General features: G+C 37.8%; 3 protein-coding genes across 7 annotated transcripts; 1 reads left to right on the top strand and 2 right to left on the bottom strand.

Annotated features, from left to right (window-relative positions):
* Positions 1-17126: 17126 nt before the first annotated feature.
* bmal1b (basic helix-loop-helix ARNT like 1b) lies at positions 17127-101831 on the top strand. 3 transcript variants are annotated; one of them, XM_089118698.1, is made up of 20 exons: positions 17127-17246; positions 29852-29916; positions 30286-30433; positions 30740-30760; positions 31075-31143; positions 34757-34795; positions 35639-35665; positions 35787-35944; positions 36393-36472; positions 36551-36643; positions 36736-36853; positions 38669-38848; positions 38944-39190; positions 41778-41884; positions 41964-42114; positions 42192-42280; positions 98765-98861; positions 98946-99042; positions 100425-100518; positions 101177-101831. In XM_089118698.1, the coding sequence occupies exons 3-20, from the start codon at positions 30294-30296 to the stop codon at positions 101335-101337; spliced, it is 1968 nt and encodes a 655-aa protein (XP_088974824.1). In that variant the 5' UTR covers positions 17127-17246; positions 29852-29916; positions 30286-30293; the 3' UTR covers positions 101338-101831. The 3 variants fall into 3 exon arrangements, with proteins under 3 accessions (XP_088974824.1, XP_039546785.1, XP_039546787.1); XM_039690851.2 differs by having other exon boundaries at positions 38699-38848; XM_039690853.2 differs by lacking the exon at positions 31075-31143 and having other exon boundaries at positions 38699-38848.
* Positions 101832-102096: 265 nt separating this feature from the next.
* On the bottom strand, positions 102097-118158 carry btbd10b (BTB domain containing 10b). Of its 3 annotated transcripts, none has more exons than XM_039690856.2 (8): positions 117998-118158; positions 112404-112600; positions 112038-112314; positions 110600-110702; positions 105576-105696; positions 105246-105443; positions 104072-104182; positions 102097-102949 (listed from the first exon to the last, which is right to left on the bottom strand). In XM_039690856.2, exons 2-8 carry the CDS (start codon positions 112555-112557, stop codon positions 102630-102632), a joined length of 1284 nt encoding a protein of 427 aa, XP_039546790.1. In that variant the 5' UTR covers positions 112558-112600; positions 117998-118158; the 3' UTR covers positions 102097-102629. The 3 variants fall into 3 exon arrangements, with proteins under 3 accessions (XP_039546790.1, XP_039546789.1, XP_088974974.1); XM_039690855.2 differs by having other exon boundaries at positions 112008-112314; XM_089118848.1 differs by lacking the exon at positions 117998-118158 and adding an exon at positions 115930-116088 and having other exon boundaries at positions 112008-112314.
* Positions 118159-118681: 523 nt separating this feature from the next.
* Positions 118682-119388, bottom strand: pth1b (parathyroid hormone 1b). Its single transcript, XM_089128467.1, has 2 exons — positions 119095-119388; positions 118682-119014 (listed from the first exon to the last, which is right to left on the bottom strand). The coding sequence occupies exons 1-2, from the start codon at positions 119184-119186 to the stop codon at positions 118807-118809; spliced, it is 300 nt and encodes a 99-aa protein (XP_088984593.1). The 5' UTR covers positions 119187-119388; the 3' UTR covers positions 118682-118806.
* Between the last annotated feature and the right edge of the window lie 2508 nt (positions 119389-121896).

The following is a 121896-nucleotide window of genomic DNA, read 5'->3' on the forward strand; positions in this document are numbered from 1 at the left end:
AAATATGGGATGAAATATTCATCAGAGCAGAGGAAAATGTAGACGTCATAAGCAGTTCCAAAATGCCATTAAATCCCAAGTGGTCCATATCTAATGTTGTGACACTCTGAACATCACAATCCAAAACTGCTGTTAGTATCCTTCAAAGCCTGCAGGTACATCAATTGATGTTATAATTCATTTTTTTTAGAGATTTTACAAACTGCGAGCTTAGCATTCTTCATAATATATCACATGTGTGGGAATTTGCCGTCGGCTGTCTTCCGCCTTAAAAGCACTTTCAGTGTTTATACCACACAACTCCTTGTTTGCTATGACATATGATTCCTGTAGGAGAAAGGTTAAATAGGGAAATCATTCACAATTGGAAAAAGACTGAAAAAAAGAAACAAGGATGCATTTCCAATGGTTTATTAACAATTGCATAATATCTCAAGGGTCATTTTTGGTAATTTAACAAATCCACATTGAAAAGTTCTGTATTTTCCTGTTTTGTGTGCAGTCACATTATTTAGTAAAAGAATTTGTCCTACAAAAATGGTGACATTTAATACAAATCTATTGTGATAGGAAACAAAATTACCGCCATGAGCTGATAAAGCGCGGGACTGCTGCAATTGTTTGGATGTGGGATACTATGGGACGGGCCCCAGGGACTATCCATTTACTTTTATGGAGGCACGGATAATTCAAGAAGCTCCAGCAACACCCAGACATTCTTATGTTGTTCTTTTACAACTGACACCAAAATCATGCGTGGACTCCTCTGAGTGCATAAGAAATAGGCTATAGGCAGAGATAATTGCTCCTATACGCGCATCTGTAAAAGCTCATCTTCTTTCAGACAGTGGGTGTGGTAGTGAATCTAATCTGTCCTTGTGAGCATGTCTAGCGTTATCTCATCTTCAAATTGTCTCATTATCTTGTACCTGACATTATCTCATCTTTGATGAGATAGATATCATAATGTTTACATCAATTAACATTTCACCCCGAACATTTCTTTGTGACCTTGTGTTGATTTGTAAATGTCACTGCTTTGTGATGTGGTTGCTAAAAACTTCATCTCATTTGCACTGTGGAGCGATTTTTAGCATTAAAGGGATAGTTCACCCAAAAATACTTCAGAAATTCTGTCATCACTTACCACTGTAAAAAATATTTTCAAGATTTGTTATCACAACATATTTTCTTTTGTCAAATCAACTTTATAATAATTTATTTAGTTGAGATAACTTATTATTTTGAGTTTCTGATGGTTAAATTAATCTCCTTCATTGTATTAACTCACCTTTTCCAGTTCAATCAACTTAAAATGTTAAGGCAACCCAGGTTACTTACTTTTTTAAGTTAAACCAACAACATATTTTTACAGTGAGTAGTTCCTCTATTCCTGAAGTTGTTCCATTTTTTTCTTCTGCTGAACACAAAAGATTTGAAGAATGTCAGGAACCAAACAGTTTATCACTGCTCCATTGACTTCCATAATATTGTGCCACATCACTGTAAAAAATATTGTTGGTTTAACTTAAAAAAAGTAAGTAACGTGGGTTGTCTTAAAATTTTAAGTTGATTGAACTGGAAAAAGTGAGTTAACACAATGAAGGAGATTAATTTAATAATCAGAAACTCAAAATAATAAGTTATCTCAACTAAATAAATTATTATAAAGTTGATTTGACAAAAGAAAATATGTTGTGATAACAAATCTTGAAATTTTTTTTACAGACTTCCTCAGATAACATACAGAATTAAGTTGACAAAACTTAAATGGATTAAGTAAGAATAACTTGATACAATTAAGTTATGCGTACTTAATGAAATTAAGGCAACAAGTTTGCATAATACAATTAAGTAAACTTAACTATAATTGGTTATTACAGTTTACTATGGAATTCAATGTTACTGACATTCTTCAAAATATCTTCTTTTGTGTGCAGCTGAAGAAAAAAAATCATACCGGTTTTGAACAATTAACTTGAGGGTGAGTAAATGATTTTCATTTTTGGGTAAACTATCCCTTTTAAAGTATCACGTAAAGTATCAGAAATCACCACATTCACTATATCTAAATATAATATTATAATAAAATACAACAGTTGCTCTAACTCAGTGTTTCCCAACCCTGTTCCTGGCAGCACACCAACACTGCGCGTATTCTTTGTCTCCCTAAAACACACCTGATTCAACCCATCAGCTCATAATCAGATTTAATGAGCTGATGAGTTGAATCAGGTGTGTTTGATTAGGGAGACATGTTGGTGTGCCGCCAGGAACAGGGTTGGGAAACACTGCTCTAACTATTTATTTTATTTATTAACTTAATTGTAAAAATCTAGTAATCTGTCCTATTCACATAATATGCAGTGTTTGCTCAGATTGATTGGTTTGAGTTCCAGTTATCCAGTTATTCACTTCTGCAGTTATCCTTCTCTAGTTGCATTCATTAATTTCCAAAGTCATCTTGAACGTTCTTTTGTCAATCCAAATGAAAAATGTGAGAGAACATCACATAAGCTGACTTCATAAATTGACATTGGTTTTCCTAAAATGTTTTTGTTCCATTTGGTCGGGCACTTTGAACTTCATTTATATTATTTTAATTCTCTTTCTTGTGATGCAGCGATGTAAGAAATCACAGTTATTTGGTTTTTAAAGGAAGGGACGTAATAATTATTTTAAAAGATTACCTTACTTCTAATTAAATCATTAACTAGTCTATGTTCACGTTAAATGTGTATCTTTTAAAATGTTATTGCAAACACTTATGTCAAACACCTTGTGCCATTTTAAGTGGGTTGATATAATCCCTCTATATTTGTGCAATTGACCATACTTGAGTCACACACAGACTTCAACATTCAGTGTGTAAAACACACAAAATGGAATTAAATTGTATTTATTTTTATGTTGTGCTACTACTGACACAAGATAGCAAATAAAATTGGCAAATAAAACAAATATATATACATACATAGTCATAATTATAAATAAGTCATAATATAGCATAATTTATTCATGCCACAATGCAATCTGAGTCGGTAATACTAATACTAATACTATGATGCTCTCTTCGTAGTTACTCAAACTATTATGTAAGTAAACTATATTACTAACTAAGCATTTGTCAGTACAGAATACTACTCCTATTTCACTTTACTTTTTTTAAATATCAGTTTGCATGCTTTTTTAAAAAGAATTTCTAATTAATTATATTTCAGTGCAAAGATCCAATGCATATTCTTACAGTTCCTGTTTAGTTATTATTTTTTTTTTTTCAATAAAAAAATAACTAAACAGGAACTGTAAAAATATGCGAAATATTCTTAAGAACATTTTTAAGAAAAATAAGAAAAAATTTTTCCAAATTTTTTGTTTTGCATAATGACCATTATTAGTTGGTGATTAATTGTGATTTAATATTTTGTATTTTACTCTATATTTTTTTAATATATATTGATGCTTTGGAAATATTGTGTGCAAATGTGTAAATTAAATTAATAGCATTAACTATTTTAATTAATTTCTTTGTACTTTTCATATGTACAATCATTTGAATCTGTATTATTTTACAGCAGAATGTAATATGCTTGTAAATGTGTTTGCAGGCTCTAGCGTCCTCCCTACCTGCATTCCTTTGTTTCACAACTATATTATTGTGTAAGGTTAAGCTTAATATGTTTCGTTTGAGGGGACGGTCTCCAGCACTCCCTCAGACACACATCTGTGGACACAGACAAAACACCCACACCGAGCAACTTCCGAAACATGTTGATACCTGGCATTCTTCTCTGTTCCCATGTCAGCACAGGATTTGCTGACATTTCCAGGATAAGAACCAGGTCACCGGGGGTCACCGAGAGGATTATTCCAATTCACAAGCTTGGCAAAATAAAGGTCGAATTTACCTTTCAGACCAGAGGTCTGAACCAGCTGCCATTGGTTTGACAGATTTGATCAGTAAGCGCACTATGCTCATATGCAGGTTTATCTTTATCGGCACTGATGGTTACATGAAGAAACTTTCACGTCCAATCGCACAAAAGGCTCTCAACAACAGAAAAGGTTATTTGGATTATGCTCTTTGCACTACGAAGAAAACATTTCGGTTCACATTAGAACAATTTCTTTGGAAAACCCAAAATATTCATTCAATCGCTACAAAAAAAAAAAAAACCTTTCTGTTTTGAACCTTTATGTTTTAGAGTGTAGTGAGTATAAAAGTAAGGAATAATTGAGGACGGGCCGCTGAATTAAAAGAAATGGCCGTCACACCTTGGGTGTGCATTATTTTTCAATATTGGCCCAGAGTCAATCATTCCACTTATACTACACCTCAAAATATTGTTCAGATGTTGTATTTTAAGGCATTTCCCAGATAGCAAACTGACATTGAATCAACGTGGAAACGACGTCTCTCACGACATCGAAACAACGTTGATTTTGCTCATCGAATTAACGTTGAACCAACGTCAGACGCGGCATTCTTCAAAGCTAAATGAAAATCGAAAATTGGTTTGCTTTCATAACGTTGAAACAACGTTGATTTCAAGTCGATTTTCCGTTAGTTTTGAAAGAATGACGCATCTGACGTTGTTTCGATGTCATGTTTCCACGTTGATTCAATGTCAGTTTGCTATCTGGGATTGAATCAACGTGGAAACATGACATCGAAACAACGTTGATCTGACATTGTTTTGCTCATCGAATTAACGTTGAACCAACGTCAGACGCGTCATTCTTTCAAAACTAACGGAAAATCAACTTGAAATCAACGTTGTTTCAACGTTATGAAAGCAAACCAATTTTCGATTTTCATTTAGCTTTGAAGAATGCCGCGTCTGACGTCGGTTCAACGTTAATTCGATGAGCAAAATCAACATTGTTTCGATGTCATGAGAGACGTCGTTTCCACGTTTGCTGTCTGGGTTGTCAGGTTTTTGTCCTTGAAACGCTCTTGTGTGTAGACTTATTTCTTTCGCATTTAATCCCACACCTTCTTTGCTAATTCCAAAATGTGATTTTAGAGCTAGTAACGAGGCTTGAGCAATTGATAGCAGACTAAAGGCCCGTTCACACTAAGCACGATAACTATAAAGATAACGATACTATGCATCCACACCAACGACCGATTACAGTCTTTTTATTGCAGTTTCAAAGTAGCGAAAATGGATGACTGCTGCTGCTGCTTTACGTTAACAAATATCAGAAGAAAAACAGGCGCTTTTTCAGAGAGGAGTTGGGAGCACATCTAAACAGTGAATCTGTTTTTTAGCAGTGCTATGCTAACTATGCTATATTGTGTTATTGCTGGAGTAAGTGGTTGCTAGAGAGCTTTGGTTTGATATCTAGGTGGTAGAAAAATTATATCAGGCCCAATAGTATTAAAAAATATGACTTTATCTTACAAAGCGGAATATTTTGGTATTAAACTGTTATACTTAACCTTCTGGGGTGGAGAAACGCACCAGTGTGCTTTGCTGGATTTTTTTTTTTTCACATAGCAGAAAATAGACTTAAAATCCTCTGATATAATTTTTCTACCACCTAGATATCAAACCAAAGCTCTCTAGCAACCACTTACTCCAGCAACATAGTTAGCATAGCACTGCTAAAAAACAGCCAAAACCTTAGCAACTGAATAGAAATGCCCTGGCAAAACTTCTCATGACATTTGTTGGTACCACTCATATTGTCTTACGGTTTTTACATCTGTGAGCTGTGATGACGAATTACCTGGTTAATGTGTAACACATAAACCGTAGCGACTTAATACTGCTCCTGGAACCAGCCATTTCTCACAATGAGCATTGTTTGTTTTGACTAGGGCTCGTCCCTGTTGTGACTTGTGACTGTTGGCTTTCTTGGGATGGAGGCAAACTGTGGATGACAGGATGAAATGTGGGGACTGGTGTAATACAAGGTAGGCCTTGACTCACATGAGGGGAGTTCTTCTCAAGATGTTATGTTCAGGCAGAGTTTTTCTCTTTGACAACCTGCTAAGTTCATGGATAATGCATTTTAAGCATGAGTTATCTCAATAGCATCAGGTAAAATAGCCTGTTAAGCTAATAAATACCGAATACATTATCCCTGAGATAGGAAAATCTTAGAAACAATGGCACTGAAACTTTTGACTGCATTGCAGTCATTAATACGGCTTTTCAGGCAAGGATTATTATTTGAACAAATCCTTAACCCTAAGTATTAAACTTCGGTGTAAACATCTACTGTATGGGAATACACGAGAGGTGTAATAAATTAGGCCTAATTTTCTAAACAATTGAACTAAAACGAGGATTGGCACTTTAATGGGTCAGTAAGCAACAACTTAGTAGAAATGCATTGTAATACAATGTAGTGAATTTTTAATGTTTTATTATTCATTGTCTGTGTTTTAGCTTGCATCATTTTTAGGAGATGCAAGTTGTAATATTGAGCTATTTCTATGTTGTATATACATTGCTGTTCAAAAGTACTTTGGGGGTCCTGTTTTCTAAATACTTTTATTCAGAATGGATGCATTGATTACAAGTTACAGTAAAGACATTATATAACGTTTCAAAACATTCGTTTTTCAATCAAAATTCAATTTGAAACAGTGATAATAAAAATAAATGTTTTCAGGGAATTAGCACATTAGAATGATTTCTCAAGGATAATATGACACTAAAGGCCCGTACACGCCGGGACGAATATCAACACGCGTTATTCGTCAGCGTTTTTCAACGCGTATTTTGTGTTCACACCCAAGAGATTTTCGCTGACGATGAGCCGAGTGAACATGCAAATTCATTCCCTGACATTAGATGGCACCAATTTGCTCTGCAATACAACTCCATATCAGTTTTCTTTTATCAAGATGTTTGTCGTCCCTGTCGCGTTTGTCATATCGTTCTTTATGTTCTAATACCAACGAGAACAGCAGCTCTACATTCATCTTGCCTCGCATCTTCCTCGTCTTATTTCTTCATGGCTGTGTAGACGGCGACGCCATATATGGGTGACGCCATAGATATGTATATAAAGGCTAGATGTGTTACGGCGGAGTTTCCATCGTCATCACCGGCGGCCATCTTGTCACAGACAAGCTGATATAATGAGTGGTCAGCACGAACACAAATACTTTTATCTCGTTGAAATCTTGACGGATTTACAAACGGTTTGGTTTCTTACAAACGTTATTAACGTGGCTCTAATTATCTAGATGATTATTTATTTATACACTTTTTATTCATAAGTATGCAGTGTCATAACTACATCTCTGACGTTTATAACAAAACAAACCGTTTGAAAATCGGTAGAAAATTGAGCAAGTTATGGTCATTTAAATAGTACATATACCGTTAATGTTACGAGTGAGCGAGCTACATGTGACAAGATGGCCGCCAGGTGCAGACGTCGACCTCCATTGGGCAGCAGCGTGGACGACGCATCTAGCCTTTATATAGATATCTATGGGTGACGCTACTATAGGACGCTACTTGGCGTATATCTTCTTCGCCGTTGCGTATGTGTGCTCGACAAGACCGTTTTGTGTATGAGCGCCCCCAAGTTGTGTTTTACTGTAACTTCAGAAGCTCCAAACACGTGAGCAAAAGCGCCAATCTCATTGGTTGGATAGTTTTTGACGCAGTGCGTCAAACAAAAAAAAAAAAGAGGCTTTTACGCGTGGCGTTTTATGCGTCGGTGTGCACACTCACATTTGTTTAGTAACGAGGCGTTGAACGTCGGCGAATAACGCACGCGAAATTTGTCCTGGTGTAAACAGGCTTTAATATAAGTAATGTAATGGCGTTATGTAAGTACTGTAACGATTCAGCTTTGAATCACAGGAATTAATTTAATTTATAAATATATATTAAAATTGTATTTTTTCACAATTCATTACAAAATTTTGAACTATAGTGTATATCTGATTCATCTCATATGTATACAGTGTACAAACCAATTCATTCACTGTTCAGCTTCAGATCACACAGTTCAAGAGGGACAGCCCCTGACAATATTAATTACGATTGGGGTTTAGGGTTTAACCAAAACGTTAACAACCCTTGTCTGTTGCCCTTCATTCAATTGGGAGCATGGAAGGAGTTCAATCCCAAATTTGTCAGTCTTTTTGTCTGGTTAATTTCAGTACCTTGTTTCCGTTCATTGCCCTGCCCCGTCCACAAGCTGCCATTTTACAAAGGTGGAAATCTACCGTGGTGAAGACTTTGCCGTCCCACACTGTGAATGGGGTCAAAGTCCACAGCAGGGCCCCACAGACCCCGTACACCTGTCATTACTTTCATAGAGCGACGTCTAATGAGGTGGAGCCCAGTGTAATTCCTGAGGACACTTCTCCGTGTCTCCACAGTGGGCCTCTGATCTTTCTGCTCTCGGAAACAAAGCGTTCGGAAAGCCTCCTGTGTCCCGCTCTAAGGGCCCCGTAACAGTCACTGATTCGGGTGAAGTGTGCTTGAGCAGGTCAGCCCATTGCCATTGCTGATTGGCCCCCTGTTGGACTCTGTGGTTTGGGAAGGGTGTTGATAAAAAGCAGCCCTCTTCAGTGCCCTGCTGTATTAGTGACACAGCAGCGGGTTAGCAACACGACACAGAAAAGTGACACATTCCACGAATTGGCAAAGGCTATTATAATGTCAGGAATGGACTGATGTTACTTGACAAGGAAGGGGAACAAAACTGCATTAAATATGAGTGACTAACTGCAAGAGAAAATGTTTTTTTTTTATGAATATACTCGGAGGCATAACTGCTGTAAAATGATTGCAGTAAAACTGTAGTAAGTGTTGTTGCAGTTTAGTATCAACGCTTGCAAACTATTGTATTCCCAGAGAAGCGTTGCATATTATATTGTTTGTCCTCAAAGCTCATATTATTTCCATTACAAAAGTTTTACGAACGCAAGTTTATTTTTGAAGGAATGAAATTGTTTTGTTTTTGTTTTTTGTTTTTTGTAAGAGACCGCAAAAGCATTGACATATTTTCCTTCCTATATCATTTATTATTATGATATTACCCATATACTATTATTTATTTATTTATTTATTTATTTTTACCTTCAACATGTTCCTTAGGCCGTGTGTCCACCAAAGTGTTTTTCCACGCGCCTGGCGTATGTTTTTAATTGTTTTCAATGGGAGCGCCGTGTTTTTTAAACGCCATGAGCGTGATGAGGCGCTGAGCGTTTTTTTCAAGCTGAAGCGCCGAGTGCTCGCCGTTTTTTACCGGTCGCCGAGAGTTGAAAAATGTTCAACTTTGGATAAAACGCAGCGCTCATCACTGTCACTTTTTATCCAGCCGTCCAATCACAGTGGAGGAGGGGCGGGACTAATACCAGACCGACCAACTGTCACAACATTCAACTGCTGTGGATATTCTGTATCATAGCAACGAAACGTCTCAACGAAAAAAACATTGCGCTGCCAAAACGCTCTCAAGGGCCCAAAGCACGCCGTCTTCAGCAGAGCGTCTAGCGTTTTCAGCTGGCTAAAAACGCTAAGGCTGTGTGTCCACCAAAGCGTTATTCCACGCGCCTGGCGTATGTTTTCAATTGTTTTCAATGGGAGCGCCGCGTTTTTTAAACGCCATGAGTGTACCGAGGGGCTGAGCGTTTTTTACTGGTCGCTGGGAGTTGAAAAATGTTCAACTTTGGATAAAACGCAGCGCTCATCACTGTCACTTTTTATCCAGCCGTCCAATCACAGTGGAGGAGGGGCGGGACTAATACCACACCGACCAACTGTCACAACATTCAACTGCTGCGGATATTCTGTATCATAGCAACGAAACGTCTTAACGAAAAAAACGTTGCGCTGCCAAAACGCTCTCAAGTGCCCAAAGCACGGCGTCTTCAGCAGCGCGTCTAGCATTTTTCAGCTGGCTAAAAACGCTTTGGTGGACACACGGCCTTACACATAAGGTAGTTTTCATAAGCATATAGTCTTCATGGCAAATTTATTCAGACTCCTCTGTAGTTGTTTTTAAAGACTTTCCTGGGGTTAAATGCAATATTAAGTGATGTTGTTCACAAGCTTCACAATCAAGATTTATTGACATCTTTCCACGGTTGAAACACTGATTGAGTGATGATTACATGAGACATGAGAAATGATTTTGGTAAATTAGACTGACTTTCAACTTACCTTCTGATATTCATGCATGTTTTTCTAGATATTTAAATTGTATCAAAGTGGAAGAATAGACTCGCGCTACGCTTGAACTGAGGCGCTATAACGATCTGTCACGTCACATTTAAGAGCGTCAAAATGCCATTGTTTGAATTTCACGAAAAAATTAACAGAATTTGAAAGATTGACACTTTGTTTCTTTTTAGAAGTAACAAAGCATGATATTTGCGATTATTGGGTGAGCGTGCTACAGATGTTTATTACAGGGGAACACTGCAGATCTGGCAACCCTGGCTTGAACTACGTGTGATTCACAGGGTCAAATAGAGCCAGATTTAATGTAGCCTACTGTGTCTGTTTTTAGCTGTTAATGTGTTATTGTCGCATTAACTTCCCTTAACTATCTCAACACGCAACCCGATCTCATGGGAATTCGTACGAATTTTATAAGGTGGCTAATTCGTAACAATTCGTACGACCTCACTCTTACAAATTAGTAAGATTTTGCTAAATCGTACATATTTTACGAATTAGCCAATTCATATGAATTCGTACGGATGACCTACCCCTGACCCCGCCCCTAAACACAACCGTCACGTGGGTTTAGACAAATCGTACAAATTCGTACGAGTGAGGTCGTATGAATTAGTACGAATTAGCCACTTTTGAAACACTCGTACGAATTCGTACGAATTGGTTGTGAGATAGGGTAGCTACTACACGAGAGATGTTCTTCACACACAGTGCGAGTTGCAGTTGGTCATGTTTTACGGCACCCTTTTGATTGACAGGATATAATCGGCACTGATCGTCGGCTGTTGGTACGTTACTCAGATCAGAATTGAAATTTCAATTCTCAAATTCTCGAAATCAAATATTCTCCAGAATCGCAAGCAAAGCATCAAACGGTTCCACTGACATTCTGAAGTAAATTTTGAATCGTTGGTAACACTTTACAATAAGGTTCATTAGTTAACATTAGTAAATGCATTAACTAACATGAACTAACGATGAGCAATGCATTAGTTACAGTGTTTATTACAAATACAGCTGTTCATGGTGCGTTCATGTTAGTTCACAGTCCATTAATGTTAACTAATACAACCTTTGATTTTAATAACGTATTAGTAAATGTTGGAATTAATGTTAACTAAGATTAATAAATGCTGAAGAAGTATTGTTCACATATTGTACATGTTAACTAATGTAGTTAACTAACGTTAACTAATGAACCTTATTGTAAAGTGTTACCGAATCGTTCGCGATAAATTCGCAACTCCTTGATAAGGAAGTCGAACTCTCCTTCCTCTCGGTGCAATTTCAGGATTGGATGGACCCAATATTTTCTCTTTCTTCTCTTTTCAATAAGAGAGCAAAAAAATCATCCTCACTGCTTGACGAATCCTTTTTGTATCTTTGCGTTTGTTTTCGCAAAGATTTAATAAATACGCATCGGACTCTGAATAATTTTTAGGCTGAAAAAAAGCATGCGAAAATTTCGTACACAGTGTGCAATGGCCTTAACTATCCCAGTGGACCAAAGCTATAGGCCCTATAGCTTGTACAGTACGATTTATTTGGTGTGTGTGAATATTTCATAAATTGAATATGCCTCTAAACAACCTTTCTAAAATTTGCATGTAACGGATTACAACGGATTACAACACTTTGAGTTGCTGATATTCACGTATTTTCGATGTTCCCAGTCAATTTAACACTGCCATGCATCTAAACTCTTCAACGCCGAGCACAGATTATCTATACTGTTTTATTTCTACAAGGTTGCTGGTAGGGAAATAATTACTTGGTAACCATTTCAGACTCTCTCATTATTGCCTAGAGACTCGCTCATTAAAAAAACCAAAGGGGAATTTGTCTGAGAGGACCCTCGAGATTCCAGCTGACCTCACTGATTCACGGATGAGAACGGAGAAGGAACTTTCATGGAGAACACAGCCGCTTCATCTGGAGTACAAACCACCTTATGCGCATGGGAAAGTTGGGAAAGCTAATGAACAACCCACTGCACTGTGTGTGTGAGTCCTGATAAGAATGAAACCTTACCCTACCCATCACTGCAAAACGTTCTGCAGTGTTTACATTTTTAAAAGACATTGCTTAGTGTGATGTATGAGCTGTTTTCTTCAAGGGGACAAAAAAGATAGAAAAAAAAAAGGATGCAATGTTTTTTGAACATGTAAAAATTTTCCGTGATAGGTAGGTTTAGGGGTAGGGTTAGTGTAAAGGGATATAATATACAGTTTGTACAGTATATAAGTCATTATGTCTATGGAAACAGGAAAACCCAATGTGTCTGTGTGTGTTACACCCAGTTTTGCTTCATTGTTTCTTTTTCTCAGAGCTAGTTTCTCAAAGCTCGTTCTCAGCTAGTTTCTGCTTTGTTTAAAATGTGCCGCGAGAAACACTTCGTGCATGTATCTCCTAACAAGGTCACAGAATGTGATACTGTTCTTCCTCCAAAGCAGAAATGATATTGGTCTCAGTGATTCCTTTTATGTCCCAATTTGTAAGGATTGTGTTTCTTCTGAAGTGGGATTGAAAAATAAGATGTCTTGAGCTCTATTCTATTAAATGCACACAGCATTAATGGCATTGCAATAGCCGGCATTCATCCTTACATTCATCCTGCAATAAAGGATGCACAACTTACTATTGTTAAACAAATACCTATGGGGAGATGACAGCGAAGTGTCAAAATCAACCTTCAAATACAATGTTAAAAAATGCATTATATTTTTGAAAAAGAGCTCTTTTCAAAACACGCATACTGTCTTCAACATGATATGGATGGATGGATGAGTGCAAAACTCGTGTTTGAACGTTCATACAAAGTTCTGTCCTGAAACTCTAACAAAAACATGACTCGCGCCGTTCTCCCGCGGCCCTCACTCGTCTCGCTCGCCACAGTAAACATAATGAATGGCGACTGTAGAACGCAAAAGCCGAATCCCGGACATTTTGGGCGATCTCGAAACACATTTTCGGGCAGACTCATCGCGGAGACTCACTAGTAGCCTAGACTTGTTGTTCAACTACTGCGCTCTGTTATCGGTAGGCGTGGCCTCCGATGGCAGCGAAGCAAGTGCATTCTGGGAGTTGTTCTTTTATTCACATAAGCCAAAAATACATTTTCTGGCTTTTCTCAGTCTAGAAAACTCCAAATTCAAAAATAATTTCACATTTCTTTTACATAAATGACCCATTTTAAATACACATTCATCTTTCCAGAGGTGTATCCCTTCACTTAATGCTTAGGGCACAGCTGATTGGTTCCTGCTGTATTGGTAGCCAATGAGCTCTCTGCTCAACCTTCAAATACTGGTGAGCATTTAGTGCAGCAGACTTTCAGAAACACTCCACCTTCCCCAGGTCCAACCTGTAGATCTGCTTCGGGTAATTCATACGCTATATTGTACAGCAGCAGTTCGCCAAGACCAAACACATCAATATTGTCATGTCCGTTACCATGCCAAACACAAGAGTTGTCATGACAGAAAAACTGTTCAGTAACCTTCAAGCTGGATTCTGACATGTATAGCTTTTTAGACTTATTTGCTCAGCAATCCCTACACATCCATAAATGCAATTTCACCCAGAGGAGAGAAGTCATATCAGGAGGGCTTTCTCAGTGCAAAGCTTATTCAATAACGCTGGGATGTTTGCCATCCAGAGTACATTCCTCTGGCTCATTCCTCATCCACTTGCCTGCATGTTTGTTTGTCTGCATCAAAGTACTGTCAGCAGTGGCCTTTGACTCTCCTGGAGAACACCCAACAAAACCATTTACACAAGAAACCTGGACTTATTAGCCAACAATTGCTTCGTTTTATTGCTGTTTAGTTACTGCGTTTTACTGTTCGCATGTGACGTGCGAACCATTTGAACTTCACATGTTTGTCATGTTACACATTTCTTCAGGAAAAAGTGTTCATGCCTCACGAGAAAGCCGGTGTTTGCACACCAATCACTTTTCTTTTCTGTCTCTTGAAAAGGAGCTGTCACCGACCCATCACACGCCGCGACGAGCAAACATCACCACACACACCGGCCAGAAAGTGACTGAAACAAGAGAGCCATTTCAAACATTTTCCTTCAGCCGTGACATTGTCGTTTAAAGTCGGGCTACGTTTTCGTTTGTGCAAACTTGACAGGTTTTCAGAAGACTGCAAAAGGCTTTGTGTCTTGTTGCAGTTGGTGCAGTATTTCAGTGTTGTTTTGGTACTGAACCTGAATTTAAAAGGTACAATATTTGACTTTTTAATTCAAAATTAACTAAATTTGAATGAGTCAATATATCATGAACCCTTTTCCAAAACATATTTTTGTGTTACTTGATTCACTATTGTTAAGAAGGTTTCAGCCAATCAGAGAGTCGTTTAATGAATGACGTCAAGTCAGTAATATGAATGCTCCGATGCAGAAGACTAAAATCTCGATCTTTCCTTCAGTAGTGGTTTTACGTGAGCGAGTTAATGACAAGAATGTAAGTTGTTTATTTCCTTTTATCTTGAGATGTCATATATGCGTTTAAAGCCGATTTGTGTACTTTACTGAGTTATCACGAGCTTGTTGGCTCACCATCGCGGTAGCTTGCGCTAGCGCCTAAGCGCCAAAGTTCATCCTTTATGTTTAATATAAGTAATGGTTGAGTACTTTCATAGTGTGAGATATATCTGGATGGTGATTTATATGGTTATTTGCGTTTCATATATATGTTACTGCCTGAAATGACATTGTAATGGCGTCCCACATAACAACTAATTCCATGTGCGTCCATGATGAACGCCACCTTGTGGATTATCTAGGAACTGCAATAGCTTTAATAACGTTACCAGTTCTATTGCCTTTGTGAATGTTATTGATTTAGCTGTATCTCTAATATTATTGTTATTCTGTATTATTTTCAGACCACTTACTGTTACCACTCACTGTTACTATTCATCCTGAATCAAGAGTAAACTACAAACTCTGCGTCGTATGTGTTCTTACCGACACACCAGTGCGGATACAAATCCACCTACTCCAGTAATTATCAGTCCTTAATTAATCCTCAAAAACAACTATGGTAAGCCTAAGGGTAAGCCTAGTCACCTTACCCTATAAAGCCCCCTGTATAATATTTGATAAGCAAGTTTTAAGGCCTTGAAATTGTCAGTACAGAATCTACTACATGCCTTATGCCATCTGATTGAGTTTATACATTTTAGCAGGTAAAAGTCCATTTAGTGTCATTTTAAAACGTCTCCCTAGTTCAGATGTATCTTTTTTGCTTCATATGTGAAATCATTTGATTTGTATAAAGTAAAAAAAACAAACAAATGTTCTATTGTTAGTAATATTTCAAGATGAACTTTTAAACTTTTTTTTAATAATTCATGTTAAAATGTGAGTATAAATTATCCAATATGATCCATCAGGCCTTTGAGTAAGTTTTTTTTTATTTTTTCTATTTCTCAGTTAGCATTGTTGCATTGCAATACACAATTGTGTTTTGTTTTTCTTCTCACAATAAAAAAACTGAGCTTCACACTGTTATGAAGCTCTCGTGTTTTACATTGCTTTAATTCATAATAATACTTTTTTTTACAAGATTCTACTTATTTTTAAAGTCAGTTTAATGCAATTTAATTAACATCCAAATTAATGGTATCAAAAAAAATAAAAAAAATAATAATAATTAAAATAAGGCAGCAGTTTTTTTGTGTTTGCTCTGAATTTTCTGCCCACCCTGAATCTCACAGTATCCATGAACAGATGTGTATGTGTTATGGGTGATATCCTACAGTTTACAGTTACACTGTGTAAATAAGACAGCGCTAATCCCACTAAAAGTCAGTCTAATGAACGGTTATTGAGAGGCTTTGTTTGTATATATCTGTATCTTTCTTTATTTGCACAGCCTTGTAGCCAATAACAACCAGCTTCTTCAGAAAAAAAGACAAAAAAAATATATTCTCAGTAAAGTCGAACTAATAATTATTTCATACAATATGGCAGGAGTATAAATTCCTGGATATTTTTTTAACACTAAAAATACCCATGAATGAGTACTACCAGAGCCCGTCGTCATTCTCTGTACAAACTGAAACCATTCATAAAGTGGATTCATATTACCACTGCTGTGTTTTGGCGCTCTCTAGTGGTTAACATGTGTAAATGATCGTTTGTGCTGCTGTAAATCAAGAGTGAGCTTTATGTGCGCCAGAGCAACATAACCTATGATGTCTTATAAAATGTTATCCAAAATAATAAATGTTAACATAAACATTAACTTAATCTTATTTACTTGAATGTCATACATTTAGTCGTATACTCAAAGAGTTCAGATGATGTTGTTGTTATTATTATTATTATTATTATGTAATTGTTGGCAACATTGTTTTTAATGAGGAGTATAATTATGCTAACACCGCATTAATAAAATATAGCATAGGTGTATAGTGCGTGGACTTAATATATAAGGAATAGCCATACAAAATACTAGTTTTTGTTATCAGCCATTTGCATTAGCAAATAACAGCTACAAACACATCGCTGGGGACAAACCAGAAGACGTCATTGGGAACAAATAGGCTATTTTTCGGTTTTATATTAAAATATGATATACTTAAAAACATGTTTTAAAGCAAAAGTTAGTTCTAGCGTTTCATTCAAGTCACTAAACACATGAGGGACTAAAGGCATTTTACTGGAATGACCTAAATGTAAGTTAACGATAACCGTACAACTCTTTACTAAGAGTCCTTAGTGTTTGATTAACATAATTACACAAATAATTAGCCTACATGACGTACTGTAGCGTACCGTTGTGGAATCCACCACTAGCACTTCGTTTGCTGTTGTTATAAAGCCGCAATATTTTGACGAATTTCTATTGGCTACGCTGTGTCCCCGCATTTTCTCATTGGCTATTAGATGCGTCTGTCTTTTTCTGATTGGACAAAGGTGTCAGCGGTTCATCTGCACTGAGACGCCATTGGCTCAATAAGTAGGTTAGTGGTCCGCTAGTTATTAGATTGAGAGGAAAGTAGGTCATAGCGAATAATGCTGATACTGTCCACATTCGCTTGATAGCTTTCCTGCCTTCTTAATGTAAGTAAGACTATGTCTTTTGTCATGTTTGACCTCTAAACGTGCTAAACTGTAACGTTATGCTGTTTATATGCAAATATTGCTGTAACGTTAACTTACGTCTTTATTAATTCGCTAGTCTCCACGAGGTGCTTTAATTTTTTTTAACATCTCGACCGGTTATGCAGCAGTATCATTTTAAAATGTATTATCTCGGTCACGGCTCATAAAAATGTATGTGTTCATGTGTTAGTAGTACTACAGAAACCTAACTTACATTTGCTTCTCTAACTCATGTCAGATTATATAAGGTCAGTAAGAAGTGAACGAACGTGTTAATTACGCATCACTACACACGAATGTGTCATATTTCTGATGAATACATCTTGGTTTAAGCCTCATGCAAGTCTTTGGATAGATAAATACATTACGTGCACGTGCTTTCGTTGTACTGCGTGTCACGAGCGCTTGCTCTTACCCCTCTGTATGCGCGAGGACACTTTAAACTCTCGTGCACTTTTCCTAAGGTAACGTTAAACACAGAAGCTGTATCCCGAATCCCTATTAGCTGACTACTGGTGGCTACATAGGCAACATTTGATAGTGTTATTGGAGCTTGCAGCATCATTTTTCATCATTCAGCAGCATCCCTTTGAGCTTCAGGTGCGTGCAGATGTTTTGGGCATCATCATAACATTTTACCTCTTCTACTTTGTACCGCAGTTTTGGGGATTATTAGACATCACGGTCAGGAATGAGTGTTTTTTAGGGAGCTCTTTTGGGAATTAGTGTATGGAAGCTTGCCCCACAGGATTAAAAAAATAATAGTTGTGACTTATCTAAATAACTTATCACAATTCTGAGTTTAGCTGGCAAGTCTGATATTTACGAGATATGAACCAGAAAGTGTGAGAAAACAAGTCAAACGTGTGAAACTGAAAGGAAAAAGTCACAGTTGTGTGAGATAAAAAGTTGCAATAATTGAATTCCGTAGTGAAAAAAAGCTTCCATTTTTTTATATTTCACTGTTCTGACTATTTTCCCCGCAATTCCGAGTTTAAATCTCACAATTATGAGAAGAAAAATCAGACTTGCGAGTAATAAACTTGTAATTGTAAGAAATTAACTCTTTATTGCATAATTTAAACGTTCTATTGTGAGAATTATCTTAGAATTATGAGTTATAAAGTCCCAATTGCGAGATATAAAATTGAAATTTTGAGAAAAAATTCAGAATTCTGATATAGTATAAACTTGCAATTCTGAGAAAAAAACAAATCTGAATTCTGAGATATAAACTTGCAATTGCAAGAAATATTCTATGGCGGAAACAAGCTTCCATATCAATGTGTAACATCATCATACTTGTGTATTTATAGATCACATTTGTTTATTTACACATCATACTTACATTCAACATTTTGAGCACTGTTTTCATTTCATTTCAAACATTTTTTCTTTTGTCAAATCAACTTAAATAATTTATGTACTTCATATAACATAATATTTTGAGTTTCTGATGATTAAATCAATCTCCTTCATTGTATTAACACAATTTTTCCATTTTTTAAGGTTATTAAAAAAAGTTATTAAGTTACTTAATTTTTTTTAAGTTAACAATATATTTTTTTTTAACTTACAGTGTAGGGATGTGCAGTTTTTGGTAACAAAGATACTTACAAAGGATGGTTTTAAGAGGTGCATGTTGCATAATTGAATTTTGGAACTGTTAATTCATCCTTTAAGGAGTAGTTCACTTTTAAAAAATCTTTTGCTGATAACTTACTCACCCCCATGTCATCCAAGATATTCATGCCATTCTTTCTTCAGTCAAAAAGAAATTAAGGTTTTTGATGAAAACATTCCAGGATTTTTATAATGGACTTCAATGGGAACCAAACGGTTGAAGGTCCAAAAGAGAGTTTCAGTGCAAACTGCAAACTGTTCAAACAATACCAGACGATGAATAAGGGTCTTATCAAGCGAAATGATCACTCATTTAAAAAAAGAAAAACAAAGTTTAAGTTTTATAAGCTCAAATGCTCGCCTTGCTCTGTTTTGTGATGCGCGTTTGTGACTTTCCTGTTCAAACTTGTTTATCAAAATGAACGAATCTTTTTTCTTGTCATTTGGTTCATTCAACGAACGAATGATTTAATGACTTAGTTTGTTTCAAGATGTTTCTCGACAATTATTTGTGGAGTTTCATGCAAGACAGCATCACTAAACATCCCTCATGTAGGCACCATATGTGCGTGCAGCTGTTTTTTCTTTCTTTCACTGATGTTTGGGGAGCACATCACAGTCAAGAATGATTTTAGGCAGATGTTCTGGGATCAGTGTTTATTCAGCAAATGTTGGCTGAATATAATCTTAGCTGTAGCTGTGTTCAACATTTTTGAGCTTGTACGGTAAGGCATGTGCAGTTTTTGGGAGCAAAGATACTAACAAAGTATGCATTTTTTTTATACATTTAGTATTTTTGAGCATAATAAACACAACACATGCAGTATTTTTGAAACATCATTGGTATGGTATTTATTTAGGTATCATATTGCATACAGCTGGTTTATGGAAATCATAGATGTGTGTGCTCAACATTTTTGGCATAATAAGGGCTGCAATTCTTGGACATCATGTGCACAGGTATTATTTTTGAGGCCAAAATGATGCATTTTAGGCAAACTACAGTGTTTTGTAGTAACTTCATCTGCACATTATTGTGCTTGTGTTGTAAAATGTTTGTTCGATTTTTAAGGACTTTTCTTGTTTCTGTACAATAAACAATTCGGAGTCACGATTTATATTAGGTGTACTTGCATAAAAAATAATTATTAGGTAGTATAGTGTTCATGTTGTATCACTAAACACTTACGGGTAAGGTTAGGGACAGGTTTGGTTGAATGGGAAGGGTTAAGGTGTAACGCAACAGTCAACAGTGTGATTAAATGTAAATCCAGAAATTAATTACAGTTGTAATTACATGCAGGCATTTTTTGGTTTCACTTTATTTTACAGCACTGACGTACTTATTTAAGAAAGTACTAGGTGATATAAGGCAACTATATGGGTTAAGGTTAGGTTCAGGGTCAGAATCATTATTGCAATTACTATAATGAGTACATATTATGTAGGCTAGATGCAGAACAGGAAATAAAGTGATACTGATCATTTTTAAATATGAGTACAATGTAAATTGTAAACATGTATGTACACAATGAGTGCATTGTAGCAAATGAAATGTACTTTGTACATAGTAGTTAAATAGCCTACACTTAATATAAAGTGGGACCGAACTTTGCCACTTGATTACAAATCCTAAGCAAATCTCTACAGTTCAATCACAAGCAGTTTTTATTTTACTGTAAGATGTTTCTCATCAGCTCTGTTATGGTAAGACATGAGCTGTTGGGCTCATGTACTTACCTCCAAACTTACATTGAAGAGTGTGTAGGACATCTGTTTAAAACTGTTTTGTGTGCATGTGAACGTGTGTGTTTGCATTGTATGAGTTAGTGTGCTGATGTAGATTGTGTTACAAGGAACTAACTGATAAAACATAATATAAAACATGTTTCCAGAAAAGAAAATGTGATTTTTTGTTGGAAATATATGGACTCAATTCAGGGCAGACATGTAGGAGGTAAAAACTAAGCTGCTGCATGGATAATGATTATCTGGGAAAAGCCTTTGTGAACTCTGCTTTCAAATTGTGGCAGTTTGTACAGTGATCTGTGCCTGTCAAATTTATGTCCAAATGGTATGGCACTATAAAGTAATGCCATGGTATTATTATGGGACATATCTAAAAACATTGGTGGTATATTACTACAAATTCACGTTGAGCTTTGCAATCAAATTGCCTTCTGTGTGAATGTATGCAAGCTAGAGCCAGAATGCTGGAAAAGACCATGTCATGAGGTGCAGCATGTGCACAATGCTGCGTAGGGATGGGCAAACGGACTACACGAGTACTGTATAACGTTGTATTTATTAGCAGCGTACGTGCTAGCGTATCAACAACCGTTATGAGAACCGAAATCATAACCTAAAACATTATAAAACGAACGGTCTAACTAGTATAACCTCACACTCACAGTAAGGTTAGAAGTAAAAAAAGATGTGCTTGTTGATCTTTGCGGGGTTTAGCTGACTGAGGACGTCCACACAGTTTAATCCAAAGACGACACTTGTCACTGTCAGGATTTGACTTCGGTTTTGGGAAGGGGAAAAAACGGACACCCCCCTCCAACCTCTCTGGGAAATGCGTATCTGTGTTGCAAATGCCCGAGGCACAACATTTAACCATATTTTGGATAAAACTTCGACGTAATAGCCTGCCGAGACCAAAAATATGAGACGCCTGTGTTGAAAGTCAATGGAGCGCTGTGAAAAAGTGTCGGACCTCTGTGGGAGCTGGTTCTTGGCTGGGCTGTGATTGGTCAATCTACATTCTAGGGCGTGGCTTAGCCAAATGTGAATTGCAGTGGAAACGCGGCTTAAGGAGACGGCCCGTGCCATTAACCACTCCACGGCATCTATGGTGGCTATGGAGAGACACCAATGGCTGAACCTCTCTGGTATCAAGGAGAAAGACAAGTCTTTGCCCCTTGATGCCCTGCTGTCATCTTCTAGCCCCTTCGGCGATGCTGTGAGCAGTGTCGTCGAGAGATTTCATGAAGCAAAGATACAGGCGGCAGGATTCCAGAGGTTCATAACTCGTCGAGATCAGTCCAATGGGGCTGCTGCCAAAATGTTTCCCGAACAGGCATCAATAGAAAGAGAGTGTTGCGTCTCAAGCCCCCAATCAATGATCCTGGGAGTCGAAGCAGCACTCTCACCAGAAGCTTAAGCAGAAGACGGATCTGAGGAACGTCATTTACATTACATTTATTCATTTAACTGATGCTTTTATCCAAAGCGACTTACAATTGTTATGTCAGAGGTCCCACGCCTCTTGAGCAACTATGGGTTAAGTGTCTTGCTCAGGGACACATTGGTGTCTCACTGTGGATTTGAACCCTGGTCTCTCACACCAAAGGCATGTGTCCTATCCACTGCGCCATCACCACCCCACGACGCCATCATCACCCCACCACCACCACCAAAAAGGTCCTGATGTGATGAGCAGGCCTCTCAGGGCACCCCCACCCGTGAGAGAGCGAATTACACCCGCACCTTTCATAGCCGGACATTCTGGTCACTCCGAGGTGACGCAGCACCAATCAATATTGGTATAGTTGCACACGTGCTTCAGACAGAGTCACGCTGAAGGCTTCCCCCATGCAGCATCTCGTTCCCCTCTCTCAGGGAACCATGGTTAAATGCGTAACCTGAGATGTTTTCTCTAAAACAGTCAGGAAATTCCTGAGGGGGTGCTTCGGGTTTAGGGTAAAGGCTGAATCCCAATTCTCTGTCTTACCCCTTCCCCTTCGTCTTACCCCAGCCCTTGTCCCTCGAAACCGAGTGGTAAGCGCTAGTGCAAACATACCCCTATGAAATGAGACACCACTCGGTTACGTCATCTTGCATCGTCCTTAACTGGCGTCTGTGTCACCCGGGGCAACAAGTGTTGATCACAAACTTCTCGAAACTTTTAAGATGCCGTCAAAATGTCCGGGATTGGGCTTTTGCTTTCCGTCTTCACTATTCATTACTAGGGTTGGGTATCGAGAATCGAGTATCGATTGGAACCGAGACTAACTTTTCGTTTTTCCCGGAATCGTTCAAAAGTTAACATTTCGATTCCTAGTTTTGATATTCACAGTCCGCCGAGCGGAAGAAGAAACCGCTGAACAACACCAACGAAGAAACGTCTACCGGAAGTGTTGGTATAACCACGCGAGTCGAACATGAGTACCTTACGTCGGCGATCCAAAGTGTGGCTTCACTTTTCTAAAAATAACGAAATCTCGGCAAAATGCAAAATTTGTGACAAAAGGAGTATTTTTACACAAGGAGTATTTCCTTCAGAAAGACCGTTGGTTAGCAAGGTTAGCTACATTTTTTTGACCCTGCCTCTTAAAAGAATCGGAATCGAGAATCGTTAGGAACCGGAATCGAAACAAGGAATCGGAATCGGAATCAGAATCGTTCAAATTCAAACGATACCCAACCCTATTCATTACGTTCACATGCACAAGGTGTTGTTTCAATCGGACTGAAATTATTCATTTAAATCGGTGATTCTGAATGTATTGTTGATCTAATATTCCCGTGTTTTCGTCTCAGTCGGGATCCGTTTGAAGCTGAATGCATCATCTGAGAAGCTGATCACGTACGTGTCGGTGTCAAATAATGTACACATAATGAATGGCGACTGTAGAAAGCAAAAGGTGAATCCCGGCCATTTTGGGTGATCCTGAAATGTGGGACTGATTGTGCAAATCAGCAATGTAACGTTAGCATAGCCTAGCGTAGCAAAGTAGCGATTTTTAAAAACTTTAAAAACGTTTCAATAAACAACATAGTTGCAAATATATATGTACATAATTGTGTAGAGCACAAAACAAGACGGTCAATTTTTTTTTATCAATCATTTAAGCGAAAAAACTTGTGCATTTCTTACCCCTTGGTTTCAAGTAAGCTCACGAAAATTCTTGGTCTTAAGGGGTATATACCCCTTCACCTTACCCCTACCTCTAGATCAAAATGAGAATTGGGATAGCCCTTCCTCTCACGTGAACGCGCAAAACTAAGGGGTAGGGGTAAGACAGAGAATTGGGATTCAGCCTAAGTCTCAAGCTCGAGCCCTCCATCAAGGACAGCAAGCAAAATATGTTTTATATCCTCTAAAATTCAAAGATTATACAAATATGTGAACTTGTGAATTTCAAGTATTTTTTAAATAAGATAAGATCATGAGAAACATCAGTTCACTTGTGTCTAATGTTTGAGTCGTAGTGCACAGTGATGGTACATCTTAGTGAAGGTGAGGGATATGCAGTGAAAAGTATCTTTCCCCTTGATTTCCACTGAGTAATCGCATTCAGCTTCAGTAATCAGCCTGATTCTTTATTATTTGCAAGGCGGTGTGCTGACCCAGAATACACCATGGCAGCTGTTTGATGGTGTTGACTCTGCGCAGGTAAAGTCAGTGCATCTGGTGGTACAGTTAAGCAGCTTGCAGTGTGGGAGCCTCTGTCCTCCCATGATCCTCGGCTAACAGTACATCCATCTGCTGATCACAACAGCTTATACTGCCAATGACCCATTATACAGCAGTTTGGTGGATTTTCATACGCTCTTTCTTTTTGTTTTCCCCTCCCTCCATCCATCTATGGCCTGTGCTCTCTCAGGTCCAGTGCCCGTTTTGTATATTTCAGCAGAAGCCAACACTGTGAGGAAACAATTGTTCTCTGAAGTATATTGGAGAATATGTGGAATTAATGCCTCAATATTTAATTCCACCCAAAAGTCTGTCACTATTCTGGGAATATTCAAATGAAATGACCCATCATTGATCAGCTCTACCAAACTTGATTGTCTTTTTTTTCCATGAATAAACAAACACTGTTAAGTTGTCTAGATTGATATTGTGAAGCAGCTTTGATACAATCTGGATTGTGAAAAGCGCTATATAAATATATTTGACTTGACTTGACTCACCCTGAAGTCATTGGATGATTTGTGAATGATTAAGGAGTTAAATGTCAGTGTTCCTCATGCAAAGCTGTTGCATGACATCAGATGAATTGAAATAGAGCACACAAGTTGTATGGTACTTTTTTGGTCATTTTGTAGTGAATGTAATGGAAAGGTGCCTAGGTCACATTTTGGATCAGAAACATAAAAATAAAGACCATAATCAACAATCACCCCTTTAAATGTAAGGAAAAAGAGCAGTTTGATCATTCAACTAAAATTCTCTGTATCTGTTCAACAAAAGACAATCGTTTGGGTGATTAAAAATGATGACTGAATTAGAATAAATGTAATTACTTAATTAGTCATTTTCTTCATGAAAAAAAAAACATAATCAACACAAAGATCTTTTCATGTCTAATAAGGATAATAACATTCTGTTAGTGAACAGACTTACTCAAGTGACCTACTTTGGCTGCCTCTTTTGTGTAGGCCTTTCCTCCTGATATTCACACGCACAGCCTTTGGTTTCCTCTCGGTTTATGTAACCCACATTTTTTTGATATGATCTAGTGGTTGATTTACAATCAAAGATAGTTTGACTCGTCTGTTTTTCAGACTGCTTTAAAAAAAAAAATATATATATATATATATATATATATATTATTAATTTATATATTATTATATAATATATATATATAAAATATTATATATATTATATATATTATTGGGATAAAAGCGGGTAAAGGGGACATGGTGATGAAAAAAAATGAGATGGGAGTAAAAATTATATATTTTAATGCTTTTGTATTCTCAAAACTTTTGTGTTTCCCTGAGAACTCAAAGTTTCTCAGGGGAACAAAATAGTTTTGCGAGAGAATGCAAATGTTTAGCAAGCAAACCCAACGTTTCCCACTTTTCAACACTTTTGAGAGAGCTGCAAATGCAAAAGGACAGTTACAGCACACCCTTCATTCTCTGCAAGCAGCTCCTTACAGTTCCTGACTGAAATGTCAGCGAAGCTCATGATGTGTAAATGTAGAGAGTTCATCAAGGTCAGTCTCCAGTGCTACTTATACTGTAGTTGGCACCCATATACTGTATATTTGTCACATTATCAGTGTACTTGTCTGTAAGTTCAACATAGCAAATTACTAGCGTGAATAGAAGCAGGTGTCAGTCTGACTGACCTATAACTCTAAAGAGAACAGCTAATGATTGTCCAAGTACATAATCGAATATGGGCCTCTGGTGGCGTGTGGAGATAAGGGTGTTACATAGCAGGTTTAATTGGTGTCATGGCACCATGGATCTGTCAGGTCACCTGGATCAAGTGTCAGTGGGAAATAAATAGGTCAAAGATAATGATGAAGTCAAAGACAATAAGAGTCTTAGAAGAGTCACGGCCTACGTTTACAGGCAACCAAATAATCCGTTAATAATCGGGTTGACGGCTTAATTGGACTGAAACACCTCAATCCGAATTAAAATTCGATTGGATTGGAAGGGGTGGTTTAGGCCTCGTCCGCACTACCGCGTTTTCGTTTAAAAACGGAGAATTAAAACGAATACGATCTCCGTCCACACCAGCGTTTTATCCGCGTATTACAAATGATCCCTGTCCACATTAAAACGACTGAAAACGCGAATCACGTGACCATTCACCAACACTGGGCATGCACGTGCCGGTGTAAACAGTGGTTGGTGAATCAGGGAAGGATACGTCATGACTGAAAACACCCAATCATAGAGCCAAGTGTCAGCCCCTGTGTCAGCGTTTCTGAAGTCCTTCGTTTTGTCTCGTCCACACTAAAACGCCCTCCGGAGTTTCAAAACGAAAAACGGAGCTGCAGCGTTTCTAAACTTCTCCATTTTAGGTCTTCGTTTTTCCCGTTTTAGTCTGGACGGAAGGTGCAAACGTAGCAAAAAAATTCCTTATTCCTTAAGGAATCCGATTGGCCTTATGCCTTTTCTAATCCGATTGGTTTAGCACATCTGAAAGTTTGTATGTGATGTAATGATGTAGAAATTGCGCGACGACGTATGACGCAGTTGTAGTTGTTGAATCGGCTTTTCTCCTAGCTCTCATTATCTGTGAAGTGGAGCAAGACATCGTCCCACCGGTCCTTCTTTCATACTCTCATTCACCGGTTTCTGGTTTTGGCCATTTTTACAGCTTGATAAATATAAGCACAACGGTTCATATGCTCGTAATAGATAAATAATAAGTCTGCTGTTTAAAACAAAGAAAGCAGCAGAATACTGTAGACAGCAGGAAACTCAATATTCGTCAGCGTGCGGTGGGTATCAAAAAATCAATTCAGATTTGAAGCTTGTGACGTATAAATGCGCACATCAACCTGATCACTTGAATTAGCATTCATGTAAAAACTACCTTCAGATTCATCCATCGCAATAAATGAATTCTGACTGAAACTAAAAGCCAATGAGACGTTATAAAATGTCTTGTTTAGAGATGTTTCCTTAAAACAATTTACATCGTAATGAAAAGCTACGCAAACCTCAGATGAGTTTATATTATATATAAATGTAGTAGAGCCAGACCGATATATCGGCCAGCCGATAATATCGGCTGATATTAGGCATTTTCCAAAATATCGGTATCGGCAGTTATAATGGCCATCTCTCCTTGGCCTGTTATATTGAAAATGTATGTTTTACAATTTGCAGTATAATGTTATCTATTGCTAAATTATGGCTCATCATAGACTAGCTAACCACAAAGCTAGCTAATGCCACTATCATCAGTGGAAGACCGCAAACGTTAACATTAATGAGCTTGGAAACCACAATGAACTTTTTCTGCCTAAATAAAGTAATGATTACTGTATTTATAAGTAGCATATCTCTAGTTACAGTCCCTGCATTGTAAAATGTAAGTTATACTTGCGAGGAGTGAACATTTAGACATAGAGAAAAAGTATCAAACATATCTTGTGCAGAAAAGTTAGCTTTTCTTTTACACGTGTGTGAAATCCAACAATATTTAATAAAAAAAAAAATATCGGCCGATATATCGGCATATCGGAATTTAAAACACAAAAACATTTGTATCGGTCGGGCTCTAAAATGTAGTACTTTACTGTAGTAGTTACTGTATGTCAAAAAATTGCTGTATTGCTTATGAGGTTTACCTGAGTAAGCATTGTTTCTCGCATTGCTATTAACATGGACTCTTTCTGAAGTTATACTAATGTGACTGCCTCAAGAAGAAAGTTTAGATGTGATCTGCACTCTTCTCCTGTGAAAGGGAGAAGGATATCAAGAAGGAGATCAGGCATCCACATTACATCTGACTATATTTCACCATCCATTCAATTCTGAATGTCTTCACAAAGCTAAGCTAAGTTTTACCTTTTATGCTCGTTGCTCAAAGCTATCAGGTTATTGGCAACTTGCTTAAGTCTATCTGGATATATCGGTAACACGATTTCCATTGTTATCTGCACCATGTTGCGAACACACTGTATTAAGCTTATCCGTGTATCAGCATCGTGCTTGTTCTTTAAAGGGTAACTAAACACTAAACTAACTTTTTTTAGTTAATGATCTGTAAGAATGGATCTTTATTAATACCAGTCATTGATTCGAGTAACTTTTTTGACATTTGTTTATAAAGTGTTCTATTTCTACAATATATGGTGTAAAAACGTCTTAGTGCTGCCCTCTTCAGGTTGAACGGTGGCTACTGCAGTTGAATTTTCCTATTGGATGTTCCGCGCTTCGTGACGTACGCAGGTTTCAGCTCACCACGCGAGTATAAAAACCATCTTTGTGTCCTCAAAACCACTGTAGGGAGTCAGGAGTTGGAATTGTGAGTATTGAAAACGATCAAGATAGAGAGTTTTAGCATCTATTTGGTCCCCTCTATCTCTGCTGGGGTCAGCCCACTTTTTCAGCATTTTCAAATATTGCCAGTGGGTGGAGTCAGGCTCTGAAAAGGTTTAGTTACCCTTTAAGCTTATAGCATAACTCATGGAATTCGACTTGTTGCTTTAGACTTTCCTGGTTCTTAGAGATGCACCGATTACATTTTTCTAGGCCGATTCCGATTTTCATTGAGTTTGACCTGCAGATACCGATTTTAGCCGATTCCGATTTTATTTTTCTAACCACTTTTTTATTTTCAATAACACAAATATTTATTTTCTACATATATATTTTATAAAACACCATATACTTTTACTCAAACTTAATAATAAAAACAGTCTCGAGCAGTCGAACCACGAACGCCGAGCCAAGTTCTGGCTCGTTCACATCTCACCAGCGCACTTGGTTCGCCGTCTGTGGTTCCACTGCTCAAAACTGTTTTCCAAAGATGGCTCCTTTATAAAATATCTTCTTATTAAACGGTCTGTACACTTACAAAGTTCTCAATACTTTGGTTTGCATGTAGGGAGCCTGCTTATGCTACAGTCAGTGTTAATGTTGGCCTATTTTGAGCCTTGTTAGTGGTATTAGCTAGTGATTTTTATTTTCATTACTCTATGCTCCATATACTAGCGTTATAAGCTAAACAGGTTTTAGAGATAAAACTCTTTACATTCGATAATCATGAAAACAAATCTCAGAGAACGGTTGACCATGTACCGATGTGTTATTAGATCAAAGGTTCATTTTGCGCCGAAGTTCTCCTTTAAATGGGTACATTTTCTTTTCAGACATAGCCTACTCCAGTTCTTGTTAAAACAAACAACATGCAAATTCTGTGCATTTTGGGCACTTAAAAAAAAAAAAAAAAAAAAAAAAAAAATTTTATCAAAAGTGTGCTTTCCCAAGTCTCCCAGAAGTTCAAGTGTCTGCATCAAATATGATACAGTAAAGTAGACTTTTACTTGGATTATTTCCAGGTTTAAAAAGAATACAATAACGTATTTTCACTGTTTTCCTCTGACTTTTGGACACTCAGAAGCTGCTGTCTGCTCAGTTACATCATCCATACCCCTCTCTTGTGTCCACGTTATGAAATGTTTGGGTGGAGATTAGCTATCACTCTTTACTACAACTCTGTTCTCTTGCAGAGGAGGATCGCATCCGACAGCCTTGGGAAATGGTGAAGGAAGAGCAGCCCTCGTCTATCTCTGTGGTGAGTTTAAGGAACATTACCTTCGTATTTCTAATTTCTGCTCCTTTAAATAATGAAAATCAGATTTAAGGGATTATTTGTATTAGGTCTTTAATTATCATATAAAAAACGTCCTGGTTTCACAGACAGGGTTTAGATTAAACCAGGATTAGGCCTTAGTTCAATTAGGGCATTTAAGTAGCTTTCTGGATTACTTGAGACAAAACAAAAACAAGCTGCTTTCACATGCATTTTAGTTCAGGACTAGGTTAAGTCTCATCTGTGAAACCAAGGGTAATGTTTGTGAAATTGCAGATGTCTTTCAATATGGTTTTCACAATTACAGAACACAAGAAACAAAGGGGTTACATTTATGTTTGTGTTTTGCAGATAATCTAATGGCAGACCAAAGAATGGACATCTCCTCCACAATGAATGAGTTCATGTCTCCCAGTTCCACTGACCTGATCAGCGGCTCCATGGGAACGCCAGGCATGGACTATAGCCGCAAGAGGAAGGGCAGCATCACTGACTATCAGTAAGAGCGGTTCCTAACAGATCCTCTAACTCTGTTTTATGATGAGATATACAGTAAGACCCAATGTTTAGTTCGTTCAGGGCATTCAACTTTAAAATATGGTAAAAAGCAGCTAACATTTTGCGCCAGAAATCTTGTTTTGGCATTAAAAACTGCTGTCAGGATTTACTAAATACATGGACAAATACATGGCGTGGACAAAGAAAGTTTTACAGATTTGAAACATGAGGGAGTAAATGATGACAATGTTCATTTTTGGGTGGACTATTCTTTTAATATGATTGTCATTTTTTTTTCTTTTCACAGAATCGATGGTTTTTCTTTTGAGTGAGTATCAAAACATCCAAATGATTTTCATTTTACAATAGTATAAAATGTGAATAAGAATGTTTATTTTATTCCTTTACAAAAAGCTACCTAAATAACCACGGTGCATGGCCAGTATAAAACATTACCATGAAATATAACATGCTATCATCACTGAAACATCACTAAACCATGGTACTGTCAGAGTACCTTTTTGCAAATGTTTGTGCCTCTCTTTGAGAACAGGCACATCATTCCTCTAATTAAATAAAGAAATAAAATTGTATCAACTCACCCGTTTGATTTTGAGAACAATACCAATTTTATCCTCTTAGATCTGAGGCTTCATGGATGAGATTCCTCATCCCAAACTCACAGCTCACACAATACCCTGAGAGTGAACGGTCAGTGAGTATGGATGAAGAGATGCTAACTAGTCAAGCTGTCCAGTCTGTACTTATTTTAAGACAAATGTATTCCAGTACCTTTGATATCCAAATTCTCGCTTCACCCAGAGAGATGAGAGATTTTTCATGGGTAAAAATTGTGACCATGTTAACTATGTGTGTAGTCCGGTTCTCTTGGTTCTTTTGGTCCGGACCATTAAAAAAAAGATTATACGTTTAGTCCTGGTTCACTTGCTCTTCACCCTGCCATTTTTAACACTGAGCATTAAAGTAACACTATGTAGTTTTTCAACCTTCATAATATATTTCCAAGACACTTGTGACGGTACATTGACTTACAATAGGTTAAACGATACGTCTGCCATAGCCTGATGTGGTCTGTATGGCTTTTACTTGCAATATGTAACTTCAGGTTTCGGGTAGTAACCGAAGCAAAAAAAGAACTACAAAATCCGACTGCTTTACGGCATACGTCACTTCACCCACCACTTCCTCAAATTGTCCATTGTTCATAGATATATACAGTAGATGTCGCTTTGGCTACGGCAGTTCAATGGAAGGAATGCGTCAATACACTGATTTCACGCAGCCGCCAATTTGAAATCGCTCCGGTGGGAAGAAAACCGGAAGTGTCACTTTTAATCATAGGAGAGTCGCAAGTTTGATGGCGTATTGTTGTTTTAATGTAGAAATTAGTTATTTTAAAAATGAACATACATTTCTTGCATACTTTAGATTATATCCAGTGAAATTCATTTATAAATAAAATAATTTTATATATATATATATATATATATATATATATGAAGAGTTCAGATGCAAAAGCCTCTAAGTGCCATTTGAAATTTTCTTCTAAAATGATCATTTTTATCAAGCTTATATATTTAAGTTCAGTAATTTCACTTAAATGGCAATGAAGATTACCTATTAATTGCCATTTAAGTGAAATTACTGAACTTAAATATACAAGCTTGATAAAAATGACCATTCTAGAAGAAAATTTGAAATGGCATTTAGAGGCTTTTGCATCTGAACTCTTCATATATATATATATATATATATATATATATATATATATATATTTCAGAACGTAAAAAAAGAAGCAGGAACAAACTATATACATATCCTATATTGGATATTACCATCCAATAGTGTAAATTGCGGCAGCAGCTTCAGGTTGGTAGTCTAAGGCATTGTTTTCTATTTGTACTTCCGAGGTTTTTCCCACCGGAGCCTCGCTTTCGATTTGAAAATGGTGGCTGCGTGAAATCAGCGTATAGAGCCACCATCATGGTACAGTGGAGCCCCTCTTTAATGCATAAGCGTCAATGTAGGCAAAGGTCTAACGGAAATAAAATCTCCATAAATTGTCATGAATGCGATTTTCTAGTTGTTTTGGTTCGTTCCAATGGTCAGACATGTATTTATATGGAAGAGGATTAGGGCCAAGCAATAACAAAAAAATAAAACCATCCCGATCAAAGCCATTATAATGGAAGATTAAACTCGTTAAATTTCGAGAAAAAAAATGTCGAAATACAATCTTGAGAATAAACTCATTAAATATCGAGAATAAAGTCGTGTTTTGAGAAAAAACTTGTTAAGTTTCGAGAAAAAAATTGTTAAATTTCGAGAAAATTTTTTAAATGCAATCTTGAGAAAAAACTAATTAAATACCGTGAATAAAGTCAATGTGTTTCAAGAAAAAACTCGTCAAATTTCGAGAAAAAAATTGAAACTCAATCTTGAGAATAAACTTATTAAATATTGAAAATAAATTTTGAGAAAAAAAGTCAAAATTCAATCTTAAGAATAAACTCATAAAATTTCGAGAATAAAGTCACTGTGTTTCGAGAAAAAACTCATTAAATTTCCAGGATAAAGTTGTGTTTCGAGAAAAAAACTCGTTAAATTTCAAGAATAAAGTCGTTGTGTTTCGAAAAAAAAGCCGTAATGAAATGTGGCAGCAAAGCAAAGGTTTTTAGAAAGTAACCATCGAGACAGTTTCTCGAAACATGACTTTATTCTTGATATTTAATGAGTTTATTCTCTACATTGTATTTCAACTTTTTTCTCGAAATTTAACGAGTTTTTTCTCGAAACACAACAACTTTATTCTCGATATTCAATGAGTTTATTCTTAAGATTTTATTTTGACTTTTTTTCTCGAAATTTAACGAGTTTAATCTTGCATTATAATGAATTAATATAATTGCATTATTATAGCTTGGCCCTAATCCTCTTCCATATATTTGTCCTTGAGTCCAAAGAGAATTTTTTTTTTTTTTCTAGGAAACATTCCTGAACTAGGAAACATTCTTCCTAGTTCAGATTTCGTTCTGGTGAACATCCATGGCGAAACTTCATTACAAACACATTAAAAACTTGAATTTCACCACAGGCCAGGGACTGATAAAATGTTTGTGCTGTTACCTCATTTGCATGAATTGTTTTTGTTAATCAGGTGCTCAAACTACGCAACAGCGTGTGCACTTAAACAACACTATTAGCACAATTCATTTTTAGTGGTAAGAATCATCCTTTTAATAACTGTTTCAGTGTCTAAATATCATGCAAAATAGCAGTTATTTTATGCAGATGAGAGTTTGATGTATGTTTTTTTAAAAATAACATGTAATGCAGAGTTTTCCAGCGAAGGGTTTGTAAACAACAAGAGGTTTTATTTGAATAAAACTGGCATGTACTTATAAAGAGTATGAAATTTGAATTGTTTGCAAACAAGAACAGAAGCATTATATTTATTGATGCAGTATGTGGCTTAAAATCATAGGCATTACTTTAAGTAAATAATTGAGGTCATGGGGGTTCAGGTAACTAAAAAGTTACTTAACCAACAGAAAAAAAAAAAAATTGCAGTAGATGTTATCACAGTGTCAAGCCCTCAGGTAAAGAGCGTGTAATGTTTCTCATTCTGGTCAGTTATGAAACCAGCCGTTATGAAACATCCAAGCTGGAGTTGATGGTGTGCGAAATGGCAGTTATATCATATCAAGTCATAGTATATTGTTTCTGGTACCATCCTTGTAATGACATTTCATGATGGGAAATAAATAAGATATGCCCATAACCAAATCGTTTATGAGCTATATTGACAATTAACAAGTAAGTGAAAAACGACTTAGTTTTAAAGATTACTTTTCAGAAATATTAGGTTTTGAGTAGGGCTGTCAAACGATTAATCGCGATTAATCGCATCCAAAATAAACGTTTGTGTTTACATAATATAAGTGGGTGCACTGTGTATAATTATTTTGTATATACACACACATGCATGTATATTTAAGAAAAAAAAAATATTTATATATAAAATATTTATATTTATATAAATCTAGATACATGAAAATATTTCTTAAATATATACAAGCATGTGTGTGTGTGTATTTATATATATAAAATAATTATACACAGTGCACCCACATATATTATGTAAACACAAACTTTTACTTTGGATAAAAGTTTGACAGCCTTTTTTGTCCTTTAAACTAAATATAAACATGTGAATTTCATGCATTTTTAATCCAAAGTACTTTATATTGGTTGACTCCTGAACTATTTAAGCTAATGTATTTGTTTACTGTTTATTTTTTAGGGACAGTATGGATGCAGACAATGACAAACAACTTGAAAGGTATGCTGAATTATTGATCAAGATATATATCTCATAGGCCATCTAGAGTTTGATAGATCCTTTACATGTAATCTGCAAGCAATCACTTCATTTGCTGCATGGCCAAAGGTGGAGTGTGTGTAAGGCTGGGCAAAGCTTTGCTTTCCCCCTGGCCACAAACTTGAGACTAGCGTGGACTTTCCTCCCTCAAACCAATGCCTGCTGCTGCCTCGGACTGCTTTTAGAGGGAAATGCTGCTCATAACTTCTGGTCTACGATCAGTTTTCTTCATAATAATAGCAGTGCAGCAGATAAAGTCTGCCAAGACAAAATACATTAACATTGCAATCGCGTGAAAGCTATTTCAAGAGTTGTCATGATTGAATCATAATATACCTGCATATATATATATATATATATATATATATATCGCGATTAATTGCATCCAAAATAAACGTTTGTGTTTACATAATATATGTGGGTTCACTGTGTATAATTATTTTATATATATAAATACACACACATGCTTGTATATATTTAATAAATATTTTCATGTATATACTATATATAGATTTATATATAATTTATATTATATAAATATAAATATTTTATATAATAATATATTTTTTCTTAAATATACATGCATGTGTGTGTATTTTTATATATAAAAAATAATTATACACAGTGAACCCACATATATTATATAAACACAAACTTTTATTTTGGATGCGATTAATTACGATTAATCGTTTGACAGCCCTAATATATATATATATATATATATATGGTTCATCTGTGAGTGGTGTTATATTTAGCTTACATGATTGATTCATTTCCCAGATTAAATATTTTTTCTCTCAACAGGGTCGATCTGCAGATTAAGAATGCAAGGTGCTGTAAATCAGAACATTTCTGTATTTTTTTTTTTATTATTATCATTAAAACCTGTTGTAGATCATATGCCATTTTTTTTCCAATTGTAACATTGGTTTGGACTCTTGGTTGTCAACAGGGAGGCTCACAGTCAGATAGAGAAGAGACGCAGAGACAAGATGAACAGCTTTATTGATGAGCTGGCTTCATTAGTGCCTACCTGCAATGCCATGTCCCGCAAACTGGATAAACTCACTGTGCTGCGCATGGCGGTCCAGCATATGAAAACACTTCGAGGTGAGGTTCACACTGTCATTCCCATTGAGCCATTATGGCCCGGCTGGGACTTTAAATGTAATCTGAATTCTAGACATGTGCATTCAAGTAGATTTGTAGCCAAGTACAGTAACATAAAAGTGATTTCAAAAGTTAAATATAAGTTAACAAGAAAGAGTATGACATTGACATTTATGTTTTATTCACAAACATTATCACCAATAATGGTTTCAAAACAAACCGAGTGAAAAGAGCATTAAATGGGTATGCAACATTGTTTTGCAATGTAAAATAACTTCATTATATGATGTGTTTTATTATATCTCACATAAATATTCACATAAATACTATAAAGGAAGAATACAAAGTTTGTCTACCCAAATGTTTTGCAATTGAACGCAAGTGTCTCAAACTCTTACAAGTACTAATCGATTACTCATATATGCTTATTTTCTACTGTATTTCTAAGGTGCTGCAAACCCTTATACTGAAGCTAACTACAAGCCAGCCTTTTTATCAGACGATGAGCTGAAGCACTTAATATTAAGGGTAGGTGACCTAAAGTAATGTGTCTTTTTGTGTTATACTGAGTGATAATCCTTGGCTGTGATTCACTCTGGGTCTCAGGCTGCTGATGGTTTTCTATTCGTTGTGGGCTGTGATCGGGGAAAGATCCTTTTTGTGTCAGAGTCCGTCTACAAAATTCTAAATTACAGTCAGGTAAGGCCTACTAATGCTTCAAAACATCCATGAAATGACTCATAAGTCAGCGTGTGACTCATATTGCCTGCTGCTCTCTCCCCATCTTACAGAATGACCTGATTGGCCAGAGTTTGTTTGATTATTTGCATCCAAAAGACATCGCAAAAGTCAAAGAGCAGCTCTCGTCATCTGACACAGCACCACGGGAGAGACTCATTGATGCTAAAAGTAAGTAAATGCCTTAAATACAGCATTATGCAAGCAAACAGTAAACTCGAGGACTTTTTAAAATCAGAACACTAGCCAGCATACATTTTTCGGCATCATAGATATTGCTGACTTTGCAAATGGTTACACACACACACACACACTCAAGTTACTACACAGCACTGGTTTCTGATTATTTGGGTAGCTTCTGACTACCAAAGTTGAGTAGTGTATTCCAGCGTTTAAAGGACAAGTTCGGTATTTTACACTTAAAGCCCTGTTTTACGATTATTTCTGATTAAATAGAATGGTTAAAGGAGTAGTTCACTTTAAAAAAAAAAAAAAAAACTTGTGCTGATAATTTACTCACCCCCATGTCATCCAAGATGTCCACATCTTTCTTTCTTCAGTCGAAAAGATATTAAGGTTTTTGATGAAAACATTCCAGGATTTTTCTCCATATAATGGACTTGGGAACGAAACGGTTCAAGGTCCAAATGAGAGTTTCAGTGCAGCTTTAAAGAGCTTTAAATGACAACAGACGATGAATAAGGGTCTTATCTAGGACCCTTCGAGTCATGACTCGAAAAAAGATTTGTTCATTTTAATGAACGAGTTCAAACAGGGAAGTCACGAACGCTCATCACAGAACAGAGCAGGCGAGCATTTGTGCTTATAAAACTTAAACTTTTTTATTTATTTTTTAAATGAGCGATCGTTTCGCTAGATAAGACCCTTATTCATCGTCTGGTGTCATTTAAAGCCCTTTGAAGCTGCACTGAAACTCTCATTTGGACATTGAACCGTTTGGTTCCCATTGAAGTCCATTATATGGAGAAAAATCCTGGAATGTTTTCATCAAAAACCTTAATTTCTTTTCGACTGAAGAAAGAAAGACATGGACATCTTGGATGACATGGGGGTGAGTAAATTATCAGCAAAAGTTTTTTTTTAAAAGTGAACTACTCCTTTAAAGGGATAGTTCACCAAAAAAATGAAAATTCTGTCAGTATTTACTCTCCCTCATCTTGTTCCAACCCCGTAAGACCTTCGTTCATCTTCGGGACACAAATTAAGATATTTTTGATGAAATCTGAGAGCTGTCTCACAGAGCTGGCTTCTTGAGGGATTGAAACTTGCCGGCCTCAAAGTTATTAAAGACATCGTTAAAATAGTTCAAGTGACTACAGGGGCTCAATCTTATCTTTATCAAACGACGAGAACACTTTTTGTGCGAAAAAACAAACAAACAAAAATAACGACTTTATTTCAACCATTCATTTCCTTCTCTTTGGGTGATCTGTTGTTGTACGTCACACGCATCACGCACATGACCAGCGCCGGCGAATAGTGAGCCTACGTGTGACGTTAAACTGACTCGAGGCCCAAAGAGAAGGAAATTAATGGTTGAAATGAAGTCGTTATTTACGTTTGTTTTTTGCGTACAAAAAGTGTTCTCGTCACTTAAAAAAGTTAAGATTGAGCCACTGTTTGTCACTTGGACTATTTTAACGATGTCTTTAATAACTTTTCGAGGCCGGTAAGTTTCAATCCCTCAAGAAGCCTATGGACTAGAATGGAGTGACAAAGCTCTCAGATTCCATCTTAAATATCTTAATTTGTGTTGCGAAGATGAACGAAGGTCTTACGGGGTTGGAACAACATGAGAGTGAGTAAATACTGACAGAATTTTCATTTTTGGGTGAACTAACCCTTTAAGATTGAAATTTGGAAAAAATTCTATCTTAACCGTTCTATTTCATCAGAAATGATCTTAAAACAGGGCTTTAAGTGTAAAATACCGAACTTGTCCTTTAACGACATACATTTCACCAGTTTTACCAGTTTTTAAAATGATCTTCTCAGCCGGGCTGCGAGTCAGGACAGACATTGCCCCTAGCCCCTCCAGATTGTGCTCAGGGTCCAGACGCTCCTTCTTCTGCAGAATGAAGTGCAACAGGTCCCACGTGAAAATGGAGGAAAAAGATTTCCCCTCGACTTGCTCCAAAAAGAATGGTGAATCAGTGCTTTCATTTACTATTGTTGAATATTGTTAAATATCCAAAGACAACGATTCCTCATCATAACTTTTGCTTTTGTTCTCCATGTAGCCGATCGCAAGAGCTTCTGCACCATCCACAGCACTGGCTATCTCAAGAGCTGGCCGCCCATAAAGATGGGGATAGATGAAGACAATGAGCCTGATAATGAAGGCTGTAATCTCAGCTGCTTAGTAGCCATTGGCCGATTACATCCTCATATTGTCCCCCAACCTATGAATGGAGACATCCGGGTGAAGCCGACAGAGTATGTCTCGCGCCATGCCATTGATGGGAAGTTTGTTTTTGTGGACCAAAGGCAAGTACTGGGTGTCCGAACATGAAATATGGTTGCAGTGTAAAGGTTCAAAAAATCGAAAATTCGCAAGCAAAATCCAAATTTGTGCAATGAAGAATTTTGCCTGATGGACTTCCAGTGGCGAAAAAATTGCCATATGCGAATGTCGCATCAGTAAACAGTAGTGCTGTCAAACGATTAAAATATTTAATCGCGATTAATTGCATTAATGTCATAGTTAACTCGCGATTAATCGCACATTTTTATCTATTCTAAATGTATTTTGATTTCTTTTTGTTACATTATTTTAATGCTCTTATCAACATGGAAAAGTGGATCGGCTTGTTTAGAGCAAATGTTTTTTTTTTATTATTATTATTGAATATAGCATTGGAATAGTGTTCAATTTCACACTAACATATATAAATAATCTCTCACACAATGTAACACTGTCTATCAACAAAAGGGTGAAAGAAATACTGACGAGGTCCTGATTTTGACGAGGGGGCGGAGAATTCGCATCATCTGTGTGTGTGTGTGTGTGTGTTTGCTTGGCCATCATCATGTTTCAGATTGGGCGTGCTGCGATGATGATCGCTCAGTTCACAATGACAATACACACAGATCACTTTGGTCTTGTCAATGGGACAATTTGGCAACTTTTTAAAAGTAAACTTTCCTTATTGGCATCCATTTCGGCGTCTCGCGCTCGTCATCCACTCAAAACGTAACGTTACTATTTGGCCGGCTCGCAAGCCGAAACGAGTGTGTGCGGCACGAAACGTCCTCACGTTGCGATCTGAAACCCATTTATTTCAATGGCTTGCGCCACGCAAGGACGTTTTGTTGTTTCTTCGACCAAAGTGTAAGCGGATCTAGCTAGAGCGGAAACAAAACAACAGGCACGCCGCAAACACACGTTTTGAGTGGATGACGAGCGCGAGACGCCGAAATGGATCAGGACGCATGCCGTGTCCTGTTGCAAAAGCATGTGAAAAAACTACAAAGTTTGCTAGGGAAAAAAAACGTTAATCGTGCGATAAAAAAATAACACCGTTAAAATGGGTTTGCGTTAACGCCGTTAATAACGCGTTAAACTGACAGCCCTAGTAAAAAGTTGGGTGAACTTTTGCAGCGCCAACCAATATAGAAAGCCTCTTGGTATGGCAGTGAAGGTAGAAACTACGGCATTACCATAGGCGTAATTTGCGGGTGGGACGGGTGAGACATGTCCCCATCACTTTTTGCCAGGGTCGATATTGTCCCCACCATAGACCAAACTTGGGTCTCCAGTCAACAAAGTTTAAATCCCGACTGGCTAGCGCACTTCCCATAATGTATTAAGTCAGTAGACGGAGAGAAGACGGTCTTTTGTGGCTGTTTGAACACATTTGATCACGTGAGCATTTACACTACGAAAACAAAAACTCCTAATGTGTTTTCCACTACCCCTGGAAGTGGTTAAAAGTGAACAAGCTGAAAAAGCCTGTTTACACCTGTATTTAACATCATCCACTTGCGATCCGATCGACCAAAAACGCACCAGGGCCTATGTTTAAGCAAACTATGAGGTAAACGGATTATTGGTTGGGAGATGTTTGTTTTGTCTACTGATGGATAAACTGATTTGTGACCGTATGACCAATCCTGATGTTAGCGTGACAGTTTTGTTTTTTGTTTTTTTGAGCACAATGCGGATCAATATCCAAATATAGAAATGGATAAATGACCCAGGTCATGACCTGGCTAGAGGACGAAATGTAGGACAACAGAACAGTTTTCCTTTTGTCAACTGTATGTCAACTGCACTCGTGGAGTCTAAAGGCGCAGGCATACTTAATTTTCTGCAAACGTTGATTGCTTTTAAACTTTTGCTGATAATTTACTCACCCCCATGTCACCCAAGATGTCCACGTCTTTCTTTCTTCAGTCGAAAAGAAATTAAGGTTTTTGATGAAAACATTCCAGAATTTTCCTCCTTATAATGGACTTCAATGGGAACCAAACGGTTCAAGGTCCAAATGAGAGTTTCAGTGCAGCTTCAAATGGCTTTAAACGACACCAGTTGATTAATAAGGGTCTTATCAAGCGAAACGATCGGTCATTTAAAAAATAAATAAAAAAAGTTTAAGTTTTACAAGCACAAATGTGTTTGTGACTCTCCTGTTCATTAAAAAGAAACAAATCTTTATTCGAGTCACTAACATTTTTGAAATCGCTGATCGTTTCGCTAGATAAGACCCTTATTCATCGTCTGGTGTCGTTTAAAGCCCTTTGAAGCTACACTGAAACTCTCATTTGGACCTTGAACCGTTTGGTTCCCATTGAAGTCCATTATATGGAGAAAAATCCTGTAATATTTTCATCAAAAACCTTAATTTCTTTTCGACTGAAGAAAGAAAGACATGGACATCTTGGATGACACGGGGGTGAGTAAATTATCAGCACAAGTTTTTTTTTTTTAAAGTGAACTACACCTTTAAGAAAGTGCAGAATATTGTGGCGTAGAAACATGTTTGCATGATATTATTAGTACAATAGTGGCTTGCAAGAACTGTAAAAACACTCGTGCTCCTCTGTGTGTAAAAGATTTCCCTTTTCATTTCAGGGCCACGGCCATTCTTGCTTATCTACCTCAAGAGATGCTGGGCACGTCTTTCTATGAGTATTTCCATCAGGATGACATCGGACATCTTGCTGAATGCCATAGACAGGGTAACAATAGAGCGCTTTCCTGAGAGCAGTGTGACCAGACTCGTGTCATGATTTCTGATCTGTACGTCTCTGTTTGCAGTTCTGCAGATGAGAGAGAAGATCAACACTAACTGTTACAATTTCAAGATTAAAGATGGATCTTTTATAACTTTAAGAAGTCGATGGTTCAGTTTCATGAACCCTTGGACCAAAGAAGTAGAGTACATAGTCTCAACTAATACAGTTGTCTCGTAAGTAAACTAAATCTCCATGATATCAGTGTTCTCATGGTTTGATTTACTGACCTGAATGGGTGTGTGTTTTGAAGGGGAAGTTCACTTGAAGGAGCAGAGCCTCACTATCCTCAGCTCACTGCTTCCCCTCAGAGTATGGACAGTGTCCTTACAGCCGGTGACGGTAAGCGGATCTCATTTACACAGAAAATAAATGAGTGACTATTAAAGGAGTAGTTCACTTTAAAAAAAAACTTTTGCTGATAATTTACTCACCCCCATGTCATCCAAGATATCCATGTTTTTCTTTCTTCAGTCGAAAAGAAATTAAGGTTTTTGATGAAAACATTCCAGCATTTTTCTCCATATAATGGACTTCACTGGGAACCAAACGGTTCAAGGTCCAAAAGACAGTTTCAGTACAAACTGCAAACTGTTCAAAGGGCTTTAAACGATTCCAGACGATGAATTCGTTCATTTCGTTCGTTGAATGAACCAAATTACATTAAAAAAGATTTGTTCATTTCGTTCGTTGAATGAACCAAATGACACGAAGCTCATTTGAGCTTATAAAACTTCAACTTTGTTGTTGTTATTTCTTAAGTGAGCGATCGTTTCGCTTGATAAGACCCTTATTCATCGTCTGGAATCGTTTAAAGCCCTTTGAACTGTTTGCAGTTTGGACTGAAACTGTCATTTGGACCTTGAACAGTTTGGTTCCCATTGAAGCCCATTATATGGAGAAAAATCCTGGATTGTTTTCATCAAAACCTTAATTTCTTTTCGGCTGAAGAAAGAAAGACATGGACATCTTGGATGACATGGGGGTGAGTAAATTATCAGCACAAGTTTTTTCAAAAGTGAACTACTCCTTTAATGTACTCTAATTGAACTAATAAACTTAATCCGATAAACAGTTGTCTGTCATACATAAATGAAATAGGTAAAAAAAAAAAGCCTAGTTTATTAAGTATTATCATCGGTTTTATTTAAATAATCATATTTTCAAAATGCATTGCCTAGAATCAGAGAAACAATTTTATTTAATCAGTAAAATGATAAAATAAATCAAATCAAATCTTTGGAACAAGCAATATTCAATTAGTTAATATAAATGCATTTTTGCACTCAGGTCTAAGTCTCATGGCCCTCTATCAGAATCTAGAGTTTCAAGAAGATCAGAGAAACTCAAAATTTCATTTTTTTTTTCGGTGCGAAAAATAAGTTTCTACAATCTTCTTGAAACTCTGGATTCTGATAGCGGGCCATGAGACTTAGACCTGAGTGCAAAAATTGAGGCTCTAGACCCTTCTACAGCTGAGATATCAAAACTCAAAATCGATCAATATTGATCGTGTCAATATTGGGATTCTGATAACACCTGGTTTGGCCTATACATCCTTTAACATTCCCAGTTATTTAAGCCTCTAAATGTGTGTGTTGTGTATCGTTATAACCGATCTTCAGGCAGTTTCATGGGATTTATGTAACACGTTGCCCCCCCCTTTTTTTGTAGGGAAAGTGTTGGATATTTATAATGGCATAAATGCTAAGTGGGATCTCCTTATCTCAGCTCTGGAAGGGTCTAGAGCCTCCATTTTGGCACTCAGGTCTAAGTCCCATGGCCCTCTATCAGAATCCAGAGTTTTGAGAAGATTGGAAAAACTTATTTTTTCGCACAGGAAAAAAAAAAAACGACAGTGGTACCCCTTTTTCGTTTTTTTTCGGGCGAAAAATTAAGTTTCTCCAATCTTCTCAAAACTCTGGATTCTGATATGAGGGCCATGAGACTTAGACCTGAGTGCAAAAATGGAGGCTCTAAACCCTTCCAGAGCTGAGATATCGAAACTCAAAAATTCGACCCAAAAAAAAAAAACGACAGTACCCTTTCATTTTGTTTTTTTTTTCGGGCGAAAAACTAAGTTTCTCCAATCTTCTCAAAACTCTGGATTCTGATATGAGGGCCATGAGACTTTAACCTGAGTGCAAAAATAGAGGCTCTAGACCCTTCGAGAGCTGAGATATCGAAACTCAAAAATTCGACCCCAAAAAAAAAACGACAGTGTTACCCCTTTCGTTTTTTGTTTTTTTTTTTCGGGCGAAAAATTAAGTTTCTCCAATGTTCTCAAAACTCTGGATTCTGATATGAGGGCCATGAGACTTAGACCTGAGTGCAAAAATGGAGGCTCTAGACCCTTTCAGAGCTGAGATATCGAAACTCAAAAATTCGACCCGAAAAAAAAACGACAGTGGTACCCCTTTCGTTTTTTTTTTCGGGCGAAAAATTACGTTTCTCCAATCTTCTCAAAACTCTGGATTCTGAGATGAGGGCCATGAGACTTTGACCTGAGTGCAAAAATGGAGGCTCTAGACCCTTCCAGAGCTGAGATTTCGAAACTCAAAATTTCGACCCGAAAAAAAAACGACAGTGGTACCCCTTTCGTTTTTTTTTTTTGGGCGAAAAATTAAGTTTCTCCAATCTTCTCAAAACTCTGGATTCTGATAGAGGGCCATGAGACGTAAACCTGAGTGCAAAAATGGAGGCTCTAGACCCTTCCAGAGGTGAGATATCGAAATTCAAAATTTCAACCCGAAAAAAAAAACGACAGTGTTACCCCTTTCGTTTTTTTTTCATTTTCGGGCAAAAAATTAAGTTTCTCCAATCTTCTCAAAACTCTGGATTATGATAGAGGGCTGTGAGACTTTGACCTGAGTGCAAAAATGGAGGCTCTAGACCCTTCCAGAGCTGAGATATCAAAATTCTAAATTTCGACCCGAAAAAAAAAAAATGACAGTGTTACCCTTTTCGTTTTTTTTTCGTTTTCGGGCGAAAAATTAAGTTTCTCCAATCTTCTCAAAACTCTGGATTATGATAGAGGGCCACGAGACTTTGACCTGAGTGCAAAAATGGAGGCTCTAGACCCTTCCAGAGCTGAGATATCGAAATTCAAAATTTGGCCCCCCAAAAAAAACGACAGTGTTACCCCTTTCGTTTTTTTCCGTTTTCGGGCGAAAAATTAAGTTTCTCCAATCTTCTCAAAACTCTGGATTCTGATAGAGGGCCACGAGGCTTTGACCTGAGTGCAAAAATGGAGGCTCTAGACCCTTCCAGAGCTGAGATATCGAAATTCAAAATTTCGACCCGAAAAAAAAACGACAGTGTTACTTACCCCTTTCGTTTTTTTCAGTTTTCGGGCGAAAAATTACGTTTCTCCAATCTTCTCAAAACTCTGGATTATGATAGAGGGCCACGAGACTTTGACCTTAGTGCAAAAATGGAGGCTCTAGACCCTTCCAGAGCTGAGATATCAAAATTCAAAATTTCGACCCGAAAAAAAAAAAACGACAGTGTTACCCCTTTCGTTTTTTTTCATTTTCGGGCGGAAAATTACGTTTCTCCAATCTTCTCAAAACTCTGGATTATGATAGAGGGCTGTGAGACTTTGACCTGAGTGCAAAAATGGAGGCTCTAGACCCTTCCAGAGCTGAGATATCAAAATTCAAAATTTCGACCCGAAAAAAAAAACGACAGTGTTACCCCTTTCGTTTTTTTTTCATTTTCGGGCGAAAAATTACGTTTCTCCAATCTTCTCAAAACTCTGGATTATGATAGAGGGCTGTGAGACTTTGACCTGAGTGCAAAAATGGAGGCTCTAGACCCTTCCAGAGCTGAGATATCAAAATTCAAAATTTCGACCCGAAAAAAAAAACGACAGTGTAACTATCCCCTTTCGTTTTTTTCAGTTTTCGGGCGAAAAATTAAGTTTCTCCAATCTTCTCAAAACTCTGGATTATGATAGAGGGCCACGAGACTTTGACCTGAGTGCAAAAATGGAGGCTCTAGACCCTTCCAGAGCTGAGATATCAAAATTCAAAAATTCGCTCCGTAAAAAAAACGACAGTGTTACCCCTTTCGTTTTTTTTCATTTTCGGGCGAAAAATTAAGTTTCTCCAATCTTCTCAAATCTCTGGATTATGATAGAGGGCTGTGAGACTTTGACCTGAGTGCAAAAATGGAGGCTCTAGACCCTTCCAGAGCTGAGATATCAAAATTCAAAATTTCGACCCGAAAAAAAAAAACGACAGTGTTACCCCTTTCGTTTTTTTCCGTTTTCGGGCGAAAAATTAAGTTTCTCCAATCTTCTCAAAACTCTGGATTATGATAGAGGGCCACGAGACTTTGACCTGAGTGCAAAAATGGAGGCTCTAGACCCTTCCAGAGCTGAGATATCAAAATTCAAAATTTAGACCCGAAAAAAAAAACGACAGTGTTACCCCTTTCGTCTTTTTTCATTTTCGGGCGAAAAATTAAGTTTCTCCAATCTTCTCAAAACTCTGGATTATGATAGAGGGCTGTGAGACTTTGACCTGAGTGCAAAAATGGAGGCTCTAGACCCTTCCAGAGCTGAGATATCAAAATTCAAAATTTAGACCCGAAAAAAAAACGACAGTGTTACCCCTTTCGTCTTTTTTCATTTTCGGGCGAAAAATTAAGTTTCTCCAATCTTCTCAAAACTCTGGATTATGATAGAGGGCTGTGAGACTTTGACCTGAGTGCAAAAGTTGAGGCTCTAGACCCTTCCAGAGCTGAGATATCAAAATTCAAAATTTCGACCCGAAAAAAAACCGACAGTGTTACCCCTTTCGTTTTTTTCCGTTTTTGGGCGAAAAATTAAGTTTCTCCAATCTTCTCAAAACTCTGGATTATGATAGAGGGCCACGAGACTTTGACCTGAGTGCAAAAATGCAGGCTCTAGACCCTTCCAGAGCTGAGATATCAAAATTCAAAATTTAGACCCGAAAAAAAAACGACAGTGTTACCCCTTTCGTCTTTTTTCATTTTCGGGCGAAAAATTAAGTTTCTCCAATCTTCTCAAAACTCTGGATTATGATAGAGGGCTGTGAGACTTTGACCTGAGTGCAAAAATGGAGGCTCTAGACCCTTCCAGAGCTGAGATATCAAAATGCAAAATTTCGACCCGAAAAAAAAACGACAGTGTTACCCCTTTCGTTTTTTTCCGTTTTTGGGCGAAAAATTAAGTTTCTCCAATCTTCTCAAAACTCTGGATTATGATAGAGGGCCACGAGACTTTGACCTGAGTGCAAAAATGGAGGCTCTAGACCCTTCCAGAGCTGAGATATCAAAATTCAAAATTTAGACCCGAAAAAAAAACGACAGTGTTACCCCTTTCGTTTTTTTTCATTTTCGGGCGAAAAATTAAGTTTCTCCAATCTTCTCAAAACTCTGGATTATGATAGAGGGCTGTGAGACTTTGACCTGAGTGCAAAAATGGAGGCTCTAGACCCTTCCAGAGCTGAGATATCAAAATTCAAAATTTCAACCCGAAAAAAAACCCGACAGTGTTACCCCTTTCGTTTTTTTTTCATTTTCGGGCGAAAAATTACGTTTCTCCAATCTTCTCAAAACTCTGGATTATGATAGAGGGCTGTGAGACTTTGACCTGAGTGCAAAAATGGAGGCTCTAGACCCTTCCAGAGCTGAGATATCGAAATTCAAAATTTCAACACGAAAAAAAAAACGACAGTGTTACCCTTTTCGTTTTTTTTCATTTTCAGGCGAAAAATTAAATTTCTCCAATCTTCTCAAAACTCTGGATTTTGATAGAGGGCCACGAGACTTTGACCTGAGTGCAAAAATGGAGGCTCTAGAGCCTTCCAGAGCTGAGATATCAAAATTAAAAAATTCGCTCCGGAAAAAAAACGACAGTGTTACCCCTTTCGTTTTTTTTCATTTTCGGGTGAAAAATTAAGTTTCTCCAATCTTCTCAAAACTCTGGATTCTGATAGAGGGCCACGAGACTTTGACCTGAGTGCAAAAATGGAGGCTCTAGACCCTTCCAGAGCTGAGATATCGAAATTCAAAAATTCAACCCGAAAAAAAACCGACAGTGTTACCCCTTTCGTTTTTTTTCATTTTCGGGCGAAAAATTAAGTTTCTCCAATCTTCTCAAAACTCTGGATTATGATAGAGGGCTGTGAGACTTTGACCTGAGTGCAAAAATGGAGGCTCTAGACCCTTCCAGAGCTGAGATATCAAAATTCAAAATTTAGACCCGAAAAAAAAAACGACAGTGTTACCCCTTTCGTTTTTTTTCATTTTCGGGCGAAAAATTACGTTTCTCCAATCTTCTCAAAACTCTGGATTATGATAGAGGGCTGTGAGACTTTGACCTGAGTGCAAAAATGGAGGCTCTAGACCCTTCCAGAGCTGAGATATCGAAATTCAAAATTTCAACCCGAAAAAAAAACGACAGTGTTACCCCTTTCGTTTTTTTTCATTTTCAGGCGAAAAATTAAGTTTCTCCAATCTTCTCAAAACTCTGGATTATGATAGAGGGCTGTGAGACTTTGACTTGAGTGCAAAAATGGAGGCTCTAGACCCTTCCAGAGCTGAGATATCGAAAGTCAAAATTTGGCCCCCCCCCAAAAAAAACGACAGTGTTACCCCTTTCGTTTTTTTCCGTTTTCGGGCTAAAAATTAAGTTTCTCCAATCTTCTCAAAACTCTGGATTATGATAGAGGGCTGTGAGACTTTGACCTGAGTGCAAAAATGGAGGCTCTAGACCCTTCCAGAGCTGAGATATCAAAATTCAAAATTTCGACCCGAAAAAAAAACGACAGTGTTACCCCTTTCGTTTTTTTTCGTTTTTGGGCGAAAAATTAAGTTTCTCCAATCTTCTCAAAACTTTGGATTATGATAGAGGGCCACGAGACTTTGACCTGAGTGCAAAAATGGAGGCTCTAGACCCTTCCAGAGCTGAGATATAAAAATTCAAAATTTCGACCCGAAAAAAAAAACGACAGTGTTACCCCTTTTGTTTTTTTTTCGTTTTCAGGCGAAAAATTAAGTTTCTCCAATCTTCTCAAAACTCTGGATTATGATAGAGGGCCACGAGACTTTGACCTGAGTGCAAAAATGGAGGCTCTAGACCCTTCCAGAGCTGAGATATCAAAATTCAAAATTTCGACCCGAAAAAAAAAACGACAGTGTTACCCCTTTCGTTTTTTTTCGTTTTCAGGCGAAAAAATAAGTTTCTCCAATCTTCTCAAAACTCTGGATTCTGATAGATGGCCACGAGACTTTGACCTGAGTGCAAAAATGGAGGCTCTAGACCCTTCCAGAGCTGAGATATCGAAATTCAAAATTTCGACCCGAAAAAAAACAACAGTGTTACCCCTTTCGTTTTTTTCAGTTTTCAGGTGAAAAATTAAGTTTCTCCAATCTTCTCAAAACTCTGGATTATGATAGAGGGCCACGAGACTTTGACCTTAGTGCAAAAATGGAGGCTCTAGACCCTTCCTGAGCTGAGATATCACAATTCAAAATTTCGACCCGAAAAAAAAACGACAGTGTTACCCCTTTCGTTTTTTTTCGTTTTTGGTCGAAAAATTAAGTTTCTCCAATCTTCTCAAAACTCTGAATTATGATAGAGGGCCACGAGACTTTGACCTGAGTGCAAAAATGGAGGATCTAGACCCTTCCAGAGCTGAGATATCAAAATTCAAAATTTGGACCCGAAAAAAAAACGACAGTGTTACCCCTTTCGTTTTTTTTTCCGTTTTCGGGCGAAAAATTTAGTTTCTCCAATCTTCTCAAAACTCTGGATTATGATAGAGGGCTGTGAGACTTTGACCTGAGTGCAAAAATGGAGGATCTAGACCCTTCCAGAGCTGAGATATCAAAATTCAAAATTTGGACCCGAAAAAAAAAACCGACAGTGTTACCCCTTTCGTTTTTTTTCCGTTTTCGGGCGAAAAATTTAGTTTCTCCAATCTTCTCAAAACTCTGGATTATGATAGAGGGCCACGAGACTTTGACCTGAGTGCAAAAATGGAGGCTCTAGACCCTTCCAGAGCTGAGATATCGAAATTCAAAATTTCAACCCGAAAAAAAAAACGACAGTGTTACCCCTTTCGTTTTTTTTTTTGTTTTCGGGCGAAAAATTAAGTTTCTCCAATCTTCTCAAAACTCTGGATTATGATAGAGGGCTGTGAGACTTTGACCTGAGTGCAAAAATGGAGGCTCTAGACCCTTCCAGAGCTGAGATATCAAAATTCAAAAATTCGCTCCTAAAAAAAAACGACAGTGTTACCCCTTTCGTTTTTTTTCATTTTCGGGCGAAGAATTAAGTTTCTCCAATCTTCTCAAAACTCTGGATTCTGATAGAGGGCCACGAGACTTTGACCTAAGTGCAAAAATGGAGGCTCTAGACCCTTCCAGAGCTGAGATATCGAAATTCAAAATTTCAACCCGAAAAAAAAACGACAGTGTTACCCCTTTCGTTTTTTTCCGTTTTCGGGTGAAAAATTAAGTTTCTCCAATCTTCTCAAAACTCTGGATTATGATAGAGGGCCACGAGACTTTGACCTTAGTGCAAAAATGGAGGCTCTAGACCCTTCCTGAGCTGAGATATCACAATTCAAAATTTCGACCTGAAAAAAAAAAACGACAGTGTTACCCCTTTCGTTTTTTTTCGTTTTTGGGCGAAAAATTAAGTTTCTCCAATCTTCTCAAAACTCTGAATTATGATAGAGGGCCACGAGACTTTGACCTGAGTGCAAAAATGGAGGATCTAGACCCTTCCAGAGCTGAGATATCAAAATTCAAAATTTGGACCCGAAAAAAAAACGACAGTGTTACCCCTTTCGTTTTTTTCCGTTTTCGGGCGAAAAATTTAGTTTCTCCAATCTTCTCAAAACTCTGGATTATGATAGAGGGCCACGAGACTTTGACCTGAGTGCAAAAATGGAGGATCTAGACCCTTCCAGAGCTGAGATATCAACATTCAAAATTTGGACCCGAAAAAAAAAACGACAGTGTTACCCCTTTCGTCTTTTTTGTTTTCGGGTGAAAAATTAAGTTTCTCCAATCTTCTCAAAACTCTGGATTCTGATAGAGGGCCACGAGACTTTGACCTGAGTGCAAAAATGGAGGCTCTAGACCCTTCCAGAGCTGAGATATCGAAATTCAAAATTTGGCCCCCCCCAAAAAACGACAGTGTTACCCCTTTCGTTTTTTTCCGTTTTCGGGCGAAAAATTTTGTTTCTCCAATCTTCTCAAAACTCTGGATTATGATAGAGGGCCACGAGACTTTGACCTGAGTGCAAAAATGGAGGTTCTAGACCCTTCCAGAGCTGAGATATCAACATTCAAAATTTGGACCCGAAAAAAAAAACGACAGTGTTACCCCTTTCGTTTTTTTTTTGTTTTCGGGTGAAAAATTAAGTTTCTCCAATCTTCTCAAAACTCTGGATTATGATAGAGGGCCACTAGACTTTGACCTGAGTGCAAAAATGGAGGATCTAGACCCTTCCAGAGCTGAGATATCAAAATTCAAAATTTGGACCCGAAAAAAAAAACGACAGTGTTACCCCTTTCGTTTTTTTTCGTTTTCGGGTGAAAAATTAAGTTTCTCCAATCTTCTCAAAACTCTGGATTCTGATAGAGGGCTGTGAGACTTTGACCTGAGTGCAAAAATGGAGGCTCTAGACCCTTCCAGAGCTGAGATATCAAAATTAAAATTTCGACCCGAAAAAAAAAAACGAAAGTGTTACCCCTTTTGTTTTTTTCCGTTTTCTGGCGAAAAATTAAGTTTCTCCAATCTTCTCAAAACTCTGGATTATGATAGAGGGCTGTGAGACTTTCACCTGAGTGCTAAAATGGAGGCTCTAGACCCTTCCAGAGCTGAGATATCGAAATTCAAAATTTCGACCCGAAAAAAAAAACGACAGTGTTACCCCTTTCGTTTTTTTTTCTTTTTCGGGCGAAAAATTAAGTTTCTCCAATCTTCTCAAAACTCTGGATTATGATAGAGGGCCACGAGACTTTGACCTGAGTGCAAAAATGGAGGATCTAGACCCTTCCAGAGCTGAGATATCGAAATTCAAAATTTGGCCCCCCCAAAAAAACGACATTGTTACCCCTTTCGTTTTTTTCCGTTTTCGGGCGAAAAATTTAGTTTCTCCAATCTTCTCAAAACTCTGGATTATGATAGAGGGCCACGAGACTTTGACCTGAGTGCAAAAATGGAGGCTCTAGACCCTTCCAGAGCTGAGATATCAAAATTCAAAATTTCGACCCGAAAAAAAAACGACAGTGTTACCCCTTTCGTTTTTTTTCGTTTTTGGGCGAAAAATTAAGTTTCTCCAATCTTCTCAAAACTTTGGATTATGATAGAGGGCCACGAGACTTTGACCTGAGTGCAAAAATGGAGGCTCTAGACCCTTCCAGAGCTGAGATATAAAAATTCAAAATTTCGACCCGAAAAAAAAAACGACAGTGTTACCCCTTTTGTTTTTTTTTCGTTTTCAGGCGAAAAATTAAGTTTCTCCAATCTTCTCAAAACTCTGGATTATGATAGAGGGCCACGAGACTTTGACCTGAGTGCAAAAATGGAGGCTCTAGACCCTTCCAGAGCTGAGATATCAAAATTCAAAATTTCGACCCGAAAAAAAAAACGACAGTGTTACCCCTTTCGTTTTTTTTCGTTTTCAGGCGAAAAAATAAGTTTCTCCAATCTTCTCAAAACTCTGGATTCTGATAGAGGGCCACGAGACTTTGACCTGAGTGCAAAAATGGAGGCTCTAGACCCTTCCAGAGCTGAGATATCGAAATTCAAAATTTCGACCCGAAAAAAAACAACAGTGTTACCCCTTTCGTTTTTTTCAGTTTTCAGGTGAAAAATTAAGTTTCTCCAATCTTCTCAAAACTCTGGATTATGATAGAGGGCCACGAGACTTTGACCTTAGTGCAAAAATGGAGGCTCTAGACCCTTCCTGAGCTGAGATATCACAATTCAAAATTTCGACCCGAAAAAAAAACGACAGTGTTACCCCTTTCGTTTTTTTTCGTTTTTGGTCGAAAAATTAAGTTTCTCCAATCTTCTCAAAACTCTGAATTATGATAGAGGGCCACGAGACTTTGACCTGAGTGCAAAAATGGAGGATCTAGACCCTTCCAGAGCTGAGATATCAAAATTCAAAATTTGGACCCGAAAAAAAAACGACAGTGTTACCCCTTTCGTTTTTTTTTCCGTTTTCGGGCGAAAAATTTAGTTTCTCCAATCTTCTCAAAACTCTGGATTATGATAGAGGGCTGTGAGACTTTGACCTGAGTGCAAAAATGGAGGATCTAGACCCTTCCAGAGCTGAGATATCAAAATTCAAAATTTGGACCCGAAAAAAAAAACCGACAGTGTTACCCCTTTCGTTTTTTTTCCGTTTTCGGGCGAAAAATTTAGTTTCTCCAATCTTCTCAAAACTCTGGATTATGATAGAGGGCCACGAGACTTTGACCTGAGTGCAAAAATGGAGGCTCTAGACCCTTCCAGAGCTGAGATATCGAAATTCAAAATTTCAACCCGAAAAAAAAAACGACAGTGTTACCCCTTTCGTTTTTTTTTTGTTTTCGGGCGAAAAATTAAGTTTCTCCAATCTTCTCAAAACTCTGGATTATGATAGAGGGCTGTGAGACTTTGACCTGAGTGCAAAAATGGAGGCTCTAGACCCTTCCAGAGCTGAGATATCAAAATTCAAAAATTCGCTCCTAAAAAAAAACGACAGTGTTACCCCTTTCGTTTTTTTTCATTTTCGGGCGAAGAATTAAGTTTCTCCAATCTTCTCAAAACTCTGGATTCTGATAGAGGGCCACGAGACTTTGACCTAAGTGCAAAAATGGAGGCTCTAGACCCTTCCAGAGCTGAGATATCGAAATTCAAAATTTCAACCCGAAAAAAAAACGACAGTGTTACCCCTTTCGTTTTTTTTCATTTTCGAGCGAAAAATTAAGTTTCTCCAATCTTCTCAAAACTCTGGATTATGATAGAGGGCCACGAGACTTTGACCTGAGTGCAAAAATGGAGGATCTAGACCCTTCCAGAGCTGAGATATCGAAATTCAAAATTTGGCCCCCCCAAAAAAACGACATTGTTACCCCTTTCGTTTTTTTCCGTTTTCGGGCGAAAAATTTAGTTTCTCCAATCTTCTCAAAACTCTGGATTATGATAGAGGGCCACGAGACTTTGACCTGAGTGCAAAAATGGAGGTTCTAGACCCTTCCAGAGCTGAGATATCAACATTCAAAATTTGGACCCGAAAAAAAAAACGACGGTGTAACCCCTTTCGTTTTTTTTTGTTTTCGGGTGAAAAATTAAGTTTCTCCAATCTTCTCAAAACTCTGGATTATGATAGAGGGCCACTAGACTTTGACCTGAGTGCAAAAATGGAGGATCTAGACCCTTCCAGAGCTGAGATATCAAAATTCTAAATTTGGACCCGAAAAAAAAAAACGACAGTGTTACCCCTTTCGTTTTTTTTTGTTTTCGGGTGAAAAATTAAGTTTCTCCAATCTTCTCAAAACTCTGGATTCTGATAGAGGGCTGTGAGACTTTGACCTGAGTGCAAAAATGGAGGCTCTAGACCCTTCCAGAGCTGAGATATCAAAATTAAAATTTCGACCCGAAAAAAAAAACGACAGTGTTACCCCTTTTGTTTTTTTCCGTTTTCGGGCGAAAAATTAAGTTTCTCCAATCTTCTCAAAACTCTGGATTATGATAGAGGGCTGTGAGACTTTCACCTGAGTGCTAAAATGAAGGCTCTAGACCCTTCCAGAGCTGAGATATCGAAATTCAAAATTTCGACCCGAAAAAAAAACGACAGTGTTACCCCTTTCGTTTTTTTTTCTTTTTCGGGCGAAAAATTAAGTTTCTCCAATCTTCTCAAAACTCTGGATTATGATAGAGGGCTGTGAGACTTTGACCTGAGTGCAAAAATGGAGGCTCTAGACCCTTCCAGAGCTGAGATATCAAAATTCAAAATTTCGACCCGAAAAAAAAACGACAGTGTTACCCCTTTCGTTTTTTTCCGTTTTTGGGCGAAAAATTAAGTTTCTCCAATCTTCTCAAAACTCTGGATTATGATAGAGGGCTGTGAGACTTTGACCTGAGTGCAAAAATGGAGGCTCTAGACCCTTCCAGAGCTGAGATATCAAAATTCAAAATTTCGACCCGAAAAAAAAAAACGACAGTGTTACCCCTTTCGTTTTTTTCAGTTTTCGGGTGAAAAATTAAGTTTCTCCAATCTTCTCAAAACTCTGGATTCTGATAGAGGCCCACGAGACTTTGACCTGAGTGCAAAAATGGAGGCTCTAGACCCTTCCAGAGCTGAGATATCGAAATTCAAAATTTCGACCCGAAAAAAAAACGACAGTGTAACCCCTTTCGTTTTTTTCAGTTTTCGGGTGAAAAATTAAGTTTCTCCAATCTTCTCAAAACTCTGGATTATGATAGAGGGCCACGAGACTTTGACCTTAGTGCAAAAATGGAGGCTCTAGACCCTTCCTGAGCTGAGATATCACAATTCAAAATTTCGACCCGAAAAAAAAAACGACAGTGTTACCCCTTTCGTTTTTTTTCGTTTTTGGGCGAAAAATTAAGTTTCTCCAATCTTCTCAAAACTCTGAATTATGATAGAGGGCCACGAGACTTTGACCTGAGTGCAAAAATGGAGGATCTAGACCCTTCCAGAGCTGAGATATCAAAATTCAAAATTTGGACCCGAAAAAAAAACGACAGTGTTACCCCTTTCGTTTTTTTCCGTTTTCGGGCGAAAAATTTAGTTTCTCCAATCTTCTCAAAACTCTGGATTATGATAGAGGGCCACGAGACTTTGACCTGAGTGCAAAAATGGAGGATCTAGACCCTTCCAGAGCTGAGATATCAACATTCAAAATTTGGACCCGAAAAAAAAACGACAGTGTTACCCCTTTCGTCTTTTTTGTTTTCGGGTGAAAAATTAAGTTTCTCCAATCTTCTCAAAACTCTGGATTCTGATAGAGGGCCACGAGACTTTGACCTGAGTGCAAAAATGGAGGCTCTAGACCCTTCCAGAGCTGAGATATCGAAATTCAAAATTTGGCCCCCCCAAAAAAAACGACAGTGTTACCCCTTTCGATTTTTTTCCGTTTTCGGGCGAAAAATTTTGTTTCTCCAATCTTCTCAAAACTCTGGATTATGATAGAGGGCCACGAGACTTTGACCTGAGTGCAAAAATGGAGGTTCTAGACCCTTCCAGAGCTGAGATATCAACATTCAAAATTTGGACCCGAAAAAAAAAACGACAGTGTTACCCCTTTCGTTTTTTTTTGTTTTCGGGTGAAAAATTAAGTTTCTCCAATCTTCTCAAAACTCTGGATTATGATAGAGGGCCACTAGACTTTGACCTGAGTGCAAAAATGGAGGATCTAGACCCTTCCAGAGCTGAGTTATCAAAATTCAAAATTTGGACCCGAAAAAAAAACCGACAGTGTTACCCCTTTCGTTTTTTTTCGTTTTCGGGTGAAAAATTAAGTTTCTCCAATCTTCTCAAAACTCTGGATTCTGATAGAGGGCTGTGAGACTTTGATCTGAGTGCAAAAATGGAGGCTCTAGACCCTTCCAGAGCTGAGATATCAAAATTAAAATTTCGACCCGAAAAAAAAAAACGACAGTGTTACCCCTTTTGTTTTTTTCCGTTTTCGGGCGAAAAATTAAGTTTCTCCAATCTTCTCAAAACTCTGGATTATGATAGAGGGCTGTGAGACTTTCACCTGAGTGCTAAAATGGAGGCTCTAGACCCTTCCAGAGCTGAGATATCGAAATTCAAAATTTCGACCCGAAAAAAAAACGACAGTGTTACCCCTTTCGTTTTTTTTTCTTTTTCGGGCGAAAAATTAAGTTTCTCCAATCTTCTCAAAACTCTGGATTATGATAGAGGGCCACGAGACTTTGACCTGAGTGCAAAAATGGAGGCTCTAGACCCTTCCAGAGCTGAGATATCAAAATTCAAAATTTCGACCCGAAAAAAAAAAACGACAGTGTTACCCCTTTCGTTTTTTTTCATTTTCGGGTGAAAAATTAAGTTTCTCCAATCTTCTCAAAACTCTGGATTCTGATAGAGGGCCACGAGACTTTGACCCGAGTGCAAAAATGGAGGCTCTAGACCCTTCCAGAGCTGAGATATCGAAATTCAAAATTTGGCCCCCCCCCAAAAAAAACGACAGTGTTACCCCTTTCGTTTTTTTCCGTTTTCGGGCTAAAAATTAAGTTTCTCCAATCTTCTCAAAACTCTGGATTATGATAGAGGGCTGTGAGACTTTGACCTGAGTGCAAAAATGGAGGCTCTAGATCCTTCCAGAGCTGAGATATCAAAATTCAAAATTTCGACCCGAAAAAAAAAACGACAGTGTTACCCCTTTCGTTTTTTTCCGTTTTCGGGTGAAAAATTAAGTTTCTCCAATCTTCTCAAAACTCTGGATTATGATAGAGGGCCACGAGACTTTGACCTTAGTGCAAAAATGGAGGCTCTAGACCCTTCCTGAGCTGAGATATCACAATTCAAAATTTCGACCTGAAAAAAAAAAACGACAGTGTTACCCCTTTCGTTTTTTTTCGTTTTTGGGCGAAAAATTAAGTTTCTCCAATCTTCTCAAAACTCTGAATTATGATAGAGGGCCACGAGACTTTGACCTGAGTGCAAAAATGGAGGATCTAGACCCTTCCAGAGCTGAGATATCAAAATTCAAAATTTGGACCCGAAAAAAAAACGACAGTGTTACCCCTTTCGTTTTTTTCCGTTTTCGGGCGAAAAATTTAGTTTCTCCAATCTTCTCAAAACTCTGGATTATGATAGAGGGCCACGAGACTTTGACCTGAGTGCAAAAATGGAGGATCTAGACCCTTCCAGAGCTGAGATATCAACATTCAAAATTTGGACCCGAAAAAAAAACGACAGTGTTACCCCTTTCGTCTTTTTTGTTTTCGGGTGAAAAATTAAGTTTCTCCAATCTTCTCAAAACTCTGGATTCTGATAGAGGGCCACGAGACTTTGACCTGAGTGCAAAAATGGAGGCTCTAGACCCTTCCAGAGCTGAGATATCGAAATTCAAAATTTGGCCCCTCCCAAAAAACGACAGTGTTACCCCTTTCGTTTTTTTCCGTTTTCGGGCGAAAAATTTTGTTTCTCCAATCTTCTCAAAACTCTGGATTATGATAGAGGGCCACGAGACTTTGACCTGAGTGCAAAAATGGAGGTTCTAGACCCTTCCAGAGCTGAGATATCAACATTCAAAATTTGGACCCGAAAAAAAAAACGACAGTGTTACCCCTTTCGTTTTTTTTTTGTTTTCGGGTGAAAAATTAAGTTTCTCCAATCTTCTCAAAACTCTGGATTATGATAGAGGGCCACTAGACTTTGACCTGAGTGCAAAAATGGAGGATCTAGACCCTTCCAGAGCTGAGATATCAAAATTCAAAATTTGGACCCGAAAAAAAAAACGACAGTGTTACCCCTTTCGTTTTTTTTCGTTTTCGGGTGAAAAATTAAGTTTCTCCAATCTTCTCAAAACTCTGGATTCTGATAGAGGGCTGTGAGACTTTGACCTGAGTGCAAAAATGGAGGCTCTAGACCCTTCCAGAGCTGAGATATCAAAATTAAAATTTCGACCCGAAAAAAAAAAAACGAAAGTGTTACCCCTTTTGTTTTTTTCCGTTTTCTGGCGAAAAATTAAGTTTCTCCAATCTTCTCAAAACTCTGGATTATGATAGAGGGCTGTGAGACTTTCACCTGAGTGCTAAAATGGAGGCTCTAGACCCTTCCAGAGCTGAGATATCGAAATTCAAAATTTCGACCCGAAAAAAAAACGACAGTGTTACCCCTTTCGTTTTTTTTTCTTTTTCGGGCGAAAAATTAAGTTTCTCCAATCTTCTCAAAACTCTGGATTATGATAGAGGGCCACGAGACTTTGACCTGAGTGCAAAAATGGAGGATCTAGACCCTTCCAGAGCTGAGATATCGAAATTCAAAATTTGGCCCCCCCAAAAAAACGACATTGTTACCCCTTTCGTTTTTTTCCGTTTTCGGGCGAAAAATTTAGTTTCTCCAATCTTCTCAAAACTCTGGATTATGATAGAGGGCCACGAGACTTTGACCTGAGTGCAAAAATGGAGGTTCTAGACCCTTCCAGAGCTGAGATATCAACATTCAAAATTTGGACCCGAAAAAAAAACGACGGTGTAACCCCTTTCGTTTTTTTTTGTTCTCGGGTGAAAAATTAAGTTTCTCCAATCTTCTCAAAACTCTGGATTATGATAGAGGGCCACTAGACTTTGACCTGAGTGCAAAAATGGAGGATCTAGACCCTTCCAGAGCTGAGATATCAAAATTCTAAATTTGGACCCGAAAAAAAAAACGACAGTGTTACCCCTTTCGTTTTTTTTTGTTTTCGGGTGAAAAATTAAGTTTCTCCAATCTTCTCAAAACTCTGGATTCTGATAGAGGGCTGTGAGACTTTGACCTGAGTGCAAAAATGGAGGCTCTAGACCCTTCCAGAGCTGAGATATCAAAATTAAAATTTCGACCCGAAAAAAAAAACGACAGTGTTACCCCTTTTGTTTTTTTCCGTTTTCGGGCGAAAAATTAAGTTTCTCCAATCTTCTCAAAACTCTGGATTATGATAGAGGGCTGTGAGACTTTCACCTGAGTGCTAAAATGAAGGCTCTAGACCCTTCCAGAGCTGAGATATCGAAATTCAAAATTTCGACCCGAAAAAAAAACGACAGTGTTACCCCTTTCGTTTTTTTTTTCTTTTTCGGGCGAAAAATTAAGTTTCTCCAATCTTCTCAAAACTCTGGATTATGATAGAGGGCTGTGAGACTTTGACCTGAGTGCAAAAATGGAGGCTCTAGACCCTTCCAGAGCTGAGATATCAAAATTCAAAATTTCAACCCGAAAAAAAAACGACAGTGTTACCCCTTGCGTTTTTTTTAATTTTCGGGCGAAAAATTACGTTTCTCCAATCTTCTCAAAACTCTGGATTATGATAGAGGGCCACGAGACTTTGACCTGAGTGCAAAAATGGAGGCTCTAGACCCTTCCAGAGCTGAGATATCGAAATTCAAAATTTTAACCCGAAAAAAAAAACGACAGTGTTACCCCTTTCGTTTTTTTTCATTTTCGGGCGAAAAATTAAGTTTCTCCAATCTTCTCAAAACTCTGGATTATGATAGAGGGCTGTGAGACTTTGACCTGAGTGCAAAAATGGAGGCTCTAGACCCTTCCAGAGCTGAGATATCAAAATTCAAAATTTAGACCCGAAAAAAAAACGACAGTGTTACCCCTTTCGTCTTTTTTCATTTTCGGGCGAAAAATTAAGTTTCTCCAATCTTCTCAAAACTCTGGATTATGATAGAGGGCTGTGAGACTTTGACCTGAGTGCAAAAATGGAGGCTCTAGACCCTTCCAGAGCTGAGATATCAAAATTCAAAATTTCGACCCGAAAAAAAAAACGACAGTGTTACCCCTTTCGTTTTTTTCCGTTTTTGGGCGAAAAATTAAGTTTCTCCAATCTTCTCAAAACTCTGGATTATGATAGAGGGCCACGAGACTTTGACCTGAGTGCAAAAATGGAGGCTCTAGACCCTTCCAGAGCTGAGATATCAAAATTCAAAATTTAGACCCGAAAAAAAAACGACAGTGTTACCCCTTTCGTCTTTTTTCATTTTCGGGCGAAAAATTAAGTTTCTCCAATCTTCTCAAAACTCTGGATTATGATAGAGGGCTGTGAGACTTTGACCTGAGTGCAAAAATGGAGGCTTTAGACCCTTCCAGAGCTGAGATATCAAAATTCAAAATTTCGACCCGAAAAAAAAACGACAGTGTTACCCCTTTCGTTTTTTTTCATTTTCGGGCGAAAAATTAAGTTTCTCCAATCTTCTCAAAACTCTGGATTATGATAGAGGGCTGTGAGACTTTGACCTGAGTGCAAAAATGGAGGCTCTAGACCCTTCCAGAGCTGAGATATCAAAATTCAAAATTTAGACCCGAAAAAAAAAAACGACAGTGTTACCCCTTTCGTCTTTTTTCATTTTCGGGCGAAAAATTAAGTTTCTCCAATCTTCTCAAAACTCTGGATTATGATAGAGGGCTGTGAGACTTTGACCTGAGTGCAAAAATGGAGGCTCTAGACCCTTCCAGAGCTGAGATATCAAAATTCAAAATTTAGACCCGAAAAAAAAACGACAGTGTTACCCCTTTCGTCTTTTTTTCATTTTCGGGCGAAAAATTAAGTTTCTCCAATCTTCTCAAAACTCTGGATTATGATAGAGGGCTGTGAGACTTTGACCTGAGTGCAAAAATGGAGGCTCTAGACCCTTCCAGAGCTGAGATATCAAAATTCAAAATTTCGACCCGAAAAAAAAACGACAGTGTTACCCCTTTCGTTTTTTTCCGTTTTTGGGCGAAAAATTAAGTTTCTCCAATCTTCTCAAAACTCTGGATTATGATAGAGGGCCACGAGACTTTGACCTGAGTGCAAAAATGGAGGATCTAGACCCTTCCAGAGCTGAGATATCAAAATTCAAAATTTAGACCCGAAAAAAAAACGACAGTGTTACCCCTTTCGTCTTTTTTCATTTTCGGGCGAAAAATTAAGTTTCTCCAATCTTCTCAAAACTCTGGATTATGATAGAGGGCTGTGAGACTTTGACCTGAGTGCAAAAATGGAGGCTCTAGACCCTTCCAGAGCTGAGATATCAAAATTCAAAATTTAGACCCGAAAAAAAAACGACAGTGTTACCCCTTTCGTCTTTTTTCATTTTCGGCCGAAAAATTAAGTTTCTCCAATCTTCTCAAAACTCTGGATTATGATAGAGGGCCACGAGACTTTGACCTGAGTGCAAAAATGGAGGCTCTAGACCCTTCCAGAGCTGAGATATCAAAATTCAAAATTTCGACCCGAAAAAAAAACGACAGTGTTACCCCTTTCGTTTTTTTTCGTTTTCGGGCGAAAAATTAAGTTTCTCCAATCTTCTCAAAACTCTGGATTATGATAGAGGGCTGTGAGACTTTGACCTGAGTGCAAAAATGGAGGCTCTAGACCCTTCCAGAGCTGAGATATCAAAATTAAAAATTTCGACCCGAAAAAAAAAACGACAGTGTTACCCCTTTCGTTTTTTTCCGTTTTCGGGCGAAAAATTAAGTTTCTCCAATCTTCTCAAAACTCTGGATTATGATAGAGGGCCACGAGACTTTGACCTGAGTGCAAAAATGGAGGCTCTAGACCCTTCCAGAGCTGAGATATCAAAATTCAAAATTTAGACCCGAAAAAAAAACGACAGTGTTACCCCTTTCGTCTTTTTTCATTTTCGGGCGAAAAATTAAGTTTCTCCAATCTTCTCAAAACTCTGGATTATGATAGAGGGCTGTGAGACTTTGACCTGAGTGCAAAAATGGAGGCTCTAGACCCTTCCAGAGCTGAGATATCAAAATTCAAAATTTCGACCCGAAAAAAAAAACGACAGTGTTACCCCTTTCGTTTTTTTCCGTTTTTGGGCGAAAAATTAAGTTTCTCCAATCTTCTCAAAACTCTGGATTATGATAGAGGGCCACGAGACTTTGACCTGAGTGCAAAAATGGAGGCTCTAGACCCTTCCAGAGCTGAGATATCAAAATTCAAAATTTAGACCCGAAAAAAAAACGACAGTGTTACCCCTTTCGTCTTTTTTCATTTTCGGGCGAAAAATTAAGTTTCTCCAATCTTCTCAAAACTCTGGATTATGATAGAGGGCTGTGAGACTTTGACCTGAGTGCAAAAATGGAGGCTTTAGACCCTTCCAGAGCTGAGATATCAAAATTCAAAATTTCGACCCGAAAAAAAAAACAACAGTGTTACCCCTTTCGTTTTTTTTCATTTTCGGGCGAAAAATTAAGTTTCTCCAATCTTCTCAAAACTCTGGATTATGATAGAGGGCTGTGAGACTTTGACCTGAGTGCAAAAATGGAGGCTCTAGACCCTTCCAGAGCTGAGATATCAAAATTCAAAATTTCAACCCGAAAAAAAAAACGACAGTGTTACCCCTTGCGTTTTTTTTTCATTTTCGGGCGAAAAATTAAGTTTCTCCAATCTTCTCAAAACTCTTGATTGTGATAGAGGGCTGTGAGACTTTGACCTGAGTGCAAAAATGGAGGCTCTAGACCCTTCCAGAGCTGAGATATCAAAATTCAAAAATTCGCTCCGTAAAAAAAAACGACAGTGTTACCCCTTTCGTTTTTTTTCATTTTCGGGCGAAAAATTAAGTTTCTCCAATCTTCTCAAAACTCTGGATTCTGATAGAGGGCCACGAGACTTTGACCTGAGTGCAAAAATGGAGGCTCTAGACCCTTCCAGAGCTGAGATATCGAAATTCAAAATTTCAACCCGAAAAAAAAAAACGACAGTGTTACCCCTTTCGTTTTTTTTCATTTTCGAGCGAAAAATTAAGTTTCTCCAATCTTCTCAAAACTCTGGATTATGATAGAGGGCTGTGAGACTTTGACCTGAGTGCAAAAATGGAGGCTCTAGACACTTCCAGAGCTGAGATATCAAAATTCAAAATTTCGACCCGAAAAAAAAAACGACAGTGTTACCCCTTTCGTTTTTTTTTCGTTTTCGGGCGAAAAATTAAGTTTCTCCAATCTTCTCAAAACTCTGGATTATGATAGAGGGCTGTGAGACTTTGACCTGAGTGCAAAAATGGAGGCTCTAGACCCTTCCAGAGCTGAGATATCAAAATTAAAAATTTCGACCCGAAAAAAAAAACGACAGTGTTACCCCTTTCGTTTTTTTCCGTTTTCGGGCGAAAAATTAAGTTTCTCCAATCTTCTCAAAACTCTGGATTATGATAGAGGGCCACGAGACTTTGACCTGAGTGCAAAAATGGAGGCTCTAGACCCTTCCAGAGCTGAGATATCAAAATTCAAAATTTAGACCCGAAAAAAAAACGACAGTGTTACCCCTTTCGTCTTTTTTCATTTTCGGGCGAAAAATTAAGTTTCTCCAATCTTCTCAAAACTCTGGATTATGATAGAGGGCTGTGAGACTTTGACCTGAGTGCAAAAATGGAGGCTCTAGACCCTTCCAGAGCTGAGATATCAAAATTCAAAATTTCGACCCGAAAAAAAAAACGACAGTGTTACCCCTTTCGTTTTTTTCCGTTTTTGGGCGAAAAATTAAGTTTCTCCAATCTTCTCAAAACTCTGGATTATGATAGAGGGCCACGAGACTTTGACCTGAGTGCAAAAATGGAGGCTCTAGACCCTTCCAGAGCTGAGATATCAAAATTCAAAATTTAGACCCGAAAAAAAAACGACAGTGTTACCCCTTTCGTCTTTTTTCATTTTCGGGCGAAAAATTAAGTTTCTCCAATCTTCTCAAAACTCTGGATTATGATAGAGGGCTGTGAGACTTTGACCTGAGTGCAAAAATGGAGGCTTTAGACCCTTCCAGAGCTGAGATATCAAAATTCAAAATTTCGACCCGAAAAAAAAAACAACAGTGTTACCCCTTTCGTTTTTTTTCATTTTCGGGCGAAAAATTAAGTTTCTCCAATCTTCTCAAAACTCTGGATTATGATAGAGGGCTGTGAGACTTTGACCTGAGTGCAAAAATGGAGGCTCTAGACCCTTCCAGAGCTGAGATATCAAAATTCAAAATTTCAACCCGAAAAAAAAAACGACAGTGTTACCCCTTGCGTTTTTTTTTCATTTTCGGGCGAAAAATTAAGTTTCTCCAATCTTCTCAAAACTCTTGATTGTGATAGAGGGCTGTGAGACTTTGACCTGAGTGCAAAAATGGAGGCTCTAGACCCTTCCAGAGCTGAGATATCAAAATTCAAAAATTCGCTCCGTAAAAAAAAACGACAGTGTTACCCCTTTCGTTTTTTTTCATTTTCGGGCGAAAAATTAAGTTTCTCCAATCTTCTCAAAACTCTGGATTCTGATAGAGGGCCACGAGACTTTGACCTGAGTGCAAAAATGGAGGCTCTAGACCCTTCCAGAGCTGAGATATCGAAATTCAAAATTTCAACCCGAAAAAAAAAAACGACAGTGTTACCCCTTTCGTTTTTTTTCATTTTCGAGCGAAAAATTAAGTTTCTCCAATCTTCTCAAAACTCTGGATTATGATAGAGGGCTGTGAGACTTTGACCTGAGTGCAAAAATGGAGGCTCTAGACACTTCCAGAGCTGAGATATCAAAATTCAAAATTTCGACCCGAAAAAAAAAACGACAGTGTTACCCCTTTCGTTTTTTTTTCGTTTTCGGGCGAAAAATTAAGTTTCTCCAATCTTCTCAAAACTCTGGATTATGATAGAGGGCTGTGAGACTTTGACCTGAGTGCAAAAATGGAGGCTCTAGACCCTTCCAGAGCTGAGATATCAAAATTCAAAATTTCGACCCGAAAAAAAAAACGACAGTGTTACCCCTTTCGTTTTTTTCCGTTTTCGGGCGAAAAATTAAGTTTCTCCAATCTTCTCAAAACTCTGGATTATGATAGAGGGCCACGAGACTTTGACCTGAGTGCAAAAATGGAGGCTCTAGACCCTTCCAGAGCTGAGATATCAAAATTCAAAATTTAGACCCGAAAAAAAAACGACAGTGTTACCCCTTTCGTCTTTTTTCATTTTCGGGCGAAAAATTAAGTTTCTCCAATCTTCTCAAAACTCTGGATTATGATAGAGGGCTGTGAGACTTTGACCTGAGTGCAAAAATGGAGGCTCTAGACCCTTCCAGAGCTGAGATATCAAAATTCAAAATTTAGACCCAAAAAAAAAACGACAGTGTTACCCCTTTCGTCTTTTTTCATTTTCGGGCGAAAAATTAAGTTTCTCCAATCTTCTCAAAACTCTGGATTATGATAGAGGGCTGTGAGACTTTGACCTGAGTGCAAAAATGGAGGCTCTAGACCCTTCCAGAGCTGAGATATCAAAATTCAAAATTTCGACCCGAAAAAAAAACGACAGTGTTACCCCTTTCGTTTTTTTCCATTTTTGGGCGAAAAATTAAGTTTCTCCAATCTTCTCAAAACTCTGGATTATGATAGAGGGCTGTGAGACTTTGACCTGAGTGCAAAAATTGAGGCTCTAGACCCTTCCAGAGCTGAGATATCAAAATTCAAAATTTCGACCCGAAAAAAAAAAACGACAGTGTTACCCCTTTCGTTTTTTTTCGTTTTCAGGCGAAAAATTAAGTTTCTCCAATCTTCTCAAAACTCTGGATTCTGATAGAGGCCCACGAGACTTTGACCTGAGTGCAAAAATGGAGGCTCTAGACCCTTCCAGAGCTGAGATATCGAAATTCAAAATTTCGACCCGAAAAAAAAACGACAGTGTAACCCCTTTCGTTTTTTTCAGTTTTCGGGTGAAAAATTAAGTTTCTCCAATCTTCTCAAAACTCTGGATTATGATAGAGGGCCACGAGACTTTGACCTTAGTGCAAAAATGGAGGCTCTAGACCCTTCCTGAGCTGAGATATCACAATTCAAAATTTCGACCCGAAAAAAAAAAACGACAGTGTTACCCCTTTCGTTTTTTTTCGTTTTTGGGCGAAAAATTAAGTTTCTCCAATCTTCTCAAAACTCTGAATTATGATAGAGGGCCACGAGACTTTGACCTGAGTGCAAAAATGGAGGATCTAGACCCTTCCAGAGCTGAGATATCAAAATTCAAAATTTGGACCCGAAAAAAAAACGACAGTGTTACCCCTTTCGTTTTTTTCCGTTTTCGGGCGAAAAATTTAGTTTCTCCAATCTTCTCAAAACTCTGGATTATGATAGAGGGCCACGAGACTTTGACCTGAGTGCAAAAATGGAGGATCTAGACCCTTCCAGAGCTGAGATATCAACATTCAAAATTTGGACCCGAAAAAAAAACGACAGTGTTACCCCTTTCGTCTTTTTTGTTTTCGGGTGAAAAATTAAGTTTCTCCAATCTTCTCAAAACTCTGGATTATGATAGAGGGCCACGAGACTTTGACCTTAGTGCAAAAATGGAGGCTCTAGACCCTTCCAGAGCTGAGATATCAAAATTCAAAATTTAGACCCGAAAAAAAAACGACAGTGTTACCCCTTTCGTCTTTTTTCATTTTCGGGCGAAAAATTAAGTTTCTCCAATCTTCTCAAAACTCTGGATTATGATAGAGGGCCACGAGACTTTGACCTGAGTGCAAAAATGGAGGCTCTAGACCCTTCCAGAGCTGAGATATCAAAATTCAAAATTTCGACCCGAAAAAAAACCGACAGTGTTACCCCTTTCGTTTTTTTCCGTTTTTGGGCGAAAAATTAAGTTTCTCCAATCTTCTCAAAACTCTGGATTATGATAGAGGGCTGTGAGACTTTGACCTGAGTGCAAAAATGGAGGCTCTAGACCCTTCCAGAGCTGAGATATCAAAATTCAAAATTTCGACCCGAAAAAAAAAAAACGACAGTGTTACCCCTTTCGTTTTTTTTCGTTTTCAGGCGAAAAATTAAGTTTCTCCAATCTTCTCAAAACTCTGGATTCTGATAGAGGCCCACGAGACTTTGACCTGAGTGCAAAAATGGAGGCTCTAGACCCTTCCAGAGCTGAGATATCGAAATTCAAAATTTCGACCCGAAAAAAAAACGACAGTGTAACCCCTTTCGTTTTTTTCAGTTTTCGGGTGAAAAATTAAGTTTCTCCAATCTTCTCAAAACTCTGGATTATGATAGAGGGCCACGAGACTTTGACCTTAGTGCAAAAATGGAGGCTCTAGACCCTTCCTGAGCTGAGATATCACAATTCAAAATTTCGACCCGAAAAAAAAAACGACAGTGTTACCCCTTTCGTTTTTTTTCGTTTTTGGGCGAAAAATTAAGTTTCTCCAATCTTCTCAAAACTCTGAATTATGATAGAGGGCCACGAGACTTTGACCTGAGTGCAAAAATGGAGGATCTAGACCCTTCCAGAGCTGAGATATCAAAATTCAAAATTTGGACCCGAAAAAAAAACGACAGTGTTACCCCTTTCGTTTTTTTCCGTTTTCGGGCGAAAAATTTAGTTTCTCCAATCTTCTCAAAACTCTGGATTATGATAGAGGGCCACGAGACTTTGACCTGAGTGCAAAAATGGAGGATCTAGACCCTTCCAGAGCTGAGATATCAACATTCAAAATTTGGACCCGAAAAAAAAACGACAGTGTTACCCCTTTCGTCTTTTTTGTTTTCGGGTGAAAAATTAAGTTTCTCCAATCTTCTCAAAACTCTGGATTCTGATAGAGGGCCACGAGACTTTGACCTGAGTGCAAAAATGGAGGCTCTAGACCCTTCCAGAGCTGAGATATCGAAATTCAAAATTTGGCCCCCCCCCAAAAAAACGACAGTGTTACCCCTTTCGTTTTTTTCCGTTTTCGGGCGAAAAATTTTGTTTCTCCAATCTTCTCAAAACTCTGGATTATGATAGAGGGCCACGAGACTTTGACCTGAGTGCAAAAATGGAGGTTCTAGACCCTTCCAGAGCTGAGATATCAACATTCAAAATTTGGACCCGAAAAAAAAAACGACAGTGTTACCCCTTTCGTTTTTTTTTTTGTTTTCGGGTGAAAAATTAAGTTTCTCCAATCTTCTCAAAACTCTGGATTCTGATAGAGGGCTGTGAGACTTTGACCTGAGTGCAAAAATGGAGGCTCTAGACCCTTCCAGAGCTGAGATATCAAAATTCAAAATTTAGACCCGAAAAAAAAACGACAGTGTTACCCCTTTCGTCTTTTTTCATTTTCGGGCGAAAAATTAAGTTTCTCCAATCTTCTCAAAACTCTGGATTATGATAGAGGGCTGTGAGACTTTGACCTGAGTGCAAAAATGGAGGCTCTAGACCCTTCCAGAGCTGAGATATCAAAATTCAAAATTTGGCCCCCCCCCAAAAAAACGACAGTGTTACCCCTTTCGTTTTTTTCCGTTTTCGGGCGAAAAATTTTGTTTCTCCAATCTTCTCAAAACTCTGGATTATGATAGAGGGCCACGAGACTTTGACCTGAGTGGACCCGAAAAAAAAAACGACAGTGTTACCCCTTTCGTTTTTTTTTTTGTTTTCGGGTGAAAAATTAAGTTTCTCCAATCTTCTCAAAACTCTGGATTCTGATAGAGGGCTGTGAGACTTTGACCTGAGTGCAAAAATGGAGGCTCTAGACCCTTCCAGAGCTGAGATATCAAAATTAAAATTTCGACCCGAAAAAAAAAAACGACAGTGTTACCCCTTTTGTTTTTTTCCGTTTTCGGGCGAAAAATTAAGTTTCTCCAATCTTCTCAAAACTCTAGATTATGATAGAGGGCTGTGAGACTTTCACCTGAGTGCTAAAATGAAGGCTCTAGACCCTTCCAGAGCTGAGATATCGAAATTCAAAATTTCGACCCGAAAAAAAAACGACAGTGTTACCCCTTTCGTTTTTTTTTCTTTTTCGGGCGAAAAATTAAGTTTCTCCAATCTTCTCAAAACTCTGGATTATGATAGAGGGCTGTGAGACTTTGACCTGAGTGCAAAAATGGAGGCTCTAGACCCTTCCAGAGCTGAGATATCAAAATTCAAAATTTCAACCCGAAAAAAAAAAACGACAGTGTTACCCCTTGCGTTTTTTTTAATTTTCGGGCGAAAAATTACGTTTCTCCAATCTTCTCAAAACTCTGGATTATGATAGAGGGCCACGAGACTTTGACCTGAGTGCAAAAATGGAGGCTCTAGACCCTTCCAGAGCTGAGATATCAAAATTAAAAAATTCGCTCCGGAAAAAAAACGACAGTGTTACCCCTTTCGTTTTTTTTCATTTTCGGGCGAAAAATTAAGTTTCTCTAATCTTCTCAAAACTCTGGATTCTGATAGAGGGCCACGAGACTTTGACCTGAGTGCAAAAATGGAGGCTCTAGACCCTTCCAGAGCTGAGATATCGAAATTCAAAATTTTAACCCGAAAAAAAAAAACGACAGTGTTACCCCTTTCGTTTTTTTTCATTTTCGGGCGAAAAATTAAGTTTCTCCAATCTTCTCAAAACTCTGGATTATGATAGAGGGCTCTGAGACTTTGACCTGAGTGCAAAAATGGAGGCTCTAGACCCTTCCAGAGCTGAGATATCAAAATTCAAAATTTAGACCCGAAAAAAAAACGACAGTGTTACCCCTTTCGTCTTTTTTCATTTTCGGGCGAAAAATTAAGTTTCTCCAATCTTCTCAAAACTCTGGATTATGATAGAGGGCTGTGAGACTTTGACCTGAGTGCAAAAATGGAGGCTCTAGACCCTTCCAGAGCTGAGATATCAAAATTCAAAATTTCGACCCTAAAAAAAAAACGACAGTGTTACCCCTTTCGTTTTTTTCCGTTTTTGGGCGAAAAATTAAGTTTCTCCAATCTTCTCAAAACTCTGGATTATGATAGAGGGCCACGAGACTTTGACCTGAGTGCAAAAATGGAGGCTCTAGACCCTTCCAGAGCTGAGATATCAAAATTCAAAATTTAGACCCGAAAAAAAAACGACAGTGTTACCCCTTTCGTCTTTTTTCATTTTCGGGCGAAAAATTAAGTTTCTCCAATCTTCTCAAAACTCTGGATTATGATAGAGGGCTGTGAGACTTTGACCTGAGTGCAAAAATGGAGGCTTTAGACCCTTCCAGAGCTGAGATATCAAAATTCAAAATTTCGACCCGAAAAAAAAACGACAGTGTTACCCCTTTCGTTTTTTTTCATTTTCGGGCGAAAAATTAAGTTTCTCCAATCTTCTCAAAACTCTGGATTATGATAGAGGGCTGTGAGACTTTGACCTGAGTGCAAAAATGGAGGCTCTAGACCCTTCCAGAGCTGAGATATCAAAATTCAAAATTTAGACCCGAAAAAAAAAACGACAGTGTTACCCCTTTCGTCTTTTTTCATTTTCGGGCGAAAAATTAAGTTTCTCCAATCTTCTCAAAACTCTGGATTATGATAGAGGGCTGTGAGACTTTGACCTGAGTGCAAAAATGGAGGCTCTAGACCCTTCCAGAGCTGAGATATCAAAATTCAAAATTTAGACCCGAAAAAAAAACGACAGTGTTACCCCTTTCGTCTTTTTTTCATTTTCGGGCGAAAAATTAAGTTTCTCCAATCTTCTCAAAACTCTGGATTATGATAGAGGGCTGTGAGACTTTGACCTGAGTGCAAAAATGGAGGCTCTAGACCCTTCCAGAGCTGAGATATCACAATTCAAAATTTCGACCCGAAAAAAAAAAAACGACAGTGTTACCCCTTTCGTTTTTTTCCGTTTTTGGGCGAAAAATTAAGTTTCTCCAATCTTCTCAAAACTCTGGATTATGATAGAGGGCCACGAGACTTTGACCTGAGTGCAAAAATGGAGGATCTAGACCCTTCCAGAGCTGAGATATCAAAATTCAAAATTTAGACCCGAAAAAAAAACGACAGTGTTACCCCTTTCGTCTTTTTTCATTTTCGGGCGAAAAATTAAGTTTCTCCAATCTTCTCAAAACTCTGGATTATGATAGAGGGCTGTGAGACTTTGACCTGAGTGCAAAAATGGAGGCTCTAGACCCTTCCAGAGCTGAGATATCAAAATTCAAAATTTAGACCTGAAAAAAAAACGACAGTGTTACCCCTTTCGTCTTTTTTTCATTTTCGGGCGAAAAATTAAGTTTCTCCAATCTTCTCAAAACTCTGGATTATGATAGAGGGCTGTGAGACTTTGACCTGAGTGCAAAAATGGAGGCTCTAGACCCTTCCAGAGCTGAGATATCAAAATTCAAAATTTCGACCCGAAAAAAAAACGACAGTGTTACCCCTTTCGTTTTTTTCCGTTTTTGGGCGAAAAATTAAGTTTCTCCAATCTTCTCAAAACTCTGGATTATGATAGAGGGCCACAAGACTTTGACCTGAGTGCAAAAATGGAGGATCTAGACCCTTCCAGAGCTGAGATATCAAAATTCAAAATTTAGACCCGAAAAAAAAACGACAGTGTTACCCCTTTCGTCTTTTTTCATTTTCGGGCGAAAAATTAAGTTTCTCCAATCTTCTCAAAACTCTGGATTATGATAGAGGGCTGTGAGACTTTGACCTGAGTGCAAAAATGGAGGATCTAGACCCTTCCAGAGCTGAGATATCAAAATTCAAAATTTAGACCCGAAAAAAAAACGACAGTGTTACCCCTTTCGTCTTTTTTCATTTTCGGGCGAAAAATTAAGTTTCTCCAATCTTCTCAAAACTCTGGATTATGATAGAGGGCTGTGAGACTTTGACCTGAGTGCAAAAATGGAGGCTCTAGACCCTTCCAGAGCTGAGATATCAAAATTCAAAATTTAGACCCGAAAAAAAAACGAAAGTGTTACCCCTTTCGTCTTTTTTCATTTTCGGCCGAAAAATTAAGTTTCTCCAATCTTCTCAAAACTCTGGATTATGATAGAGGGCCACGAGACTTTGACCTGAGTGCAAAAATGGAGGCTCTAGACCCTTCCAGAGCTGAGATATCGAAATTCAAAATTTCAACCCGAAAAAAAAACGACAGTGTTACCCCTTTCATTTTTTTTCATTTTCGAGCGAAAAATTAAGTTTCTCCAATCTTCTCAAAACTCTGGATTATGATAGAGGGCTGTGAGACTTTGACCTGAGTGCAAAAATGGAGGCTCTAGACCCTTCCAGAGCTGAGATATCAAAATTCAAAATTTCGACCCGAAAAAAAAACGACAGTGTTACCCCTTTCGTTTTTTTTCGTTTTCGGGCGAAAAATTAAGTTTCTCCAATCTTCTCAAAACTCTGGATTATGATAGAGGGCTGTGAGACTTTGACCTGAGTGCAAAAATGGAGGCTCTAGACCCTTCCAGAGCTGAGATATCAAAATTCTAAATTTCGACCCGAAAAAAAAACGACAGTGTTACCCCTTTCGTTTTTTTCCGTTTTCGGGCGAAAAATTAAGTTTCTCCAATCTTCTCAAAACTCTGGATTATGATAGAGGGCCACGAGACTTTGACCTGAGTGCAAAAATGGAGGCTCTAGACCCTTCCAGAGCTGAGATATCAAAATTCAAAATTTAGACCCGAAAAAAAAACGACAGTGTTACCCCTTTCGTCTTTTTTCATTTTCGGGCGAAAAATTAAGTTTCTCCAATCTTCTCAAAACTCTGGATTATGATAGAGGGCTGTGAGACTTTGACCTGAGTGCAAAAATGGAGGCTCTAGACCCTTCCAGAGCTGAGATATCAAAATTCAAAATTTCGACCCGAAAAAAAAACGACAGTGTTACCCCTTTCGTTTTTTTCCGTTTTTGGGCGAAAAATTAAGTTTCTCCAATCTTCTCAAAACTCTGGATTATGATAGAGGGCCACGAGACTTTGACCTGAGTGCAAAAATGGAGGCTCTAGACCCTTCCAGAGCTGAGATATCAAAATTCAAAATTTAGACCCGAAAAAAAAAACGACAGTGTTACCCCTTTCGTCTTTTTTCATTTTCGGGCGAAAAATTAAGTTTCTCCAATCTTCTCAAAACTCTGGATTATGATAGAGGGCTGTGAGACTTTGACCTGAGTGCAAAAATGGAGGCTTTAGACCCTTCCAGAGCTGAGATATCAAAATTCAAAATTTCGACCCGAAAAAAAAAACGACAGTGTTACCCCTTTCGTTTTTTTTCATTTTCGGGCGAAAAATTAAGTTTCTCCAATCTTCTCAAAACTCTGGATTATGATAGAGGGCTGTGAGACTTTGACCTGAGTGCAAAAATGGAGGCTCTAGACCCTTCCAGAGCTGAGATATCAAAATTCAAAATTTCAACCCGAAAAAAAAAACGACAGTGTTACCCCTTGCGTTTTTTTTTCATTTTCGGGCGAAAAATTAAGTTTCTCCAATCTTCTCAAAACTCTTGATTGTGATAGAGGGCTGTGAGACTTTGACCTGAGTGCAAAAATGGAGGCTCTAGACCCTTCCAGAGCTGAGATATCAAAATTCAAAAATTCGCTCCGTAAAAAAAAACGACAGTGTTACCCCTTTCGTTTTTTTTCATTTTCGGGCGAAAAATTAAGTTTCTCCAATCTTCTCAAAACTCTGGATTCTGATAGAGGGCCACGAGACTTTGACCTGAGTGCAAAAATGGAGGCTCTAGACCCTTCCAGAGCTGAGATATCGAAATTCAAAATTTCAACCCGAAAAAAAAAAACGACAGTGTTACCCCTTTCGTTTTTTTTCATTTTCGAGCGAAAAATTAAGTTTCTCCAATCTTCTCAAAACTCTGGATTATGATAGAGGGCTGTGAGACTTTGACCTGAGTGCAAAAATGGAGGCTCTAGACACTTCCAGAGCTGAGATATCAAAATTCAAAATTTCGACCCGAAAAAAAAAACGACAGTGTTACCCCTTTCGTTTTTTTTTCGTTTTCGGGCGAAAAATTAAGTTTCTCCAATCTTCTCAAAACTCTGGATTATGATAGAGGGCTGTGAGACTTTGACCTGAGTGCAAAAATGGAGGCTCTAGACCCTTCCAGAGCTGAGATATCAAAATTCAAAATTTCGACCCGAAAAAAAAAACGACAGTGTTACCCCTTTCGTTTTTTTCCGTTTTCGGGCGAAAAATTAAGTTTCTCCAATCTTCTCAAAACTCTGGATTATGATAGAGGGCCACGAGACTTTGGCCTGAGTGCAAAAATGGAGGCTCTAGACCCTTCCAGAGCTGAGATATCAAAATTCAAAATTTAGACCCGAAAAAAAAACGACAGTGTTACCCCTTTCGTCTTTTTTCATTTTCGGGCGAAAAATTAAGTTTCTCCAATCTTCTCAAAACTCTGGATTATGATAGAGGGCTGTGAGACTTTGACCTGAGTGCAAAAATGGAGGCTCTAGACCCTTCCAGAGCTGAGATATCAAAATTCAAAATTTAGACCCGAAAAAAAAACGACAGTGTTACCCCTTTCGTCTTTTTTCATTTTCGGGCGAAAAATTAAGTTTCTCCAATCTTCTCAAAACTCTGGATTATGATAGAGGGCTGTGAGACTTTGACCTGAGTGCAAAAATGGAGGCTCTAGACCCTTCCAGAGCTGAGATATCAAAATTCAAAATTTCGACCCGAAAAAAAAACGACAGTGTTACCCCTTTCGTTTTTTTCCGTTTTTGGGCGAAAAATTAAGTTTCTCCAATCTTCTCAAAACTCTGGATTATGATAGAGGGCTGTGAGACTTTGACCTGAGTGCAAAAATGGAGGCTCTAGACCCTTCCAGAGCTGAGATATCAAAATTCAAAATTTCGACCCGAAAAAAAAAAAACGACAGTGTTACCCCTTTCGTTTTTTTTCGTTTTCAGGCGAAAAATTAAGTTTCTCCAATCTTCTCAAAACTCTGGATTCTGATAGAGGCCCACGAGACTTTGACCTGAGTGCAAAAATGGAGGCTCTAGACCCTTCCAGAGCTGAGATATCGAAATTCAAAATTTCGACCCGAAAAAAAAACGACAGTGTAACCCCTTTCGTTTTTTTCAGTTTTCGGGTGAAAAATTAAGTTTCTCCAATCTTCTCAAAACTCTGGATTATGATAGAGGGCCACGAGACTTTGACCTTAGTGCAAAAATGGAGGCTCTAGACCCTTCCTGAGCTGAGATATCACAATTCAAAATTTCGACCCGAAAAAAAAAAAACGACAGTGTTACCCCTTTCGTTTTTTTTCGTTTTTGGGCGAAAAATTAAGTTTCTCCAATCTTCTCAAAACTCTGAATTATGATAGAGGGCCACGAGACTTTGACCTGAGTGCAAAAATGGAGGATCTAGACCCTTCCAGAGCTGAGATATCAAAATTCAAAATTTGGACCCGAAAAAAAAACGAAAGTGTTACCCCTTTCGTTTTTTTCCGTTTTCGGGCGAAAAATTTAGTTTCTCCAATCTTCTCAAAACTCTGGATTATGATAGAGGGCCACGAGACTTTGACCTGAGTGCAAAAATGGAGGATCTAGACCCTTCCAGAGCTGAGATATCAACATTCAAAATTTGGACCCGAAAAAAAAAACGACAGTGTTACCCCTTTCGTCTTTTTTGTTTTCGGGTGAAAAATTAAGTTTCTCCAATCTTCTCAAAACTCTGGATTATGATAGAGGGCCACGAGACTTTGACCTTAGTGCAAAAATGGAGGCTCTAGACCCTTCCAGAGCTGAGATATCAAAATTCAAAATTTAGACCCGAAAAAAAAAACGACAGTGTTACCCCTTTCGTCTTTTTTCATTTTCGGGCGAAAAATTAAGTTTATCCAATCTTCTCAAAACTCTGGATTATGATAGAGGGCTGTGAGACTTTGACCTGAGTGCAAAAATGGAGGCTCTAGACCCTTCCAGAGCTGAGATATCAAAATTCAAAATTTCGACCCGAAAAAAAAACGACAGTGTTACCCCTTTCGTTTTTTTCCGTTTTTGGGCGAAAAATTAAGTTTCTCCAATCTTCTCAAAACTCTGGATTATGATAGAGGGCTGTGAGACTTTGACCTGAGTGCAAAAATGGAGGCTCTAGACCCTTCCAGAGCTGAGATATCAAAATTCAAAATTTCGACCCGAAAAAAAAAAAACGACAGTGTTACCCCTTTCGTTTTTTTTCGTTTTCAGGCGAAAAATTAAGTTTCTCCAATCTTCTCAAAACTCTGGATTCTTATAGAGGCCCACGAGACTTTGACCTGAGTGCAAAAATGGAGGCTCTAGACCCTTCCAGAGCTGAGATATCGAAATTCAAAATTTCGACCCGAAAAAAAAACGACAGTGTAACCCCTTTCGTTTTTTTCAGTTTTCGGGTGAAAAATTAAGTTTCTCCAATCTTCTCAAAACTCTGGATTATGATAGAGGGCCACGAGACTTTGACCTTAGTGCAAAAATGGAGGCTCTAGACCCTTCCTGAGCTGAGATATCACAATTCAAAATTTCGACCCGAAAAAAAAAACGACAGTGTTACCCCTTTCGTTTTTTTTCGTTTTTGGGCGAAAAATTAAGTTTCTCCAATCTTCTCAAAACTCTGAATTATGATAGAGGGCCACGAGACTTTGACCTGAGTGCAAAAATGGAGGATCTAGACCCTTCCAGAGCTGAGATATCAAAATTCAAAATTTGGACCCGAAAAAAAAACGACAGTGTTACCCCTTTCGTTTTTTTCCGTTTTCGGGCGAAAAATTTAGTTTCTCCAATCTTCTCAAAACTCTGGATTATGATAGAGGGCCACGAGACTTTGACCTGAGTGCAAAAATGGAGGATCTAGACCCTTCCAGAGCTGAGATATCAACATTCAAAATTTGGACCCGAAAAAAAAACGACAGTGTTACCCCTTTCGTCTTTTTTGTTTTCGGGTGAAAAATTAAGTTTCTCCAATCTTCTCAAAACTCTGGATTCTGATAGAGGGCCACGAGACTTTGACCTGAGTGCAAAAATGGAGGCTCTAGACCCTTCCAGAGCTGAGATATCGAAATTCAAAATTTGGCCCCCCCCCAAAAAAACGACAGTGTTACCCCTTTCGTTTTTTTCCGTTTTCGGGCGAAAAATTTTGTTTCTCCAATCTTCTCAAAACTCTGGATTATGATAGAGGGCCACGAGACTTTGACCTGAGTGCAAAAATGGAGGTTCTAGACCCTTCCAGAGCTGAGATATCAACATTCAAAATTTGGACCCGAAAAAAAAAACGACAGTGTTACCCCTTTCGTTTTTTTTTTGTTTTCGGGTGAAAAATTAAGTTTCTCCAATCTTCTCAAAACTCTGGATTCTGATAGAGGGCTGTGAGACTTTGACCTGAGTGCAAAAATGGAGGCTCTAGACCCTTCCAGAGCTGAGATATCAAAATTAAAATTTCGACCCGAAAAAAAAAACGACAGTGTTACCCCTTTTGTTTTTTTCCGTTTTCGGGCGAAAAATTAAGTTTCTCCAATCTTCTCAAAACTCTAGATTATGATAGAGGGCTGTGAGACTTTCACCTGAGTGCTAAAATGAAGGCTCTAGACCCTTCCAGAGCTGAGATATCAAAATTCAAAATTTCGACCCGAAAAAAAAACGACAGTGTTACCCCTTTCGTTTTTTTTTCTTTTTCGGGCGAAAAATTAAGTTTCTCCAATCTTCTCAAAACTCTGGATTATGATAGAGGGCTGTGAGACTTTGACCTGAGTGCAAAAATGGAGGCTCTAGACCCTTCCAGAGCTGAGATATCAAAATTCAAAATTTCAACCCGAAAAAAAAAAACGACAGTGTTACCCCTTGCGTTTTTTTTAATTTTCGGGCGAAAAATTACGTTTCTCCAATCTTCTCAAAACTCTGGATTATGATAGAGGGCCACGAGACTTTGACCTGAGTGCAAAAATGGAGGCTCTAGACCCTTCCAGAGCTGAGATATCAAAATTAAAAAATTCGCTCCGGAAAAAAAACGACAGTGTTACCCCTTTCGTTTTTTTTCATTTTCGGGCGAAAAATTAAGTTTCTCTAATCTTCTCAAAACTCTGGATTCTGATAGAGGGCCACGAGACTTTGACCTGAGTGCAAAAATGGAGGCTCTAGACCCTTCCAGAGCTGAGATATCAAAATTCAAAATTTAGACCCGAAAAAAAAACGACAGTGTTACCCCTTTCGTCTTTTTTCATTTTCGGGCGAAAAATTAAGTTTCTCCAATCTTCTCAAAACTCTGGATTATGATAGAGGGCTGTGAGACTTTGACCTGAGTGCAAAAATGGAGGCTCTAGACCCTTCCAGAGCTGAGATATCAAAATTCAAAATTTAGACCCGAAAAAAAAACGACAGTGTTACCCCTTTCGTCTTTTTTCATTTTCGGGCGAAAAATTAAGTTTCTCCAATCTTCTCAAAACTCTGGATTATGATAGAGGGCTGTGAGACTTTGACCTGAGTGCAAAAATGGAGGCTCTAGACCCTTCCAGAGCTGAGATATCAAAATTCAAAATTTCGACCCGAAAAAAAACACGACAGTGTTACCCCTTTCGTTTTTTTCCGTTTTTGGGCGAAAAATTAAGTTTCTCCAATCTTCTCAAAACTCTGGATTATGATAGAGGGCTGTGAGACTTTGACCTGAGTGCAAAAATGGAGGCTCTAGACCCTTCCAGAGCTGAGATATCAAAATTCAAAATTTAGATCCGAAAAAAAAACGACAGTGTTACCCCTTTCGTCTTTTTTCATTTTCGGGCGAAAAATTAAGTTTCTCCAATCTTCTCAAAACTCTGGATTATGATAGAGGGCTGTGAGACTTTGACCTGAGTGCAAAAATGGAGGCTTTAGACCCTTCCAGAGCTGAGATATCAAAATTCAAAATTTCGACCCGAAAAAAAAACGACAGTGTTACCCCTTTCGTTTTTTTTCATTTTCGGGCGAAAAATTAAGTTTCTCCAATCTTCTCAAAACTCTGGATTATGATAGAGGGCTGTGAGACTTTGACCTGAGTGCAAAAATGGAGGCTCTAGACCCTTCCAGAGCTGAGATATCAAAATTCAAAATTTAGACCCGAAAAAAAAACGACAGTGTTACCCCTTTCGTCTTTTTTCATTTTCGGGCGAAAAATTAAGTTTCTCCAATCTTCTCAAAACTCTGGATTATGATAGAGGGCTGTGAGACTTTGACCTGAGTGCAAAAATGGAGGCTCTAGACCCTTCCAGAGCTGAGATATCAAAATTCAAAATTTAGACCCGAAAAAAAAAACGACAGTGTTACCCCTTTCGTCTTTTTTTCATTTTCGGGCGAAAAATTAAGTTTCTCCAATCTTCTCAAAACTCTGGATTATGATAGAGGGCTGTGAGACTTTGACCTGAGTGCAAAAATGGAGGCTCTAGACCCTTCCAGAGCTGAGATATCAAAATTCAAAATTTCGACCCGAAAAAAAAACGACAGTGTTACCCCTTTCGTTTTTTTCCGTTTTTGGGCGAAAAATTAAGTTTCTCCAATCTTCTCAAAACTCTGGATTATGATAGAGGGCCACGAGACTTTGACCTGAGTGCAAAAATGGAGGATCTAGACCCTTCCAGAGCTGAGATATCAAAATTCAAAATTTAGACCCGAAAAAAAAACGACAGTGTTACCCCTTTCGTCTTTTTTCATTTTCGGGCGAAAAATTAAGTTTCTCCAATCTTCTCAAAACTCTGGATTATGATAGAGGGCTGTGAGACTTTGACCTGAGTGCAAAAATGGAGGCTCTAGACCCTTCCAGAGCTGAGATATCGAAATTCAAAATTTAGACCCGAAAAAAAAACGACAGTGTTACCCCTTTCGTCTTTTTTCATTTTCGGGCGAAAAATTAAGTTTCTCCAATCTTCTCAAAACTCTGGATTATGATAGAGGGCTGTGAGACTTTGACCTGAGTGCAAAAATGGAGGCTCTAGACCCTTCCAGAGCTGAGATATCAAAATTCAAAATTTCGACCCGAAAAAAAAAAACGACAGTGTTACCCCTTTCGTTTTTTTCCGTTTTTGGGCGAAAAATTAAGTTTCTCCAATCTTCTCAAAACTCTGGATTATGATAGAGGGCCACGAGACTTTGACCTGAGTGCAAAAATGGAGGCTCTAGACCCTTCCAGAGCTGAGATATCAAAATTCAAAATTTAGACCCGAAAAAAAAACGACAGTGTTACCCCTTTCGTCTTTTTTCATTTTTGGGCGAAAAATTAAGTTTCTCCAATCTTCTCAAAACTCTGGATTATGATAGAGGGCTGTGAGACTTTGACCTGAGTGCAAAAATGGAGGCTTTAGACCCTTCCAGAGCTGAGATATCAAAATTCAAAATTTCGACCCGAAAAAAAAACGACAGTGTTACCCCTTTCGTTTTTTTTCATTTTCGGGCGAAAAATTAAGTTTCTCCAATCTTCTCAAAACTCTGGATTATGATAGAGGGCTGTGAGACTTTGACCTGAGTGCAAAAATGGAGGCTCTAGACCCTTCCAGAGCTGAGATATCAAAATTCAAAATTTAGACCCGAAAAAAAAAACGACAGTATTACCCCTTTCGTCTTTTTTCATTTTCGGGCGAAAAATTAAGTTTCTCCAATCTTCTCAAAACTCTGGATTATGATAGAGGGCTGTGAGACTTTGACCTGAGTGCAAAAATGGAGGCTCTAGACCCTTCCAGAGCTGAGATATCAAAATTCAAAATTTAGACCCGAAAAAAAAACGACAGTGTTACCCCTTTCGTCTTTTTTTCATTTTCGGGCGAAAAATTACGTTTCTCCAATCTTCTCAAAACTCTGGATTATGATAGAGGGCTGTGAGACTTTGACCTGAGTGCAAAAATGGAGGCTCTAGACCCTTCCAGAGCTGAGATATCAAAATTCAAAATTTCGACCCGAAAAAAAAACGACAGTGTTACCCCTTTCGTTTTTTTCCGTTTTTGGGCGAAAAATTAAGTTTCTCCAATCTTCTCAAAACTCTGGATTATGATAGAGGGCCACGAGACTTTGACCTGAGTGCAAAAATGGAGGATCTAGACCCTTCCAGAGCTGAGATATCAAAATTCAAAATTTAGACCCAAAAAAAAAACGACAGTGTTACCCCTTTCGTCTTTTTTCATTTTCGGGCGAAAAATTAAGTTTCTCCAATCTTCTCAAAACTCTGGATTATGATAGAGGGCTGTGAGACTTTGACCTGAGTGCAAAAATGGAGGCTCTAGACCCTTCCAGAGCTGAGATATCAAAATTCAAAATTTAGACCCGAAAAAAAAACGACAGTGTTACCCCTTTCGTCTTTTTTCATTTTCGGGCGAAAAATTAAGTTTCTCCAATCTTCTCAAAACTCTTGATTGTGATAGAGGGCTGTGAGACTTTGACCTGAGTGCAAAAATGGAGGCTCTAGACCCTTCCAGAGCTGAGATATCAAAATTCAAAAATTCGCTCCGTAAAAAAAACGACAGTGTTACCCCTTTCGTTTTTTTTTCATTTTCGGGCGAAAAATTAAGTTTCTCCAATCTTCTCAAAACTCTGGATTCTGATAGAGGGCCACGAGACTTTGACCTGAGTGCAAAAATCTCAGCTCTAGACCCTTCCAGAGCTGAGATATCGAAATTCAAAATTTCAACCCGAAAAAAAAAACGACAGTGTTACCCCTTTCGTTTTTTTTCATTTTCGAGCGAAAAATTAAGTTTCTCCAATCTTCTCAAAACTCTGTATTATGATAGAGGGCTGTGAGACTTTCACCTGAGTGCAAAAATGGAGGCTCTAGACCCTTCCAGAGCTGAGATATCAAAATTCAAAATTTCGACCCGAAAAAAAAACGACAGTGTTACCCCTTTCGTTTTTTTTCGTTTTCGGGCGAAAAATTAAGTTTCTCCAATCTTCTCAAAACTCTGGATTATGATAGAGGGCTGTGAGACTTTGACCTGAGTGCAAAAATGGAGGCTCTAGACCCTTCCAGAGCTGAGATATCAAAATTCAAAATTTCGACCCGAAAAAATAAACGACAGTGTTACCCCTTTCGTTTTTTTCCGTTTTCGGGCGAAAAATTAAGTTTCTCCAATCTTCTCAAAACTCTGGATTATGATAGAGGGCCACGAGACTTTGACCTGAGTGCAAAAATGGAGGCTCTAGACCCTTCCAGAGCTGAGATATCAAAATTCAAAATTTAGACCCGGAAAAAAAAAACGACAGTGTTACCCCTTTCGTCTTTTTTCATTTTCGGGCGAAAAATTAAGTTTCTCCAATCTTCTCAAAACTCTGGATTATGATAAAGGGCTGTGAGACTTTGACCTGAGTGCAAAAATGGAGGCTCTAGACCCTTCCAGAGCTGAGATATCAAAATTCAAAATTTAGACCCGAAAAAAAAACGACAGTGTTACCCCTTTCGTCTTTTTTCATTTTCGGGCGAAAAATTAAGTTTCTCCAATCTTCTCAAAACTCTGGATTATGATAGAGGGCTGTGAGACTTTGACCTGAGTGCAAAAATGGAGGCTCTAGACCCTTCCAGAGCTGAGATATCGAAATTCAAAATTTGGCCCCCCCCCCAAAAAAACGACAGTGTTACCCCTTTCGTTTTTTTCCGTTTTCGGGCGAAAAATTTTGTTTCTCCAATCTTCTCAAAACTCTGGATTATGATAGAGGGCCACGAGACTTTGACCTGAGTGCAAAAATGGAGGTTCTAGACCCTTCCAGAGCTGAGATATCAACATTCAAAATTTGGACCCGAAAAAAAAACGACAGTGTTACCCCTTTCGTTTTTTTTCGTTTTCAGGCGAAAAATTAAGTTTCTCCAATCTTCTCAAAACTCTGGATTCTGATAGAGGCCCACGAGACTTTGACCTGAGTGCAAAAATGGAGGCTCTAGACCCTTCCAGAGCTGAGATATCGAAATTCAAAATTTCGACCCGAAAAAAAAACGACAGTGTAACCCCTTTCGTTTTTTTTAGTTTTCGGGTGAAAAATTAAGTTTCTCCAATCTTCTCAAAACTCTGGATTATGATAGAGGGCCACGAGACTTTGACCTTAGTGCAAAAATGGAGGCTCTAGACCCTTCCTGAGCTGAGATATCACAATTCAAAATTTCGACCCGAAAAAAAAAAACGACAGTGTTACCCCTTTCGTTTTTTTTCGTTTTTGGGCGAAAAATTAAGTTTCTCCAATCTTCTCAAAACTCTGAATTATGATAGAGGGCCACGAGACTTTGACCTGAGTGCAAAAATGGAGGATCTAGACCCTTCCAGAGCTGAGATATCAACATTCAAAATTTGGACCCGAAAAAAAAACGACAGTGTTACCCCTTTCGTCTTTTTTGTTTTCGGGTGAAAAATTAAGTTTCTCCAATCTTCTCAAAACTCTGGATTCTGATAGAGGGCCACGAGACTTTGACCTGAGTGCAAAAATGGAGGCTCTAGACCCTTCCAGAGCTGAGATATCGAAATTCAAAATTTGGCCCCCCCCCCAAAAAAACGACAGTGTTACCCCTTTCGTTTTTTTCCGTTTTCGGGCGAAAAATTTAGTTTCTCCAATCTTCTCAAAACTCTGGATTATGATAGAGGGCCACGAGACTTTGACCTGAGTGCAAAAATGGAGGTTCTAGACCCTTCCAGAGCTGAGATATCAACATTCAAAATTTGGACCCGAAAAAAAAAACGACAGTGTTACCCCTTTCGTTTTTTTTTGTTTTCGGGTGAAAAATTAAGTTTCTCCAATCTTCTCAAAACTCTGGATTATGATAGAGGGCCACTAGACTTTGACCTGAGTGCAAAAATGGAGGATCTAGACCCTTCCAGAGCTGAGTTATCAAAATTCAAAATTTGGACCCGAAAAAAAACCCGACAGTGTTACCCCTTTCGTTTTTTTTTCGTTTTCGGGTGAAAAATTAAGTTTCTCCAATCTTCTCAAAACTCTGGATTCTGATAGAGGGCTGTGAGACTTTGATCTGAGTGCAAAAATGGAGGCTCTAGACCCTTCCAGAGCTGAGATATCAAAATTAAAATTTCGACCCGAAAAAAAAAAACGACAGTGTTACCCCTTTTGTTTTTTTCTGTTTTCGGGCGAAAAATTAAGTTTCTTCAATCTTCTCAAAACTCTGGATTATGATAGAGGGCTGTGAGACTTTCACCTGAGTGCTAAAATGGAGGCTCTAGACCCTTCCAGAGCTGAGATATCGAAATTCAAAATTTCGACCCGAAAAAAAAACGACAGTGTTACCCCTTTCGTTTTTTTTTCTTTTTCGGGCGAAAAATTAAGTTTCTCCAATCTTCTCAAAACTCTGGATTATGATAGAGGGCTGTGAGACTTTGACCTGAGTGCAAAAATGGAGGATCTAGACCCTTCCAGAGCTGAGATATCAAAATTCAAAATTTGGACCCGAAAAAAAAACGACAGTGTTACCCCTTTCGTTTTTTTTCGTTTTCGGGTGAAAAATTAAGTTTCTCCAATCTTCTCAAAACTCTGGATTCTGATAGAGGGCCACGAGACTTTGACCCGAGTGCAAAAATGGAGGCTCTAGACCCTTCCAGAGCTGAGATATCGAAATTCAAAATTTGGCCCGCCAAAAAAAACGACAGTGTTACCCCTTTCGTTTTTTTCCATTTTCGGGCTAAAAATTAAGTTTCTCCAATCTTCTCAAAACTCTGGATTATGATAGAGGGCTGTGAGACTTTGACCTGAGTGCAAAAATGGAGGCTCTAGACCCTTCCAGAGCTGAGATATCAAAATTCAAAATTTCGACCCGAAAAAAAAAAACGACAGTGTTACCCCTTTCGTTTTTTTTCATTTTCGGGTGAAAAATTAAGTTTCTCCAATCTTCTCAAAACTCTGGATTCTGATAGAGGGCCACAAGACTTTGACCCGAGTGCAAAAATGGAGGCTCTAGACCCTTCCAGAGCTGAGATATCGAAATTCAAAATTTGGCCCCCCAAAAAAAAAACGACAGTGTTACCCCTTTCGTTTTTTTCCGTTTTCGGGCTAAAAATTAAGTTTCTCCAATCTTCTCAAAACTCTGGATTATGATAGAGGGCTGTGAGACTTTGACCTGAGTGCAAAAATGGAGGCTCTAGATCCTTCCAGAGCTGAGATATCAAAATTCAAAATTTCGACCCGAAAAAAAAAAAACGACAGTGTTACCCCTTTCGTTTTTTTCCGTTTTCGGGTGAAAAATTAAGTTTCTCCAATCTTCTCAAAACTCTGGATTATGATAGAGGGCCACGAGACTTTGACCTTAGTGCAAAAATGGAGGCTCTAGACCCTTCCTGAGCTGAGATATCACAATTCAAAATTTCGACCCGAAAAAAAAAACGACAGTGTTACCCCTTTCGTTTTTTTTCGTTTTCGGGCGAAAAATTAAGTTTCTCCAATCTTCTCAAAACTCTGGATTATGATAGAGGGCTGTGAGACTTTGACCTGAGTGCAAAAATGGAGGCTCTAGACCCTTCCAGAGCTGAGATATCAAAATTCAAAATTTAGACCCGAAAAAAAAAACGACAGTGTTACCCCTTTCGTCTTTTTTCATTTTCGGGCGAAAAATTAAGTTTCTCCAATCTTCTCAAAACTCTGGATTATGATAGAGGGCTGTGAGACTTTGACCTGAGTGCAAAAATGGAGGCTCTAGACCCTTCCAGAGCTGAGATATCAAAATTCAAAATTTAGACCCGAAAAAAAAACGACAGTGTTACCCCTTTCGTCTTTTTTCATTTTCGGGCGAAAAATTAAGTTTCTCCAATCTTCTCAAAACTCTGGATTATGATAGAGGGCTGTGAGACTTTGACCTGAGTGCAAAATGGAGGCTTTAGACCCTTCCAGAGCTGAGATATCAAAATTCAAAATTTCGACCCGAAAAAAAAACGACAGTGTTACCCCTTTCGTTTTTTTTCATTTTCGGGCGAAAAATTAAGTTTCTCCAATCTTCTCAAAACTCTGGATTATGATAGAGGGCTGTGAGACTTTGACCTGAGTGCAAAAATGGAGGCTCTAGACCCTTCCAGAGCTGAGATATCAAAATTCAAAATTTAGACCCGAAAAAAAAAACGACAGTGTTACCCCTTTCGTCTTTTTTCATTTTCGGGCGAAAAATTAAGTTTCTCCAATCTTCTCAAAACTCTGGATTATGATAGAGGGCTGTGAGACTTTGACCTGAGTGCAAAAATGGAGGCTCTAGACCCTTCCAGAGCTGAGATATCAAAATTCAAAATTTAGACCCGAAAAAAAAAACGACAGTGTTACCCCTTTCGTCTTTTTTTCATTTTCGGGCGAAAAATTACGTTTCTCCAATCTTCTCAAAACTCTGGATTATGATAGAGGGCTGTGAGACTTTGACCTGAGTGCAAAAATGGAGGCTCTAGACCCTTCCAGAGCTGAGATATCAAAATTCAAAATTTCGACCCGAAAAAAAAACGACAGTGTTACCCCTTTCGTTTTTTTCCGTTTTTGGGCGAAAAATTAAGTTTCTCCAATCTTCTCAAAACTCTGGATTATGATAGAGGGCCACGAGACTTTGACCTGAGTGCAAAAATGGAGGATCTAGACCCTTCCAGAGCTGAGATATCAAAATTCAAAATTTAGACCCAAAAAAAAAACGACAGTGTTACCCCTTTCGTCTTTTTTCATTTTCGGGCGAAAAATTAAGTTTCTCCAATCTTCTCAAAACTCTGGATTATGATAGAGGGCTGTGAGACTTTGACCTGAGTGCAAAAATGGAGGCTCTAGACCCTTCCAGAGCTGAGATATCAAAATTCAAAATTTAGACCCGAAAAAAAAACGACAGTGTTACCCCTTTCGTCTTTTTTCATTTTCGGCCGAAAAATTACGTTTCTCCAATCTTCTCAAAACTCTGGATTATGATAGAGGGCCACGAGACTTTGACCTGAGTGCAAAAATGGAGGCTCTAGACCCTTCCAGAGCTGAGATATCGAAATTCAAAATTTCAACCCGAAAAAAAAACGACAGTGTTACCCCTTTCATTTTTTTTCATTTTCGAGCGAAAAATTAAGTTTCTCCAATCTTCTCAAAACTCTGGATTATGATAGAGGGCTGTCAGACTTTGACCTGAGTGCAAAAATGGAGGCTCTAGACCCTTCCAGAGCTGAGATATCAAAATTCAAAATTTCGACCCGAAAAAAAAACGACAGTGTTACCCCTTTCGTTTTTTTCCGTTTTCGGGCGAAAAATTAAGTTTCTCCAATCTTCTCAAAACTCTGGATTATGATAGAGGGCCACGAGACTTTGACCTGAGTGCAAAAATGGAGGCTCTAGACCCTTCCAGAGCTGAGATATCGAAATTCAAAATTTGGCCCCCCCCCCAAAAAAAACGACAGTGTTACCCCTTTCGTTTTTTTCCGTTTTCGGGCGAAAAATTTTGTTTCTCCAATCTTCTCAAAACTCTGGATTATGATAGAGGGCCACGAGACTTTGACCTGAGTGCAAAAATGGAGGTTCTAGACCCTTCCAGAGCTGAGATATCAACATTCAAAATTTGGACCCGAAAAAAAAAACGACAGTGTTACCCCTTTCGTTTTTTTTCGTTTTCAGGCGAAAAATTAAGTTTCTCCAATCTTCTCAAAACTCTGGATTCTGATAGAGGCCCACGAGACTTTGACCTGAGTGCAAAAATGGAGGCTCTAGACCCTTCCAGAGCTGAGATATCGAAATTCAAAATTTCGACCCGAAAAAAAAACGACAGTGTAACCCCTTTCGTTTTTTTTAGTTTTCGGGTGAAAAATTAAGTTTCTCCAATCTTCTCAAAACTCTGGATTATGATAGAGGGCCACGAGACTTTGACCTTAGTGCAAAAATGGAGGCTCTAGACCCTTCCTGAGCTGAGATATCACAATTCAAAATTTCGACCCGAAAAAAAAAAACGACAGTGTTACCCCTTTCGTTTTTTTTCGTTTTTGGGCGAAAAATTAAGTTTCTCCAATCTTCTCAAAACTCTGAATTATGATAGAGGGCCACGAGACTTTGACCTGAGTGCAAAAATGGAGGATCTAGACCCTTCCAGAGCTGAGATATCAACATTCAAAATTTGGACCCGAAAAAAAAAACGACAGTGTTACCCCTTTCGTTTTTTTCCGTTTTCGGGCGAAAAATTAAGTTTCTCCAATCTTCTCAAAACTCTGGATTATGATAGAGGGCCACGAGACTTTGACCTGAGTGCAAAAATGGAGGATCTAGACCCTTCCAGAGCTGAGATATCAAAATTCAAAATTTAGACCCAAAAAAAAAACGACAGTGTTACCCCTTTCGTCTTTTTTCATTTTCGGGCGAAAAATTAAGTTTCTCCAATCTTCTCAAAACTCTGGATTATGATAGAGGGCTGTGAGACTTTGACCTGAGTGCAAAAATGGAGGCTCTAGACCCTTCCAGAGCTGAGATATCAAAATTCAAAATTTAGACCCGAAAAAAAAACGACAGTGTTACCCCTTTCGTCTTTTTTCATTTTCGGGCGAAAAATTAAGTTTCTCCAATCTTCTCAAAACTCTTGATTGTGATAGAGGGCTGTGAGACTTTGACCTGAGTGCAAAAATGGAGGCTCTAGACCCTTCCAGAGCTGAGATATCAAAATTCAAAAATTCGCTCCGTAAAAAAAACGACAGTGTTACCCCTTTCGTTTTTTTTTCATTTTCGGGCGAAAAATTAAGTTTCTCCAATCTTCTCAAAACTCTGGATTCTGATAGAGGGCCACGAGACTTTGACCTGAGTGCAAAAATCTCAGCTCTAGACCCTTCCAGAGCTGAGATATCGAAATTCAAAATTTCAACCCGAAAAAAAAAACGACAGTGTTACCCCTTTCGTTTTTTTTCATTTTCGAGCGAAAAATTAAGTTTCTCCAATCTTCTCAAAACTCTGTATTATGATAGAGGGCTGTGAGACTTTCACCTGAGTGCAAAAATGGAGGCTCTAGACCCTTCCAGAGCTGAGATATCAAAATTCAAAATTTCGACCCGAAAAAAAAACGACAGTGTTACCCCTTTCGTTTTTTTTCGTTTTCGGGCGAAAAATTAAGTTTCTCCAATCTTCTCAAAACTCTGGATTATGATAGAGGGCTGTGAGACTTTGACCTGAGTGCAAAAATGGAGGCTCTAGACCCTTCCAGAGCTGAGATATCAAAATTCAAAATTTCGACCCGAAAAAATAAACGACAGTGTTACCCCTTTCGTTTTTTTCCGTTTTCGGGCGAAAAATTAAGTTTCTCCAATCTTCTCAAAACTCTGGATTATGATAGAGGGCCACGAGACTTTGACCTGAGTGCAAAAATGGAGGCTCTAGACCCTTCCAGAGCTGAGATATCAAAATTCAAAATTTAGACCCGGAAAAAAAAAACGACAGTGTTACCCCTTTCGTCTTTTTTCATTTTCGGGCGAAAAATTAAGTTTCTCCAATCTTCTCAAAACTCTGGATTATGATAAAGGGCTGTGAGACTTTGACCTGAGTGCAAAAATGGAGGCTCTAGACCCTTCCAGAGCTGAGATATCAAAATTCAAAATTTAGACCCGAAAAAAAAACGACAGTGTTACCCCTTTCGTCTTTTTTCATTTTCGGGCGAAAAATTAAGTTTCTCCAATCTTCTCAAAACTCTGGATTATGATAGAGGGCTGTGAGACTTTGACCTGAGTGCAAAAATGGAGGCTCTAGACCCTTCCAGAGCTGAGATATCGAAATTCAAAATTTGGCCCCCCCCCCAAAAAAACGACAGTGTTACCCCTTTCGTTTTTTTCCGTTTTCGGGCGAAAAATTTTGTTTCTCCAATCTTCTCAAAACTCTGGATTATGATAGAGGGCCACGAGACTTTGACCTGAGTGCAAAAATGGAGGTTCTAGACCCTTCCAGAGCTGAGATATCAACATTCAAAATTTGGACCCGAAAAAAAAACGACAGTGTTACCCCTTTCGTTTTTTTTCGTTTTCAGGCGAAAAATTAAGTTTCTCCAATCTTCTCAAAACTCTGGATTCTGATAGAGGCCCACGAGACTTTGACCTGAGTGCAAAAATGGAGGCTCTAGACCCTTCCAGAGCTGAGATATCGAAATTCAAAATTTCGACCCGAAAAAAAAACGACAGTGTAACCCCTTTCGTTTTTTTTAGTTTTCGGGTGAAAAATTAAGTTTCTCCAATCTTCTCAAAACTCTGGATTATGATAGAGGGCCACGAGACTTTGACCTTAGTGCAAAAATGGAGGCTCTAGACCCTTCCTGAGCTGAGATATCACAATTCAAAATTTCGACCCGAAAAAAAAAAACGACAGTGTTACCCCTTTCGTTTTTTTTCGTTTTTGGGCGAAAAATTAAGTTTCTCCAATCTTCTCAAAACTCTGAATTATGATAGAGGGCCACGAGACTTTGACCTGAGTGCAAAAATGGAGGATCTAGACCCTTCCAGAGCTGAGATATCAACATTCAAAATTTGGACCCGAAAAAAAAACGACAGTGTTACCCCTTTCGTCTTTTTTGTTTTCGGGTGAAAAATTAAGTTTCTCCAATCTTCTCAAAACTCTGGATTCTGATAGAGGGCCACGAGACTTTGACCTGAGTGCAAAAATGGAGGCTCTAGACCCTTCCAGAGCTGAGATATCGAAATTCAAAATTTGGCCCCCCCCCCAAAAAAACGACAGTGTTACCCCTTTCGTTTTTTTCCGTTTTCGGGCGAAAAATTTAGTTTCTCCAATCTTCTCAAAACTCTGGATTATGATAGAGGGCCACGAGACTTTGACCTGAGTGCAAAAATGGAGGTTCTAGACCCTTCCAGAGCTGAGATATCAACATTCAAAATTTGGACCCGAAAAAAAAAACGACAGTGTTACCCCTTTCGTTTTTTTTTGTTTTCGGGTGAAAAATTAAGTTTCTCCAATCTTCTCAAAACTCTGGATTATGATAGAGGGCCACTAGACTTTGACCTGAGTGCAAAAATGGAGGATCTAGACCCTTCCAGAGCTGAGTTATCAAAATTCAAAATTTGGACCCGAAAAAAAACCCGACAGTGTTACCCCTTTCGTTTTTTTTTCGTTTTCGGGTGAAAAATTAAGTTTCTCCAATCTTCTCAAAACTCTGGATTCTGATAGAGGGCTGTGAGACTTTGATCTGAGTGCAAAAATGGAGGCTCTAGACCCTTCCAGAGCTGAGATATCAAAATTAAAATTTCGACCCGAAAAAAAAAACGACAGTGTTACCCCTTTTGTTTTTTTCTGTTTTCGGGCGAAAAATTAAGTTTCTTCAATCTTCTCAAAACTCTGGATTATGATAGAGGGCTGTGAGACTTTCACCTGAGTGCTAAAATGGAGGCTCTAGACCCTTCCAGAGCTGAGATATCGAAATTCAAAATTTCGACCCGAAAAAAAAACGACAGTGTTACCCCTTTCGTTTTTTTTTCTTTTTCGGGCGAAAAATTAAGTTTCTCCAATCTTCTCAAAACTCTGGATTATGATAGAGGGCTGTGAGACTTTGACCTGAGTGCAAAAATGGAGGATCTAGACCCTTCCAGAGCTGAGATATCAAAATTCAAAATTTGGACCCGAAAAAAAAACGACAGTGTTACCCCTTTCGTTTTTTTTCGTTTTCGGGTGAAAAATTAAGTTTCTCCAATCTTCTCAAAACTCTGGATTCTGATAGAGGGCCACGAGACTTTGACCCGAGTGCAAAAATGGAGGCTCTAGACCCTTCCAGAGCTGAGATATCGAAATTCAAAATTTGGCCCGCCAAAAAAAACGACAGTGTTACCCCTTTCGTTTTTTTCCATTTTCGGGCTAAAAATTAAGTTTCTCCAATCTTCTCAAAACTCTGGATTATGATAGAGGGCTGTGAGACTTTGACCTGAGTGCAAAAATGGAGGCTCTAGACCCTTCCAGAGCTGAGATATCAAAATTCAAAATTTCGACCCGAAAAAAAAAAACGACAGTGTTACCCCTTTCGTTTTTTTTCATTTTCGGGTGAAAAATTAAGTTTCTCCAATCTTCTCAAAACTCTGGATTCTGATAGAGGGCCACAAGACTTTGACCCGAGTGCAAAAATGGAGGCTCTAGACCCTTCCAGAGCTGAGATATCGAAATTCAAAATTTGGCCCCCCAAAAAAAAAACGACAGTGTTACCCCTTTCGTTTTTTTCCGTTTTCGGGCTAAAAATTAAGTTTCTCCAATCTTCTCAAAACTCTGGATTATGATAGAGGGCTGTGAGACTTTGACCTGAGTGCAAAAATGGAGGCTCTAGATCCTTCCAGAGCTGAGATATCAAAATTCAAAATTTCGACCCGAAAAAAAAAAAACGACAGTGTTACCCCTTTCGTTTTTTTCCGTTTTCGGGTGAAAAATTAAGTTTCTCCAATCTTCTCAAAACTCTGGATTATGATAGAGGGCCACGAGACTTTGACCTTAGTGCAAAAATGGAGGCTCTAGACCCTTCCTGAGCTGAGATATCACAATTCAAAATTTCGACCCGAAAAAAAAAACGACAGTGTTACCCCTTTCGTTTTTTTTCGTTTTCGGGCGAAAAATTAAGTTTCTCCAATCTTCTCAAAACTCTGGATTATGATAGAGGGCTGTGAGACTTTGACCTGAGTGCAAAAATGGAGGCTCTAGACCCTTCCAGAGCTGAGATATCAAAATTCAAAATTTAGACCCGAAAAAAAAAACGACAGTGTTACCCCTTTCGTCTTTTTTCATTTTCGGGCGAAAAATTAAGTTTCTCCAATCTTCTCAAAACTCTGGATTATGATAGAGGGCTGTGAGACTTTGACCTGAGTGCAAAAATGGAGGCTCTAGACCCTTCCAGAGCTGAGATATCAAAATTCAAAATTTAGACCCGAAAAAAAAACGACAGTGTTACCCCTTTCGTCTTTTTTCATTTTCGGGCGAAAAATTAAGTTTCTCCAATCTTCTCAAAACTCTGGATTATGATAGAGGGCTGTGAGACTTTGACCTGAGTGCAAAATGGAGGCTTTAGACCCTTCCAGAGCTGAGATATCAAAATTCAAAATTTCGACCCGAAAAAAAAACGACAGTGTTACCCCTTTCGTTTTTTTTCATTTTCGGGCGAAAAATTAAGTTTCTCCAATCTTCTCAAAACTCTGGATTATGATAGAGGGCTGTGAGACTTTGACCTGAGTGCAAAAATGGAGGCTCTAGACCCTTCCAGAGCTGAGATATCAAAATTCAAAATTTAGACCCGAAAAAAAAAACGACAGTGTTACCCCTTTCGTCTTTTTTCATTTTCGGGCGAAAAATTAAGTTTCTCCAATCTTCTCAAAACTCTGGATTATGATAGAGGGCTGTGAGACTTTGACCTGAGTGCAAAAATGGAGGCTCTAGACCCTTCCAGAGCTGAGATATCAAAATTCAAAATTTAGACCCGAAAAAAAAAACGACAGTGTTACCCCTTTCGTCTTTTTTTCATTTTCGGGCGAAAAATTACGTTTCTCCAATCTTCTCAAAACTCTGGATTATGATAGAGGGCTGTGAGACTTTGACCTGAGTGCAAAAATGGAGGCTCTAGACCCTTCCAGAGCTGAGATATCAAAATTCAAAATTTCGACCCGAAAAAAAAACGACAGTGTTACCCCTTTCGTTTTTTTCCGTTTTTGGGCGAAAAATTAAGTTTCTCCAATCTTCTCAAAACTCTGGATTATGATAGAGGGCCACGAGACTTTGACCTGAGTGCAAAAATGGAGGATCTAGACCCTTCCAGAGCTGAGATATCAAAATTCAAAATTTAGACCCAAAAAAAAAACGACAGTGTTACCCCTTTCGTCTTTTTTCATTTTCGGGCGAAAAATTAAGTTTCTCCAATCTTCTCAAAACTCTGGATTATGATAGAGGGCTGTGAGACTTTGACCTGAGTGCAAAAATGGAGGCTCTAGACCCTTCCAGAGCTGAGATATCAAAATTCAAAATTTAGACCCGAAAAAAAAACGACAGTGTTACCCCTTTCGTCTTTTTTCATTTTCGGCCGAAAAATTACGTTTCTCCAATCTTCTCAAAACTCTGGATTATGATAGAGGGCCACGAGACTTTGACCTGAGTGCAAAAATGGAGGCTCTAGACCCTTCCAGAGCTGAGATATCGAAATTCAAAATTTCAACCCGAAAAAAAAACGACAGTGTTACCCCTTTCATTTTTTTTCATTTTCGAGCGAAAAATTAAGTTTCTCCAATCTTCTCAAAACTCTGGATTATGATAGAGGGCTGTCAGACTTTGACCTGAGTGCAAAAATGGAGGCTCTAGACCCTTCCAGAGCTGAGATATCAAAATTCAAAATTTCGACCCGAAAAAAAAACGACAGTGTTACCCCTTTCGTTTTTTTCCGTTTTCGGGCGAAAAATTAAGTTTCTCCAATCTTCTCAAAACTCTGGATTATGATAGAGGGCCACGAGACTTTGACCTGAGTGCAAAAATGGAGGCTCTAGACCCTTCCAGAGCTGAGATATCGAAATTCAAAATTTGGCCCCCCCCCCAAAAAAAACGACAGTGTTACCCCTTTCGTTTTTTTCCGTTTTCGGGCGAAAAATTTTGTTTCTCCAATCTTCTCAAAACTCTGGATTATGATAGAGGGCCACGAGACTTTGACCTGAGTGCAAAAATGGAGGTTCTAGACCCTTCCAGAGCTGAGATATCAACATTCAAAATTTGGACCCGAAAAAAAAAACGACAGTGTTACCCCTTTCGTTTTTTTTCGTTTTCAGGCGAAAAATTAAGTTTCTCCAATCTTCTCAAAACTCTGGATTCTGATAGAGGCCCACGAGACTTTGACCTGAGTGCAAAAATGGAGGCTCTAGACCCTTCCAGAGCTGAGATATCGAAATTCAAAATTTCGACCCGAAAAAAAAACGACAGTGTAACCCCTTTCGTTTTTTTTAGTTTTCGGGTGAAAAATTAAGTTTCTCCAATCTTCTCAAAACTCTGGATTATGATAGAGGGCCACGAGACTTTGACCTTAGTGCAAAAATGGAGGCTCTAGACCCTTCCTGAGCTGAGATATCACAATTCAAAATTTCGACCCGAAAAAAAAAAAACGACAGTGTTACCCCTTTCGTTTTTTTTCGTTTTTGGGCGAAAAATTAAGTTTCTCCAATCTTCTCAAAACTCTGAATTATGATAGAGGGCCACGAGACTTTGACCTGAGTGCAAAAATGGAGGATCTAGACCCTTCCAGAGCTGAGATATCAACATTCAAAATTTGGACCCGAAAAAAAAAACGACAGTGTTACCCCTTTCGTTTTTTTCCGTTTTCGGGCGAAAAATTTAGTTTCTCCAATCTTCTCAAAACTCTGGATTATGATAGAGGGCCACGAGACTTTGACCTGAGTGCAAAAATGGAGGATCTAGACCCTTCCAGAGCTGAGATATCAACATTCAAAATTTGGACCCGAAAAAAAAACGACAGTGTTACCCCTTTCGTCTTTTTTGTTTTCGGGTGAAAAATTAAGTTTCTCCAATCTTCTCAAAACTCTGGATTCTGATAGAGGGCCACGAGACTTTGACCTGAGTGCAAAAATGGAGGCTCTAGACCCTTCCAGAGCTGAGATATCGAAATTCAAAATTTGGCCCCCCCCCCAAAAAAACGACAGTGTTACCCCTTTCGTTTTTTTCCGTTTTCGGGCGAAAAATTTAGTTTCTCCAATCTTCTCAAAACTCTGGATTATGATAGAGGGCCACTAGACTTTGACCTGAGTGCAAAAATGGAGGATCTAGACCCTTCCAGAGCTGAGTTATCAAAATTCAAAATTTGGACCCGAAAAAAAACCCGACAGTGTTACCCCTTTCGTTTTTTTTTTTCGTTTTCGGGTGAAAAATTAAGTTTCTCCAATCTTCTCAAAACTCTGGATTCTGATAGAGGGCTGTGAGACTTTGATCTGAGTGCAAAAATGGAGGCTCTAGACCCTTCCAGAGCTGAGATATCAAAATTAAAATTTCGACCCGAAAAAAAAAAACGACAGTGTTACCCCTTTTGTTTTTTTTCCGTTTTCGGGCGAAAAATTAAGTTTCTCCAATCTTCTCAAAACTCTGGATTATGATAGAGGGCTGTGAGACTTTCACCTGAGTGCTAAAATGGAGGCTCTAGACCCTTCCAGAGCTGAGATATCGAAATTCAAAATTTCGACCCGAAAAAAAAAACGACAGTGTTACCCCTTTCGTTTTTTTTTCTTTTTCGGGCGAAAAATTAAGTTTCTCCAATCTTCTCAAAACTCTGGATTATGATAGAGGGCTGTGAGACTTTGACCTGAGTGCAAAAATGGAGGATCTAGACCCTTCCAGAGCTGAGATATCAAAATTCAAAATTTGGACCCGAAAAAAAAACGACAGTGTTACCCCTTTCGTTTTTTTTCGTTTTCGGGTGAAAAAATAAGTTTCTCCAATCTTCTCAAAACTCTGGATTCTGATAGAGGGCCACGAGACTTTGACCCGAGTGCAAAAATGGAGGCTCTAGACCCTTCCAGAGCTGAGATATCGAAATTCAAAATTTGGCCAGCCAAAAAAAACGACAGTGTTACCCCTTTCGTTTTTTTTCATTTTCGGGTGAAAAATTAAGTTTCTCCAATCTTCTCAAAACTCTGGATTCTGATAGAGGGCCACGAGACTTTGACCCGAGTGCAAAAATGGAGGCTCTAGACCCTTCCAGAGCTGAGATATCGAAATTCAAAATTTGGCCCCCCCCAAAAAAAACGACAGTGTTACCCCTTTCGTTTTTTTTCGTTTTCGGGCTAAAAATTAAGTTTCTCCAATCTTCTCAAAACTCTGGATTATGATAGAGGGCTGTGAGACTTTGACCTGAGTGCAAAAATGGAGGCTCTAGATCCTTCCAGAGCTGAGATATCAAAATTCAAAATTTCGACCCGAAAAAAAAAAAACGACAGTGTTACCCCTTTCGTTTTTTTCCGTTTTCGGGTGAAAAATTAAGTTTCTCCAATCTTCTCAAAACTCTGGATTATGATAGAGGGCCACGAGACTTTGACCTTAGTGCAAAAATGGAGGCTCTAGACCCTTCCTGAGCTGAGATATCACAATTCAAAATTTCGACCCGAAAAAAAAAAACGACAGTGTTACCCCTTTCGTTTTTTTTCGTTTTTGGGCGAAAAATTAAGTTTCTCCAATCTTCTCAAAACTCTGAATTATGATAGAGGGCCACGAGACTTTGACCTGAGTGCAAAAATGGAGGATCTAGACCCTTCCAGAGCTGAGATATCAACATTCAAAATTTGGACCCGAAAAAAAAAACGACAGTGTTACCCCTTTCGTTTTTTTTTTTTGTTTTCGGGTGAAAAATTAAGTTTCTCCAATCTTCTCAAAACTCTGGATTATGATAGAGGGCCACTAGACTTTGACCTGAGTGCAAAAATGGAGGATCTAGACCCTTCCAGAGCTGAGATATCAAAATTCAAAATTTGGACCCGAAAAAAAAAACGACAGTGTTACCCCTTTCGTTTTTTTTCGTTTTCGGGTGAAAAATTAAGTTTCTCCAATCTTCTCAAAACTCTGGATTCTGATAGAGGGCTGTGAGACTTTGACCTGAGTGCAAAAATGGAGGCTCTAGACCCTTCCAGAGTTTAGATATCAAAATTAAAATTTCGACCCGAAAAAAAAAACGACAGTGTTACCCCTTTTGTTTTTTTCCGTTTTCTGGCGAAAAATTAAGTTTCTCCAATCTTCTCAAAACTCTGGATTATGATAGAGGGCTGTTAGACTTTCACCTGAGTGCTAAAATGGAGGCTCTAGACCCTTCCAGAGCTGAGATATCGAAATTCAAAATTTCAACACGAAAAAAAAAAACGACAGTGTTACCCCTATCGTTTTTTTTCGTTTTCAGGCGAAAAATTAAGTTTCTCAGAGGGCCACGAGACTTTGACCTGAGTGCAAAAATGGAGGCTCTAGACCCTTCCAGAGCTGAGATATCGAAATTCAATATCTCACAACAGGACAAAGTTTAAGAGAATATTTATACCATCCACCTTGACACTAAAGATATTATGTATATATATATATACATACCAGTGTATAATATATTTTAAAAATCATATTTTTTTTTTAAATTTTAAATTACTAATATATATATATATATATATTTACTTAAAATGTTGACTAATATATATATATATATATATATATATATATATATATATATTAGTCAACATTTTAAGTGGATCTTGTCTTAGGATAAATTTGTTGAACTTTTTTGATCTACTTCAAATGTTGACTACTTTATATATATATATATATATATACAATACATTTAGTGTCAAGGTGGATCATATCAATATTCTCTTTAACTTTACTATTATATATATATATATATATATATATATATATATATATATATATAATTGGGCAGGGCGTGTGTATATAAATATGTAAGACGGAAAGAGATTGCTAGTACCACAGTTTGCTAAAGAAGACTACACTGCTGGAATGTAGCATAGCACTTTGATTTGTACGGATATACGTCGGCAGTCAATGTCTTGTCAACCGTTCTCCTGCAGGCTCAGTGAAGTCTGTTCCCGGAATCCCTGGAAGAACGAGACCCGGGGCAGGAAAGATCGGACGCATGATCGCAGAGGAAGTGATGGAGATCCAAAGGTGAGCGGATTAGTTTTACGCCTAATAATCTGCACTCTTGATGACATTGCATCTGGTTTCATCGTTCATTGATATGATTGACAGGATAAGAGGCTCATCCCCGTCTAGTTGTGGCTCAAGCCCCCTCAACATCACCAACAGCACACCCCCTCCTGACACATCGTCCCCTGCGGGGAGGAAGGTGACGTTTGGGCTTCAGTCTCCGACAGGGATGTGTGATATTGACCAAATTAGTGTTGTCAAAAGTCGATACTGAAATTTTTAAAAATTGACACTTTGCGCGTAATCGTAAACACTTCTGATTGGCTATTATGCTCACATACTCATCAAATATGTCTGTGATTGGCTACAATGATCAGCGCTTTAAAAAACATGTTGTAAATATACATCAATGATGCTCTTCGGCGAACGCTTACACAGATACACACGGGATTGTTTGAAATCAAGCGTCTATTAAGCGTCTATCTACACGCCTCCAAAACCTTTCAAACGCTCCCGTGCGTTGATCATTGTAGCCAATCACAGACATATCAGATGAGTTCGTGAACACAGTGGCCAATCAGAGGTGTTAATGATTCCACTCAAACAGTGCACAAAGCATCACATTTTTAAAATTTCAGTACAGACTTGGTACCGAAGTCGGTACTTTTGACTATTATACAAAATTAGACATATCGCACAGCCCTTAAAGGGATAGTTCACTTTGAAATTAATTTTTGGCATGTTTTATCTTACCTCAAGGGCATCCAAGATGTAGGTGTCTTTGTTTCCGCAGTACTTTTAATTTTGATATTTTTAGGTCAAACCGCTGTTGTCTATCAGTCATATAATGGAGGTCTATGGTCACCACCTCAAAGAGCATGCACAGAGAAGTCCGAATTAAACATGATTCAATGACTCGTAAATGTATGTACACATTGATGGCCTAAGACACGAAACGAGCGGTTTGTGTGAGAAAACGAACAGTATTTATATCGTTTTTACCTCTTGTAACCACAGCTACGTCCAAGTGATCTGAGTGCGCGGGCGCTTCGGTCTGCGCAAGTGCTGGAAGTGAAAAAAATTCCATTGCAATTTCCTGTATATGTAAATATGTTTAGATCTTCATAGTGAAGGGAAACACTTCTAAAATCTCTGTGTAAACAATTAGTGACGCACACGAGCAAGATATCACTTGGACGTGGCTGTGATTACAAGAGCTAAAAACGATATAAATACTGTTCGTTTTCTCACACAAACCGCTCGTTTCGTGTCTTAGGCCATCAATGTGTACTTACATTAACGAGTCATTAAATCATGTTTAATTTGGACTTCTCTGTGCATGCTCTTTGAGGTGGTGACCATAGACCTCCATTATATGACTGACAGACAAGAACGGTTTGACCTAAAAATATCATTATTGAAAATACTGTGGAAACAAAGACACCTACATCTTGGATGCTCTTGAGGTAAGATGAAACAGACCAAAAATGTATTTCAAAGTGAACTATCCATTTTAAGAGGCACAGAACGTTAATGCAATGTTAATGCATCTCCTGATTAAATGTTTTCCTAACTTCTCAGTTTTCAAATGCTGGAACTCCAGACCTTCCTTCTGCTGGGATGATGTCAGGCCAGGACAGCATAGGATATCCTTTCTCTAACAGCTCTGTTTTAAGTAAGTTTTAACCTTCTGGTACTCTTCGTGTGTCGGTTAAAAATTACCAAATTTTATTTAATTTTTTTCAATGAAATGAATGTACTCTATTTTAGCTTGATAATGTTTTTTTATTTAATATTTTCTATTTTCAGGGGATTTTATGGTACTAAATTATATTTTCGCTCTATTTATAATCCATTTATTCACTTTTTGAGCATAAATTTCCAACTTAAACTGTCGTAAATCTTGAATGCTTTAGATCACAGACTTAAGTTTGATTTCTTTTCAAAGATGTGAAAAACAGAATTTTACGTTTATTGTAATGAAAAAAAACTACATTCAATTTCCAAATGAAATAAATATTTTCAAAAACATGTTTTACTCTAAAACTGAAAATCAAAGCCATAAATCTAAACAAATCTAAACAAATGTTCAAAATTTGAGCCTGAGGTCTTAAAAAAAATCGTCTTTACTAAGATTCAGTCTCAGATTCAATTCCTATGTGGTCATTTTTGACCGTGAAGAGTACAAGTGTGACTATTTTTTTTTTCAGGACCATTTAATCAGTTTACCAAGTTTCATACCATTCCGATGAAGAAAAAAGTTCTCAAATGTACACTTTTTCGGTCAAAAATGACTGTAAGGCACCAGACTTACTTGATCATTGATTTGTCAGGTGATCATTCACACATTGGTATGGGTGACATCCTGGACGAGCCCGGTTCCAGCAGTCCCAGTAGTGATGAGGCTGCCATGGCGATCATCATGAGCCTGCTGGAGGCGGACGCGGGCCTCGGGGGTCCAGTGGACTTCAGTGACTTACCCTGGCCACTGTGAGAGTTCACCAATCATCTGTACCACACTGTATCCTGCAACATACAGTAACCCCATCCCATTCACGTGATGACCAGCCATGACTTTGACCATCAACACGTCTGGACAGTTTGTTTTTTCTTGATGTCTCAATGCCTCAGGTAGCAAAATCTCATTGGTCCACAATCCCACTCCACAGCTGTATATTCCAATGTGTCAAATCTTGTTACTATTTCACTTGCATTGAGGACAAGTGATGGTGTTAGATTGCTCATCCTACAACACCATCATCATCAGTGCAAGGATATTGTTTTAATGGACAGAATGGAGCACGTCTTGTTTGGCTAAGAGATGATTTCAGTTATTTTTGTGTTTCTGCATATTTACTTATAAAAAAAACCAATATGTAACATAGTATGTATTCTAACATGTATGATTTATTTTATCTGAAGGTATACGATTTAAATTAACAAAAAGGCAGTGACATTTTTTTTAAATAAAAAGTATTTTTCTCTTTATATATTATATTATTTTTATGGAAAACTATTTGAGTACAATCTTCATTTCTTGTGAGTACACCATTCAGATAAAAAAAAAAAAAAAAAAAAAGCACCAAATATTTTTCTTTGAATTAGAAATTGCGTTCTCTGTGTTTACAGAAAAACTCGTTTTTATCTGAATTCTACGCATTCCCAAACCTGACTGTGAAGTTTAGTGCAGGTAATAAAATGGCTCTAGCCAACACTCTTCATCTATACTGTCTTTGACATCAAACAGAGCACATTAACATTATATATCTTTATTAATACAATGATTTTCAAGCGCTTGAACAGACAGATCTTGAGTAGATAAATTAATGTCCAGCTGAGAAAAACACTGCATTCATTCACCAGGCAAATGGACCTCCCGAGGAGAGCTTTCCAAAAGAAAAAGTGGCATCAAGTGAAAGGAACGTCATAATATTAATAATAATTGAACTCGTTGCACTAATAATAGAAGTCAAATGTAAAACAACGATAATTAGAATCAAGGTCAAATTACAAAATAAGTGAGGTTGCTAATTTCATTTCAAACAAACAAAAATAAATTTCCTTTGGTCAAGTAAAAAAAGAAAAGAAAAAGAAAACAGAACAGCGAAGACAAAACGGGAGAGCACTGACCATGCCAGCATCCCAAGTCCATGGAGTATTTTTTTTCCTCTTTTTAAATACAGTAACTAGACAGTTGAGGCTCTAAGGCTGTGGAGGAGGTGCAGAAGGCAATCTGGTTATAGTGTCTCTGGTTCATGCTGAGCATGCGGTGGAGGACGTCTGCTCTCAGACGGCAGGCGACGGGGCGTCGGGGTCGGGCTCGTTGCTGTGGTGGTGACCGGGGGGAGGGTGGTTGGGAAGAATGTCCAGTTCATCCACCTGTGGTCCGGGGTGCATCACCACAAGCTGGTCCTGGGGAATGTCCGCCGCCGCCGCTGCCAGGTTCGTGATGGACTTGCTCTTCACGCACTGGAAGTCCACGTGTCGACTCTTGCCTTCCTCCTTCTCCCAGGACATGCGGATGAAGGGTCTTTGGACGTAATTGTAGATGACTTCAGGTCGACCACCGGGACGCTTCTTCACCTTCTCTTTGTATGTTGGATAACCTACAGATTGGATATTCAAAAGTTGTGTCTTTTGATATGTTCACTTTATAGCCCTTAATCCTGTAATTGTGGACAAATGTGGCCACAGAGGACTCAAATGTTACATCACTGTCTTCGATAAAGTTTTGTCTATCCATTTATGGTGTTTTTTTTATTTTGGGGGTATTTTTGAATTTATTTACATCAAAAAGTACCATATTTTCTGTGTAAGTTATGCTTGTTTTTATGTTTTATTTTTTTAAATTTTTTTTAACTACATTAAAATATCATTCCAATAAGTTCTTAGAGCTAAAACCTAAAAATTAAGCGACTTTGCCGTCTTATTTTTGGCTTATTTTAGAATGCTCTAAATTACAGTTTTTCCCATTCATTTCTATGGGTGCCCATTTTTGACCATTTTTTTTTTCACCCACTTAACATTGTAGAATTGAGCCAAAAAAAATGTGTGTGTTCAGGAGGCAAACTTAGGAAAAGTAGCCAAGTCTTGTACCGCTCAGATCAAGGGAAGTATTTTTTTAAAAAAGAAATCAAAAGTATTTTGCCCGCATTTGTCCAGAATACGGTTTTAGGGGTAAACATAACCATTATGGACAAGTTAACCAAAAACAAAAATGTTGTCATCATCATACTCTCCCTCACGTAGAACCTTGGCCTTCACTGTAACGTACAAATCAAATACGGCCCCTTTTGACTAGAAGTGGACACTGACGTATCAGCTCATTACGGCTTGACCTAATTGTACTGACTCCGCTTTATCACGGGATGGTAAATAATTTGTTTTAAAATGTGTAGTAGGTTTTGAGTAAATGTGTAAAATAAGCTAATTTGTGCATCTCATTGGCTATAATTTAGTTGTAGAATGCATGCATTAATTTAATAATGCAATATCAGCCACCAGCCGTTCTGCTCATATAATGACAATGTCAGATTGGAAGACAATGAACATCATTGGTTCTGAGGTTTAATAGTCAAACCTGACACCTGTTGCCATATTGAATCCTCTGCTACTGCAGTGAACATTAATTTCGGGGTGAACTTTCCCTTTAAATTATTAAAATAAGATTGCATGTTTGACTAAATAGGTATAATATTGTTAAAAAAAAAAAAAAAGTGAATTCTTACCTTCAATGCCCAGCCTGATTTTCTTAAGTCCTCGATCTTTTAAAACTGATTTGGCTACATCACGGTTTTCAATGTACTTGAAGAAACGATACAGCTTTGTACTGTATATAACTGTAAAAAAGAAAAAATAAGTATTTGTTGTCGTCACAGATAAAAACACCAGTGATGCACCAAAATAATTTTTTACTTAACCTGTTAGTGATGTCTTTATTTAATGAATAATTTACAGTCTTAGTTTAAGGGCCTGTCCCAATACCTCCCCTTCCCCTAGATTTTTGCCGTAACTCTCGTTTTTGTGCATGCTCGTGTAGGGTGTCCCAAAACTTTAGGGAGCAAGGGGGAGTGATATTCTTCCCTTAAAATTAACCCTCAAAACATAGTGAGGTCCGATGCAGGCTTAAAACGATGTGGGAGATGAAATTACCCAGGATACCTTGCGAACTCAGTGAGCCGGCCAAGATGGACACCGCTGGAAAGGAACTAAGAATATTTTCGCAAATAAGCATGTTAAACTTTCAAAATATGTTCGAATATATTAGTTTAAAGCACATCTAATGGACTGTAGAGTTTTGAACACTAATGTTTCAAAATATTTCACAAAGCTGATCTGACGATGCTCATGACATCTGCCGAGTGCTTCGAGAGAGTCTGCCCATCAAATATACATCTGATCTGGGGAGTTAATCTAATTTTATTTTCAATTTTGATTTTGGCTTCCAAGAATGATAAAAATGAGGTAAATTATGCATGTAAATGATCAAATACAAACAAAAATATGGCAAAATGACTGAATGAAAATAGCTGTAGGCTACTACTGGTTGACATGCACGTTCACTACGCTAATTTGCATATAGTGGCGTCCCATTTCATAGCGAAAGATCTTCACCCCCACACTTACTACCGAGGGCACTCAAAACCAAGTGGAAATTTTAAGGGGGGAGAAATGGGACAGGGCCTAAATGTTAACATTTTATACATGACCTGGAGTAAAAACTCAACTATATATATATAAGTTTACATAAAAAATGCATTAACTGGAATTTTATTTCAGCTAAATAAGTTGTAATATTGATTTCAGTAAAAAAAAACAAAAAAAAAAAGTTGGGTGCATCAATAAAAAAAAACACTAAAGAAATGTTTTGAAGATAATCCAGAAAGGTGTGTGTGTGATTACTTTGTGAATACTCCTCTCCCATCTGAGGCGGGTATTCCTCGTCCCAGTCCACCACATCATCGTCTGTGAGCACTACGATGTGACACTCCCTCTCTCCGCTCTGAGCGCTTGCCACCATCAGAGGGAGCACCATCTCCTCCAGATAGAACTCAAACTGCCTCCGAGCGCCGTCATTGGACAGCTCGTGCATCAGGGCACCTGACAAGACAAACTGGGTCAATAAACAAGCACCTGTTCAAAAGCAGGGAAATCTGCCAGCCATGAGGCTGAGAACACGGGTAAAACATCACAGTTGTCAGATCCCAGTACTGCCACTGACGAATGACTCACTCAGGTCTCGACACTTGATAGTACTGTAGTCAAAGGAGATGCACAGATAGTCGCACGCTTCCCTTAGCTCGGGAATGGAGATTCCATCAGGACAGCGGATTATCCCAGATTTATAGTAATCCTGCCAGTTAGAGAAAGAACAGAAAACACAAAGGATGCCATTACAGAAGCTGCTCTTCATTTTGTTTCTTACAACAGGTTTATATGCATCCAAAAGTTAAAAACACTGTCATTTTCTCATGATATACATTGCAGCATCACCTTTTTTCTCACAGCGTCTGAAACGATCAAGAATTCATTCAGTCTAGCTAAACTCCTTTCTGAGATCCTACTCTGATTGATCAGATGGCCCAGTCCGTTGTGATTGGTCTACTGCTTACAGCTTGTGTTGGGAAAAAAAAAACGTCCATTACCATATCTAATTTTCAACTTTCAAACCTCATTCTTTTGAAGTGGATTTGCCTTCGCAGCGCAGAAAACAGCGTCTTCTCGACAACATGAGTGGAGTTTGAGGGCGAGTCAAAGTAGACGTTGTTAAATAGCCAATGAAGGCCGTAGTTGGGCATTATGCAAACATGTTATAAACCTATGCATGTTTGTAATAGGACTGACGAGTGATTTCAGCAGTTCAGAATCAACTTGAAGCACAAGAAGACGTGAAAGAACTCAATTCCCGATTGCACGCTTACGCTGTCAGTCGGCGTGTTTTAATTTTTTTTTTACTGCTTATTGTGATTAACACTTTTTAAAGGAGTAGTTCACTTAAAAAAAAAAAAAAAAACTTTTACTGATAATTTACTCACCCTCATGTCATCCAAGATGTCCATGTCTTTCTTTCTTGAGTCAAAAAGAAATTAAGGTTTTTGATGAAAACATTCCAAGATTTTTCTTCATATAATGGACTTCAATGGGAACCAAACAGTTCAAGGTCCAAAAGACAGTTTCAGTGCAAACTGTTCAAAGGGCTTTAAACGATTCCAGACGATGAATAAGGGTCTTATCAAGCGAAACGATCACTCATTTAATAAATAAATAACAAAGTTTAAGTTTTATAAGTTCATATGGTCACCTTGCTCTGTTCTGTGATGCGCGTTCGTGACTCTCCTGTTCGAACTCGTTCATCAAAATGAACGAATCCTTTTTCGTGTCATTTGGTTCATTCAACGAACAAAATGAGTTGATTCGAGATTTGTTTCGCTTGATAAGACCCTTATTCATCATCTGAAATTGTTTAAAGCCCTTTGAACAGTTTGCACTGAAACTGTCTTTTGGACCTTGAACCGTTTGGTTCCCATTGAAGTCCATTATATGGAGAAAAATCCACATCAAAAACCTTAATTTCGTTTTGACTGAAGAAAGAAAGACATGGACATCTTGGATGACATGGGGGTGAGTAAATCATCAGCATAGGTTTTTTTAAAAGTGAACTACTCCTTTAAGATCGAGGACGTAGCAAATTGGTTCAAGTTATATTGCTCTTTTAACTTTTTATGACGCTGTTTATATTCTCATTCATGCGTTTCATCACTCTGAAGTGTCAATAGTGCGGAGATGCGTGTATAAAAATATGATGTTTTACATTATAATGCTGGAAATTCTCTTGCAGCATTTTAAATGGTTCATTTTAGCTTTTACTTGTTATTTATTTAGACAGAAAGATGTGGAACTTTAATATCAGCTATTTACTGGTTACGTCCATTACACAGGTTAACTTCGAAATCAAGGATCTTTCAAGGACTTTCCAGGTCCAATACCCTTAAATTCAAGGAATTAATGTGGGGACACATTTCAAATGTTACAGTGTTACCTTGTAGGATACATTGTTAGTTTTGCGTGAGTGAACGTCATGGCAACGTACAAAAAGTACCTCACTCGGAAACACTTAACATAAAGCATAAATGCGCGTAACTAACGTAAAACAAGCAAGCTAGTGTACATAGGCTACGAAGTGTTGGCAAAATAACACATTAGTGGAGCGGAGGGCATAGTATGGAACTTTTTCCAGAAAAATTCATGTACAAAATAAATTCAAGCACTTTCAAGGATGAAATCAATAAAAGTTTTATTTTTTTTCGCAAAAACTTTCCAGGGCCTTGGAGGAAAAAAAAAAAAAAAAAAATTCACAAGATTCAGGATTCAAGATTCAAAAAAAAAAAAAAAGATTCAGATTCACAAACTTTCAAGGATTTCAAGAACCCGCAAAAAACAGTCCGAAGTTTAATATCAGACACATCTACAGAAGACCACGTGCCCATGATGTGTTACAGCCAAAGAGCTCACAAAAGTGATGGTGATTCAAAACCAGACGCTGTCCACATCCTCTCTAGTGATTATTATAGTGCAGTTCAGATTGGTCCTGCAAATTGAACGCTTCTAATAAAGCTCTCATGCTCAACACATCCTCTCTCCGGATTGCTAGTCAGTGACATTGTTTGAATGCACTCATCAGAGTTTATTGATTCCTCTGAGGTACAGCAGCACAATGAACACTGCCCTGAGACACATAACAGACACTGTGGCCAAAGATCATTACAGCAAAGCTGATGACAGGCTAATGCTGCACTTAACAGCATTATTTAAAAGCTATTGCTGGAAGCTCATTACGAGATGTTCCCAGAGACGAAGCAGCCCACAGTGACCAAACCACAGACAATATTCGTTTACGAATACAAATCACTGCGTCTTCCAATTAACAAGTGTTGTTCTGCCATATAAACACAATTAGGGAGTTCTTTAGGCCTGTTTACAGCTGGTTTCTTCATATGGAGTATCATGAAAAGACCAGGCGTAAACGCTTTCGAGAACGACTTAAATCCGATCAATCAAGCCACTTCAGGAGGTGATTTGAGATGCATTCCAAACGACACTGGAAAAGTGTAAATGCATCTGGTTGTTGAAACCATTGGTACATTTTACTCCTCCCAAAATGTACAAAAAAATAAACAAATGACATGAGAGCATGTTATAGCCGGATATAACAGCGATAACGCAACACGTGCCGCAGATGAGTGGCTGAGTATCTTCAGCAAGCGCTCAACACACAATCATCTACATTAAAAGTAGAGAGACTAAATGATCTTACCAGTGTTGATGCTGCTCTCTCTCCTATGGGCTATGCACGCATAAATTCCGCATTTGACGCAAGGATGCTCGTCCATTTCCGGTTGTGGAGATTAAAGCGGAGGAAAACGGGATTATGGCAGAGTCTTCAAAATTTACTGTCCTCCCGTCTTTGAAACGAAACGTACATACATTTAGATGTAATTTTATATATAGTTATGTTTATTTAATATAATTTTAAAAAGAAGCATAAACACAACGAGGGGTGTCTGTTTTATCTGTTTTTGTGACTAACGTTTCTTTAGTATAACCATGGAGTATAAAATTCAATATAAATTCTCGGTATTGCATTGGCGGAAGTTATCGAGCATCCTTACACCTTCACCGGAAAGACCGCTGTGCATAGAGCCCATTGTTATCTTTGATATTGAAATTAGCTGATGAAGCTCATATCTGTTGCTTTCATTGACGTGGGAAAGGAAGATCGGATTCATATCCGTTTTGTAGAGACAAGCGTTTTAATGCATAAAGTGACGAGGTGTAATAAAGCCACGTGATGAAAGTCGTCATATTAGAACTTATAAATGAAATATTTATATTTAAAAACCAGAGCCTAGAATTTGTTTGTTAAGAGTCTGTTAAGTGGGTCACTCATCAGACACAAAGCTTCACACCATAGGTAGGGAAACGCACAGGTATCATAAATAAAATGAATAGTGCAGTCAATCTATAAAAAAGTAACTAATTCACACATTTTTCTGAAATTAAATTCACCAAGCATTAAAATAATAATTATATTTTTATATTATATAATTTCACACTGAAATGTAGAAACATCATGAAGACTGTATTTTTTTTTTTTTATAATATTTGCTAAATGGCATCTCTTTACTAAGTACTAATACCAAGACTGCTGCTAATGCATCTTTCTCAATTTCTTGGGATGAAAAAAGTCATAAACATTCAACATTACAGTATGATTGAGAGACATCATTTTTAATCTTTAATAAAAATGATAGATAAAACAACTTAATTTATTTAATTCCCATTACTGACGGACTACAGCAGATTTATCAGGTTGCGAATCTGACACAAAGTCGATGTTCTCAACTCTTTACAGTTATTCAAGACTTAACTCATTTAAGTCTGTTCAAGCGTAAAAGAACTCAATACGTGCTTCTGGAGCCACTTTACAGACATTGCGCCAATATATGAAGAGTTCAAATGCAAAAGCCTCTAAGTGCCATTTGAAATTTTCTTCTAGAATGATCATTTATCAAGCTAGTATATTTAAGTTCAATGATTTCACTTAAATGGCAATGATAATTACCTATTAATTGTTATTTAAGAGAAATTACTGAACTTAAATATACAAGTTTGATAAAAATCATCATTAAAGAAGAAAATTTCAAATGACATTTAGAGGCTTTTGCATCTGAACTCTTCATACACACACACACACACACAAGCTCTCTTCCGTGTCTTATCACGCTTGAATGGTTTAAAAGCACTAGCACGATCATATGCAATGCAAGCCAAAGGATGCCAGTAAAAAACGTGTGCTGCGTTAATTGCGTTAAATATTTTTAAGACATTAAAATGAAAAAATAAATAAATAAGAATTGCAAAATTAGCTCTTTAAATTTTGAAAGCCCTAAAAAATGAATCGTTCTGTACATGCAATCCACATGCTGTCTGCTTGCAGCATCCGGAGTGTGAGACGCTTTAATGTGCGCAGAGAGACAGTAGTTAAGGTGATGATACACAGGGCAACTTTTAGAGCAATGTTGCTGGGCAATCTATGGGCACTTTACCATTGAAAATTGGGAATCCATTTCTATCTGGAGACTTTAGATCGTTCGTGGGCCCTGTGTCTCATCTGGTTGCCTGTTGACAAGCAACATTGCCCTGTGTATCATTACCTAAGACGAGAGAGACGAGACATTTAGTGACAAAAAACCCACCAGAATCGCCCTGAACACAGTGGAGCTGATGCCCTCTGCCACCTCATACTCTCCTTTGTCGTTGGGCCGGGTGAAATTGTGTTCCCGTCCAGATCCAAACATTCTGCAAGAAAAAACAAACAAAAAAACAGACATGCGTTTTAGAAACAAGAATGGAAAAAAAACTGATCAAAAATAGACAGAGTTAAAGGGTTCGTTCAACTCATCGCCCTCATTTTTTTCTTTTTTTGTGTGTGCGTGTAGCACAGAGAGTTATTAAAAGTAAGTCCATTTGCTTTCCTTCTATGGAGGACAAAACAGCCCAGAGATTGTGGAAAATAGTCCCTGCTGAGACCTGCTATTAAGATAGGACTAGACTGATCTAATCACGGAAATTTAAAGTCTTAAAAATGTCACAAAAATGTTCATTGTCATTTTAAGAGGTCTTCTAACAGAAGATGCTAGAAAAATCAAAGAAAGATTGGGATCCGAGAGATTTTTCTGAAGAACGATGGCCAGTTTAACTGCTCAGGACAAACAAGAGAACAACTTGAACAACTAAAACAGTCATTGACCATCAACACAGTATAAAAACGAATGTGTGTAAATGAAGTTTATTTGTCTAGTGTAAACATCTCAGTACGGTACTGTTAAAAAAAAGTTACATTTTTATGATCCCTCATTTTGCCAATTATGAACATCTTGTATATTCTGCATGGGTTATGTAGCTGAACTAACTTTTGAGCTGAACTGAATAAAACGTCTTTTTGTACGTTGTGCAGTTAAACGTGTGACTGTTTAATTGAGTAATGAATCTGAGATGCATGATTGTATGGTTTGTTCAGTAGGGACATGCTGTATCCATTTTATTTGTGCAGGTCTTAAAAAAAGTTGTAAAAGTTTGATGTTAAAAATGTGTGTTTTTTCTTGGACACCTCAAGTCAGATTAGCATTTCCATAGCAAATGCAATGTGGTCACAAATACGTTCAACTTTTTCATACAAGTTTTGGTCCCACTTTATATTAAGTGGCTTTAAGTTCTATGTACTTACATTTAAAAATAAGTACAATGCACTTATTGTGCTCATGTTGTATTGTTAATCACTTTTGCTGCTATTGAGGTGTGATACGGGTAAGGTTAGGGATTGGTGTGGTGGTATGGGTAGGTTTAAGTGTAAGGGAAGGGTCAGCTGTGTAGTTACAGATGTAAGTACATAAATTAATTACAGCTGTAATTACATGCTGGTCTTTTTTTAAATATAAGTACAATGTAAAAACATGTATGTACACAATAAGTCCACTGTATCAAATTATTCATTTCAATGTTAAGTGCATGGTACTTAAAGCTAATTAATATAAAGTGGGACCCAAGTTTTAAATGACAAAGGTGTGAAGTAGAAACAATCAAAATTATGAGGTGATCGTTAACCCTTTATCAGATGAGCGGTCTGCTCCTAACCTGCCCAGCATGGTGTTGGGCTGCGCTGTGAAAATCGATGGGTCCACCACGAAGCGAGTGTTGTCCACAATGAGCGTGACCTTCTCTGACGTGCGGACGCTGCGGGCTCCATCTTTGAGGTTCTCATAGACGAAGACCATTTCACCCATGCTCTTGTAGGTGCCCTCTGAACTGGACAAGCTACTGTTCCGGCTGCTGGCCACCCCACTGCTGCTGCTGCTGGGAGAGATCCTCTGAGGCCTCGGGCTGCTGGGTCGAGATGAGCCGCCCTCGCGATCTGTCCACGTGACACACAACATGATGACAAACCACGGGACTTACATGAGCAGCCGAATCTGACCTAAACGACAAAGAGGGTTTTCTCACCGCTGTTGTGTTGCCGTGTGGGTGAGGTCACGTTGCGAATGCAGGGTGTGAGCTGGCCTTCTGCACGCTCGTGCGAAGAGTCCCGAGAGCGGTCACTGGAGCGCCTTCGATCTCTGGAGCGGTCACAGCCTCCGCTGGCACCATACGTGTTCATTTTCACCTGGACAGTCTCAAGTCCAGACTAACACATCAGGCCACTGCAGGAAGAGAAAAAAAGAGAGACATACCTCTGAATACAAGACCCAGCGACTCTCGAGAGGAACACACTCCCAGTGTAATTGAAGGTGAAATCGGTCCCACGTCACCATAGAGAGCTAATGGCACAATTGTTCACATCTCTGCATGGCAAGGCAGAGTCTAGTTATTATTATAGTTAACTAAAATCATAATTTAAAAATAAAATAAATTTTACTGAAACTAAAAAAATAAAACATTTCACATTTTCATTTACTTTTATTGATGTACTAAAATGACTAAACCTGACATTGAAATCAATTTTAAAAAAAACTATATAGACAGACACTTGTAGCCCTCAATCGGGTCATGGGGTCTATACGACCCCAATCGAATTTTACTTAATAAAATTAAGATTTTGAATAAGATTTTGTGACTTTTCATCCATTATTTATCTACACACACAAAAAAAAACTGGGCTTGATTCGGTTGTTCTGAAGGTATGTAAAAAAAAAAAAAAAAAAAAAAAAAAAAGTTTACACTTCTGGTCTTCCAGGTCAATATGACCCCACATTGAAATGAATGGGAAATGTGAAAAAAAAACTAAATATATTTTCTTCATGTGTCAAAAAAAAAAAAAAAATCCGGCATAAATCTGAAAATTTTTACACAGCCTTCAGCCTAGTACTAGAGCATAAATGCAATGTATCATATGCAAGCTAATGGTGTAGTTGAGGAATTGTGTGATATATGGATGGATACAAAAGTACTTTATATCTCTAAAAATACAGCATTAATGAATAGATGAGAAATAAACAAAAAAATGATATATTATTTGTATGATTAAAAATGTATATTTTTTTTACAATTACTCAATCAATTGTTGGGGTCGTATAGACCCGAAGCCCAGAAGTGTAAACAGGAAACACAGACCATTTGAAGGTAAAAAAAAAAAAAACTTAAGACAAAAACACACCAAGGTTTAGTAAATTAAAATACTAAAATTATATATATATATATATATATATATATATATATATATATATATTAGGGCTGTGCAAAAGTTAATTGCGATTAATCGCATCCAAAATAAAAGTCTGTGTTTACATAGTATATTTGTGTGTGCTGTATATAATTATTTTGTATATATAAATACACACACATGCATGTATATGTTTAAGAAAATGTGTTATTCCTATATAAAATATTTATATTTATATAATATAGATTATGTATTTATATATATATACAGAATTTAAGCGCAAATAATTCTTAAATATATACATGCATGCATAGGTATTTATATATACAAAATAATTATATACAGCACACACAAATATATTATGTAAAACAGACTTTTATTTTGGTTGCGATTAATCACAATTAACTTTTGCACAGCCCTAATATATATATAATATTTTAGTATTTTTGACATTCCCAAAACAGCCTTCAATATAATGTCATTCACAACACCGCATTTACATGATACTTGTTCATGTCAGATGCTCAGGCTGAAATGTAGCATATGAAAAGTCTGCAAGTACTAATATCCAAATAAACAACAGTGACTAGGGCAGCAGATAACACCGATCGCTCAGGAGTGACACAGGGTGTGTGTTCGAACAGCTTCTGTTCCAGTTGATCAGGAAGTGCCTGGGGTAAATTCAGCTGGATGTCATGAGTGTACAAGAGAAACAGGCCCTGGTGTTTGTCATGCCACAGAACAGACTTCTTGTGTGTGTAGTGCATACACACCTGTAGAATATAAGTGAACAAAGCCACACTGTTGTACTACCATGTTTTTTTTTGGACTTGTCCCATGCTAAAGTATTCAACAGTACCGTGGTAGATCAAAATACCATTCTATTACCATCTAGATACACTCAAAGTCATGTTTGAAAGTCAAATTATATGCCAAAATATGTAAACCCAAAAAGTATTAGATAGGTTAAATGACTATCAGAGTGCCCCATTATGTTTTTTTTCAGAATATTCCCTTTCATGCAGTGTGTTATATAGCCGTTTGTGAATGTAAACTAGGGATGCACGATATATCGGCCACATTATCGGTATCGGCCGATATATCATCATTTTTAATGTTGTCGTTATCGCCCCAACAAGAACATTTAGCCGATATCTAAAAGCCAATAAATAATGTATTTTATCCTTCAGATGAGGCACTTTAGATGTGCACTGTTCAACATGATGCTTTTAAATTGCTTGAAATACGATTGAAATCACTTTAAAAAAGGAAAATCCAGTTAAAGTGCAAAATGTGCAGCGCAAGTCTGTCGTATCGGCTACAAAACATTAAAATAAGAACATTATAATTGTGTGTGTGTCTTGGGTTTTAATGAGGAGACTTTTTATAATCAGGCTCTCAAATTTTAGAAAAATGTGGATTTAGATTTATCGGCCAATATATCTGTTATCGGCTTTTAAATATGAGAATTATCGGTTATCGGTATCGGCCAAAATTGTCATATCAGTGCATCCCTAATGTAAACGTTCAAAAAAGATGTAAAGTCGAAAATTAAGTGCATGATAAATAAAGTTATTGTTTCCAAAAAAAAGAAAGAATCGACTCTGAACAGCCAAAACGAGTCTTGTCTCTTTAATTCACTAGACATTTGCAGTTTATTTGGACCAGCTTGCTCCTCAGAATCACAACCTGCAAGTATGAATAATTGTTGATGAATATATTTTCTGCTGGGTGTTGAAAATACCTAGTTTTGTGTTTTGTAAACCGGTTATAAATTAGAAATATAGGCTACACATCAGATAGTTGATGAACACACTTGTTAACCCTAAAACCGTATTCTGGACAAATGTGGGCAAAATAGTTGCGATTTATTTTTAAAAAATACTTCCCTTGATCTGAGCGGTACAAGACTTGGCTACTTTTCCTAAGTTTTCCTCCTGAACACGCACATTTTTTTTTGACTCAATTCTACAGTTTTAAGTGGGTGAAAAAAAACCTCCTTAATCTTATATTTGGGTCAAAAATGGGCACCCATAGAAATGAATGGGAAAAACTGTAATTTAGAGCATTCTATAATAAGCCAAAATAAGACAGCAATTAAAAAATTAAAAAAAATTAAATTAAAAAATAAGTCAATTCATCTTTAGGTTTTAGCTCGAAGAACTTATTGAAATGATATTTTAATGTAGTTAAAAATAAATAAATAAAACATAAAAATAAGCATAATTTACATAGAAAATATGGTACTTTTTGAAGTAAATAAATTCAAAAATACCCCCAAAATAAAAAAAAAACACCATAAATGGACAGACAAAACTTTATCGAAGACAGTGATATAACATTTATAATAAATAAAAATTAGAATCACACCTCCAGTCATGCTTGCGATGGAGGTTCGGGTTGAATACTAGTTCTTCCAATGTTTCATCATCGTACTCGAGCTCGGATTGGTATGGTAAAATATGGTATGTTCTTTACAGTGTGTACAATCAGGACTGAGTAAGGCTGTGGGAGCTTTAGTCAAGACAAGGATGTGCCACCTGGCCAATCAGAGCAGAGAAGGCTAATGGAAAGGCGGGATTTAGAGATAGTGATAAATCCGACGCGTCGTTTAAGAATGAAAATGTGGTGTTACAGGAGACTCAAAAACTAAATTATGAGCTTTTTAAAATAGCACAAAAGGGGCAATTTAAAACAGGACATGAATCAGACATTTGCCTGCAGAACCACTCCCTCAGTGAACAGCACTTCTGGCTTTTCAGGAAATTCCAGAGATATTTGTCCATTTAAACCATTCCCTTAAAATAAAACAAATTCAGAGAGAAAGAGAGACCACACAACGCCTTGCACTGACCAATTAACATATCTGATGACTTCTGATAAACCCGTGGCCAGTTTCTCATTCCTACATAATGTACCAAAGTACCATAAGCTAAATATTCTTTTCTAGATAAAGAGTCAGTGCAGTAAATATAAATATTGTTAATGCACAAAATTATGACTCAAACAGCCAGCAAAAGTCTGAGTTAAAGCCAAAACCGCAAACATGTAGGTTAAGTGACTCACACAAGTAGATAAACCAGTTGATTTAGTAAAAACTTACAAGGAAGAGAATTGCTTCATATCATCCTGTGCGGTGTGTGTGTGAGTAATCTACACACACTTTACTGAACTCATGTGATTCTGGCCGTGTCCTCACAAACACAGGCAGACCTGTGTCTTTCCCTATGACGTGAGATAAGGTCATTAATTAGCGACCAATTAACTGCCCATCACATCAATCCTTTATGTTACATTCCTTTGCTATCAGAAATGTTTGGCCATGCAAATAGATTTTGGACACTTAAGGCCAAAATTTAAGCATTTATATATTAAGGCTACATTACTGTCATTTTTAACTATTCAGGACGTGATGTTACAACTATGACGTGACAGGATTTATTTTTGAACGTTCATAATTGAATATATAGCTATTCTCTTCATTTGCCATTATGATAGACAATTTAGTGAAAAGGGAATTGGATATGATTATATTATCTATATCTACTGTGGAAGGTTAGTAATTTAAAACTTTAAAAATATAAAATTGCTAGTCAAACTTATTCAATTAACTTGCTTTACCATTTTAAAATCCTGATATAAAAGGCAACATATATGTTTTAAAGCTATGTTTTATACCTTTTACAGTAAAGTTTTAGTAACAACACCAACTAGTTTCTTTTTTACACACATAATAAAATGACTATTGACTAGTGTTAAAAAGAATCATTATAAATTGTTTTGGCAACACTTTCCAACAAGGTTTCATTACATGAACTAGGCCTAATAATGAACTGCACCTCTTTGTTAATGTTAGTTAAAAGTTGTGTTAACATTATTTATTGCACTGTGAACTAACATGAACAAACAAAGAACAGCAGTATTACCAAACTCTTTATTAAATGTATTGCTCATGGATTGTTCATGATACATTAATGCTAACAAATGAAACCTTTATTGTTAAGAGTTAGCTTATTTGTGTGAATGCAATTCAGGATTCAAAATATTTTTTATAGAACAACAAAGAGTACATAATCATGTTTCAGAATCTTATTTAAAATGTTTTTTTAAGAAGTCAACAAAAGCGATCGAACTGACATCCATCCAACTAATCAATCACTGATCGAAGTCTCGCGGATGGTGTGTCATCCTGCCAGAGAACTGATGCATGACAAGAAAAACAAAAGCAAAAAAACGCTATCTGACACGCTTCACTCGTTAATTAAACAGGGGTGTAACGTTATAAATAAATGTGTGATTATATGTGTGGTTTGTTGTAAAGCAGCAAGATCATTTTTACACCCAAAACCTCAGCGGACGTCACAGAACTACTAGCTAGCCACCGAGGCTAGCCAACAAAACAATAGCCGTTTATATTAAAAATATACACAAGTCTTACCTTTTTACAGTATCGTGAGCATAGTTTGTAAAATAATTGAATACTGGAGTTTTCCCGTGAGGTAAATTGAGAAGAAGAACCATCAAAATTTGAAGAGGACCACCAGCTTTTCCTGAAAATGCGAATTTGATCTCCACCAACTGCTGACAGGAAACGCGACTTCACTAAAGTATCGCGAGAACTGCGTGACGTGGTCAATGCGTTTTTTAAAAATATATATTTTTTATTTATTAAATTACAAGTTGCTAACAATAAGAAAGAAAGAAAGAAAGAAAGAAAGAAAGAAAGAAAGAAAGAAAGAAAGAAAGAAAGAAAGAAAGAAAGAAAGAAAGAAAGAAAGAAAGAAAGAAAGAAAGAAAGAAAGACACAAATTGTCTTAGCTTGTTTTGTATAATGTAGTGTACAGATAAACAGATCCAGTTGGTCCACATTTTAGTGCAATTGCTGGATGTCTAAAACAAGTACAAATCTTTCTTTAAGAAAAAACAACAACATTTAAATAGTGACACAGAAACGAAACAAGTGACTTGAGGCCTACAAGGTTAAGACATTGTCCTTTGTATGTCCTACACAAGGTCTGAACATATGCTTTAATATCTAAATAACAACAAATATTTACAAATAAATAAAAGTACTATTCGAAAATAAATAAATAAATAAATAAAAGACATAAGTAAAGCAGTGCACTTTCTTTCTCCAAGTACAGCAGTATACTTTAATTGACACTTACTGTGTCCTCCTCCTCCTGCACTGAGGTTACCGAGAAAACACTTTTCATTATTTGGAGTTCATTAGCTTTAAAAAAAACATCAGTTCCTGATCCAGGTCGGACCTTCCCCCTTTCTTAAACGTCTGATGGATGGGCCGTTGTTTTTCCCCTTTTGCTCCTTTTGGGAGTCATTTAATGAGGGAATGAGGATGTTGTTGAGCTTCAGCTGAAGCCAGTCCTGTCTTTCTAACATCTCCTTGTGCTCCCGAACGTTGTGCATGAGCTGAACTTCACTGATTGACCTCTTGCTGTTGCAGATGGAGATATGGTCAGATTTGAAAAACCACAAACAACATCTCGGACCAATTTGTCGCATATTCCACATTACCTGATCGGTGCTCCCTCCAGATACAGCAAACTGCAAAGACCCCACAGCACAATGATGAGCACGGGTTTCTCCAAAGAACGTATGGGTGACATAGTGATACCTGTAGGGTGAGATATAGTTAAGAGACTGTGAAAGAAGTGTCAATGTTAGTGAGGCAACGGCATCTAAACTTACCAAGTCTTGTTGTCTTTTATTTGGCTGCTTTTGTATTTGGTAGCTGCTGTGCTGAGAGGGTCCATGTGTTGTTCGGTGTCGGATTTGGCTACTCTTCCTCTTTTTATATGCACAAGCCCCCTCCCGTTGGTCATTGATGAGCTATCTGCATTATTGATGGTGATGTCATCCATGCTTTGATGGAGACTGGCATGCACATGACGACACATGACTACCAACACCCCCCACTAGTTCTGTTTTCAACACCTTGGTCGAGACCCCTGTGATCACAGTGCTGTAGAACCAGTGCCATGTACGGCTATGACGGTCAGCCAGGGTGCCAAGTAAATATGAGACTCAAAACAGTTTCACACACTCTTAAAATTAATTTGTGATTATTATTCTTAAATATTACACATAAGGTAGATCTTAAATGTTTGGTTTTTTTTTTTTTTTTTTTTTGGTATATATTTTTAGATATCAATTTTAATGTATTTGATTTTTGATTTTTCAGTGGAATAATGCATAGAAAGAACAAAAAAGATTCAATATGGATACATATTATTTATTCTAATTGGCCAAACTTTTCTTACACTTCAGTTCACTGAATCTGATGCTTTAGTGGCACTGTTGTGAAACGGCAAACGCAACCTGTCTACTGAAAAAATGTATAACCATATTTGGCGAGGATGATATTTTTGATTATATTGCTAATATTTTTACCCAGCTACTCATTTATTATATGGAATTGATTTCCTAACTTAATAAGGAGAACATCTATAACTCATTTCTCATGTCTTTTTTTTTTTTTAACACAACACCATCATTTATTGATTTATTATTATGGGATTCGGTAGTCAGATTAGGTCAGACTGAGGAAATAAGACAAAAGTTTGGTGCCAAACATCATGGTGCAAGCAAGGTCCACCTGAAGTTTAAGTGATCTATGGGAGGTGTATAACCTTGTCATACTCTCATGGGACACATTAGGTAACCATGAGAGAAGTTTTCTAAATGTGGAATAGGAATGGCTATGTCATGACACATGCGGTAGAAAGGAACCAAACTGAAAGAACCAAAACAATTGTCTATTATATTATTGAAAACTCAAGGGATGTTTGCTATATATAGCCAACCCCCTTTTTTAACAGATTGAATCATAATTTCAATAATTCGCTACTCAGAATCGGATTAAGAACTTAATAATAATACTTTATCGTAAATATCAAAATCAAAAAGTGGTTCACAACACTTAATAATGATAGGTACAAAAAAACATAAAATACATATAAAAATTATATGTATAAACCAATTCTACAGTTTCTATAGAAAATATACAATAAAACAATCCAAAATACATTGAAAAAATCTACTTAAATTTTGGTAAATCCAAGACTAAAATCCAAGATAAAATACATTTGAAGTGGTTCATTAAAGTTGTCAAGAACGGGTATTGTTCCAAATTCATGTAAACTTTAATAAAAGGTGTTGATCCACTTCAAATGTTGACTAGTGTATGCAAATCTTCCTGACTTGCCGGTATAAATCTATAAGTTTTACTGTAACCTTGAAACTCAGAGCAAGTCTAACCAATTTTGTGTCTGTATTTAGCTAAAGAAAGTACACTTTCATGCATAGCAATAAAAAAATGTACGTGTTCGTTACATATTCTTGAATCACAGTTGAGTGGAAGTGTACAAGGAAACAATATTGGTCCCAGCACGGAGCCTTGGGGAACATCACAAGTGATTGATTAAGTAGGTCATCACGATTGATACCGTTGTCTCTCCTATTTTGCATCAAATATTTAATATTTAATCATTAAAATAATATTCAATAATTAACAATGAGAGCTTAATAATTACAAAATTACAGATTTGGGTTAAGTCAAGACGTTACCCTCAAAACCACATGTTTGTTGAAGCCTGCCGTTGCTCAGAAAAAGAGAGGATCTCTTTTAACGGTTGTGATGAGTGTCATGAAGTATTGTAGTTATTAGTGTAAGATTGAGGACATCAGATGATATATTTTACAAACATTGTCCCTTGGTTTTTTTTTCATTTTCTTTTTGGTCATTGCACCAACCAACAAAGAACAGAAAACATATCAAATGTAAGCTGTGTTGCTCTGCAAAAACAAACACAAGTGTCAATTTTACATTATGGGGATTTTTTTTTTTATATTTTGGCATATCATAATCATTCCTTTCTACCATATTTCTATGCTTTCTTAATGCTTTATGAATATTAAAAAATTGGTACTTTTGGACATAGTTAAAAAACATTAAAGCCTTAAACATTAAACCTCATGCCATACATTAAAGGGATAGTTCACTTTGAAATTATTTTTTTAGTATGTTTTATCTTACCTCAAGGGCATCCAAGATGTCTTTGTCTCCACAGTAGTTTCAATTTTGATATTTTTAGGTCAAACCGTTCTTGTCTGTCAGTCATATAATGGAGGTCTATGGACACCACCTCACAGAGCATGCACAGAGAAGTCCAAATTAAACATGATTTAATGACTCGTAAATGTAAGTACAAACTGATGGCCTAAGACACGAAATGAGCGGTTTGTGTGAGAAAACGAACAGTATTTATATCGTTTTTACCTCTTGTTACCACGTCCAACTGATCTGAAGGGACGGGA

Source organism: Pimephales promelas, chromosome 1, assembly GCF_988280905.1.
Source record: "Pimephales promelas chromosome 1, fPimPro1.hap1.1, whole genome shotgun sequence".
Classification (NCBI taxonomy): Eukaryota; Metazoa; Chordata; class Actinopteri; order Cypriniformes; family Leuciscidae; genus Pimephales; species Pimephales promelas.

Bases quoted from the DNA above. Each gene is read 5' to 3' on its own strand.
- btbd10b (XM_039690855.2), bottom strand. From the start codon at position 112,557: ATGAACACGTATGGTGCCAGCGGAGGCTGTGACCGCTCCAGAGATCGA. The intron at 105,697-110,599 runs GTGGGTTTTTTG...TCTAACTGGCAG, and splicing joins CTGTGTTCAGGGCGATTCTG to GATTACTATAAATCTGGGAT. The intron at 104,183-105,245 runs GTAATCACACAC...TCTTTTTTACAG, and splicing joins GGGAGAGGAGTATTCACAAA to TTATATACAGTACAAAGCTG.
- bmal1b (XM_089118698.1), top strand. From the start codon at position 30,294: ATGGCAGACCAAAGAATGGACATCTCCTCCACAATGAATGAGTTCATG. The intron at 30,434-30,739 runs GTAAGAGCGGTT...TTCTTTTCACAG, and splicing joins GGCAGCATCACTGACTATCA to AATCGATGGTTTTTCTTTTG. The intron at 35,945-36,392 runs GTGAGGTTCACA...TGTATTTCTAAG, and splicing joins GCATATGAAAACACTTCGAG to GTGCTGCAAACCCTTATACT.
- pth1b (XM_089128467.1), bottom strand. From the start codon at position 119,186: ATGTCACCCATACGTTCTTTGGAGAAACCCGTGCTCATCATTGTGCTG. The intron at 119,015-119,094 runs GTAATGTGGAAT...CATCTGCAACAG, and splicing joins CTGGAGGGAGCACCGATCAG to CAAGAGGTCAATCAGTGAAG.